The sequence below is a fragment of the Podarcis bocagei genome (genome assembly GCF_964188305.1).
Source record: "Podarcis bocagei genome assembly, chromosome: 2".
NCBI classification, from domain to species: domain Eukaryota; kingdom Metazoa; phylum Chordata; class Lepidosauria; order Squamata; family Lacertidae; genus Podarcis; species Podarcis bocagei.
This window is the reverse complement of record NC_138126.1, coordinates 75,935,853-76,079,043: the sequence shown is the minus strand read 5'-3', so window position 1 is coordinate 76,079,043 and position 143,191 is coordinate 75,935,853. Positions and strand designations below refer to the sequence as shown.

The 143,191-nt window shown below is 42.5% G+C and overlaps 2 protein-coding genes and 2 long non-coding RNA genes across 21 annotated transcripts; 1 reads left to right on the top strand and 3 right to left on the bottom strand.

The window, feature by feature from the left end:
* Positions 1–23,482: 23,482 nt before the first annotated feature.
* LOC308582488 (uncharacterized protein) lies at positions 23,483–29,542 on the bottom strand. The gene is made up of 5 exons (XM_081185703.1): positions 29,387–29,542; positions 29,242–29,271; positions 28,008–28,037; positions 27,304–27,441; positions 23,483–25,010 (listed from the first exon to the last, which is right to left on the bottom strand). The coding sequence occupies exons 1-5, from the start codon at positions 29,528–29,530 to the stop codon at positions 24,894–24,896; spliced, it is 459 nt and encodes a 152-aa protein (XP_081041829.1). The 5' UTR covers positions 29,531–29,542; the 3' UTR covers positions 23,483–24,893.
* A 29,326-nt stretch (positions 29,543–58,868) lies between these two features.
* On the top strand, positions 58,869–138,309 carry ACSL6 (acyl-CoA synthetase long chain family member 6). 10 transcript variants are annotated; one of them, XM_081185567.1, is made up of 22 exons: positions 62,309–62,410; positions 64,459–64,608; positions 100,245–100,465; positions 102,833–102,947; positions 103,859–103,923; positions 105,542–105,643; positions 105,740–105,839; positions 107,386–107,564; positions 108,150–108,182; positions 112,285–112,336; positions 116,852–116,925; positions 119,863–119,940; positions 121,956–122,090; positions 124,187–124,321; positions 126,786–126,881; positions 127,929–128,001; positions 129,131–129,219; positions 130,889–131,005; positions 132,152–132,295; positions 133,300–133,401; positions 135,744–135,815; positions 137,469–138,309. In XM_081185567.1, the coding sequence occupies exons 3-22, from the start codon at positions 100,271–100,273 to the stop codon at positions 137,607–137,609; spliced, it is 2,097 nt and encodes a 698-aa protein (XP_081041693.1). In that variant the 5' UTR covers positions 62,309–62,410; positions 64,459–64,608; positions 100,245–100,270; the 3' UTR covers positions 137,610–138,309. The 10 variants fall into 10 exon arrangements, with proteins under 10 accessions (XP_081041686.1, XP_081041692.1, XP_081041691.1 ...); XM_081185560.1 differs by lacking the exons at positions 62,309–62,410; positions 64,459–64,608 and adding an exon at positions 58,869–59,277 and having other exon boundaries at positions 119,863–120,081; XM_081185566.1 differs by lacking the exons at positions 62,309–62,410; positions 64,459–64,608; positions 119,863–119,940 and adding exons at positions 58,875–59,277; positions 120,004–120,081.
* LOC308582500 lies at positions 75,402–80,541 on the bottom strand. Of its 4 annotated transcripts, none has more exons than XR_014005706.1 (4): positions 80,488–80,541; positions 79,072–79,173; positions 78,250–78,508; positions 75,402–76,030 (listed from the first exon to the last, which is right to left on the bottom strand). It is a non-coding gene; the product is annotated as an uncharacterized lncRNA (long non-coding RNA). The 4 variants fall into 4 exon arrangements; XR_014005707.1 differs by having other exon boundaries at positions 78,314–78,508; XR_014005708.1 differs by having other exon boundaries at positions 78,250–78,364.
* LOC308582493 lies at positions 129,226–137,838 on the bottom strand. Of its 6 annotated transcripts, XR_014005701.1 has the most exons (4): positions 137,708–137,807; positions 136,103–136,195; positions 130,856–130,924; positions 129,227–129,509 (listed from the first exon to the last, which is right to left on the bottom strand). It is a non-coding gene; the product is annotated as an uncharacterized lncRNA (long non-coding RNA). The 6 variants fall into 6 exon arrangements; XR_014005697.1 differs by lacking the exon at positions 136,103–136,195 and having other exon boundaries at positions 129,226–129,567; positions 137,708–137,838; XR_014005698.1 differs by lacking the exon at positions 136,103–136,195 and having other exon boundaries at positions 129,226–129,509; positions 137,708–137,838.
* Positions 138,310–143,191: the final 4,882 nt, after the last annotated feature.

Sequence of the window (143,191 nt, the reverse complement as noted above, 5' to 3'; positions counted from 1 at the left end):
TTTTTTTTTAAAAAAAAACCATATAGTCTGCCCCCCCAAGGTCTGAGGGACAGTGGACCAGCCCCCTGCTGAAAACGTTTGCTGACCCCTGCCATAGGTAATTGACCCTGTTATCACATTGCTTATGTTCTTAGCATAAGAAGAAGAGTCTGGATTTGATACCCCGCTTTATCACTACCCGAAGGAGTCTCAAAGCGGCTAACATTCTCCTTTCCCTTCCTCCCCCACAACAAACACTCTTGTGAAGTGAGTGGGGCTGAGAGACTTCAGAGAAGTGTGACTGGCCCAAGGTCACCCAGCAGCCGCATGTGGAGGAGCGGAGACGCAAACCCGGTTCCCCAGATTGCTAGACTACCGCTCTTAACCACTACACCACACTGGCTCTCAGTGTAGCATAAGAGTAAAGCTAGCTACAGATTTTCTCCCTGTTGGCAATTTGGACAGACGGCAGGTGCATCCTCATGTTACACTAAACCCCTCTTCTGAAAACTGAGTTGCACCCAAGCTCTCAGCAATAAGAACATAAGAGAAGCCTGTTGGATCAGGCCAGTAGACCATCTAGTTCAGCATCCTGTTTTCACGTGCCAACCAGATGCCTGTGGGAAGCCTGCAAGCTGGACATTGGCACAACAGCACTCTGCCCACCTGCAGTTCCCAGCAGCTGCCATTCTAAGAGTGGAGGTAGACCTGCCAACTCTTCTCTTCCCATCGCTGAAGGCGCAGTCTATTAATTTCCACAACTATAAATAGTTCAAGTGGTTTTTCACATCCTCTTCCCTTGTAACTGCGTCTATCACTGCATCACTAGGTAGAAAGATTTTGCATATTTATTTTTTTAAGTGCATTTATCTTACTTATATATATATTTTAGGTGATCTCCTAAACTGGTAGAAGTAATAGGTTTGTTGCACCATGGTGGAATCTGCTTCATGCATTGGCATTTGCACCTGGGTTTAGCTCGCAACGTTTTTGGAAATGTTAAAACCTACTTACAGCATAGGTGGGAGGACTGGAAAATAGCTGAGGCTGTTCCATGGAGTCTGGTAGCATGCCAGCAAAAGTTTAAAAGGAAAATATAGACATCAAATAGACATTTTTCTACTGCCAAAGAATGACATTTTTACATTCAGAGGCCATACAATTGTGCATTTTGAATCTCATGGTCTGTCCCACTTCCACCAAATGCTAAAACTTTCAGAAGTCAACATATATCCAGGTCTTTTAGCCCATGAAATGAAACAAACAAATGGGGTTTGTTTCTTAGGAAATGATGAGGCTTCTTCCAGACTGGGCATTTCATAATGGAATTGCCACATGCTCATTTTTTAAAGGGGCATTGCATGATGTAATAAGCAAAATACTCCATACTGGCTGCTATTAGGAGTAAATAGTAGATGGAACCATGGTCTTATTTAGCACATAGCAGTTCCCCTGCGTGTTCTCCTGATCAAGCTCCCATTCTTGTCTGGAGCAGAGTCAGCAAACTAAGAGTGATGCACTGAACAACCAAGAATCTGATGTCAGTCTTGAGGTCTACATCAAACAAGATGTGCCTGGGCTTATACTGCTCTCTTGAACAATCTGTGGCAGGATCCTTCCCATGAATATGGTATGATGACAAGCTGTACACATTAAATCATACTTTATTTAAACAGCCACATCACTCAAAAGTCTGGTTCCCATTACAGCATTCAAAAAAGTCTTCCTTGATTGACATCATGGGCGCTTAACAAAGCTTTTTAAATGAAAGGAAGAAGAAAAAGTTCACTCTGATGTGTGACTAACTTCATCTGACACGAAGATGTGGGCCGGGTCAAGAGGCAGCATTCTGTTTCTCCGCTTTGCCTGCCTGTTTGTGCATCTCAGTTTCTGGATTAAAGAAAAATGTGCTGCTTTTAATTATTGAGTGGATAGTATGATGTCAGATGATTCAGAAATGCTGTGTGTGTGTGTGTCACTGCCAAAACAAGTTGTTGCCAATGACGCATGCTAAATTTATCACCCCAGAAATATTTCTTTGGCTGATAAACTTAAAAATAAATAAATCAGATGGTTGTTGCTTTAAAAAGGGTTAACTTTATGGTAACTGCTGCGATGCAAATGAATGTAAACAATACCAGAAGTTAGAATAAATTCCTTTTACTCATTGGTCAGTCATCTTTGACTTGGCTCTGATCTTCCTTCCTGAATTAAATCTACATAGTGCCAGTATCAGGACAATGGTACTGGTGTGATTTTGGTGTGTTTTTTTTACAGTTTCCTCAATGGTAGCTGATAGGAAAGAGCTGAACATCTCCATGTTTTTGATTGAGATGTCTATTGAAGTTTAGGGACAGCCATTCAGATGAGGAGGTGGATGCATGAGTGTGTGAGAGAGTGGAAAGGGGGAGAAAGTTTGGAAGAGTCAGAGGGAGGGAGGGAGCTATGAGCCAGCTGAAGGCACCCTGGGGCCATACAGAGCCTCTTTCTGGAATCTGGTGAGAGGCCTTGTAGGAGAGCCTGCTTTTTGCATCCACGTATCCTTGTATATCCGTAAACCAAGCACATTATTAACAATGCCGTACATGCTCAGGACTCTCGTCCAAAGAAAAAGCAATCCAAGCACTGCTGTCCCTGGAACGTCTCCCTGCTCAAGGCAGTGGGGAGAACATCGAACAACATTGCTGTGCTTTACAAATTGGCAATCAAGGCTGGTCTCTGTTCAAATAAAGTGAAAAAGCAAACCAAGGGTCATCACTTTTTCAGACATTGAAACAAGTATGGAGGCATAGAGCTACCGCCCTTTCGATTTGCTGTACATTCCTTTTGAACGAATGGAAACAGAGGCAAAATTGCAAAGTGTTAAAGGAAGGGGCTGCTGCTTCTCCCGTGGGCTGCATTAGCCCTAAGTGCAGTATTTTACACCAAGAATTTGGGGGAGAAAATGTTTTTAAAAAAAGAGGCTTTGAAAACAGAATTCTAGATTCCCTTCTCAGGGCTCCCTCCTCAGGGCTTATACACACATCCACAAACAATCTGAAAATTGCTGAGATGAGCAAGCTCTGAATTTCCCTGCACTTGCTCTATACCAAGAATGACATTTGTGCACCTGGTGTAGTCTCCCTTGCCTGCCTCAGTATAATTTCCAGAGAAGTGGCTGGAAAAAACCAGCAGAGAATCTTGTGACACCTGAGAGACTAACCAATTTATTATGGAATAAGCTTCACCACAAGCTCAGCACAGGAAATCTTGAGTTAAAGGAAGAGGAGTATAAACAGTGAGCATAAAATGGATTGTGAACTGTGAGGTCAGAGGGAAATGAAATGCAGGAAGTACATTATTAACAGTGGCCATTCATTAAATAGTTGTTGGTGAAAACACAAACATACGGGGATATCAACAGGATTTCCTGGGCCCAGTACACTGTTGGAGAATTGCAATTTGTTCTGTGTGGGCTGCCTTTGGACCTGTCTCAGAAGCAGCAGCAAGTGCGGAATGCCTGGTGAGGTTGCCTGTGGGGGACAGCTGACCATCAACATACAATATTGGGGAGGAAAGCTGTGCTCTGCTTGCCAATATGCAATATTTATTTTGACATATAAAGCCCTAGATGACTCAGGACACAGATAATGTGAAAGATAGCCTACTCCCTTATATTTATTTATTTATTTCCTAAATTTATATACCGCTTGACTGTAGAAAAAAACCCAGAGTGGTTTATTTATTTATCCCACTTTACCCTGCTGCCCAATGAGCTCAAGGTGGTATAAATGGTTCTCTCCCTCCTCGTTTAAACCCCACAACCAACTTGTGGGGGAGCTTGGGCTGAGAGCCGGTGACTGGCCCAAGGTCACCCAGTCAGCTTCATGGCTGAGTGGGGATTTGAACCCTGATCTCCCAGGTCCCAGTCCGACACACTGTCCTCGACACCATGCACACAACTGAACTCTGAAATCTTCCGGGGGTACCCTTTTCAGGTTGCCACAGTCCTCTGCAATACACTTATGTGGTGATTTGAGTGAGGGTGTTCTCAGTTGTGCAACCTACCTTGACAGTGAACAAGACCAAAACGAAACAAAAAACGAAACCCCCAAGGTTATGCACAATGTATACAATTCCCACCCCCTCCTACACCAGGACTGTGTGGGCAATGAAGAGAGGGGTTACAAATAATTTTAATGAAATAAAATGAATAAAAGGTGAAAGATGCAAGTTTAGAAATCACTAAAAAAAAATCAAACAGAAAGACAACACACCTCTCCATAGCAGGGAAGGCGGAGGCCAGGAGACTTCTTGCCTGCTCATGCTGCTGTCCAGCTGTTAGATGTTCGTGGACAACTGCAAAATCTCTGCTTGCCCTTCTTGGATCTCATTATCTTTAAACTGGATTTCTGAACACAACAAGACCCATCCTACTACAGCATCAAATTCTCACCATGGCTAACCAGATACCTACAGGAAGTCTCAAAGCAGGACCAGTGTGCAACAGTACTCTCTCCCCCGCCGCAAATTCTCAGCAAATGCCATTCAGAGGCACATTGCCTCTGACTGTGGTGGCAGAGCATAACCACCAGGGGTCCTTGTAACCACTGGGGCTTCAAACAGAGAACTGTCCTCTGACTATCTTGCAAAAAGAGGACTGTCCTGTGGAAAGTGAGCCACACAGCCACAGAAGAAACTTAACCCTCCCCTAACCTGCTGTTTCCTGCTCCACATGTGTTCTTGCCCTTGTAATCAAGCATTTTTAAACCTGCGGAGGGGAAAGTCCACACCAAGTGCTGAGAGCATTGTGCTTCTCCGTGTTTCTTGTGCAAGAAGTTGTACCACAAGATATTGGGTGACCGGTGTGCATTTATTTGTCCTGTGATGATTCCTTTCCTTCTCTTTTTTTAAAAAAATAATTTTTATTCATTTTCCAAACAAGTTTTATACAGTCAACAAATTATTTTACACTCATGCTTCAATTTTTGACTTCCCTCAGTTTCTCTGTCAATCTTTCAAAAAATTTCAATTTATTGACGCATTTCTGAACATGATATTGCCTTTCCCCACTCCTTTTCCTCTTACTCTCTTTTTTGCAGTATTTCTTACTATTTCACAGAGTCTCTTCAAAACCAACAAGCGTTGTCTGTGCATCACATATATTTTTCAGATATTCTGTAAATTTCTCCCAGTCCTCGATAAACTTTTGGTCTTTCTGGTATCGAATCTTCCCAGTCAATTTGTCCAATTCTGCATATTCGATCAATTTCCTTCTCCATTCTTCCACTGTTGGAATTTCTTCCTGTTTCCATCTTTGGGCCAGAAGTATCCTTGCGGCAGTCACTGCATATTGAAACAGTTTACAGTCTCTCTTATTGATTTCGTTTCCTACCATTCCTAATAGAATGGCTTCTGGTTTTTTAACAAACATTTATTTCAACATCTTTTTCAATTCATTGTATATCATTTCCCAGAAGTCTTTCACCTTTTTACACTCCCACCACATATGATAGAAAGTACCTTCTTTTTCTTTACATTTCCAACACTTATTGCATGTTTTATACATTTTGGCCAGTTTAACTGGCGTTATATACCATCTATAAAACATTTCCATTACATTTTCTTTCAACGCAGTACACGCCTTAAATTTTAGCCTTTCATTCCATAATTTCATCCAATCATCATACTGTATATTGTAACCAAAGTCTCTTGCCCAGTGTATCATTACTACTTTTACCTCTTCATCTTTTGTATGCCACTCCAGCAAAACTTTATACATTTTAGACAGGTTTTTATACTCATTATTCAAAATTCCACTTGGAATTTTGATTCTTTACCTTCATACCTACACATTTTACAATCTTTTTTAAACATTTCATTAATCTGAAAGTAGTGTAACCAGTCATAAACAAATTCTTTCACCTCTTCATAAGTTTTCATTTTCCATTCCCCCCCCCTCTCTTATTACCAATTCTCCATATGTTATCCACCTCCCCCTCATGTTAATTTTTTTCACACTCATCACTTCTAATGGTGAAATCCAATGGGGGAGTCTAGGTTCCAACAAGTTTTTATACCTCTCCCACACCTCTATCAGTGATCTTCGGAAGATGTGGTTTTCAAAACCTTTGTGAATTTTTTTCTTCTCATACCATAGGTAAGCATGCCAACCAAATCTGTTGTCAAATCCTTCTAAATCTAACAGCTCTCCATTCTCTAATTTAATCCATTCCTTTATCCAACAGAGACATGATGCTTCATAATATAATTTCAAATCTGGCAGGGTGAAGCCACCTCTCTCTTTTGCATCTGTTAATAACTTAAACTGAATCCTTGGCTTCTTACCCTGCCAGATATATCTTGAAATTATTTTTTGCCATTCTTTAAAAATTGATGCCCCCTTAATTATCGGCAATGATTGGAAAAGAATAACATCTTTGGTAGCACACTCATTTTTATCGTGGATATTCTCCCCCAAGCATTTTTAAACCTGCAGAGGGGAAAGTCCACACCAAGTGCTGAGAGCATTGTGCTTCTCCGTGTTTCTTGTGCAAGAAGTTGTACCACAAGATATTGGCTGACTGGTGTGCATTTATTTGTCCTGTGATGATTCCTTTCCTTCTCATTCCTTGCCATTTTCATTGTTCATTGTGCATGTGTAAATTTGCAACCATGCTAATTCTCCCAGATATCATGCTATTTGGGTGGGGGGTGGGGTTTATACTGTATCAACTTTACTAGGTATTGCTGCATGGCCATAAAATAATCAAAATGCAGTGCTTAATGGAGGGGCAGGGTTGGAAAGAGAAAAAACAACAAAACCAAGCATACAGTTCCAGAAGGGCGGAAAAAACCCCATGTATTTACAGGGGAAATACTAAGGCCAGGTCCAGGACAAAGAGGGGAAACTAAATATATACATGCTGCGTAGCAAGGTTGCTAGTGTGGTCACAGTCAGTTTTGAGATAAAAATCATTTTTTTGAAAAACCCATATACTCTGTGGCTTTTCTCCGTAAAGAGTAGAACACGAAATGACTGTACAGCAAGCAAATTCTTGCATGACCTGGTTATGAAAAGTATCTGAGTGACAAGCATTCAGTACCATTGGTTGACCCTGCTAAGAATGAACCACAATTTGATCAGTTATTGGTGTTCTGAAAGCAATAGATTGATGTCCATTTCACTGCCTTAAGAAGAGGGATGAATATAGGAATGACCTAAGTACAGTGGTACCTCGGGTTAAGTACTTAATTCATTCCGGAGATCCGTACTTAACCTGAAACTGTCCTTAACCTGAAGCACCACTTTAGCTAATGGGGCCTGCTGCTGCTGCCGCGCCGCCGGAGCACGATTTCTGTTATTATTCTGAAGCAAAGTTCTTAACCTGAAGCACTATTTCTGGGTTAGCGGAGTCTGTAACCTGAAGCGTATGTAACCTGAAGCGTATGTAACCTGAAGCGTATGTAACCTGAGGTACCACTGTAAAATGTACATGTTCCAAACTGCTGATTCTTCCCTCAGAACTGGCCCTACCATTAGCCAGAAGGAGGCAACTGCCTCATGTGGTAGATGCTGATAGGCAGGGACTAGTGGCAAGGCATTGGTGAACAAGGTCTCTGTGTGAGCCACATGGCCCGTCCTGCCCCTAGCCCTCAGGTACAGTAGAGGGTGTTGCCAGGCCACCAGAGAAGCAAGCTATTCCAGTCTGCTTTGACAGGTAGAACAGAAGGGGACACCATTTTGTCCTTTGCATTCAGCAACAAAGTTTCTCAAGCTGGCCATGTTGCCCTGAGTTTTAGTTAAATCATGCCTTCCTCGGAGCCTTCTGTGAATAGTAGCTAAGGGGCCTTCACAAAAAGCACAGCTGATGACCCCTCTCCCTTTGTAGGCAGTTCCCATCCTCCTGATATGAGAAGCAAACCAAGCTGTATACATTATCACATGGGTGTTATCAAAAGCTATACTTCAAATCTAGGCAGCAGCCAAAAATATTGTGGCGAGGAGAGTAGGGTGGTGGGGTGAGATGAAATTTGAGACTCAAAACAGAATCTGTCATCGTGTAAATCCACAAATCAAAGTCAGCCATGTTGACCCACAAGAAAAAGTCAGAAACTCACATTAGGGCGATACTTTGAGTTGGCCAGCCAACAGGAGCAGCTCTTGGTGGGGCATCATTGCCACTTACCAGGAGGGGCTGGGTGGTGGTGAAATGGATGCTCTGATTGAACACAGACAGAGCCAATCCATTGCTCCCAGGCAGACACAATCTTGCTGCCGTCTTGTTCCTCTCCCTCCTGGTAAGTGGCCATGCGTGGAACTCTGTCTTACCTGCCCCCCCCCCAGATGATAGATAGATAGATAGATAGATAGACAGATAGATGATAGATAGATAGATAGATAGATAGATAGATAGATAGATAGATAGATAGATAGATATCTGCAGGCATAACTCTACATCTGGCTAGATGGTAAACAAAGCAAAAAATAAAATAGGGTGCAGAGAGGGAGAGGAAATATGCAACTTTGGTGGGTGGTGAAGTTATCTCTGTCTGTATCTTGTAAGACAGAGTGAGGAAAGAAGGCATCTGGCATTCAGATGAGAATTTTTTTAGATGCTGACGGGTTATCAGGTTGTACTGAGCCCTCTGTGCAACTTGAGACTGGAATAGCACAAAAAACAGCAGCCCCCCCATCCTTCTTCTTCTGGACCCCTCCCTCCACCCCTCCTGGATATTGTACTATAAAGGCTTTGACATCCTGCCCCTTGGTTGCTGGTGTGCAAATATCACTCAGTTGTAGCATTTGGTACCATGCCAAGCTGGTTACCTGGATCCAGTCACAGTTATGTTGGTATAGGAACATAATACAAGTGGTTGTGAGAAGCAGAATGGTTTGAGAACTGGATATATGTGGGTTGGATCTCATGCTACTCTAGAACTGTGCACCTGCAGGAAGGAATCACCTCACTGGCTGTCAGAAGCAGATGTCAGGAGCGGGCCAGCAATAAACCACACATTGTACATCAACTCGTTATTCAAGGAAACAAGGTCTGCTCAGGAGGCCAGGCCTAGTGAGCACAGCAACTCATCCCAGTAGATCTTGCCCCATGAGGCAATTGTGTGGACTGAAATTCCCCACCTTCCCACAGTTGCCTAAGTCTTCTCCTCACCTGGGTCTTTCCCAAGAAATCTGAGATGTCACAGTATGGCTTTGTGTCTACCTTTACTCCTCCCTCTTCAGATCTCTTCTGGTTCTGGAAGACTGGGGGGAGGGGAGCTGGTCGCAGCAGGAGGGGGACACACCCTGACTTTCCCCCCAGCCTGATTCATCCCTGCCTCTTGGCCCCCCTCCTCTCCAGCTTCCACTTCTACCTCTGATTCTGGACTGCCCTCTGCCACTGACTATTCCTGCTCACCAACCCTGTCACCTCTCCCAACTTCCAACACTTCCTCCTCCCAGTCTGCTCCCTCTTCTCCCTTTGACCACCATCATCATCCCACCTCCACCCCCTGGCACTGAGCCTTCTTCACTTTGGGGTTTCTCAACTGGTGCCTCCCACCACCTCTATGCATCTAGCCACTCCATGACAAGAGAAGCACAATGCTTGTGTGTGCAATAACCATGTCAGTCACCCAACCTGTATCACTGCTTCCTGCCACTATTAAAATTTAAGGGATGATAGGAGCTGCAGGCCGTCTGGAGGGTCACAGGTTGCCTACCCCTGTTTAAAACAATGCCTGGTTGGAGTCTGGGATTTGACACAAAAATGGTAATTACCTTTAACGGCCAGTTGATGAAAGCTACCGTAATTAAAAGACGGTTTCTTGATACAGAGATTTAGACAGACATCAACAGTTGGGGAAGGGTAATACAGCCCACCATGTACAGCTACAGAGAGATTGACAGGTATGTACAGGGTAAGTCTTTTAAAAGAGGCCCTGTGGAACATGTGTACTCTGTATCCACGGGGCCTCTTTTAAAGGACTCACCCTTTATGTGTGCAAATGCATATACAGTGGTACCTTTGTTCTCAAACGCCCAAAACCTGGAAGTGTTCCGGTTTTTGAACGTTTTTTCGGAAGCCAAACATCCGATGCATCTGTCGGCTATTTTGGGAGCACGTGCACCAATCAGAAGCTGCACCTTGGTTTTCAAACATTTTGAAAGTCAAATACACTTCCAGAATGGATTAAGTTTGGCACTTTTGTTTTTGCTATTTATTTTGCATTTTTGTTTTTGAGGCTTTTTCGGTTAATTTGTTGTAACTGCGTGGAACCATGTTCAGCTACTGATTGATTGATTGATTGATTGATTGATTGTGTGACTGTGGAGATGGATATAAGCCCCACATCCAAACAATGCAGGTAAGATTTTTTAAAAAAATGCATAATAAAATTCATGGTAAATTGCTGTTTTAGGGGTTGTTTTTAAAAGTCTGGAACGGATTCATCCGTTTTGCTTTACTTTCTATGGGAAAGCGCGCCTTGATTTTGTAACGCTTTGGTTTTGGAACGGACTTCCGGAACGGATTAAGTTTGATAACCAAGCTCCCACTGTACGTGGAAAGGAACTGTTTAAGAGAGATGGGCAGAGAAACAGAACTGAGAATTAGCCTAAATCTGGAAGCATCTGGAGGTGCCTCTGTGTGGAGATCAAAAGAGAGATAGCACATTTGCATCCTGGGGGTGGGTGCTTGACGCTTCTCACGCTCCGCTTGCGTCTTTGTATCATAAAACAGATATTACAAAAAGCACCGTAAGCCTCCAGCATTCTTTCCTCCAAAGGAAACAAAACCCAGGTGGAAACGAAGCCCTTGGAACATCTTGCCCTTCTTGTGGGGAGTGAATTGTGCACAACCTGTGCGAATTAACCTCTATCCAACTTACCGTAACAGCAAGAAAGGAATCCAGGGAAACTCTCCTTGGTCTTGGCAGGAATGTGGTGGGGCAGGAGGGAGGAATGGTCTACAATGGGGATTGGGAACCTTCAGCCCTTCAGATGCTGTTGGGACTCCAACTCCCATCAGTCCTGACCTACAGGACCAATGGCCAGGGATGATGGGACTTGTGGTCCAGCATAGGGTTGTTATGCATCCGGAATTTCCAGGACATACACGGAATACTGCAGCCTCAAACAGTGTCTGGGCAGAAATCAGCTAAATGTCCGGGAATATCCCGACACATGGCAGCTGATGTTGGCAGTGTCATTTTTACCTATTTCCCTCAAAAATAGCTCAAAAACGTCCAATTTCTTTGCAATTTTGCACACACACACCCACACCCACACACAAGGCCAATGACTTTGGGCAAAACTAAAAAAAGTTCCACAACTTTTCTGTCCAGATTTTCACTTTTTGAAATATGGCAACATTATAATTTACATGTATATATTGATTGATTGATTGATTGATTGATTGCATTTATTTCCTACCTCCCCTCCCCTCCCCTCCCCTCCCCCCCCACTGCAAGGAGCACAAGGTGGTGTACACAGTACTCCCCTCATCTCATTTAATCCCAACAATAACATTATGAGGTAGGTTAGGCTGAGAGGCAGTGACTGGCCCAAGGTCGCCCACTGAGTTTCACAGCTGAGTGGGGATTTGAACCCAGCTCCTAGTCCGACACTCTAACCACTGCACAGGTCCCCGACCCCTGGCTTATAGGCATCTTTTTTGAAAACAACATTTATTCTCAGAAATCAGAAAACAAAACTTTTATAGCTAGCATTTATCAACAACGGCAGGCAGGAAGCTGCGAGAAGCATCAGTGACCACCACTGACAACAACCTTCGCTGTTGGGTTGCCACTTCCCCTCTCAGCCACAGTGCTGTTTAAAATTGGTGCCTGAGGGAGTCTGCTGCTATCTATCAACACATCACACACCTTTCTGGTGTTTTCTTCTGCTTTACTCAAAGGGACAATTCACGTTTGTTAAAGACTGAATGCTTTTCAGACTCCACACTTTGCCTGAGTGCAGTTAATGAGGTTGTATTTGCCTTGACTCCTTGAATGTGAGCACCAGGTAGGTTTGCTTCTTATCGCTAATAATATATACAAAGGTGACCTTTTTAAAATTAAGAAGGGTTTTTCCATGACAGTAATTAAAAAATGTCAGAGTGGCCATTCTAAATATATTAGGCAGTTATAGATGTGTGTGTGTTTCCCCTTTCCCCTTGTGCAATGTGCTTGTTGTATTGTTTCGTTGAGGGTGGGAACCATATCTCAGAAGACAGGCCCACACACTGAGGGAAAAACCTGTGTTCCAGTCTGTTGCCCTCAGTCCCATAGTTTATAATATGCGTCACGACAGTGGAGAAAATTAGCAACGATGGATACAGGAGATTTCAAAGTTGAACTCGAAACAGAGAATGCCAAATGCACAGTTGTCCACCTCAACAAAGAGAGACCGGGGGTGGGGGGGAGGTCCAATTGCGAGCAGAGAGCCGTTAGTGAAGCAGTGATGACTTAAAAGCTGTTTGGTGACAGGGAATCCATGCAGAGTCGAGTCATAGATTGGACAATGCTGGGAATTGCACAGGCAGTTTCTGAGTAACTCTGATCAAAGAGCTTTCGTGTGCATGCACACTTCTTCAGATACACTGAAACAGAAGTTGCCAGATCCTTCTTTATAGTGAGAAGGTGGGGAGGGGTATTACTCAGAAGGGTGGTGGGAATGGGAGATTGGCAGATAGCTGAGATGAGCCTGTTGACGACTCTTAACGACTGTAATAAGTCGTTAAGATCTGGCAACTTCTGTTTCAGTGTATCTGAAGAAGTGTGCATGCACATGAAAGCTCATACCAAGAACTAACTCAGTTGGTCTTTAAGGTGCTACTGGAAGGAATTTTTTTATTTTGACTATGGCAGACCAACACGGCTACCTATCTGTATCTGATCAAAGAGTGGAAGAAGCTGCATGGCTAGAAATACCAAAGTTCAGGTTGCTCACTTTAAAATGGCTGCTATTCAGCTCCCTCTCTTTTTTGCATACATGCAAGCAGATACACATGTATGCATGAACATTCCCTGTGGAACTTCCCTCTCAGGCAAAGCCTCTCAAAGGAATGTGACTAGTTCTTTATTTGTAAAAGTATTTCTATGCTGCCCCTTCATAAAATACCAGGGGGGTGTACAGCAGTATAAAAACATTTAAAACAAAAACATCAAAAGCAGTATAGAACAAGCATTAAAATGACTGGCTCAACTTAAACAGGTTTAAACAACTGAATAGGCTGGTTGATGGGGGTGGGGGGAGTTCTCAAGAGATGCTTGAAAGTCAAAAGCCAGAATGCCAGCTAAGGCAACTCACAACACTTTTCTGGATGATGTCCATGATCAAGCTTGGACACCAGAGCTCAGGCTATCCTTAAGGTAGCCTGCCCTGGACCCAAGTTATTCAGGGTTTTGTATATTAACAAAAGAGCCTTGAACACGGCCCAGTAAAATATGGGCAGTCCATGTAGATGTTTTAGCAATAGTGTCACCAGCTGCCCCAGCAGTCTAGCCTCTGCATTCTGCACCAGCTTGAGCTTCCATGTGTCAGATGCCTGGAGCTCATAGCCCAGCAGCAAGACACACAACCATATACCGTACTTGTCATTAGGGAAGAGAAGAGGTGTGAAAATTTTCCCAGGTCAGATATTTGCAAATATGCAAGAAATGTGTTAGCGCAGCATGGAAAAGGCTCTCCCTACATTCCTGGGATCTTTCCATCCTACTTCTGACTTGGTCCTGATGATTCCCAAAGAGCATGTGTCCCATAGCCACCCGAGGCAATCTTTCTCTTCCTGTCCCTATTTTGTTTCCTGCAAGACAGCCCAAGTACTCTTAAACAGACCCACCAGCACCATAAATGATGACAGTGAACCACCATTGCTACCAGTGGATTGGTGATGGCTGCTGCTACTCTATAGCAGTGCTGGAGCTGAAATCTGGTGTGTGGCTCTGCAGTTGTGATCTTGAGCTGCAGTGAGGACCCAAACATAGACAATTAAGGGCTGAGCTAGCAGAAGTGATTAGTGTTCAAAGCTCAGGGCCACTGTGAATTGATCTCCTGGTGCTGCAACTTCTACTGCTACTGCATTGGACGAACTCAAATAAACTGAAGGTTGAAAGTAGTTAAGCAACATTTTTAAAAAATGAAAACCTTTGTGGGTTTAGAGAAACTGAGATGCTAACCACAGAAAGCTTAACTTTGTAAGTATAAGAAAGGCAGTTTGAAGTCCAGGCTGCGTTTGGGAACTTTTTGATAGTTGGAAATTTTGCTTTCGTAAAGTCAGTGTTCTAAGAAACACATCATCGTTGAACTCACCACCAGAAATAATGGAAAGGCAACTTTCTTTACTCATTTCTAATGATCAATAATTCCATTCTCTCCTACTCCTCTCCTATTTATAACTAAATATAGCATATTAGATCCAGATTGTTAGTCTCACTTTAGCGCCATTGAAACCAGTAGGGCAAGTTAGTCATCATGACTTCAGTCCCATTGATTTAATTGGAACTCAAATGTCACTAACTCGGTCTGGATCCAACCCAAGACCTTCACTGATTTAAATACTTTTTAAAAAAAGTTTGTAAGAAAGAAATGTTGTTGTTTAGTCGTTTAGTCGTGTCCGATTCTTTGTGACCCCATGGACCAGAGCACGCCAGGCACTCCTGTCTTCCACTGCCTCCCGCAGTTTGGTCAGACTCATGTTTGTAGCTTCGAGAACACTGTCCAACCATCTCGTCCTCTGTCGTCCCCTTCTCCTTGTGCCCTCCATCTTTCCCAGCATCAGGGTCTTTTCCAGGGAGTCTTCTCTTCTCATGAGGGGGCCAAAGTATTGGAGCCTCAGTTTCACGATCTGTCCTTCCAGTGAGCATTCAGGGCTGATTTCCTTAAGAATGGATACGTTTGATCTTCTTGCGGTCCATGGGACTCTCAAGAGTCTCCTCCAGCACCATAATTCAAAAGCATCAATTCTTCAGCGATCAGCCTTCTTTATGGTCCAGCTCTCACTTCCATACATCACTACTGGGAAAACCATGGCTTTAACTATACAGACCTTTGTTGGTAAGGTGATGTCTCTAGAAAGAAATAGTTGTAAAAAAACCAAACCCACCAAACAAACAAACCCACAGCTATAATCTGCACTATCTTTAGATGTATTTGTGTGAACTGGACAAAGTGGCAGAAGGCAAGCAGCACATTTGACAACCTTAGTTAGCTTTATATCAGGCGAGAAAGCTATATTAAAAACTTAGATCACTTAGCTTCCTCAAATTAACCTGGAAGTAATTGATTGGTATACATTGGTATTTACAGTTAATAAATGTCAGAATGATAGCTGTATGCCAATCCATAATTTATATGTTGCAGTGTAGGTCCAGATGCTTTTGAAAAGCCACTGAGTTCAGATGAACTTCCTTTGGTAAGGAGCTCCAAAGTGTTGGAGCAAACCCCACAAACCATCTCATCGTCAATTCCTTTCTGAAGTAGGCTCTTAATGAGTGGTGGTTGTATGTAGAAAAGAGTTTTCTCAGGTATACAATTTCCATTAAAATGCACCATTTTAATAGGTCACCAGCTATACCTTAAATAGCATCTTTAAATTAACAGATACTGAAAGATTGGCTGAATATGTTTTCACCAGGGGTGTTTGTTAGTACTCGGGCTGCCACATTTTGCACCAAACAAACTTCAAGGCCAGGCCCATATTAGCAGTGTTTTAGGTTCCAAAAGCACACCAGAAGGTTGCAACTATCTGACACTCACAGCTACCCAATAAAATGCCACTTGTATCCATGATGCTAGAGATCACACAATACTATGGCATCCATCATTTCTGGGTTCAGCTTTGAGAGCGAATACTTCAGCAGACTGCTCATGAGGAGTAGTCACAAGGGCTTTGGTCATAGAAAATAGGCTACAGCAAACACTGGGTGAGTTTAAAGGTATTTATCACCATTGGCAGTGAAACAAAGCAAAACACTGTACAATCCTATTCTGAAGTACAGTAGGTCCCTTGAATTCCATGGGTATCACTGCCAGGTAACTGTGCAATGGATTGTAGCCATCAACATTCTTAACTGGCTAATCTTGAAATTGAGCAATTTCCTCCCAAAGTGTTTTTCTTCTCTAAGAGCCTAAGTTCAAACTAAGATAAAATTAAAAACAACTCTCGTGAAACAGAGAGCATCTGCCTAGAAACCACAATGAAAAATATCTGCTCTAAAAGTGGTTTGTTTCCTGGAAGCTGTTTTTGCCAGCATGTAGAAGTAGAAAGGAGTGAAAGGCCACTGAATGTGAACAAACTCACTACAAATGCACTACCTGCCACATTCCTTTTGTGGGAGGGGTGGGGAATAGGTCAGTGGCAGAGCATAATGGTATCCATGCATGGTTAGTGGTAGAGCTCTTGGTCTGCATGCACAAAGTCTTAATATCCAATCCACACCCAATCTCCACGTAAGGTGTGGGCTGGAAACAACTTTGGCAGCTGTGACCCTGAGCAGATGCCAATCAATGTAGACCCAGGATGAGGAACCTGTGGTTCTCCAGATGTTGAACTGAGTCTCCCATCATCCCTAACCAAGGGAGGGCCACAAATCCCTCACCTTGATGAAGACAGCACATAGTTCGATGAAACAATAGTTTGACCCTGTGGGTGGCAGTTTTATACATGAATAAATGTGTTTACAGTGCCCTTGAAGAAACTTAACTTTATTTCCATTTCAAAAGAGTTAAGCAATGTATTTGCAATTGGTTATGCTCCAGAGATCAGGTGCGCTTGTATAGTGTCTGGAGACAGCATTTGTACTAGGCACCCAGAACAAATGCTTTAAGGGTTCTGAATACAGCTTTCAAGGATCAAATGGTAAATGATCAGAATAACTTAAAATAAGAGCAAGTGTTTCAATATAAGCAACATTTCCACCTGGTTTGGAAATCTGTTAAATCGGTATCCTCAAGGAAGAAATTGGAAATATGGGTTAGCCAGCTAACTAAATACAGTGGTACCTCAGGTTAAGAACTTAATTTGTTCCGGAGGTCCATTTTTAACCTGAAACTGTTCTTAACCTGAGGTACCACTTTAGCTAATGGGGCCTCCCGCTGCGGTGCTGACGCTGCGCGATTTCTGTTCTCATCCTGAAGCAAAGTTCTTAACCCAAGGTACTATTTCTGGGTTAGTGGAGTCTGTAACCTGAAGCGTCTGTAACCCGAGGTACCACTGTAGTATAACTAGAAAGCCTTGTTCAAAACAAATTCAGAATACATTACATTTTATGAATACTTTTGGCAGTTGTTTGAGAAGATGTAAAGATAGATAGATAGATAGATGATAGATAGATAGATAGATAGATAGATAGATAGATAGATAGATAGATGATAGATAGATAGACAGATAGATGATAGATAGATAGATAGATAGATAGAGATAGATAGATAGATAGATAGATAGATAGATAGATAGATAGATAGATAGATAGAGATAGATAGATGATAGATGATAGATAGATAGATAGATAGATAGATAGATAGATAGATAGATAGATAGATAGATAGATATAGATAGATGATAGATAGATAGATAGATAGATAGATAGATAGATGATAGATAGATAGATAGATAGATAGATAGATAGATAGATAGATAGATAGATAGATGATAGATAGATAGATAGAGATATGATGATAGATAGATGATGATAGGTAGATATAGATAGATAGATGATAGATAGAGATGATAGATGATAGATGATAGATGATAGATGATAGATGATAGATAGATAGATAGATGATAGATAGATAGATAGATATATGATGATAGATAGATGATGATAGGTAGATATAGATAGATAGATGATAGATAGATAGATAGATGATAGATAGATGATAGATAGATAGATAGATAGATAGATGATAGATAGATAGATAGATGATAGATAGATAGATAGATAGATAGATAGATAGATAGATAGATATAGATAGATAGATGATAGATAGATGATAGATAGATAGATGATAAATAGATAGATAGATAGATAGATAGATAGATAGATAGATGATAGATAGATGATAGCAAAGCAAGGAAAAGGCAGTAGAGAAGAAGAGGGAAGAGAAAAATGTTTAAAAGGGCATAAGAAGGGAGCCTTTTATTTTCATCTCTCAAAATTATCCGTTCATCTGCTCACTATGACTATCTTTCAGCTCTACCATGAAACACATCACAAATGATTGTGAGAGGATTTACTTTGCTAATAATAGGGGGGAAAGTATACGCACAAACATTTATCCCCTTTTGCTTATGAAGGATAATTATGAAAATGTTTCCGAACTCCTTGGTGTTATTTAGAATGGTGGCCCTATACGAACAGAATAATATTTAGGAGGAAGATGTATATGCTTTGCCCATTTTCCTGGATGTTATCATATGAAATGAGCAATTTCAAGGATCAACATTAAAAAATAAAGCCAGATGTGACTGGATTCTTAGTGGTGGTGGAGGTGAAGGTGGCAGCATTTTTGCAACTAAAAAAGAGAAAACAATAAAATGCATATAGATGAGATGTTTATTTCTATGGGAAAAACATTAATATCCAAGCTCATGCATTTAGAATTTCAAATCTGCTGATTAGCTATGTCAGAGATGGCCAGAATTATCATTTGGACTTTATTTCTTACATAATGGCAAAAGAGCATGGCTATTACCTGCCTTCAACACATGAATGCCTATGGAGCAGTATTTAGCAACTCCTTTTCTTTTTCATATCTCACAACGTTCTGGAAATGGGGGCAGATTGATTTGAGGATATGACATCCCAGCCACCTGGCTCTCATACCACCTGGGGAACTGAGACATGGTCACAGAAGAGTGTACTAGTCTGCTTGCACCTACCGTTCCTTTGTTTGAGGTTTTGTTGCTCCTAGATAAGAGACTAATCATTTGCTAGGCTTAGCAAACAGCCTCCATAAGTTCCCTGGGATCTCCCATAGCTTCCTTAGGTAGGGTGGGGTTTAAGGCAGAAGAGTGTTTAGTATAAGCTGAGGCCACACAGGTTTATGAAACAAGAAGTTAGTTTACTAAGATGGAAAAATATAAGACAGGCAACTGTCCTTCCCAAAAAAGATTTAATTAATTAATTAATTGAACTTACTAGCCGCTTGTCATTCAAAGGTTTCCAAACGGCTTACAGCCACACACACACACACACACACACATGCACTATCCAAAAATTTCAGAATCCCAAAATATTCCCTTTCAAGCAAAAACAAGCCAAAATTGGAGAAACTCCATCTTTTGTTCCTGGCCTACACAGACCTTTAAACTCAATACTAGACTCTCACTAGTATTCCTACTCATGAGTAATAATAATAATAATAATTTCTTATTTATACCCCGCCCATCTGGCCCGGCCTCCCCAGCCACTCTGGACTGCTTCCAACAAAATATTAAAATACAGTAATGCATCAAACATTAAAAGCTTCCCTAAACAGGGCTGCCTTCAGATGTCTTCTAAAAGTCTGGGAGTTGTTGTTCTCATTGACATCTGATGGGAGGGCATTCCACAGGGAGGGCACCACTACCGAGAAGGCCCTCTGCCTGGTTCCCTGTAACTTGGCTTCTCGCAGTGAGGGAACCGCCAGAAGGCCCTCGGCGCTGAACCCCAGAGGTCAGAATAGAAAATGCAGTGTGGTGGGGGCAGGCCGCCCCAGATTTCACCACTGAGGGGGGTGACAAAATGCCAGGCGGCACTCACCGCGGGGCCTGCAGCGTGCCTGAGCCACGCGTCTTTCCTGGGAGTGACACGGTGGCTTGGGCACCTGCAGGCTCCACACTGCCCCAAACAGTCTGCCTGCCGCCTCCCCCTCAGCTATAGGGCGGCTGAGTGGAAGGAGGCAGGCAGACTCCTTGGAGGCCCCACAGAGCATCCTGCCCCAGCTCGCCCCGCCCCAGGCGCCCAATTGTCTTGCTCTGCCACTGGATATAGGACCCCCCCCCCCCGGTCAATCACAGATCCCTGCCTCAGGTTGCATGTTTGTATGGTTCTTTTAAATCTGTTACCCTCAGATGAGGGATGTGAAGTCCTGTGCTTCAGCAATGATGGTTGCCTTTGTCTTGTAGCAGGAACCCCCCACCCCACCCCAATCATTCTGTTTGCACAAACTTCACACACACTCACACTCACACTCACACACTACATACGCCACATTTCTCTTATGAATTCATAGAAAATCAACCATACATCGGATTTGCACTGTTCCATTTTTATTTTACTATCAAAGGAGGGTGGCTCGGTTTCTGGTCAGCCATAATCTCTTCAGCATACCAGCACATCCACAGGAGCCCTGCCCAGTTGCTATGTCAGCCTTGATAATCCCAGACAGAAGACAATCAAACTGACAAAGAACTTGCCTATGGTAGTGGATTCAGAACAGACTGAAACAAAGGACAATAATCAGATTTTCCCTCTGGGGGCAGGAAACTGCAAACTCCTCTTTGTCACCTGGAAAGTACTCATGGGGAGGGGGAAAGGAGGAAAGCCAGGTGACTGGACACTCAGGTTACCACCACAACTCCTCCCTCAACCCCTCCTTTCTGTAATGTATGCATGATGTTTCTGGGGGTGGGCTTGACCTGGAGGAGGGGAATTTCAAAAGTTTTTATAAGGTCTTGCAGGCCATTGTTCTGGGTCTTTCCTCTCTCTTGCAAGTGAAGGGAATACCCTGTTGCAACAGTTCAATAAAGGCCAAGCCTCCAGGCTGCTGTTTTGCTCCAAGTTATCCTGGTTGGTGTCTTTGTTTTGTCCAAGAGAGCCCTCGGATTTTTCCGGTAACAGTCTTGATGTTTGGAATCTTGAGGCACTTACTGGGACTCCAAGCCATCCCCATAACCCCATCACAGACTGCAAGAAGACATGCAAGCAATACATTCATTATCAATACAGTTGAGGGCAGTAAAAACTCATTTCTTCGCAACCGTCAAAACATCATGGGCAAAAGAAGATGGCAGATGCCAGTCTGCTACCACTATTGAGGGGGAAAGGCAACCAATGGAGTGGAAATGATGAAACAGGAAATTATGACAACTTTTCAAAGTTCTGGCTCCCCATTAAGAGATATGCTCCTAATATGCATATGTGGACAACATTCCATTCATACAGTTTAGAATATAGTTCCATTTTACAGCTGAGGAACATTGATGCACAGCAGTAGGTAATAGTCACAGATCAGTCAATGAATCCATGCCATAAAAGTAGACATGTTAAAAATTAAATGACCTAAGAGTGCTTTCCCCAAAACCTCTGAGCAAACATGGCATCTCCCACCCACATTTTATGAGTAATGAGCAGAGTTTACAGAGTGATGGCATAAGCCCAGGCACCCTTTCCTTTAGAAATTAAGTACTGACCTCACCTCTGCTGCCAAGCAACTAGAAACAGAGAACACATACATTTCTCACCATTGAACAAGTCCACTCAAAAGCACTCAAAAAGCAAGTTGCCTCTAACAATATACTTAGCTCAGCATTTTCATTACAAAGGTTGAGGACCTCTGTTTACACACACACACACACACACACACACACACACACACACACACACACACAACTTCTCATTTCCTTTTCACTCTCATTTCCTTTATTCCAGCAGCATCGTTAATTTTTTTTTAAAAAAATAATAATCTCATTTCAAAGCACATTACCACCACAGTGGAAGAAAGCACTTTTTGTTTTCAGTGTTCATCATTAACTGATGTGGTATGTTAAGGGAATGAGTAACGGCCCAACCTCCTCCTATTCCCCCACTTTTTTATGACTGGAAGGTTTCATGTTGCTCACCAGTGGTCATTGCAATGTTCCCAATGAAAGCAAAGACTTGTCCTCTGCTTAGTGGGCTTAAGCTACAGGAGGGTAGATTTCAGTTGAAAATTAGGAGAACCTTCTTTACTGTTAAGAGCATTTCAGCTATGGAGCCAATTACTTGTGGGACTGGTAATCTGCCTCATCAGAAGCCTTCAAGTAGAGGCTGACAAGGCATCATTTTGGGAGGTTCTAGCTCTTGATTCCCTCCATTGATCAGAGGGTTGGACTAGATAGCCTACAAAAGGGATGAGGAAATGTGTGCCTCCCATTTCAAAACTTGAGTGTCTCTAGCAACTGACACATTTACAGAGTCTTTGAGTAGAGGTCTGTGCCACAGGGGCTGTTGAGGAGAGGCCTTATAGGCTTTCCTCTTGCTGAGGAGAGATCTTGCAGGTTTCCTTCTTGCCTGCTACCATCTCCTCCCTCCCCATTTTAGGAGGGGAAAGGGGGGGATGGGCAATGGTGGGGTGCAGACCCCAATTTGAGGATGAGTTTGTTGTGGTGGAGAGCTGTGTTCACATTGGAATGAGACCACTTTTAAGTCAGGCAGGTGCATTTGCATATTAGAGCTCCCTCCATCAGATAATCTCTCCTATTCCTGACCAAGTATCTGGTTGCGTTTTGGACCCTATGACACAAGAGGATGTTATTCCATGTGCAAATGGTGTGTGTGTGTGTGTGTGTGTGTGTGTGTGTGTGTGTGAAGTTACTCTGGAGCTTCACAAATGGTTTATCATGGGGAGAAATCTCTGTGTGGTTTCACTGCCCACATATGTGGTTTCATTTTGTCAGACGAGCCATTTCCCCACCCGCCAACAGCAATATCACTTGACTAGGAAAAAGTATACACAGAAGAATGTATGAATGTATTACGTGCCAGTTTTTCCACATACACATATTCTTCATATATGAAATAAGTTATACAGTGTTCAGTGGGTTTACTCCAAAGAACTTGCCATTTTGTCCTGCACTGTAGCACGGTGCCATCCCCATCTCCATGAAGCTGACTGTTTTAAGGACTTTTTTTAAGGTAGGCAAATGTCCCCATAATATATCATTCTGCCCTTCAATCCCTGTAACATGAATTAATTTTGTCTGTTGTACTGGTGGGAGGCTGCTGGTTTCTTTGTATGCTAGCTACAGATACGAAACTGCTCCATGATTATAAATGGAGGGTACTGTTCCGGGTGTGCAAAGGGATATTATCCAGAAAAATGAACGTGGCAGGCTTTGCAGGTCAGAGAGCTTTGTGTGAACTAAAGTTTCAGCAATCACTGGTTCAAGAAACATTTCATATAGGCTCTAAAATTTCTTTGGCCATCATTACCAGATAATATGAGCTGAAATTGTTCTTGACCCTTGTATCACTTACATACAAACCTCAGCAATGACAGTTAGGAAAAATGATTCAAGGAGATAGAATAGAGAAAACCCGTGTACAAGTATATTCACCATGGGACCATAGCTGAACATTCCATCTCACAATAATAATAAAAACCAAGAATTGCACAAAATAAATTTATTTAAATATGTTATATACCTACAAAACTTTCATAAATACATTTTTGTTGGCCTGGTTCGCAAATATTATGCAATACTTTATAAATAAAATTATAAATAATTTTGCAAAGAACAATAATACTATATATAAATTACCTGCATTCCTGTGTAGATATTTTTTAGTTTTGCAATCCTCAACTTTCAGCTAGAATTGAAGTATAAATGGCTAGACAACCAGGGACAATCATCTTTAAAAAGTGCTTATAACTCAGTTAAAAGCAGCATGTTACATAAGAGGGTCTATAACTTACGGCTTCACCAGGGCCCAAAATATTTCTCACAATCCCATTTGAAAGAAGTCCCTAGCCTATGTTGAGTGTTAACTTCCAGAGGAGCTGTGGTCATTAAAAGAAACGGAGGATCTATGTCTTAGCTGACAGCCCAGTTCCTGTGGAATAAAAATCAAAAAGGAAATCTCACAAGATTTGAGATGTGTTCGGTGGAAGCTAGTCTTTTGGGGCAAATGGGGCACTGCCCCACAAAGCTCAGCCTGCCCTCAGCAAGCCCCCACCCAATAGCTGCCACCTTCCTACTTACAACCAGCCCAGAGTAGCACCCTCCAGCTTCCTCCTCTTTAGACTCTGATGCCCTTGTAGAACTCAGCAGGAAGGAGGCTGGGAACAAAGATAGAATTAGCTGGTTCTGCATATGATTGGGTCTGGTTCCATCCAATCCAATGTCCCCTGCCTTCTCTCCTACCAATCCCAAAGGGCACCAGTCTTCACTGGATGGATTTCTGGTGCCATTTGCCCGTAATCCATGAGTCCCAAACCCAACAGTTGGGAGACACATCAGACAAAGACAAAATTTGGAGCACACTTTCTTTCTTTATCCCCATTTCCCCTGCTTTTGTCTTTGTTTATTATATTGGTATTGCTTGATCATTTATAATTTGGGGAGGGTGGGTGTATTTTTAGGTGGTGAAGGGAGGATGGCAGGGAGTATAAAGCAGGAAAATGTCTGGGAGATTTGTTGTGTGCTGAAATTTGTGGAAATATCAATTAAATATTGAATAACATAATAATATAATAATTTATTATTTATACCCCGCCCATATGGCTGGGTTTCCCCAGCCACTCTGAGCAGCTTCCAACCGAATATTAAAAACAATACAGCGTCAGACATTAAAAACTTTCCTAAACAGTTGTCTTCTGTTGTCTTTTAAAAGTAAGATAGTTGTTTATTGCCTTGACATTTGCTGGGAGGGCATTCCACAGGGCAGAACGCCACTACCGAGAAGGCCCTATGCAAAATGAGGTCATAAGTAGTAGTATTTCTAGAATGATTTCATGAACAGAAATAAATATGTATTACGATTCGATAACATTAAATAATATATTAAATAAATAAATAAATAGTTTCATCTTTGACACACTGTTATAAGTTAACAAGCAAATTGAATTCCTTTTCTTCTTCTTCTTCCATGATACATACTGATGAGAGTCCTGGTTTGTTCAACACACTTGATTAGTCAAAGAGATCCTCTTGAACAGCAGAGCAAACGATCCTTTGCACGGTCCAAGTTCACAGCGTTGCTTTTTTGGGTCGCAAATGACTGTGCAAGGTTTTCAGAAAGCGATCAAGGTATTCTAAGAGTTTGTCAACACTTTTGCGTGGCGCTGTACAATTCTCATTCTTCTCCTGTGGGGCAAAAAATTGCATTGAAAAATTAGATTGTTTGCGGCTTGCTTTCAGTCAGGGGCTTTAGGTTGCCAATGGGTCATTGAGAAATCACAAACAAGTCATGGGCAATTATTAAAAATAATAAATGTCAAATTATTTCTGGAAAGGAAAAACTAGGATTGAATGGGGTAAAAATACTGGGTTGGCATTTTTCTGTTAAATCATTGTTATTAATTTTCCTATAAAAAACATGCAATTAACATATCAAATTAGGGTTGGCATTTTTATGCCCATGATGGGTGGAAAACTGTGGAAAACCTTCACATATGAGGGGTGCCAATCTCACAATAAACCCTTGTCTGGAACCACCCAGAGTGCAGTGTGAGGAAATATTATCTTCCACAGGGCAGATATGTTGAGTATGGGGTCCCATGATTCCTGATTTAGGTGGAAGTTGGCATCTCTTGTATCACTAACTTATCAGGCTATTTATTACTGACCACACACATGTGACTAATCCAGGGACAGTCAAACTGGTGCCCTGCCAACACTGTTGAATTCAATTCTCATCAGTCCCAACCATCATGGCCAGTGGTCAGGAATGGTGGGAGTTGTAGTCCAACAACATCTGGACAGCACCATGTTGGCCACTCCTGAAGCATTTAAAATATGTTGTTTTTGTCAACTGATCGCATTAACCCAACATATCAATATTTCTAATGAAGATAACCTTCACCACCAGAAGTTCCTTTAGGCTGCAGTTCTAAATTTAGTTCTGTACACGCAAAGGATTACTTTGTTAGGCATGGTAGTAAATGACCAGTGACAATGAAATTGCAAATTCAAAAGGCATCTTAAGGATGCCAGGGATTTAACGTAGGACCATCTGCATGCAGAGCAAATGCTCTACCACTAAGCTGCAGACCCTCCCCAAATCAGTCATCTTCATGACCATCAAGTATCTTAATGACCATCAAAATACAACCAGTGGAACTTATCTGTCGCAGCTCCATCATGGTTTATTTCCAAAGATGGGAATTGAAATTAATACTCTGGGAATATGCACTTGACGTACAAAGTCAGCTGCTTCTCCCTTAATGCTCTTTCCTAATGTGATTGCTGTATCAACATTGGATCCTTACCAACAACCTAAGGAAGAAGCTCTGCTCCACCAAATGATATGTGCCCCATTCTCTCAACAAGAGGTCTGCATGCAGAATTTAACTTCTGTATGTGCACCTGTGGTGACTGAAGACAGGGCACCGGAGCTCAGAAAGCACATCTAAGTTCACACCACATGGATCTTCCAGGCCTATTGAAGGAAGCATCCTTTTGATGCAAGTGGTAATATTCTGGAGTTGCTAGTTCTTGCATATGACTAGGGTTGAATCAGGTCTGTATTTTAAGCATATATACCACAATTTCCCACTTTGTGATAATTTTCCTGGTCCTCCAGCCACATTACTAAATCCTAACAGTAGAGAGCTGAACCTTATTCTTATATGGAACAGTTCTACCAGCAGTTTCACTGACAGAGTGGTTCATAGGATTGAGGAGCCAGATCCCATGGTGGCATGAGAAGACAACCTATCCAGTTTGTATGTGATGGCAGCTGATATTTAATGGGATCTGTCCCACTTGTGACCAGGGCTGCATCAACACTCCGCACACCTCCTGCTCCAAGTCTCTGCACAGCTCAGATGTTCACATGAAGGTTCCCTCCACCCCCAGAGCAGCACATGCGTTAGATGGATTTGTAGCCATTCTCGGGAGTGGTTCCAGATCCCCAGCTATAGTCCACAACTGCAACCAATATTTTAACATTACTGTTAAAATGCAGTCAGGGCAATCTTAATGGGAATTTAGAGAATTACAGTGGGATTTGGGAGAGGTTATATGTTAATAAAAATTAAAATAATATATTTGTACTCTGCCCACCTGACTGAGTTGCCCCCTCCACTCTGGGCAGGGCAGCGTTAAATAGATCAGAGCTGGTCAGCTCTGATACACTACACATACTTAGAATGTTGAATTTGCTACTGCCGCACAAACACCTGTTTATAACCACTGCAAATAAGATAGCACCTCATGATTTGGCTGCCTTTGATACAACAGTGCTTCACCATCATAGCTAAGGCTCCGGATTTTGTGGCTTTTGGTTATTATAGGCCCTACAGCAATATGGATCCATCAGGATGTACAAATAAGGACAAACTGGAGCTAAACTAAAGCAACTTTGTAAGGTTTCTGTAAGGGTAAATATGTTCCAATATACTGTTGCTGAAAACTTAACTAAAATAGCTTTACTTACCTCATTTTTTGGCAAATCTTTTTTTAAGTGCTTAAGGTTTCTGCGCAAGTTGTCAATGTGCACGTTGTCATCAGTTTCAGCCCTCACTAATTCCAATGAGTTGATAAATACATCCAAATTATCCTTTACACAAAGTTCCTGAAATGAGAGTATGTGAAAAATTATGTAGCCTTCTGTAGAATAACATACTATATGCCAAAGTTATTTAAGACCAGACACAATTCAGTATTCTTGCACAATTCCCATTTACATATTTCTAACAGCCTTCCACAGAAGAACTTTCAGGAAAGTCATGCCTACTCTTTTAAGGAGTAGTATTTGTTCTGAATAGATATCTTTTCCTGGCCCAGGCTTAGAATGCCATGTTGATATCCATAAATGATAGACATTTCATTAGGTGAATGTTCTGTACCTCACAAGCCCTTTTAAGACCACTCACAATAAGTGGGAACTAACTTTGGCAGGATCATGCTATACCATTTTAAGGGAAATCCATTATTTTGAAAGATAGGTTCCCATTTGAAAATAACCCACTTCCAAGGATGTCTTTTAAGCCAGGACATCCTAATGTCGTACCCATGTTCCCTCCTTTTCAATATGTCAATTGCTTTACACACCAAAAGTACTTCTTCTAGCAACCCATACCCAATATTTGAAATGATTCAACATTTTAAATAAATAATAATAATGTTTTAATTTCTTACCCGGAAATTTTCTGGGACAAGTAGTGATGTCTGTAAATATTAAATGACAAAATGTAGTTAAGTAGTGGCTGTGTGAAAGTCAAAGTACATGTTCAATTAGACAAGGTTAAAAATTAGATATGCCTTGATAGTCCCCTTTGCCTGTCCCCCTTCTTCAAGGGTTGCCTCAACCTTAGGAACACATCAAGGCAGAGGATTACAAGAGGCTCAGCAAATGGCAAAGGCCCGTTATTGACTGAAAGAGGAGAATTCTATGTAACTTTTCATGTCTTATTATCTTAACCCATGGGTAGGCAAACTAAGGCCCGGGGGCCGGATCTGGCCCAATCGCCTTCTCAATCCGGCCCATGGACGGTCTGGGAATCAGCGTGTTTTTGCATGAGTAGAATGTGTCCTTTTATTTAAAATGCATCTCTGGGTTATTTGTGGGGCATAGGAATTTGTTCATTCCCCCCCAAAATATATATATATATAGTCCAGCTGCCCACAAGGTCTGAGGGACAGTGGACGGCCTCCTGCTGAAAAAGTTTGCTGACCACCGGACCTAACCTATCTCTGTAGCATTTTAGAAAGGATGCAGCTTCATGGGACTCTGAATACTGCACCTCTGAAGATACTATCTCTGAATGCACATATGGAAAGGCTCAGTAGCACAGCCTGGGTAGCTCAGTTAGTTTGAGCTGGTGCTGATAATGGCAAGGTTCAATCCGCGTATGGGACAGCTGCATATGTTGGACTAGATGATCCTCAGGATCTCTTCCAAGTCTACAATTCTATGATTCTATGATCTGCTTTGTATGCAGAAGGTCCCATATTCAACTCCCAGCATCCCTAACCCTGTCTGAAACCTGGAAAGCCATTGCCAGTCAGTGCAATGACTCAGAATACAGAGCTAGGTGGACCAATGGTCTGAATCACATTATGACAGCTTCCCCATAACATAACATAACAAGAGGAGTTTCCTATGTACCTATTAACTTTTAATCAGGTAGGCCCTAAATTCCATTGAGCCTGTGCCAGGGAAAAGTGCAGGGTTCCAAAGACACATTTCCACATGTAAATCTTCTATAATTTCCTTTACTTTCTCATGTGCCCGCCACTGCAAGTCCAATTCATTCAGAAAGGCTTGGTTTTATACGCATGTTTACTCAGAATCAAGGTTCACTGAATTTAGTGGAGCTGAGGAGGTCTTTCCTAAATAAGCATGCAAAGGATGGCAGGTTTAGTTTCTTACCATGGCTGGATCCTTGGGTATCACTTTGGTCTGCAAATAGCAAAATACAAAATGAGGTTAGCTGGTAGAAATGCATTCTTTCATGATCAAATGTTTTAAAGTTCAGTCAAACATTAGTTAACTTTGCTTTACAGTTATAGCATACCCTTCGTGTCAAATCTTTCAGACGTTCCTGTGTTTCTATAAGCCCCTCTACACCGGTAAGTTCTTTTCTCGTGGTCAGATTGCGTGTTGGTTTGCAATGGATGTATGCTCCAAGGCAAAGGATGATCAAACAGTGGGGCAGCATTGTGGTGACAGCAGTGTGCTTCAGTTTCCTTGTTCTGAACCTGGTAAGACTTTGATGCTCTTATATATACACATGAAGCTAAAGGAAATGATTAATATCTCACCACAAAAGTCAAGCATACCCAACGGAGGTGGAGGGGTGGGAAATTACCTTGAATAATGGAATCTCCTAGCTGCTTATCTGATGCTCGGGTGCATATGATTTGTTGTGAAGAATGCTTGAATTTTAAAGGGAAATGTATACATATATGGGCACAGAGATAAGCACTTTTGAGTTCAATTGATTTTAGTGACGAGTTAAGCATGCAATAGTACATAAGAACATAAGAAGAGCCTGTTGGATCTGCCCAATGGCCCGTCTTGTCCAGCATCCTGGTCTCACAAGGCCAACCAAATGCCTGCGAGATACTCATAAGCCGGACCTGAGCATAAGAGTGTTCTCCCTTCCTACGGTTTCTAGCAACAGATACAGTGGTACCTCAGGTTAAGAACTTAATTCGTTCTGGAGGTCCCTTCTTAACCTGAAACTGTTCTTAACCTGAGGTACCACTTTAGCTAATGGGGTCTCCCGCTGCCACCGTGCGATTTCTGTTCTCATCCTGAGGTAAAGTTCTTAACCTGAGGTACTATTTCTGGGTTAGTGGAGTCTGTAACCTCAAGCGTCTGTAACCCGAGGTACCACTGTATTCAGAAGCATCTAACCATGGAGGCAGAACATAGTTTAGCCATTGATACCCTTATCTTCCATGGGATGGTTTAACTCTCTTTTAAAACTATCCGAGTTGCTTGCCATCATTGCTTCTTGTGGAAGCAAGTTCCTTACTTTAACTTACTATCTGCTCTGAATCTTCAAGCTTTTCAGCTTCCTTGTATGTTCATAAGTTATTAAAAGAGGAGAAAAACGGTGTTATTAAAAGAGGAGAAAAACATTTCTCTATCCACTTTCTCCATGCCATGCATCATTTTTATAAACTTTTATCTTGTCACCTCTAACTCACCAAAAATGATCAAGGGCATGGAGCAGCTCCACCATGAGGAAAAGGTTGCAGCATTTTTACAAAAAAGCTGAAAGGCTTCAACCTTTCCTCAAAGGGAAGTTGCTCCATCCCATTGATCATTTTGGTTGCCCTTTTCTGGATGGTGTGCCCTGTGTCCTACTTTTACAATGGATAGTCCTCTCTTTGAAGGGCTCCTCTGAATGGCTGCCCAGCAAAAGGCCAATTATTAATAATAATACCCTGCCCATCTGGCTGGGTTTTCCCAGCCACTCTGGGCATCTTACAAGACACAAGACAACAGAGAAACATCAACCATTAAAAACTTCCCTATACAGGGCTGCCTTCAGATGTCTTCTAAAAGTTGTGTAGTTGTTTATCTCTTTGACATCTGACAGGAGTGTGTGCATATGCATATGCAGATTTTATTCAGATCTGTGCTCCATTTCATTGTTGGTGTTGCAAAAGGAGCTGCCAAAAGTTAACAGAATTTAAAGTAATTAATTTCATATAGAATTATGTCCTTACACAATTTGGAAATATGAAGCCACCTTCAATCGTCCATGTATATTAGAGCCCTGGTGATGCAATGGTGGATCACTTTCTAAGGAAAGAGTTTGGACTATTGCTTCATCACCATGGGGATGTGACATGAGAGCATGGTTCTATCTCTTCAGGCACATGGGTAAGCATGGGCACCAGATCAGTGACCCTGACCACAGGCTTGTAGATGGGGGGTGCTAGTGGGGCTTTCCTCCCCCATATTTTTTTGTTATAAGCAAGTAATTAACTCAACAGGAAAGCCTTTGTTTTAATAGTACTCTCAAGCACCACACATAAGCCAATCAGAGCCATATATTCTTAATGTCGTCATACATCAGGCATACCTGCATACCTCTAGCTAGTTTGCAGCAGTGTGTGGGGAGGGGGAGACAAAAGATTCATTTTCATTTCATTTTTTGACTGTAAGGCACAGGACAGGGGGCAGAGTTCTCAGTTGAGTGGTTCCTCAACTTTTCCCCTTTGTTAAGGAGGGTTGTAAGAAAAAGGGCCTCCTAAGAACCCTTGGGGTGGGAGTTTAACGGGGGGAGAAGAGAGAATTCTGGAAGTTTCTGTTGAAATGCATCTAGGTTGTTGTTGATGATAATTTTATTCAGTGTTTTTCTGGGGGGACGCATGCCCCTAAACATTTTGTGAATCTTTGTACTTTTGTCCATTTACTGTATTTATTTTTTCTGATATAAACTATAAAATGGTGATTTTCTTGAGCCAAAATGAGAGTACCACTAAACATTTTTTTAAAAGAAAAAAACACTGATTTTATTTATATGCCGCCCATCGGACTAGGGTGCCCTAGCCACTCTGGGTGGCTTCCAGCAAAATAGGATGACTAGCAAACCAATACATTCTGGGTTCTATTCAACTAAGTCCTACTCAGAGTAAACGAGTCATGTCTCTTAACTTCAATGGGCCTCCTTTGAATAGGCTAGCATTGAATTACTTCCCCAACTTATGACAGAATACTTGTGTGTGGGTAACAAGTGTGGAGAGGGAGAAAGAATATTGAAAATATGAAAAGGGTGTGTTGGAGGAGAATGGAGGAAACAAGGAAGTGAATGGAGGTCAGGGAAGATGTGGAAGAGAAAAGAGAGAGGAGAGGGAAGGCAACCAGTGGATGGATGGCTGGAAAGATGAGGAAAAAGGGGGTGGACAGAGGGGAAGGCAGTGGGAGGCTGCTGTTCTTTGGCAACCCCATAAATAGCTCTCCTCCAACCTGGCTTACCACTGCTGCAGGTTACAGTAAGAAATATCACCTTTATCAGCGTCATCATTAACCACATTAATGTGTACATGGGGATGAACTGCCCCCTACGTTTTTAGTGCCTCCTCCAAACTTTTAGGCTAGCTATGGGCCTAGCCTGCCATACTCTATGGTATACCTTGTCTTCCTGGTGTTCACTTTTCTTTACCTTTTCTTTTTTTAAAAAAAGAAAGAGTTGCATCTAGTTCAGGAAGTACTAACTGTAGTTCCTATTTGTGTGGGGAGGATATCCTACAGGCTAAGGAGCATCCTGGGACTAATCAAGGACTGTTTCTCAGTCTGTATATACAGCATTAAGAAGCCAACTTCCTTGTTGGTTCAGGGTTTGGTCACACAAACCAAAGCATTTCCATTCAATGGAACCTGAGCTCTTTTCTACTGCACACATGCTGCCAGTTATATAGACCCTTAACCACAATGTCCTGACAATTCATGTGACCAAAACAGCTTGGAAAAGATGTGTGTGAGAGGGGGAGTGCTCAACTTCAGTTAAATGCCCAATGACTGAAATCTTTGGGACACTTTCTCTTCTTGCCATCTAGCTAAATAATTTTTTAGTATGGATCGAACTTTGAAAATCTATTACACTGTAGCAGGACTAGGAAACTTTGGGGTTTTTTTCTCATTGAGGGGAGCATTCTCTCAGAGGTAATCTTGAAAGACCTACATTGGCTCCCAGTACGTTTCCAAGCACAATTCAAAGTGTTGGTGCTAACCTTTAAAGCCCTAAATGGCCTTGGTCCAGTATACCTGAAGGAGTGTCTGAACCCCCATCGTTCAGCCCGGACACTGAGGTTCAGTGCCAAGGGCCTTCTGGCAGTTCCCTCGCTGCGAGAAGCCAAGTTACAGGGAACCAGGCAGAGGGCCTTCTCGGTAGTGGCACCTGCCCTGTGGAACACCCTCCCACCAGATGTCAAAGAGAAAAACAACTACCAGACTTTTAGAAGACATCTGAAGGCAGCCCTGTTTAGGGAAGCTTTTAATGTTTGATGCATTACTGTATTTTAATATTTTGTTGGAAGCTGCCCAGAGTGGCTGGGGAAGCCCAACCAGATGGGCGGGGTATAAATAATAAATTGTTATTGTTGTTGTTGTTGTCATCGTCACAGCCACAGCCACAGGCCAGCAGTAGGAGGGGCTGAAATGATGGTAGGTGAGAGCAGAAGCAAAAGAGGGTGGACCCCCTTTGTCTCTCTCCTGCCACTCCCCTACCCTGTTCCCCACTACTAGCTTGCTTCATGCATTGTAGCTCTGGAGCCATGGGTTGCCTACTTCTCTGCTTTACAGCAATAACTAAGAAACCTGTCTATGCAGAAACCAACAAAATCTGCTTATTCCATAGCTTACCTAAAGACGGCTACTCCAGTGTGGGTTGCTTGAGACTGGAACCACAATGACTTTCCAATATTTATAACCAAAATAGTTCTCTAACAAGAGTAGTGGTGGTATATGAACCATAAATATAATAATTTCTAGAGCAATATTGTTGTTGTCGATGTGTGAGATATATGGACTGCTGACACAATTTTTTTGCAGTTTTTGCTGTCACCTGGTTATCTTGATCTGCTAGAAGAAAAGACATAGTAGCAATGGTTGAGTGACTTGATATAGATAGTAAAGTAAAGGTAAAGGGACCCCGGACCATTAGGTCCAGTCACAGACGACTCTGGGGTTGCGGCACTCATCTCGCTTTATTGGCCGAGGGAGCTGGCGTACAGCTTCCGGGTCATGTGGCCAGCATGACTAAGCCGCTTCTGGAGAACCAGAGCAGTGCACGGAAACGCCATTTACCTTCCCACCAGAGTGGTACCTATTTATGTACTTGCACTTTGACGGGCTTTTGAACTGCTAGGTTGGCAGGAGGATATAAATAGAGGGGTAATAACCTCACTCCTCAAATCTTTATAAACAGTGCAAGCCAGTAGCACATAAGCTACTGATTCAACACTGCTATCTCCACATGGACTTAAGCATTGTTCCAGCGGATTTTTTTTTTAAAAAAAATCAACCCTCAAGTACAGCTGAAGGCATTATATTTAATTTTGCGTAAGTGAAAGCATGTCTGTATTTTGGAACTGTTAAATTTTGCAAATAGGATGCCAATGTGTCAAAATGACTAGGTGGAAAATAATCATACCATGAACAAAATGTCCTTATGGCGGTCAAATTATTCTGTCGCTCAATATCATATACGCACTGTCTAATTAAATTCCTTGCTTTGCTGAAGCCCGGTGTTAATAACTGCTGTGGTGATAAACCAGAAAAATAAAAAGATGGCTGTTTTTGAAAAAGTTGTGGAAATCAAACCTGATGGTGTTCAGTATTCTACCTAGTATATACACTCTGATATCAAAAGAGCTGCCTGTGCTACTTAGCTGGGATGGGTAGGATTCTGCTACCTGATTATGAAGAACTGAAACAAATTGACTTGGACTAATTTTGTCCTTCTGATTAACAGGATGAAGGCAGACTTGAGGAAATGGAGCAAGTTTAATTAGTCCATATTTTGGAGCATTGCGTCAGTCAAGATATCCCATCTCTTTAAAGTGCTATTTGTATTTCAAATGCTGTCTATTCTTATTTCTGATAGCATCTTATCTTCCTTGCAATGAATATACAAGAAAGTTAATTTTGGCTCCAAGAAATCCAGAATAAAAATAAACTATTTATACAGATCTGCTTCAACTGGAGACTGGGGGAGCCCCAACATTAAGTTCTCTTTTGACCAAGTAATACCACCCATCACTCAGGACAAAACTTAGATGTGGGTGCAGTTTGAGACTGCTCCGGTGTCATGAGGGGAGCAATTCCAGTAAGTCAGCGTTTATGAGATTTGCCATTTTCAAAAGCCACATTCTCAGTTTACAACAACAACAACAACAATTTTATTATTTATAACCCATCCAGCTGGCTAGGTTTCCCCAGCCACACTGTGCAACTTTCAGCAGAATATAAAAACATAATAAAACATCGGACATTAAAAACTTCCTGATACAGGGCTGCCTTCAGATGTTTTCTAAAAGTTGTGTAGTTCTTAATCTCCTTGATGTTTGATGGGAGGGTGTTCCACAGGGAGGGCACTACTGCTGAGAAGGCCCTGTGCTTGGTTCCCTGTAACTTCATATCTCGCAATGAGGGAACCACTAGAAGACCCTCAGAGGTGGACCTCAGTGATTGATGGGGGTGGAGACCCTCCTTCGGGTATACTAGGCCAAGGCCGTTTAGGGCTTTAAAGGTCAGCACCAACACTTTGAAATGTGCTTGGAAATGTACTGGGAGCCAGTGAAGATCCTTTAGGACCAGTGTTATACAGTATGGTCTTGGCAGCTCTTCCAGGTCACCAGTCTAGCTGCTGCATTCTGGCAGAAGATACTGATTAAGTGTGGATTTCACAATCTTTCATTGGCAGACAAATTTCCTTTTGCTGCTACTGACAAGAATCTTAGATTACAATCCTTAAGGGAGGGAGAGGGAGCAAAGTGTTTGATAAAAATCATTTTCTGGTTGTGTGTGTTTTCTTCTCGCCTCTAGACTGAGCATCCCTTGAGTATGGGTGCCATTCAGCCAGTGTAGCAGCAGCATCCCTCTGGTCCCTGTGTAATGTGAATATAAGTGCCCTGTCCTGGCAAAGCAGAGCCCACAGATGAATCAGAAGGGTACAAATCCAACAGTCTGGAGTGGAAGGAGAGGGCAGGTAGCATTTCTTCAGGGTTTGGATGCAGGAAGAGGAGGGAGGGTGGCAGCAGGACTTTCAGGACCCCGGACAGAGCCCAGGGAGATGACTACAAGAGCTTCTGAACCCAGCCTATTTTCGTTCCTTACCCTTGCCTACATTTCTGGGGTAGAACCTTAAAGGAACAGTTCCTTTGCCTGGAACTCTACCATCTCTTTAGCCCAGTGGTTCCCAACCTCTTTTTTGGTCATGCCCCACCTAAGCATCTCCAAAATCCCGACGCCCCCCACCCGGTGACATATAATTCTTATTATTCGAAAAGTGAACTCCTATTTACATGGAGGAAGCCTAAAAGGCCATTAACTGATAATAACTCATTCTCGAATTGCACCCCCTTAAAAATCAAATTGCCCCACATTGGAAACCATGGCTCTAGCCAATGCTGCTTAATGCTGGACTGTCCAGTCCCTTCTCTTGATGCCATTGGATGACCATTTGGCTTGGGCAAACAGATGTTACTGTCTTTGGCTTAGCTACTGTCTCAAAGCAGCAATGCTATAGGAAAGGGGTGGCTAACTCTCAGCCTGTGATCCAGCCCCCAAGCAAGGTGGGTTGTTTTGGTTTCTGCCTGTCCCAGAAAAAAAGAAGCCACAAAAAGGTGGGGAAATAAAGTTGGCATGGCACTAGGTTAGGTGGAGATGTTTGTTTCTGTGTCCTGATATCGTGTGTGTGCATGTGTCGTGTATGTGCACCCACCACTAGCATTCAGTCTCCACAAGTTGTGGTTGCCCAAGGGTGAATTAAGCCCTTGTTCCTACCCCTCAAATGTTTGCCAGTATAGGAACCAGCATCTGAGGGCTAGGCCAGAGATGAAAATCTAAATAATTCAGATTCCAATGCCAATGAGCAATTCTTGTGAGAAGAAGACTTCAATCCTAGGCACATTCTTGTGAAGTAAGTCCAAATAAATACAAAAGGATTTATTTCAGAAAACACTTGTACATTGTGGTACTGCATATGACTTGGTTTATGGATTTCCCATTGGTTTTTAAATGGTACTTTGGTCATGGCAAGAGGTTAAGTGGATTTAGAGCTTTTGTCTAGAAACTCAGGCTAGGAACATGCTATCCCTTTAAAGCACATTCTTTCCCTCAAGGAACTCTGGACATTGTAGTTCACCTCTCACAAAGTTACAGTTCAAAACAACCCTTAACAAACTACAGTGCCCAGAATTATTTGAGGGAAAGACTGTGCTTTGAATGTCCTTTAAAAGGCAGAGTGTGCACATATCGACAGATGTTACTTACCACTTAAATAAGTGAACAAAAGGCAAGTGTGATGCTAGAGGGTGTTTTAAAAAGGGAAATAAGATAATATTAAAAGAGGTTAAACAAATCAGCCACCTTGCCTCTGGAATGAGGAACTGCTGAAATGTATCAGTGCTTGGGAAAAGGAACCCAAAATGCCAAAGCCATGGGGAAAGAATTATTCTGGAGCATAATTCAGAAGCCAGAAGCTGTCACTTTAGACAGAGGTCTTGGTTCTTTTGCAACAAAGAAAAAAATTAAGCTGAAAGGTTGGCATGGATGGGGTTTTTCCACTAAATGTCTTATCATATATGTTGCAGGATGTGGTTGATGAAGTCAAGACCATGGGCATTCATAGAGAACATACAGAGCAAAGCAAGAGCTGAATTATCATAGGGAAAATACACTGTGGATTCTATAAAATTAGAAACAAGAATTCCCTATGAGAGATAAAGAAAATGGCAGGTGTACATCAGAATATTCCCCATGAAGATCATTTCCTACAAAAGATGGGGTGCACAAGGAGAAGGGGACGACAGAGGATGAGATGGTTGGACAGTGTTCTTGAAGCTACCAGCATGAATTTGACCGAACTGCGGGAGGCAGTGGAAGACAGGAGTGCCTGGCGTGCTCTGGTCCATGGGGTCACGAAGAGTCGGACACGACTAAACGACTAAACAACAACAACAATGTTTGGTGACTGGAAATGAACTGCTACCCTTGAAGGGCTATAGCTCAGTGGTAGAACATCTGCTTTGCATGCAGAAGGTCTCTGGTTCAATCCCTGGCATTTCCATATATGGCTGGGAGAGACCCGCCCCCCAACCACCTGAAATCGTGGAGATTCAAAGCAAGCCTTACCAGTAAGTCATGAGAAAACGGGAAACTCCCTTATACCAGGTCAGATGATTGGTCCATCTAGTCCAGTATTATCTACTTTGACTGGTGGATCTACTTTGACAGGATCTCAGGCAGGGGTCTTTCACATCACTTGACACCTGATCCTTTTTAACTGGAGCTGTCAGGAATTGAGCTTGGGACCTTCTGCATCGAAAGCATGGTCTCTACCGCTGAGGTAGTGTCTTCCTCAATCTTGGGATTGAATTGGAAGCTTCTTGGCCTGAAACTAATGTTCTGTTTTGCATAGCCATTTTTCCCCCCAGGGTGTACTCACAGGTACGCAGAACCAGCACGGGTTTCTTGGGGGGGGGGGTGTTGTTGTTAAAAAGTGTCGCACAACTTCATGGTGAGTACCGACGCCTATTTTTCTAGAAAAAAATGCACTGTGCACAGCACAGAGGTCAACTGAGCCTTCCATGATACCTTGAGCCACTCAGTTCACAGCTGAGAGAGACTCCTCAGAGTAAGTGTTGTTTCAGCAGCAGTCATCCTCAGAATAAGGCTCCATACACACCAGACATTCAAAGCCCAAAGAATCCTGGGAACTGAGTTTACCCACGCCCAGGACTACAGTTCCCAGCACCCTTAACAAACAACTGTTTTCAGGATTCTTTGGGGGAAGAACCATGTGTTTTAGATGTATGGTGTGTGTGTGAGGCTCTTAAATAGGAGCTGTGGGTGCCTCTCAGTACCTAGCTGTGCCTGCCATGAAATTGTTTAAAGCCGACAATTTGCCGAGTCACTCGTGCATTCTCTCCCCATGTGTCCTGGTGCTGCCTTCAACATGGGAGATGTTGCGTATGAGGAATGGAAGGATTTAGTCAGGTTCTGCATCTGACTAAATTCTTCCGTTCTCTCAACGGTTCTCTCCTTGTAACTTTGCCCTCTAATGTTTTGAACCAGTAATAAGCTGCCACCGATGCCAGATATTCTTCCCAGGAAGAATGCTTTTAATCTAAAGCCTAAACTCTGATTCACCCACCTGCCTTCATATGGTTCATATAGCTGAATTTCTAGAAATAGGGCATGTCTTTTTCATTCAAGGAATTTAAAAAGTGACAACCACAGTTCACTGGGCCTTCTTCCCACATGGCGTCACATATAGTAGTATCAGGAAAATGCCCGCTTTCAGATGAGTCATGACCTGAATTCTCATTTACCCAATTTACGGTTGGCCATGCACTGACAATACATTGCTTCTGTTTTCTGTTTTCTTTCCTCACCTTCTTTTTGCATCTTAATTGTGGGCAATGGAACTCCTTTCCTGCTGAGCTGCAGCTAATGCTGTCTTTATTTTTCAACACCCACCTATGCAATTTAGCTTTCGTAGGGGTCTGATGTTCTCGATATGCAGCTACTTTCTGATTTAACTATATCATCTGTATTTAAATAGTTTGGCTGTAAATTATTCAGGAGGGTGGATCTGTAATCTGCCTTAATGAAGGAAGGGTTATTTATCACAAAACACAATACTACCTAACACAACATTGTTTTTGAGGTGTAGAATTTCTCTCTGTTGTGATTACATAGATATATTAAGTTCTTTTAAGGTTTCTAATATAATGCAACATGTTTTGACATGCGGCATGTTTTGACATGACGTGATCCACACTTTATATTCAGGGGAAATGAGGCCCAACAGAAGAAGCAAAAAATTGTACATGCCTGCTAGCCCTCTTTCAGTACTGATGACACAAACCTTGTCAAGTTACTGGCTTTAAGTCTTCCCTTATTTGCTTGTGAGCATTAGTGACTTATTAGAAATAAGGGGGGGGGGGGTACCAAAGCTTTCATCTCTAATAAATCCATAAGCTGAACTTTATCCTGGAAATTAGTACAGTATTCCAGTGGTTCACAAACAAAAGTCTTCTACAAACTTATTTGGCAATCTAACCTTTCTGCCTCTTTTATAAGAAGTCACTTTAGTAAACAGAGCACTAGTCCATCACCTTTTCCACCAGATGGAGCTTCTATTGGTTTCCAAGGTGCTGCTAAATGCATTCTGGCTGAAGTCAACCAGCAGGTAACTAACTCAAAATCTTCTAAAATTATCTTTATTGCCTTTTCCTCTCTGCCTTCCTCTGAGGAGCTCAAACTAGTTCACATAGCTCTCCCTTTTCAATTATAACTTCAACACCATCCTGTAAGGTAGCTATGGATGGGCAGTCTTCAGGCTCCCATGATCTATGTTTTGTTTTAATAAACCCCTGAAAGCTGCCAACTGGATCCAGGTATAAGAGAGAGAAAATAGTAGGTAAGGGTGTGACCCAAATAACCTACTATACTGCATGCCATAATAGCCAAAGGGTGTGACCCAAATACCTACTGTACTGCATGCCATAATAGCCACACACTGGGTCAATACTGGGATGGATCAGGGCAGGACTGTGGAGAGGTTGGGACTGCACAATTGCATCAGTGGAGGCAATCACAGATTTGCATGGTCCAGGTCTAACCTGCTCTCCATTTCCACTGCACTACTCTGGCTCTCCAACATATGTTATCTTCCTTTCAGGGGCTTTCCAGGTTTTTGTTCTGCTGCATGAAGAACTGTGAGTTGTAACTTAAATGCTGCGCGTAAAATCAGCATTTCCCCAGAAGTATCAGTCAATATCTTCTCACTGGAAAAAGAAAAGCAATTCTGTTACCCAAATGCTGCATGAAAACTACTATATCTAGCTGTGGTTTTGTGAGTATCACAGCCGTTCAGTGGCTAGTTTCCATGACATAGTGAGTGACCGGAATATGATTCTTTCCACCACTAAGGCCTGGCATTTGGGAAATGTTTAAGAAACAATGTCATGTCTTAAAACCTATTTCTGCCATTGTTTTAACAGGCTGAGTGTTTGTACCATCTAACGGGAAGGATTCATCTGCATGGAGGAAGACATGACTGGAAGGCATGTATAATAAAGTTATAGCAGAAATGTGTTGTGTGCATTACTGTAAATAAGTCAAGTCTCTCAGAAAAGGTGCAAAATAACACTGCGTAGCCATTGGTGGGTGCGGAATATGACGGGAAACATCAGCTCTCTTCCACAGCATTGCCATGCAATGTAATAAATAAATAAATTGGTTTTGGTTTTAATTTATGTGCTGTTCGCTTCCTACCTCCAGCCATGGAACGTTCATTTACCAAGGTTAATTTTAAAAAGAGAGGGCAAAGCAATAATCTCTCATGTGCTTCTGTCTCTCCTTCCACTGTAAAATCCTTGCAAATGAAACTGTGCGTTCTGATGACAATCTGTTAGAGGGACAAGGGATTCAGTTTGGCTTCTCTCGCTTTGGACAAACTCCACTCAGGGTCAAACTGGACCCCATTATATGTATATTTGTATTTAACATGCAGCCTTTTCAAAGAATTTTGCATTTCAAAGAAAATGCAAATAACATCCACTACTGAAGGCAATAATTATCAAAACTATGGCAGGAGACTCTCTCTCTCTCTGTGTGTGTGATTTAATTCTTTTCTCCTCATCAGCTTCCCAGAGGAAAATTCTTCATCCCAAGCCATTCCTCCCTTACACTGGGAGGAAATCCCCATGAGCAACAATGGGGAATTTCCTCTTGATGCAGATACCAGCTTCAGAGGGGATTTTCCTCAGGGTTGCAGCAGGAGAGGAAATGGTTAAATCTCTCTCTCTCTCTCTCTCTCTCTCTCTCTCTCTCTCTCTCTCTGTGTGTGTGTGTGTGTGTGTGTGTGTGTGACCACACACACCCCTGCTGTGATTCCAGTATCCATCACCTCCCACATTTAAACAATGGCAAAACACCCCATATTAACTAGGTGTTTAACATCATGGTCCAGTTCAGCTTTCAGAAGCTGCTTGAGAGACCAGTGTTTTATTCGACTGGAAAAGGAGGGGGAGCTCATCTTGTAGATACTCATACCTTCCTTGTATCTATTTAATAACAGATTAAGCTTCCATGACTCTGGGTCTGGATAGAACAATGTGAACACAAAGAGTGGTCTTAGCAGAGGTACCAAACAAGGTCCAGGTTTGATTTGTGCCAATCCCCACAAGGGCTTGATGCCAGAATATATGGGAAAGTGTCCCTGACAAATGCTTAAGTACCTTTTCCATCATTGCTGAGTAGCTCCACAACCCTTATTGCTCTTTTGCTAGAAATAAAACACTAATACAGTTGACTGCTTCATCATGTCATCCTCTCAAGAAGCTGCTCCCATAATCACCTATGCAATTGGTTCATCTGTGCAAACAGCTTCTCTAATGCACAGATTCTGGCAACTAACAAGAAAAACATCCTGCCAACATAGCATGGAAAGTACCTGTAAGATGAGTGACTGACCTGCAAAATAGATGGCATAATTGACTGGCATTTGGAATTCACTCTGTCGTTAAGGAAGTCAATAGTACTCTTTCATGCTGGAGTTACATGAATGTTAAGAATGGCATGACCTCTAAAAGAGTCCTCAGGAATAAGTCTAATGAAGTATTCTGTTTACTTTGGCATACGTCACAGAAACCGCTGGCTGGTTTACTACAACCGTATAAGCTGTATAGGACCAATGACAGTGTTTGTTTGGTATGGTTCATTACTGTCTCCTTTTCTTCTGAGCTTGCAATGTTCCTCACAAGATCTGTTTCCTGACTGGCTGTGTTGGCACATGCATGGACCTCATACTGCACCTTGAGAACTGCGGGTCGCGTTCCTGTGCCACAGACACTGTATGTGTTTGAGATATGTTGCAAATCAGACGTTCACTTCCAGTCTCTGTCTGAAATATGCCACTGTTAATGGTGTGACTCTGGTTAATGGAGTGACCAATGTATGTTAGCTACAGATAAAAGGTAAAGGACCCTTGGATGGTTAAATCCAGTCAAAGGCGACTATGGGGTTGTTGCTCTCATCTTGCTTTTCAGGCCGAGGGAGCCAGCGTTTGTCCACAGACGGCTTTCCAGGTCATGTGGCCAGCATGACTAAATAATAATAATAATAATAATAATAATAATAATTTATTATTTGTACCCCGCCCATTTGGCTGGGTTTCCCCAGCCACTCTGGGCGGCTTCCATAGAAACCAAAAAACACTAAAATATCATACATTAAAAACTTCCCTGAACAGGGCTGCCTTAAGATGTCTTCTGAATGTCAGGTAGTTGTTTATCGTTTTGACATCTGATGGGAGGGCGTTCCACATGGCGGGCGCCACTACCGAAAAGGCCCTCTGCCTGGTTCCCTGTAGCTTTGCTTCTCGCAATGAGGGAACTGCCAGAAGGCCCTCGGCGCTAAACCACTTCTGGCACAACAGGACACCATGCCAGAAGTCAGAGTGCATGGAAATGCTGTTTACCTTCCCACCACAGCAGTACCTATTTATCTACTTGCACTGGTGTGCTTTCAAACTGCTAGGTTGGCAGAAGCTGGGTCAGAGCAGTGGGAGCTCACCCCATCACACGGATTCAAACCGTCAACCTTCCAATAGGCAAGCCCAAGAGGCTAAGTGGTTTAGCCACACGCCATGTGCTCCTGTAGAGCTCAACCCTGCCACAACTCCACCTAACCTGGGCCAGAGAGCAAGAGCTAAAGTACCACTCTCTACTTCAGGGGCCTCAGGCAAAAGAAACCAAGTTACCAAAGGAAACTAAGTAACAGATGTGATCAAAGAAGTCCAGACATTAGTTTATAACCAAGGCTTAACCCAAAGAGACACACCAAAATGAAGAGGTAGATGTTTTATTAATAATGGTTAAAATAACAGCAAACCATGAAACCGGTTTAACTACATAGGAGAATAGGAAAGGGAAATAGTTTTCTGTTAAGTATATAGGACCATTTGGGGAATCACAAAACATTACAAAAACAACCAAGCAATGCTAATCTAACCAATGAATTCATGTCCCCACAAAGATGCACCACAGGTGCCAGTCTGGAAGACATCACACACAGAACATCTAGGTAACTTATACCCTTTTGCGTAGTAACCAGTCTGAATCTTCCCAGTCAATGAGTAGATATCTGGGCTGTAACTTTCCAGAACAGAGAGTCCAGAGAGTACATGCAACTCTGCAGCTCTTGAATGCTTCCCAATTAGAGAACTTGCTATCTTTGGTCTTGAAGCCCTGATGCAGACAAGATAATACAGATGCAATTAATGAGCATGCTATCGACTAGCAGAGAGAAAACTGCTTTCTCACAAGCTCACCTCTTTACCCAGAAGTCTGAGCTCCTGACAGTACCAACATTTGTGAACAGAACCTAATACAAGATTTAATTTAGTTTTGTGTAGTGTGATGATGTATGTGAATGATTTTGGTGGTTGTGCTATGTGGTTTTTTGTAATATTTATGGTTTTTATGCTATATTGTAATTATGTTGCATTTTGATGTATCTTGATAAGCTTTAATGTTTTGTGTATGATCTGTTTTTATGGTTTTTAGTTGTTTCACTTATGTACATTGTTTACAGATATTTATGTAATTATGTTACTTAAAATGTGGATATATGAGGAGTATTATTTTTGGTTTTGAATGTGAAATTTGTACAGTGTTTTCTTAAATGGAATTATTTTTGTTGAGATCTGTAAAAGTATTAAGCAGTATATCAATTAATTAAACAAATTCATCTTGTCCATGAAGCCACTCATGAGCGAGTCAGTGCATTTGTGAAATGCTGTGCCGCTGCCCCCCTCCAATAAAAAAACCCCACCCAAATGCTTGACAACTTTGCAGCAACCAAAAATATTGGAAAAGTAGGATAAAGCATTTATTCCCAGGGCAGCTGACATGCAACAGTAAGAATAAAAGGAAGCAGTGCCATAAAAATGGCAGGATAAAAACTATAGCGGGAAGAAAAAAATTCCACTAAAAGTCTGGGAGAAATAAACAGCTTCTCATTTGGTGATGAGAAGACAGAGTAAGCCTCATTTAAATAATAAATTAACAACAACAACAACATCTCACATTCTCATCCACACTCAGTAGCCCCGGAATGAAAAAGTTCTGTATCCTATTCAAAGTGGAAGACACACCCTAATCCTCTTCATCTATGATTTATTCTATAGGTAAAGGGGTAGGAAAATCACACAAAGGCAGGTTGAAGGTTGACAGCCCCAGTGGTCATATCTGACGTATAGGCAGGTCATTCTGAGAGGAAAGCATTAGTGGACTAGATATATAGCCCAGTGGCTCAACAGTGTATTTGCAGCTTTTCTTGGCAAACACTCTGACTCATTTCCTCTGCAGGTCATCCGAAACCTGTACTAAATCTAGCCCAAAGAAGGGTTCTAGTGAATTCACAAGCTTGGTTTGCTTTGGTTTAATTATCTATAGATAAAGTCAAATGACAAGCCAAAAATAAACTAGCTTGACAGTCCATATAGATATTAATTCCTCCCGGTAGGCAGCAGCAACACACCTGCCAGGAGGTCAGCTAAGCCCCAGCCTGTCACCTGCTGCTGCCCATAGTTAAGCAAATGAATTCACTCCCACAAGATGTAGCAGAAAACTTCATTTGTAATAGCTGGTGGGCTGTGATTTTAAATTTTTACATTCCACCCCCCTTGGGAAACAAGCCGAAGGTACTAAGAAGGACAAAAAGAGAGATTTATCAATGCACAGTGTGATTTATTAGTTTTATGGCTGTGCACAGCACCCCCCTTAATCCAGGGCTCTGACCTGAATTAGAGACCCCAAATCAATTAAATGGTGGGGCTAATATTTAATGAAGGTTTTAAAAAAACCCTTTATGATCCAGAGGTGGGTGGGGGGAGGTGACACTGCTGCCCCTTTCCTTCTCCTCTCATCCATACTGCAGAGAGCAAGAGGATTCAGTCCCTGCGGGAAACGTGTTGGCAAAATAGATCCCTGTAGCCAGCAGGACTGCACTCTTGGTGCGCAATTCTCAGCTGCTGTGTCATGCCTGCTGGGCCCCCCTCTCACTTCTTTCCACCCAGTGTGTGTCCCAGCTTGGTGTGGTTCGGGGCCCTGCTGTCTCTTCCTCCACCACCACCAAACATTTCTGAACAGGGACCAAAACCTGCTTCTCTATCTCGATAACCCTCATGCCAAATTGGGCAACAATATATCTTCAGAGGAATCCATATTGGTGCAGCATGGAATCACCATGTCAAAATGGTCAACATCGCCCCAAACTGGGTGACAACATCTTCAGAAGCATCCAAATGTGTGCAGTTTGGAATGGTTCAGCCTGCCATCTTGATTCAAAATGGTTCCCAGCTGTTTCCAAATGTAGACCAAAACATGTTCCTTGGTCTTGGAAACCATTGTGCCAAATTGGAATGATGGTATCTTCACATGGAAGTAAAGTTTGGGACCCAGAATGAAGTATTTGATGAAGGTCAGGGAAGCTGGGGCACGCCAAGATAATGGAAAAAATAATCATATAAGTCAGAGATTAGGGTGGGTGATGATTAAGCTGGATTTCTTATTGATTACACAGTAATGTACTGAAACTATAGATATGGCTTATATGTATCAACATGTTCTTAATACTTAGTCATGTATTAGGCATTGGTTACTCAGCCACCCTGAGCCCAGTCTTGGCTGGGGAGGGCGGGGTATAAATAAATATTATTATTATTATTATTATTATTATTATTATTATTATTATTATTATTATTATTACTTCTTTTATCTATGAAGATAATAAAACAAAATATAACTTTTTTTAAAGGGGTTGCAGCTTTTTGAAATACTACAAAAACCCTGCAAACTGTGTCCCTCCACAGGCCATAGTAGGAGAAATAAATATAATATCATGTACCCAAAAGCAATCATAGTTCTATTATGTCACCTTCAGATCCCTGAAAAATCATCTTTGAACACACTCATGCAGCCAAAGGGTGACCTCTAGAGGTAACGTGTCTACAAGGAAAAGGAATCTGAGACAGACAAGGAGTCATTATTTTCTCAAAAAGCAAAAGAATGTGTGTTGGTCTATTAAAAACATTTCGTAATTCTTTTCTCAGTGGCTCAGTGGCTGTCCAACTACCGGGCCTCACTCAAAGGTGTGCATTGTACTGTTTGGGGAGATGATTGCATTTTATAGTACCGGTATATATTGTTGTTGTTTTATTATTTCTTGTGCTTTACATTGTTGTGACCTGATGAGATCACGTATGATGAGAAACATGATATAAATTCTAGGAATAAATAAATGGGTTAATGAATAATCATTAGCCTTTGAAAAGCTGCTTCAGACTGCAATCCTACAGCATACTTACCTGGGAATAAGCCTCATTTAACTCTTTAAGGATTACCTCTTGAATAGATGTGTATAGGATTGCTCTGCCAGTAATTTTTTAACACTTGTCTTTTGCATAAGTGTGTGTAACCTTTGGTTAAAAGGATTAAGCAGCTTTAAAAATGACTGAAAGTAAAGAAATTATATATCTTTATCACTAAGATTTTTATCCTGGTTGTCAATGAAATAATCAGGTTGTTCTCATCAGGGAAAAATCCCGTCCTACTTGTTATAAATTATTTGGACATTTCCAGGCTTAGATTCAACAGAACCGTCAATATATGGCAGGCATAGGCAAATTTTGCCCTCCAGATGTTTTGGGACTACAACTCCCATGATCCCTAGCTAACAGGACCAGTGGTCAGGGATGGTGGGAACTGTAGTCCCAAAACATCTGGAGGGCCGAGTTTGCCTATGCCTGATATGCCTATTTTAGCTCTCAGTCCAAATAGCAGAGACTCCTAGACTTCAGATGAAATTGCATTACTGGTTTCAAACAGAAGGTGTCGCTTTCCTCAAATGCCTGGAACAAGGAAAATCCAGTTTATCATTAAGTGCTCCCTGGTTCCAAATCCTCATAGACTGCATTTCTTCCTGAATCTGTACTGCTTCAGCAGAAAGAGTAGAGAATCCATCTTATCATAACATTGCTATAAATATCCCTGAAAGGAGAACATTCCCAAGTCATCCATTTTCTTATTGGCATTCATAAAAGGAAGAGGTTTATCTGAATCTAGCCTGCAGCACTTACCGTAAATTTGCTATAGTGCTGATAGTTCACTGTTGCCCAGAGTTCTAATATCATGTTCCCAAAGCAAATACCTGCCATTCTACTAAGGGCATCATGTTTGTTTATTGAACAACAGCAGTGTATATTAAACAGATATAAGGGAAATTCTAAGTGGAGTTCGAACTGTACAAATCAACATCAAAACGCCAAAGCAATATCATGTGAGCAATACAAAAATTCAGTGGCATAGGAATCAAGGAAAGTGTGTGTGTGTGTGTGTGTGTGTGTGTGTGTGTGTGTGTGTGTTTTCAAAACATCTGAAGCAAATGATGATGTTTGACCAAACAAAGGGCATCCCAAAGTGTAGAGGTAATAGCAGGAAATGCCTCTTTTTGGATCAGCACCATATGAAACCATGTAGGAAGCTGTGCATGAATAAATATTTCCCCAATGATCTAAGTGTTCTTGCAGGTCAATAGAGAGATAAAGGGTCCTTCATGTAACCTGTCCCCAAATTGTTTAGGGCTTTATATACTAATAACAAGTTCTTGAAGATGGTCTGGTAGCTTTTCAGTCACCAGTGCAACCAACTAAGGCAACAGAAGTCCTTTGTTTCTCAGCTGCATGGTAAGAAGGAACCCTAGGTGGGGGAAGAGTATGTCCTTTGCTTTGGGGCAAAATAATGTTGCTTTTAAGATTGGCACAATCTGTCTGGGTGCCTGTCCATAATATTATCTTCAGCTTGTATATTTGTGGATAGATAATGCAAAAACAATATTGGGCTCTTCTCACAAGGGAACTACAGTAAATCTACAAACCACATTCCCTGGAACTTCCGTACCACTTGACGAGATAAAGAGGCATGGACCAATATGAAGTTATATTCATGGCTTTTCAGTATTTCTCAACAGGGAAACAGTCTGAACAGCTTAAATTTCAACAACAGGGAGGATATTTCTCATGGAGGTAAAAAAACCCCAACTGTTTGTACTACACTTTTTGGTTTTCAGAATAATGTGGATCAGCAGTGAATCCCATTGCAGAACTGGTTGGCTGGTCATTTAATGAGCTTCCTAGATAAATTCTCACAACTTAAAAATTAAACACACAAACACACATTCTAAATACTTATTCTAAAACAAAACCTTAAAACAATGCACTATAAAACTACAGTCAATAATTAAGGTCCATGCATACACAATGTAGTCTAATGTCTGTTTAATGCATTAAGCCCTTTAAGGACAAGCAGGGTTTGCCTCCACTCTGGTCTTAATCAGTTCCCTTGGACTCCCTCAGGTTTCCCCCTTCCTGACTCCAGCAGTGCTATGCGTGCCCTTTTATTCCATCTGGCCAAAACCCTCTAAACCAATCACAATTTACTATCTGGCAACTTGACAATTCCATTGGCCTATACCTATGAGCCAATTAAGCACAGATACAATGCTCCCTCAAGGACCTATTACTGCCTGACTTTTGCACTGCTTTTTGATTCTGTTGGCCAGTGCTAAAGCAAATGGGCATAACTGTAGACCTCCAAATAAAAATAGTTGCTACTGTAAATGCTGCTGTTTCTTGGCAGGCTGCCAACTGTCGGGCCCATAAATATAATGTGGCTTTTAGACCTCAGTAAATTGCTACCTTTTACCTGGTTACTGCCATATGGGGAAGCTGTGGTGCTCAATCAAGTGCTGACTGCATGGTGTGTTTTTCAATTGTTGCTGTGTTTTATTACGATTATCATTTTAAACGGAAAACATGTATGTGACTGATGGTGTTTTGGATTCTACAATATGCACCCATTCTCCTTGATGTTGTTGTTGCTTTGCCATCGCTTCTCTTGGTGGTGAACTTTATCAACTTGAACTTGGCCTAGGTAATGGAAAAACATTTGCTCTCACAGAAATTTGGCTGAAAATTTAGCAGCTGGTGGTATTAAGCTTTGCAAGCTTGGAAGTTCATTTTAGTGATACTGAGTGATGGCTAAATCCTCTGAGATGTTGAGTGGAGATGGGTCCTAGCACTGGTCAAGGTCAAGATTCGGGCCTGATGTCTCCAGTCAAAATAATTTCTGGCACCTGAGATTCAAAGGCCTCTGGTGAGGATTTGGAGTTCTGCTGGCAGTCAGAGTAAAAAGTATTGGATGAGGTGGATCAATGGTCTGCTTCAGGAGAAGCAAATTCCTTGCATCAGCCCTGAAAATTGAGAAATCTTTCTCATACTAGTGAAAGTATGTGAGCAATCTCACTGGAGATTTCCTGTTCAAACATCATATTTCATTGGATCTGATTAGCTACCAGCTTTTTGAAAGAGAGAGCAGTTCACTTAGCTGTGCCAAAAAGCAAGTTTGATGTGAAAAGATAATATGCAGGCTATTTTAAATTTTTATTTGCGCCTAAATATGTTAATCAGCATCATTTCTCTCTCTCTCTCTCTCTCTCTCTCTCTCTCTCTCACACACACACACACACACACTTTTTTAAAAACTGTATTTCTGCCATGGGTGTAAATAAGATCCTACCCAGGGATGGGAGCTTATTTAGAATAGAAATCTAAGTTCCTCCTCTAAACTGTGGAAGATTATACGTTTATTCCTTTGCCTTAAATGACTCGAGTTAGAATGTGCATGAAATGTTACTGGCTTTGACAGTTGTTATGTCCTGCTTTGATCTCCAATCTTAATTTATTTAGGGCTTGATATAGAGGGCTACTTACTTTACACACACACACCCCACTTAAATTAATTGAGAGTGGAATGGAGAGATTCTGATTTGCTCTCTGTGGTATCAGAAAGTTAAAAGTCCCCATAGAATGTCCTGCCTTGCCCTACATACAGTTGTACCACAGGTACTTGGAACCAGATGTTAAGATGACAGACAGAACAAAAAGGTCTTAACCTGGTGCCAAAAGACAGCTGTGTGGGCGTCAGGCAAGCTCCCCTAGGAAGAGCATTCTACACTCTGCCGCTCTCTCATGGCCGCCTTCTGAGCTTCAGATGCAGGGGGAACATGGAGAAGGTACACATGGGGAAGGTAGTATTCCATAAGAATATCTGATACATGTGCATGGTCTGAATGCTACAGTGCAAATAAGTGAGTCTATCCTTTTTGGTCCTGAGCATCTGACAGTGGGAGGGAAGACACATAGACAGAGCATAATGTATACATGTGGGAACGTATGTGAACTGCTCTATATTCCAGTAAAGTCATCAGGGAGATCAAGAATTTGCCTCCACATGATGGTCAAATGAGCCAAGCAGTATAACAAGACTTCTTAGGCTGTAATCCTAACTCCAATTACTTGGTAGTCAGTCTCACTGAATTCAGCAGGACTGACGTCTGAGTGGCATGGTTAGGATTGCCTTGTGAGTAGTGAAGATGGTTTCAATAATTTGGGAGGAACATTTTAATCTTTCTCTATTCTTTGAATAGAAGACTGTGGTGAGGGTCCTCTGGGCCATACTCAGGACAGCTGAAGGACCTGAAAAAATCTCTGGGCCATATGTTTGGCACATCCTTTCTTTCTGTCAGAGAAAGAAATACACTCCAAATGTATGCTGCATAACTGGGATCTCCCACTTCTTGAATCCCTGTCCTAGATGCTGGAAGAGATGCTATGTTATGTTAAATGACATCACCACTTAGCATTTTTATATTGGCTTTTAGAGTGTTTCAAAAGGCTTTATATATTTATTCTCAGTTACTAATTATACATCTTGTTCTCATATTCATGATCAGTTCCAAGGTAAAGGGTGGAAGAGGATTTTGAGCGAAAACAGGTGGCGGTAGAAGAATAAACTAACTTTCTTTATCTCCAAAAGGGGCCCTCATTTCAGAGACTCACATTTCCTAGTTGTAATCCACCACAGCTACACACAGAAGAAGTTGAGATGAAAATACGGGACTGTGGTTTCTTCGCCCAAAAAAATCAGTAGAGCTTATTGAAGAACTGTGTGGTCACCAGGTTATCAACAGCCACTAGCCCTTGGCAGAAGCCCCTTGATTATTGAATAAATAAGAACATTTCTAAGAGGTAGGCCTGTCAACCATTTAAACCATTTTATTTTATAAATCACCTCTTTTTAAAAAGTGAGATATTGAGATGAATCTGAGATTGTTGTGGTTTTTAATAAATTCAGAGCACCTTGCGCAAAAGAGCCCCCACAAATTTCACCTTCTTCATCAGTGACATTTAAGGCTCTTGGGGCTAGTGTGCACTATGAGTACTCAGCTGCCACTCTCTGCTGCATTGAACCAAGCACTAGAATTGCAATAGTCCATGCTGGGAGCCTTGCACTGAGATGTGACCGCAGTCCCAGGCCTGTTACCATAGCTGTTAGTAGCAGATCTTAGTGGGGATTAATAGCAGGACAACAAGAGGGGATTTTGTGAATTTTTATGACTTGTACTTCAAGCCAGGAAGCATAAGCACCCACCATCTATTTCACAATGATGAGGATCTCCCTGCCCTTACCACATCTGAGCACACTTCATATTAACATCAATTCCGTATGGATACCTAACTGGACATTTGAAAGCCTTATATCAATTGATATTTTAAAATAAGTTCTATATACTGATGGTTATTGTACAGTAAGCCTGTGAACTATGCCCATTTAACTTGTGCACTTCAGTCCGAGACCAGGGAGAAGAGTCGGTGGAAGAAGATTGGAAATAGTTTAAAGACTATTTACAGAAATATTGTAAAATTAATGAATGTTAGAATGATGTTGGATAGAAACTAAGTGGTCTCTAGCTGTAATGCTATAAGGGAATATGAGAAAATGGACTTTTAATAGGTAAAAATCTAATGTTACAATATTTTAAGATTGAAGACTAGGATGAACAAAGAGGGGAGGGATTTGCTGAACTAACAAACTGAACTGGAATACAGAAAAGTGAGGCGTGAGGAGGTCCGGGAAAGAAGCAAATGAAAGATAAGTGATTGAAAGACTGAATTGTTTTTAACTATTTTTATTTTGTATTTTTCTTTTTTCATTTTGTAATATTTTGAAAATCTTAATAAATATATTTTTTTAAAAAATAACTTGTGCACTTCAGCTTGATGCACTTGGCAAAATAATGTTTAATAAATTAAAAGGGGCAGAAAGAGGGTGGACATCTGGGGGGGGAGACTTTGGCAATCCCACCCACCATTGCACCCAATGTGTTTTGACGATTTTGGCTTTAGGTGCCATCCCCGGAAGGAACCCCCTGTGTAAGTTGCGAGCTTATAGTATTATCAATGTGAGCTGGGGGGAGGGGTGGTTTTCCCTTTTCTTTAATTTTTCACTGTCCTTTTTAAAAAAATTGTTATAAAAAATTAAGTTTTTAATAAAAATAACTGCCAGCATCAGAACTGACACACAGCAGTGCCACAAGAGACACTCCTGAGTGGGCAAGCAGGTGTAACCCACTGCAGAGAGAAGAGTCTTTCATCTTAGGGACATAGCAACTATTTATGCTTCCTTTGATTTGCTGGGCAGTGCTCTCCAGGGTCTCAAACAGAAGTCTTCCTCGCCACTCTATTGTGGCAGCACTGGGGATTCAGCCTGGGACCTTTAGCATACAAACTTTGTGCTCTGCCACGGAGGCATAATCCCACCCTGCAGGTAGGTAGGTAGAATTGGGCTGCTATCTGCCTGCTCCACTATAAGCCTGCACAACACTATTCTCTGCTTTGTGAAAAGGTTGTCACATGGAAGGTTTGAGACAAAGAAAACACCATCAGTAATGCAGTCTGTCGACAAGGTAGGAATTTTGAATATCAGGTAATATGCAAGCTGACACCACCCAATGGGAACAAATTGCTTTCCCAAATGTATTTCTTTTTTGTTTCAGAGTCCTACTGAGAACCCATTAATTTTCATCAACCACAGTTCTGCAAATCTCACATTAATAACTCTCCCAAAGTGACTTGTTCCACTAATAACTTTTCTTAGGGAGTCTTTCAGCATGTGTCTCAGAATACAAGCTTAGTAGGTAGAAAACAATAATTGTATCCAGCTGTGCAGTCACTTATTTTTTGTTGTGTGGTTCTTGAAATAAAAGAGCAATGTGGAGAACCTTTTAGAAGCCTGCATGTTCCTGGCAAAGGATGACCCCACCATGTGCAAAATGTCTGTATTTCAGAATGTATTGGTGCCTCATTGGCAACTAAATTACACTTCTGCCAACATTCATGAGCCTTCCCAAAATGATTTCTAGCAAATGCATGTTGGATGCTTTTATGTTTTCTTTGACTTAAGTGATTTTATTTATAACACATGATTAATTGCATTTATTTGGTTACTGACATTTAGGCAACAGTCCTAACTTATTAAGTAGTAAGCCCTGTTGCAAAAGTCAGGCTTACTTCTGAATAAACAAGTATAGGATTTTCACCTGTAGTAATAGGAAGAAATATCAATCTATCCCTAATTTTAAATCAATTGCCAAAGGTTTCTCAAACTTCAGACTGCTTCTAAGCAATAACTTATGGGGAGGGTACACTGCTTTCCATAATATGTTTAAGATAGGTGTCATACAATACTTCTTGAACCAAAGGTAATGCATTTTATTGTGTGATTCTTTACATGTCTATGTTCCATTGAGGGTGGCATGTAACAATATTCCAAAGGTAGCTGACAGGTTGATTCTGTTGGTAGGCTATCATCCCCAAGAACAGACATTGAGATCTTTTTGCAGTTGTACACCAAGCACTGAAGATGACACACCTCTTGAAATGGCTCTGCTTCCTGGTAGCAGAGGGTATAACATCAACAGTGACACAGTAAAATTTCCCAAGCCAGAGTGTTATGTATTTAAATCTCTTGGCTGGACTCATCTGAGGAATGAAATTTGGGAGATGGTAAAGCAAAGCAAACAAGTCTTTGTTGGAGAAATATCTATGATAGCTATGGAGCTGCTCTAAGTTCTGCAGGTTTCTTCACTGACCTTGGTATCTGTCACCTTGGTCATCCCTCTGTTGTGGCAGCCCCAAAACTTTTTCAACCCATGCTCCACCTTTAGCTCAAATATGTGTTTGGGGATCCACTTCTTTATTTATTTTTACCATGTAGATGTATGGTATACTGGGAGATCACTGAGTGATTTTCAATAGAGAGGCAATTTGGAGTAATAATTCCTGCCAAACAATAACAAGAAAACTTTCCCCCAGATTAGGCAGCTGAGATGAAGAAAGCTTGGTATGGGGCTGGGAACCTGAATGGGCTGTGAGCTCAGTTCTGTTACTGGGGGGAAATTGTGGGTTGAGTGTGTGTGTGTTTGGAAGCACCCTGTTTCTAAAAGTATGTTGCTTCCCTCACCAAACCATGATTTTGCATCTGGTTCTGCTTGATGGATCTCAGGGTCCAATAAAAACTAACCAATCAATCAGATACTGCAATCCTGAAGTCTATCTGCCCCATCTCTATCAGGTAGGTCATATGTACAAAAAGTATAGGAAAAGCTCAATAATGATTGTGTTGCAGTTGAAGCACCACTCACACTTCTTCAGTTCCTTCTAAGAAGGTGCAAGGGCAATCTGAGTCCAGTTTTCCATTACACAGCTGATGGCAAAGAGTTTATTCAGCACATTCCTCTCTGAGTACTGCATTTTAATTAGTTCTGTTATCATTTGACTCAAAGCACATTGTTCAGTATTGGTTCCCGCACCTTGATACCCAAGGAAACAAATGCCAGAGTGGAAACACATGAAAATAAAGATACTCAATGAACACATAAATGAGAATCCTGGGTTGATTTGTGTTGTGTAAAAAGGTACCTTTGGGAGTGGGTGCAGGCATTTTGCTCCATGAAGGAATATATGTAGTCCTGTCTCAGACAGAGACAGGAGCAGGTAATGTCTATCCCTTCTGTTTTCAGAAATTTAGTACAGTCATATCTTGGATCCCAAACACCTTGGTACTTGGACGTTTAGGTTCCCAAACGCCGCAAACCCAGAAGTGAGTGTTTGAGAACGTTCTTTGGGACCCGGATGTCCGACTGGGCTTCTGCGGCATCCAATGGGCTGCAGGAGCTTCCCGCAGCCCATCAGAAGCCGGACTTTTCTGAATGTTTTGGAAGTCAAATGGACTTCTGGAATGCATTCCATTTGAATTCCATGGTACAACTGTATCTAATTCCTGTCCCTAACGAGAAAAAACATGCCATGCTAGTTTTCTAAATGCAGGGCTTGTTGATGTTCTTTTAACTGGGGCAGAAGCATTTAAAATATGCAGCCTCTCACCTGCGTTTTGAAGTACTACTGACTTTAAAGGCTGTGCCGCTACACAGTGGCGTAGCGTGGGTTGTCAGCACCCGGGGCAAGGCAAGTAATTTGCGCCCCCTAACCCGTGGATTTGCGCCCCCTAACCCGTGGATTTGCACCCCCTAACCCGTGGATTTGCACCCCCTAACCCTAACCCCCAGACGTTGCGCCCGGGCCCCCCTGCACCCCCCACGCTACGCCACTGCCGCTACGACATCTTTGAAGGTAGAGTGCGGCTCTAACTCCTCAAGTGCCTACCATCTGTTTGACCTTCATACTACACAGACATCTGTGGTACTCTGGTTTAAATAATAATGTTGCTTTCCATCTCTAGAGACTAAGAGCATTTTTCCATTCACTAACACTTTGAGTCTCTGTTTTGCTATTTGTGGACACATGAGAATGTTTTTCAAAAAGCAGCATTAGAAAACAGGAAAGAAAAAAATAAATGTACAGTATAGATTTTACATTCACATAAAATAATGTGAATGATCATTGCCTTTCATCATTGCCTTTGTCTTGGAACATGATACAATAAGGATTTTGCCATTGTGGATTGCAGAGAAGCCAGTGCTCTCACCCTGGTTTGAGAGATAAAGAGACCGAGGATCTTCTACATTGCAGTTTGATTGATTGAACTTATATCCTACCTTTCCTGCAATGAGCTCAAGGTGGAGTATTTGGTTTTCTTACTTCTTATTTTATTCTCACAACAACCCTGTGAGGTAGGTTGGGATGAGAAACAGACTGGTCCAAACTCACCCAGTGAGCTTCATGGCTGAGTAGAAATTTGAACCCTAGTCTCCCAAGTCCTGGTCCAGAACTCTAACCATTATAACCACCCTGGCTCACTGGCCTTTGGTTGCTATTGCAATCTTTTAATGGCACACAAAGGTTTTTCATATGTTACACTGAATTCCTAGTATGTTTCATTGTGCCCTTTCTGGGTAGCTTTTGCTGAATGCAATCAAACCCTGAGAGATTAATCTCCAGAGAGACTATTGGGGTTGCTGAAATTTAATAATGAATAACTCAAATCTGTTTTCTCCAGATGCTGCCCAAAGAAGACCATGAACAATATGCAGGATTCTTATCAAATTCTCAGTGATTGGACATACTTACAGGTTCAGGGCTGATGGCAAGAATTCAGCTCCCATATGAGGGGCATAATCTTTAGCCACGTGACAGCCTCCTTGAGCTCTTTATCTTCAACCTTTCCTGACTCAGAACCCACCTTTGCCCAAATATGCATTTAGGGATCCATTTCTTGATTTTTATTTATTTTTACCATATATTTGTATGATGAAAGTGCTGTTACCGTGACTCACCTTAGGTGCTTTCTACTGAACCATTTGAAGTGAAGTCCAACTTGCTTTACTTATTGCATTTTTATTGTTTGCTGGTTTATTGCTTAGTTTAAAACAACAGCAACACAGTACATCTAAACACGAAAAATATGCAACAAAAAATGTAACAAAATGTTGCACATAATAATAAAAAGAAACCAAGTATCATTTGGGTGCATTTGCCAATACAGTACAGTGGTACCTCGGGTTACATATGCTTCAGGTTACATACGCTTCAGGTTACAGACTCCGCTAATCCAGAAATAGTACCTTGGGTTAAGAACTTTGCTTCAGGATGAGAACAGAAATCATGCAGCGGCAGCAGGAGGCCCCATTAGCTAAAGTGCTTCAGGTTAAGAACAGTTTCAGGTTAAGAACGGACGTCCGGAACGAATTAAGTACTTAACCCGAGGTACCAGTGGCGTAGCGTGGGGGGTGCAGGGGGGGCCGGCCGCACCGGGCGCAACATCTGGGGGTTAGGGGGCGCAAATCCACGGGTTAGGGGGCACAAATTACTTGCCTTGCCCCAGGTGCTGACAACCCATGCTACGCCACTGCGAGGTACCACTGTATTGGCTCACTCCACAGCAGCTGGCCTGGCTTTGTAATGTCCGAAACCAGTTGTAGAGACCCCCCAAAGCATATATTTGACCACTGCAGTCTTGGGCGTTTGCTGCCTGCTGGCCCAACCCTTAGGCATTGGGAGGCAGTAGCCTCTGCCAGCTAATTGTGGGCGTCAGGAAAGTGCAACAAACTGGCTCCCTAATGCATCATTACAGTATTTTTATTCTCTGAAATGCTTTGTGGGGTCTTTTATTTTTTTAATGTCTGAGATGCCAGGAGAGCAGCTATTTGGTAACTTAACCTGAAGGGGAGGCGAGAGCATTCGCCTCAGAGGGCAACATGCCTGGGGCCTGCTCTGAGGCGACTCCCAGCCTCTTTGTCTGTGAAGCGCCTGGCGTTTTTTGACCTTTGCCCTCCTGCAAGGCGGACTACCGGCGCCTTCTTGGGCCTCCCGCTGCCTGCCTCCTGCGCCTCAGCCCGACTCCCCAAAGGGGGCGGCGGGCAAAGGCGAAGACGGGCGAGAGAAAGGAGGGCCGAGAGCTGAGCGTGGATGTCTGCCGCCTTGTACGCATGCACCGCGGCGGCAGCACGCGCGAGCCTGGCATCCTCTTAGCGCCGCCAAGCCGGGACGCGGCCTCGCCTTCTCCAAGAGGAGCCGGTGCAAAGAAGGGCGGCGGGCGCGCGGCTAAAAATAACCTCCTCTGCTGCTGCTGCTACTGCTGCGGGCGGGCGGGCTTGCGCCTGGGAGCAGCGAGAGCCAGCCAGTCCCCGTCGCCGCTGCCTCTACTGCTGCTGCTCCCTCAGTCACTGCAGTGAGTTTGCTGCAGTCCCCCCTCAAGCTGCGCTCTCGCTTCAGGCCGCCCATGCTGCAGCCGGCTCCAGCAGGCATGCTCACCTTCTTCCTCGTGTCTGGTGGCTCCATCTGGCTCTTCGTGGGTAAGTCAGCCTGGGCGCTCGCTCGCTCGCTCCCCTCCCCGCCATCCCGCTCCTTCGCTTTCCTACGGTTTCTCTCTCTCCCCCCTCCCCACCTATCCCGGGCGCCGCTTCCCATGCCCCTCGCCGCGAGGGAAAACGGAACAAAAGCGGAAAGAGACGGAGGGTGTGCGCGGGGAGGCTCCTTCTTGGAAATGACCTCAATCCAACCCTGCACACCTCTCCCGGCCTCCATGGAAGCCGCTCGTCTGCGCGTCCCGCTGCTGCTTTGAGCTGCTTCTCTCGGATCTCCTGGACATGAGCGCCGTCGTTGGGATGTGTTTTCCCACAGACCCTCCGGAAGGACCAGGGCAGGAGAAGAGGAAGGCTGCGAGGGATGCTGCTGCCTTTGATGTCATCCTTCTGCGGTATTGGGCCCTATTGTGTGGAGGAATTTGGAAAGCTCAGCAATGCTGGGCGAGCCTGAAAAAAAGGGAAAAGATTACATAAGTTATCTGCTGTGATTTCGCTGCCTGCACCGGGGTCAAGATGCTCTCTTTTGAGTGTATAGGATGATGCATATGGGTGTGTGTATGGGTGCAAAAAGGAATCTGCCGTTGTGTGTGGCTGCTGCATGCAGTATTAATGATGGGTCAATGTTTTAAAGATGATGGGATCAGACAAAGAGGATTAGCGGGACCCCGGAATAGCTGCGATCCTCTTCAGCGCCTGACAGATTCAGTTTTAAATGGTGTAATCTGCTGCAATGATTTGAAATAGAACACTCTGGAGGTGAGGGAGAAGGGCAGCCTTTAGGAATCTGTAACTCCTTGTCATTTGTAGGTGATGGGTTGAGATCAACTTCTTTTTGGTGCAGAGATCTTTGCTGTGTTGAGTGGGTGTTGCTGCTGTGAAGGGAGAACCGTAGTTCACATGGGCTGAATTTTCTGGTGCTAAAATAAATGCATGGGAATTAATGCTAGGCTCCTGCCTCCCCTCCATCCGTGCAGGAGGCAACTCCCCTTTACAGCACTGAGGACACTCTGTTTCTCTCCAGGGCATGCAAAGCCACAGAAAGGCACTTAGATGTGCCAATATTTCCTCTTGTTGGCCTAAGTTGGGGTGTGGGAGGCATCATCCAAATGGCTAGCAATTTATTTTCAGCATGGTGGAAATCTAGTGGCGCTATAATAATAGTGTGGGATGGGGGAAGGAGGAAAAAAAGATTTTGTAGCCACGTCTCATGTCTTAAAACAAGATAAATTTAGGAACTCATGCCAGCAATTGTTTGAAGACTTGCTTTTTTATTCTCAATATGTATGAAACACTTTGTATGTGCTCAGAGGCTTATTTCTTTGCTGTTACTCTACACATTGCCATGTGTTCCCCCCCCCCCAGCCTTGCTGGTGAAATCTATGGCTTGAAGCCATGACAACAGAGTCCTCTTGCAGAGGCGGGGGGGGGGGGGGAAGGACCAATATGTATGAACTGTTGAGGTTGAGGCAACAGAAAGCAAAATTAGCTCATTTAGCAGCTCCAGCCAAGAGAGACCCTGCCCCAGCCTATGCACCACCTGGACCAGAGCTCTTTCACTTTGTCTGCTTGTATTGGTCATGTCAGCTGGCTGCAGAAGCAAAGGCTTGAGCGTGGGGCCTAACGCTAATGGGGTAAGGCAGGATAGCTTTAAGAAGGAGAAGAGTATTTCAAATGAATGTTGTTGCTGTTTTATGTAGCATTTCTCAGGGAATAAAGCATTTGTTGCCTCTTTAACTCTCATAACATCTCATAATGCTCCGGGAAGTCTTATTCTGTAATCTTACATGGGTGGGGCTAACAGTGATACCCTTAGCGGTTGAAGCACTTTGCATGTGCTCAGAGGCATATTTCCTTGCTGTTGCTTTACTGCTTACATTACATCTGATCCCGCACAATGGGTGACACTTGAGATATATGGCTGGGAATGTGATCTCTGCTTCGTGCCCATGTGATGAGGCGACAGCACAGCAAGGAGATAAATTACAACCTCCAGATCAACTAATTATTGCAAGGCCTGGGGGCTGTTTCTGTGATAAGTTAATGCTGGTACCCCAAAGAATTCTGCTTCTATTCATTGCAAGCAAACACTCAAAGATCTAAAACTGGTACTTGGAAGCTAAATGTTTGCCCAGTCATACTATGCCATATTCTCTTTGGGGAAAGCCTAGCCAGGCCTCTGAGTCATGCAGGCATGGAATTAATAATTGATCATTTCTAGTTAAGTATAGAGCTGCCCTTAGCCCCCCCTTTTACATTAACTTTTTCTTTTAGTACATGCTGAGGCCCTGAAATGTAATGGAATTGTTGTTTTTAAAAATGTGTGCTGCATCTGCCAATGACCTGTCCTTTAACATTATTTATTCTAGTTTTAGGTGGTTAGTCCTAGGTGGTTAGATTTTATTGTGTCTTGTTTTGAGGGGATGGGTTTGGGAACTTCCCTGAATAATTTGGGGGGGGGGCAAGGAGAGTTCATGGGGGCAGGAGAGGAAACAGAAGTGCAGCTGTGCCAACGGAACTCTGCTTTGAATACAAGCCTAAGTGTTTTAATAATTTCTGTATTTATTAAACTTCTATACTGCCCTCTGTCCTGAAGATCTAGGGAGGTTTACAGACACACAATTAAAATGATATTATCAAACCCACCAACTTAAAATCACATACAGCATCAGATATACTACTCCCATAGCTGTGCTGTTTGTTTTAAAATGGAAAGGCAGGACAAAATTGCTTTTTATTGGAGCAACTCTCATGAAAAGTTACAAGGCTCAGGTACGTCCAACAAGGCTGTATGTTGAAACATTCAAAAGGAATGTTGAAAGGCTTAGTTAAGCTGTGAAATTTTCTGGCCACTAGTTTGGATGGCTTTAAAAGAAGATTAGACAAATTAATGTAAAAGCTACTAGCTGTGATGGCTATGATCTGCCTCTACATTGCTGGGAATTGCAAGTGGTGACATCCTCAGTCACAAAGAGCTGTAGCCAAGGAGAGAGAGTGTAACAATGAGCCATAGATTATGCACTAAGCCAAGCCTTGCTTTAGCTCAGGGTAGCACAGGAGTAAAAAGTGTGGGGAAGAGCAACGCAGCTGTGAGCCTCTCTCCAGAAGCCCACAAATGGTGCTGGTAAGCCAAAGTTTGAGGTTGTACAAACCATGTCATAACCATACTCTGGTTTCTCTTCAGATCGTATAAATCTTTCGCCTTTTACAAACCATGTCATAACCATGTTTTCAACACCCTCCCCAGGAGCAGCCCAAGTTTTGGAAAACAGCTAATACCAATGTACCAAAATAGCCAGTGTAGTGTCCTCTATATGTTGTTGGACTACAGCTCCCACCAACCCTAACCATTAGCCATGCTGGCTGGGGCTGATGGGAGATGAAGTCCAACCAGTAGTAGTAGGTGGGGCTGCATTGCTGCTGCTGGGTACCGAGAGGGGGGAAAGGCAAGTGAGCAGGGAGTTCAGGTTCTGTGTTGGGAGCATTGGATTGGCTCCGCTGCTGCACCGACACCGTACTGCACTCCTCACTGTCCGCCCTCTTGACAACCGGCAGTATTACGCAGTGTTGGGAAGCCAGGCCAGCAGTCCAGCCCCACCTGCATCCTCATGCTGGCCATTACTGAGTCCAAGAGTTAGGGAACTGTACTAGATGTTTTGAATGAGCAGCTCGTTGTTTATTGTAAACCATCATTCTGCTCACAAATATGGCAAAGCTGCTTTATAATTCCTCAGTGGTGAAAGGAAAGCACTGTAGATGGTGAGCGTTTCTCTCATCTTTCCTATTATTTTATAAATTCCAGCCCCAGAAAACAGATTGTTTGAAAGAACCTGGTTTAAACGAAGCCCAAGAGTTTAGCCAGTACTACTAACTTGGTTGGACTTTTATAGTATGTGAGGGTGGAGATGCTGCAGGATTAATTGATGCAATCCTTTATCACAGGGGCAGGGAACCTTTGGATTTTCAGATGTTATTAGACTACAGTTGCCATCAGCCCAGACCAGCACAGCCAGTGCTCAGGGGTTATGAGAGCTGTAGTCCAAAAACATCTGATGGGACACAAATTTCCCAACCCTGCTCTAAGACTTGGAGCATGTTGTTCACATTCCCACCTTATAGCACAGTGAAGCTGTTTTCTATGCATTTCACATTTCTGTTTTCCATCTCTTCACATCAGCATGGTTTCAATTCAGTTGTCTGTGTATGCACCAGGGAGTGCTGAGGACACAGATGTTGTTACCCCAAGCAGAGGTGTTCACACCTTGGCTGGAGTCTAAGGACTCCTGGCAGTAAGATGCTTGTTTGACATAGAACAGTAATAGCTCACAAGAAAGTACAGGATACTTAAGCATTTTGGACAAGGTCATGTAAATCCAGCACTGGAAGCAAAGCCAGTGCATAGTAAATGGGAATGTGAACACAGCCTAAGTTTTATTGGTTTCTTCTCCCTCCCTTCTCCTTTTATCATATAGCTTTAGTTCTGTTAAATGCTCCAAGGCTGAAGAACTAAATGCCCTTGAAAAGGATGATACAGTTTCAGTGTCCCTCTACAGCTGCTATAATGAAAGGGAAGCTTAAACTGGAGATTTGTAGTATTCATGTCACACATATTTGTTAACATGGGTGAACTAATTAAAAACATTGGCAAAGGTTAAGCACTGATCCATGCTTATACTGCAGTCCTGTAGCTTACCAGAGAACACTGCCTTCACCCATGGCACTCCTGCTGTTTTTTTGTTATTTAATAAATTTTTGTTCCCTGAATAATCAAGATACAGGCGATATAGAGCTTTATAGCTCAATTCTTGAATTAGCTGTGAAAGAGATGTGAAGCAGTTCAGATGTTTCAGCTGGTGTAATATGACCATGCTAACCCATCTCTGTTAACAGTTGGGCAGCAGCCGTCTGCACTAGCTGACGTTTCTACGTGGACATCTCTGCATAAAACACATCACAGTAATCTGATCTAGAAGTAACCGAAGCGTGAATGACAGAAGCCAGTCTCTGTCTTCCAGCAGTGTCCGCAGTGGGTGTCTCAACCAAAACTAATCAAAGGCATTATAGGTCACAGGGATTCTCAGTGTAATGTCAAGTACTGAAGTTTGCCTAAGCTTCAAAGTGAATCTTTAGGAACAGTACGATTCTAACCAAAGCAATTTAACCTGCCCACAGGTGTCTCACTCCCCAAATGTTACCAACTCTGTCTAATCTGGATTGGCTGTGTTCACTTTCATCCAGTCCCTCACTGATCCTAGATGCTAATTCAGGGCACCACGGTCTTTGTGGGAGTTGCTAGAAGGGTGAGATAAAGGTGTGGGGCAGGTAAGGACATGTAAGGTAAGGACAATTGGGAGCTTGCTGATTAGACAGTGATCCCCACGGGGATCGGCGACACTAAGAGGTTCCCCGCTGGTAACTCCCTAGTAGAGTTGAGGGGGCTCATTGTCCACAAGCCCCTTTGAAGATGAGCTTTCATTGGCAATCTGCCTTCATATAGCCATGCTCTCTCTGCTTGCAGCAGGTATGGTTTGGATGCAAACCATGGGTGCAAATGGACTTCAAATGTCCTCACTGTGACCACAATTATAGTAAGACCCTTTTGAACTCTGACAGGTGGCCAGGTCTGTGTACCTATCAGTGATGTGATATCCTTATGACATGTGATTGACAGCCACCCACGAAAGTGGATTTGAGGCTGTTTTCCTCTTTTGCCACAAACCCACTTCGGAAGCAAAAAGGAGATATTTGAATGTTTGCAGTAAGGAAAGTCAGGGGGAAATGCACTGGTAAGTGTGGGATAACAATTGACTTGATGCAACATCATTTAACCCTCTGCAAACAAATGAAAATGAATGCTTCTGAAGGCAACCCTGTTTAGGGAAGTTTTAAATGTTTGATGTTTTATTGTGTTTTTAATATTCTGTTGGGAGCCGCCCAGAGTTGCTGGGGAAATCCAGCCAGATGGGCGGGGTATAAATATTATTATTATTATTATTACTACTATTACTATTACTTGCCAGAAGGGAGAGGAACAAGGTGGTGGTGCAAACACACCAGAAGGAGCTCTGCTGATGCCTTTGCACTGCACCAACCTCCCTGCTGCCTCCTCCGCTCCCTCCGGGTAAGCAACTGTGACCCATTTGCTGGGAAGCTAGTGTAGCTGCTCCACCCCACCCAGCAAGCCACTTCTAATTGGGTCGCTTATTAGTTTAATGCTGTATATGTTTTAACTTATTACATCAGAAATGGTAAGCTGCCTTGGGGAAAATATAGCATTTTGAAAGGTGGCTCAGAAATTTCTTAAATAAATAAGAAACTTCAGGGGAACTTTCTCACTGCAATTCTAAAAGCTACAACCATTTCTAAATTTGAAATCAGCCTTTCTGTCTCTTTATTCAAATAAAGATTTATATGCTAATATAAGGATAGAATAAAAAGTAATAATGTCCACTGTGTGATAATCATTGAGGATCCCAATAGTTTCTCATTCACAGATGAATAACAGGAATATTCTGTATTTCTTATAATAGCTTAAAGTTGGGCTTTGATTATCCTTTCTTTCCACTAGGGGGAACTGCGTTCTGCAACTTGGAATGGTGCAAGCTCCCTTGAGTTTTCCACAGTAATCTTTTGCAGACTTTACCCAACTGCCCCATCAGTTTCCCTAGACACTGGTTTACAGACCCGGCCCAGCTGAGCAGGTTCCTAATACTGAGTTTTAATTAAAAAGCAGCTACAGGGATTAATCGCCAAAAAGGTTTTCGTAGCACCACAGTCCCTTAGCTGGAGTCTTAAGCTTTTGCCATAATTATTATTTGCCCCCTGTTTATTATTGTTCTCATTATTAACTTGTGATGTACATTGAGATTCTCAAGGAAGATTGGGATTAAAGTATAATAATGACAACAGTATTAGTAATAATCATAGTAACGCCTCCAAATCCTTGTTATGGGCAGGACAACTTTTATTCTTGTCTCTCTCCTCTCTCCAAACACATATGAACAGGGACACACACAAAAATTATTTGCATAAGTTGAGCTGCTAAATCCTAAAACTGTTTTTGTTGAATTAGTAAACATTCATGTTTTTAGGTGCCCTTTAGAAGAAGTTACCATTGGAGAAGTGTTTTTGTGTGTTTTGGTAAAAGGTTTACAGAGAATATTGTTCCTTACATGACTCAGTGTCCTCTTTATAAGGATCTTTGTGAAAAGTATTTGTTTGAATTTAGTCCTACAACATTTTTTCTTAAAGCTATTGCATTTATATGGTTTTTGCTGTTTGAGAATGAAAACTATGTTACTTTGCGTGTTTCCTTTTGTGCTGGCCAGGAAATTAAGAGCCCGATTTGTTGCTTCAAATCTGAATGCTCCTTTTGTTTTTGTTATGGCTTACAGCTAAACAATAAGCTTGTTACTACTTCTTACCTGAGAGTAAGTCTCAGTGAACTCTGTGGGACTTGCTTCTTCTGAAGGATGCATAGGACAGCACTGTTAATGGCTTGCTACTTGGTCTGCAATGACAGGGTGTTACTGGAGCCTCCACACCTGGTACTGTTGTGGATTTTATTTATTTAATAGTTTTGATACCATCTTTCAAAATACATTTCTGAAGCAGCATATATGATATAAAACTACTACCATTAAAATATATAATAAAAGAAATAAAAATGATAAATGCAAAGTAAAAAAAAAAATCAACAGTAGAGTGGAAAAAAGGAGTGTTAGTAGATTCAGTTTTTGAAAGCACAACAGAAAAAAATTCTGATGGTTGTGCAAAGGGAGCAAAACATTGTTAGCCTCTGCTAGACACCCACACCCACCTAGAAAACATCAGAACGAGAACCCATTGAAAATTCATTTTAAGCCAGTGCTGGCGGGGGTGGGTGGATGACTGCTCTGAAAATACATGGGCATCAATTAGTGGTTCTGGCAACATGAGGCCTGAGGATTGTGTCAAAATGGCACATTATATTTTCTATTAGTGGTGTTACTGCCAGAAACAATGAGATGTCAAGGGATGGCTGGTTTGGGAGTTGTAGATAGAGGGCAGGATTTAATAGGATTTTGTTCTCATTGTGGTGGTGCTTAGTAGTGCTAACATCCTGAGGTGACAATATTGAAGTTGTGAAGGAAATATCTCCGAAGGTTTCCAGCTAACAGACAAGCAACAAGCCCAAATTCATATTTTTCCAGATACCAAAATTTCCCTATTGAGAAGGTTATTTGGAAGACCAAATGCAAAGTGTGTTTCTGCTTAACACACACACACACACGCACACACACACACACACCATCCCTAACATGAATTTATATTCATAATGCCAGGGATTCCTTATAAAGGGTATCTTAATATAGTACTCAGTGATGCAGTCATCAGAATTAAGTGATGGTAAAGTCCCACCTCAGTTGTGTGGGATTTGGGGAGCATGTGTCTTTGGCTCTACAGCAAAAGAAGGCAGGTGGTTTAGTAGTTTGGATTGTTGCCACTTCCCTCCTCATCTGAAATAAAACATTCCTTTAAAACCAGATCTGTGCCTGTTCAGGGGTGCTGTATACCTTGATATGATTGGAGGCGACAGCATTTGGTGCTCTGCCTCGGGCAACAGGAACATAGGAAGCTCCCTTTAATTCATCTGGTTCAGTGTTGCCTGCACTGACTGGAAGCAGCTGTCCAGGGTTTCAGACCCCTTCTCCAGGGGTCTTTCCTAGCCCTACCTGGAGATGCTGGAGATTGAACATGGGACGTTCTGCATAGAAAGCAGATACTTTATCAGTGAGCTATGATAATTATCCCTAGATAAGTTTTGGGCAGGCACTGCTCCACTGCAGCAGCACATTGCAGAAGAAGATTAGTAGCAGTGGGGTGGGCAGGCTGCTTTTCAACTAATCTGTCATTACTGATTTTTATCACTGGGAACCCTTGAAAAGCTTCTAGAAAACCCCAAGGTTTCCTAGAATACAGATATAAGCCGGCTAATTTGAATCATTACTCTTCTATCCTTTGTATCTTCCTCTTTTTTCTTTTCTTAAACCTTGCAAGAGGCATTTACTCTCCTGTTTGCTTGGTTTTCATAGACAGCTTCATGTGTGTGGGACTCATGGAAATACATTTTCTAAACCACATGCTTGCCCTTACTTCTCCCTCTGCGCCCTCCTCCCTCTCCCCAAGCCAGGCTTGAATAATGAAAATAGAGGCCCAGCTTAGGAGACAGATGGCAAAACTGAATTAACTGAATATCCACGGAAAGAGTAACTGATTTGAACTCATGCCAAAGGCAAGGAATTCAACTATGTTGCAGTGGAATGGTAACAACATACAGTATATCACTGTGTTGTTGCTTCAGCCACAAAACAGGTGGAATTTGCTGCTGCAAGTTCCCTTGTATGCACATTCCTGAGTGGCTATGCAAAGTTTGTGATTAAATTTAATTGAATTTCAACAGTAATATAATGCAGAACAGAAGTGAAAGTTGCTGACTTTCAATGCATTCACATTTTTACTGTTTGAGTTGGTTTAAATTAATTTGAGTCCAGAATGAGGTAGGTTAGGCTGAGACACAGTGAATGGCCCAGGGGTCACCCAGTGAGCTTCATGGCCAAGGGAGGATTTGAACCCTGGTCTCCCAGGCCCTAGTCTGACTTGCTCTTGTTACGTAAAGCATGATGTTGGAGAGTGGTTTTATGTAGTGACAAAGTTTGCATCTTTTAAGATGAAATGTAGGGCGGTACATATTAGCATTCTCTATCTTATATGCAAACACATACACCCACAAAAAAGCAAGTAGCAAGCAAGCCATTAATCTATTTCTACAGCAGAAGTTTAGAATAAAGCTGATTGCTTTTAAGTTCCTGGCTGGCGTCAGGTCCCATGATGACGGCATCTCCACCAGCACCTTGAGAGATCTAACAATAATAGTTGTTGCTATTGCGAGAATGAGGCTACGAGAGCCACCCATCGCTTGCAATCTGCACCTGCTCTTGTTTCAACAGCACTGCTGGATTTGTGCTGATCATGCCAAAACCCAGGAAAAACTTAAATTTCCTTAGTGTGAGGCTACCACTGGGTTGTCTAGCCCTATGCAATAAGAGACAAAACTTCCACAAAATGCACCCTTGCCATAAAGCACCCTTGAAAACAAATATGCTTGCTAAAGAGGCATGTTCAGATGATCAAGTATTTTTGCCACACTGGATTTAGGCCCAAGTATTTAAAAGGCCTCGTTTAGTCTCCTGTATGGATTTGCAACATTTTTCAGTAATTCCTTCCATTGCTGAAGCCCAATAAGTCATGTTTGTTCCCTCCCTCCTTTCTCTTCTCTTGTGTGGGCCAGTAGGTTCCGCTTTACACTGCTTGATGCACTATGTTCCTTCACAAAGAACACAGAGTAAGGCAGGCAAATACAGTCCATACTGATCAACTCCCGCCCAGGAACCAATGTCCCCACAGTGGAAGGACATGTGGGTCCAGAATTGGCCTCCGCAGTCACTTATGGACTCACTATTAAAACCGTGTTTATGGAAGACAATCTTACTCAGCTACAAGCTATCACGAAAGAAGAAGAAGATAGCACCCTGAACACAAATCTGGTTTCAGAGCAGTTTACAAAACTAGTTTACTAGATTAGTAGTAAACTAGTAAAACAGATTTTTTAGTAGACTCTGTCTTTCCAAAATTATTTTGCAGATGTCAGGTGATCTAGGTGTTTGTTTTAACGTATGTCTAGGTTGGAAACATAAATTATTTGTTGCATTTGTGAAGGCATTTAGTTTCATAATTGGCCTTCCTAGTATACTTGTTGACAAAACAGAGGCGAAAGAAGATCCTGTTACAACCTTGAAACAAACACACACACATTCTCTCTCTCTCTCTCTCTCTCTCTCTCTCTCTCTCACACACACACACACACACACACACACACACACACACACACAGAGAGAGAGAGAGAGAGACTTAAAACTATGAACCTCCAGATTGAGTGAACGAAAATAACCTCTTCGCTGCACTTGAGTGTAATGCTTAAGCCCTAATTTTATTTTCTTCTGAAAGGATTTTTTGTTGTCCATTGACAGCAGCTTTATTCTGGCAGGATTTTTTCAGCCAACTATCTGAATAATAATAATGTTTAAAAAAATCCTTTCAGTTCACAGGCTGCTGAGGGTGGTGTGATACTGTGATCTGCCAACACCGATTCAGGCTTGTGTTTCATTCAGAGAAGCTATTTGCATATTCTCTGTTCCCCCTGTTTGCTCAAACACGTCTGAAAAAGCAAAGTTCTCAGCCATTGAGGTTGAAGAATGAGCTGTCTGGTAACTTAGCTGAGCTTTAATACTTCCCATACTTGTTACTTGTTTTACCATAGAGAGGAGTTCTGAGGTATCGGTTAAATTCATAACAATTCTCAAGAAATTATTTTCTAAAAGGAGAAAGAAAAGCAGCGTTCAACAGATGGGAAAAGAGAGGGATGTACCTCTGTCACGTCTAAAGGCCAGCTAATTGGCAATCCATTTGCACAAACTAAAAATTTGTAAAAAAATAATACTCTTTGTACCATATTAGAATTAGTCTGCAAAGTGAAAATGATTTTCGGTTCTAGGATCAGGATGGATCAACAAAAGGAAATGCTTTTTCACACAATACAGAATAAACGTATGGAATTCCCTACCGTAGCATGTGGTGGTTTTAGACAAATTTGTGGATAAAGCTATGACCATGGACTGTTAAGTAGAATCTCCATGCTTAGAGTAATATTCCACTGACATAGAGGTGCGCTCAGTGTTTTCCTGTGAACATTTTAGGCTCAAAAAGGTGGTAGGGAGGGGTCCAATTCATTTTCTGAAATACCCTCCAAAGTTTTCATGCAACCAATCAGATTTGACTGTGTGATGACATCACTGAGGGCAAACAAAGCCAATTCAGAGTGAGAGCAGTACTTCCTGAATGTGTCTTGTTTCTTATTCAAGAATTTGAATGCAAAATTGGAAATGTTTCTGAATCTTGAGCAGATTTCAGGTGATTCTTGTGAATATTCATTTCAATGATGGACTGCCCCATCCAGTTTTTTTCTTGATCAGTTGCAGTACCTCGGGTTACAGACACTTCAGGTTACAGATGCTTCAGGTTACAGACTCCGCTAACCCAGAAACAGTACCTCAGGTTAAGAACTTTGCTTCAGGATGAGAACAGAAATCGCGTGGTGACAGCACGGCGGCAGCAGGAGGCCCCATTAGCTAAAGTGGTTCTTCAGGTGAAGAACGGACCTCCGGAACGAATTAAGTTCTTAACCCAAGGTACCACTGTAACTACTTATTATTAACATAGAGGGGAGATTAACACAGAGGGGTTTTACTGGCTTTGTGTATAGTGTTGGGTTGGTTTTTTTAGGTGAGCCCTGTCTCCATCAACATTCTCCTCTACCTCTTTTTGTGTCGTGCAGCATTCTTTTGTGTGGTTTGCCTGATCAGACAAATCATAGAATTTTACTTCTGGAAGGAAACCAAAGGATCATCTAGTCCAGGTCAGCCGAATAATACTGGCCCACATGACTGCTCTATCTCAACATCTCGCAACACCCAGCAGAGCCACAGAAAGAAGCCCCTGAATCGGGTGCTGCGTGGTTATATGCCGGGGCAGCTGATGATAGAACTGAGCTGTTTGAAGACTCATGGAATAAGCTTCTTCCCCTTCAAAACATTTAGTTTGCACATGAGGCTATTATTATCTTATTCCAAGCCTGTTTGTGCTGTCTGTAGGGTCAATGTAGTTCTTTAGGGACCCTGACATATTTCATGGTGGGGTGGAATGCTGTTGTGATTGTTCACCTTTAGTCATGCCTTTTTGATACCATTTCTCCCTTGATTTGCTTCCATTTGAGCTCTGTTTCCCCTCCCCCTTGTTTCATTCAAAGGATTACGTACATCAAGTGAGAATAATAATAATAATAATAATAATAATAATAATAATAATAATAATAAACAAGTAAATAATAATAATAATAAACAAGTGAGAATGTATCATCCTGTGGTGTATTTCCATTGATTAGTTATGAAACATTGGAAAGTGCAAGATTTAAAATATTTACAATATTAAGGATGCATTCAAAATCTTGCAAATCAGAACTTGCCTCTGATACAGCGCCCTGTTGCTATTTGCACAAAGTATTTAAAACGTAGTATTGAATGTTGCTATAAAAAACTTGTTTTGTGAGTGTCTTAACTATAAATATGGCACAAGTTAACTTTCTTGCATACTTTCAAAATAAAAATGATTGTATGAATTTGGAGCCATGTTAAAGAACAATTGAAAAATAGGTTGGTCAAGAAGTTATTGAAACTGTGAAGACATTACCTATAACTGTGCATTGTGAAAGACTGGATTAGATACAGATGACTACTAGATGACTCTTTGGAGTGGTTGCTTTGAGCACTAGTCTTTCCAATACATAACAAAAATATGATTCAATGCACTAAGCATACAACAGTGATTCCTAAACTTCTCTGACAAATGAGCAGATTTGAAAATACTATCAGTGACTGCTTCTCTTTGCTCCATGAGTCAGCTGCAGCTCACTCACCATACCCTTCTAGGCAACTCATGAAAGTTTGGGAACTACTGAAGCATTGCTACAAAAGTTAAGGGTCTAACTAGTTTTTGAAAGTTCAAAAACATTTGGTGCAAATAGGACTTCCATGCCTTATTCATATCGCTATTACACAGCAATGCAAAGGTTAGCATTCTGCTTGCCAATAGGTACTTTTGTAGTTTTCAGTTTGTGACTGTCTGACTTGTATGTGAAATCATTTTGTAAAACTCTTGCTTTTGCTAATACGTACATCTTTTCTCCTTCATTGAGTGATCTCAGCTGCACACGTACAGAAATACTGGTGGGCATGCCCCAAATGGCAAAGGAGTCATGGGTGGGACAAAAACACATGGCCCAGGTACATTCTGGAAAGCAGTAGAATAGCAACAGATGACCCATTTGCTATGTAAGGCCCCGAATCTGGAAGCACCCTGTGTGTCTGTCAAGTGGTGCAAGTAAACAGTAAGGGGTCAGAATATAAATGGCAGAGCACAATACTTGTTGCCTTGCAAGCCAAGTAAGGTAAAGGTAAAGGACCCCTGACAGTTAAGGCCAGTTGCGAACAACTCGGGGGTTGCAGCGCTCATCTCGCTTTACTGGCCGAGGATGCCGGTGTTTGTCCGCAGACAGTTTTTCCAGGTCATGTGGCCAGCATGACCAAGCTGCTTCTGGCGAAACCAGAGCAGTGCATGGAAACGCTGTTTACCTTCCCGCCAGAGCAGTACCTATTTATCTACTTGCACTCTGATGTGCTTTCGAACTGCTAGTTTGGCAGGAGCAGGGACCGAGCAACAGGAACTCACCCCGTCGCGGGGATTTGAACTGCCGACCTTCCGATCGGCAAGCCCTAGGTTCAGTGGTTTAGACCAAAGGACCACCTGCGTCCTTTTGCAAGCCAAGTATATGATGTCAATTCAGGTGTACCAATTCAGATGGACCAGGCTTCCGGTAAACAGATTCCTTTTGTAATATAATTTTACAACATGAAAAATGAAGTATTGTTCAGAGATGTATATTCAGCAGTTGCAATTGCTTTGCCAACACATTTTACAGTACTTAACAGTACTACAAGGAGCTATTAGCAAAGGCAGTTGTAACTCTATGTGCTAATTTATGTGTTTTTTACACTGGGAAGACATATTAGAGTATGAGCACTAAACTCCAATTCACATTCAGCCAGTAATCTATTTTTAAAACACTGTTTTTGATAGAAGTTGTTACCCTCTTGATATCACATTTTCATATTGTTCCTAATACAAGTGTTGTCATATCCAAGCACCTCTGCTGTTAGTGTTGCCACCTTTTTCCTGTGACTTTTACATTGCCTTTTTATTATTTATGTCCCATACCATGAGTGGGAATGCTTCAGTGCAGCTGACAGCTGGTACTCCCCCCTCCCCCCCCAAAAAAAAACCAATGGAAAAGAATAACAACCAATTCTATATATAAAAAAATAGTTTGAAATAGTTCCAGTACTTACTTTTGCAGTAATGGATAAGGATATCCATTTAAAAAACGTGATGGAGAAAGTCTTCAGCAGGAGCTGACAAGACAATAGAGGGATGCATAAAGGGTAGGTGCCACCACACTAAAGGCTCCATTCAGACATGGTACAGAACAGATCTCCTGATAAGATGGTGTCTGCAAGAGGGCCCTGTCCTGCAGAACACAGTGAGCTCAATGCAAAAGTAAACTAAATGCATAAAGGTAAATTGACCCAAACCTTTTGTAATAAGGAGGTAAGAAAAAATGGTTGTAATGACTACTTTGTTTATAGATTACAAATATTTACTAAGCATATTTTTTTTAAGAGAAGAAACATTTCATGAAACTTTTCTCACCTTTTCTACTGCATGCAAAGAAAAGCTTCACCGCCTTTGCCTGTGAAGTTGCTGTTAAAGGTCCGGAAGCAGGTCTTATTGGCTACCCTAGAGAGCCATTTTGGTGTAGTGGCTACAATGTCAGACTAGAAATGGAGAGACCAAGGGTTCAAATCCCCCCCCCCCCGGTAGCCATAAAGCTCACTGGGTGACCTTGGGCTACCGACCTCCCAGGGTTTGTCCAGCAAAACAACCAGCAATTTTCAAGTGGCCATGGGGTGGAGGGCTGAGAACACCTGATCTGAACAATGGCTTACTTACTGTGACAGTGACTTACTGTGGATGAGCAGCCTGGTAGGGCATGCTGCTCAAGTAGCCCTTGCCGTGCTCCTACCTTTGCCAAACAGTTTCTAAAAGCAGCTACTGAAAGCTAGGACTAAATTTAAAGTGCTGAAGCTAACCCATCAAATAAAATATAAATTCTTCCTTCCTTATTCAGCTCCACTGGTTACCATTAATAGCCTAATGAATGCATTTTATTTCTCTCACGTCCTAGCTGCTTTGCATCTGTGTTCTCTGCCTGCTGCAATTACCTTCTATTTGCAATTTTTTTTTGTTTTGTTTTGTTTTGCTGGTAATAGCTGTCCTGTTATCTCATCCGGTTATTTCATGCAGTGAGTAAGGAAGTATGAGAAATGCTTAAATCAGAACCAGCCTTTCAAGCCTCATCAACCTTTAGAATTTTTTGAGTGCTATATACATATGTAGATAGGGGTGATCTGCTAGCCATTACAGGATATAGTTGGACTTCCAAATGGCTTTCAGCAAAGTTCCTTCCCAGCTGCTGAGTAAACATAGCAGCCAGGTGCTTTTATGGATTTGGAACTGGTTAAATAACTGGTAGCAGATGGTTTCCATAATGGAGTAAAGAAGGCAGTGGAGTTCCCCAAAGAGCTGGACTAGGACTGGTGGTCTTTTAGCGTTCATGAATAACCTGGAGTCAGGGATGAGAACCAAATTAGCTAAGGTTAAGGTTACATCAATATGAAGAGCTCCAGAAGGATCTCACAATACTGGCCTTGTTTACATGTCACAGTAAGTTGTGAACATGCAGGTGATTCCTACTTTGCTTCTCCCCAGCAGTCAAAAGAAGCCACAGTCCTTAGTGTTTGGTGTTAGGTGGGAACTGGGGATTGTAGAGAACCCAAGGTTTGGCTTTGGCTTTCCAGTTGTGGTTTGTTTGAGCAGTTTGTTGACCAGGTGCTGCTGACTGTTGATGGGCGACTTCAAGACTTCTCTTTACAGTTCCTAGTCTTGGACTGGACAGCCCTCTCACAGGGGACACCTTGAAAGAGACAATAGTTTTCTGACAGCCCCTCCAAACAGAGGATTGTAAAGTGTGATGCGTGGCCACTCTGAGCAGGAGCATAGGAGCCAAAGAAGAACCTGGCTGGATCAGGCCAAACAGGTCCAACATCCTGTTCTCACAGTGGTCAACCAGATGTCCATGGGAAGTTGGCAAGCAGGGCCTGAGTGCAACAGCAGTCTGCTGTTGTATGGCATTAACTGGCCCAATGCGTGAATGAGCAAGACAAAAGTATGTGCAATTCAACATAAGGAATTGCAAAACTATGGTAAAAGGAAGAGAAAAGACCATTCTATTACATTTACACTAGTGGAGTTTAAACTGGTTGTGAGTACCCAGAAAGAGAGCTATTTCTTACATCGGGGATGGGGAAGGGAATCTAGCTGTTGTACCAGATCCTTTTAACCCCAGCCTCATGTAGGCCAAGTCTGAAAGGCAGGAGGCTGCCTACCTGTCAATCACCTGACATTACAATGGCATTGGCTGACCACTTTAGGCCACACAGTTTTAAATCGAACCACATAAGGAAAATCACAGCACTCTGCAAGCTCTGACAATCAGCTGATCTTTGGTAACTTAAAGTCCCTTTTTAGCCCAGGTGCATCTTTACCTGCCCCACACCTGGCATAGAGAACAGGTCAGGTAGGGAGAGCTGGTGGGCATAACTAGGCCCATGGACTGGAAGTCCGCCCATCTGTACCATCTGAAAATGTTATTGTATGTTTGTATCACAGTCAGTGTGAATCTATGGGTTACTTTCTTTGTACTGCATCCCTGTCTTTAACAACAGTCTGTTACTCAGAAGAAAACCCTAAATTTCTGGCTGGATAGTTTATATATACAGTGGTACCTCAGGTTACATACGCTTCAGGTTACAGACTTCGCTAACCCAGAAATAGTACCTCGAGTTAAGAACTTTGCTTCAGGATGAGAACAGAAATCGTGCTCTGGCGGTGCAGCGGCCCCATTAGCTAAAGTGGTGCTTCAGGTTAAGAACAGTTTCAGGTTTAGAACGGACCTCCGTAACAAATTAAGTACTTAACTCGAGGTATCACTGTATAAGGTAGCAAACCCAGCAGCAATTGGCAACTTTGCAAGCAGCCACTTTAGCCCTGCTTTATGATGTGTGGACATTAAGAGGTGGTAATATTTCTTTCCATTCTGTGAAAATGTTTCAGATGCGTTCTCCTTTGCAAAATAGAGATAACAGGAAACTGCTGCATTAGTTCAGCAGCACCCCCATGCTCTTTGTTTTTTAATACATATGGAGCAGCCATTACCCTCTCTCTAGCGCGAGGCTTGCAGACTTGTAGTGTGTGGCTTCTTTCAAAATGCAATGGAGGTAATTTAACATCTTTCAGGGTTAATTGAAGCTAATTCTTTTTTAACTGTCTGGAGGTGAAGTTATTAGTTTATTTGGAGTAAAATGCACTCTAGGTAAAGTAGCAGTGGTCCTGGAGTCCCAGAAGTATTCGAGATGCATGTAGATAGTTGGGGTGGCTGTTCCAATTGGAAACACTTCCCTTTGGGGGGGGGGGTTTGGGAGTGGGATGGGGGTGGGGAAGAGAGGTGCCTTTTTTCATGTGAGAGGTGTGTGTAAACTGACTAGTGTAAAACTAAGACATAAGATGCCATTTCTTAATTGAAACACTAAGAATGTGGGTCAATTCTGTTATTAAAGAATGTTGCAGTCTTTTTAATTAACTGGGCCTCTTGTCAGGTAGGCAGAAAAGTATGTTTAAAAAAAGCACAGTCATTCTCCTTTCTTGTTTGTTCAGATCGATAGTAATGGCACTGTAAACCTTTTTAGCATGTTTAAAAACTATAGGGCATAACTCTTGCTGCTTTTATGCTGCAGTTGATGGAGACTTTTGTGTAATGTGGAAGTTTGTCTATTCCTTTACCAGTAGAATGTATGCATAAAAGAATCCCCACCTAAAGGCTTCTGACTCTTAAAAAGTAATGTAATCAGAAGACATTCACCAGGTACAACTTCTCCAGGCATGTAGATTAATACTTACTATGTGTTCAGATGAAGCTATTGTTAAAGTCATGCAAGCAGGAACCAATTAAAAAAAAAGCAACTGTAAATATGTGACAACAGCATTTCCTAAATACAAACTACTAAACTGTCCTTGAAACACTTGCTCTTTAAATTTATGGAAAGTAAACCGAATGGGATAGCAAGGGCTACCTACCAAATGCTGGTGTTAAAATATTCCCTAATCATGCTAGCAATGAGTAAGCGTTCTTAGCAAATACCTGGCCATATTCTTGGAACATAGGTTCTCAGCTCCAAACTGATTAGGCCAGCTGCAAAAAACCCATAAAAAAAAGAAAAGAGGCAGAAAACTTGTTCATTTCAGAAGTATAAGCCAGTTGCACCCATTTATCTTCGACATGCATTTGGTGTGGGGAGGAGGACTTATCTGCTGGCTCCTGTTCCCATTTGTGCTCCTGTGTTGAGAATATTCCAAGGATGTTTGAAGAAGGCACTTTAGTTATTTTGCAAAGAGAATAATATTTTAGCACATGGCTGACAATTCAGTCTCAGAAGCAGCAGGGTTCCTAAGCCACTGCACAAAGGTAAGGACATGAATTTAACCATTTTTTTTCGGATAGAGACAGTAAATAAGAAGCTGGAACTCGAACAGAGCCGCAGAAGCACTACAATATCATTTAAAAGTATTTCCTACGGAGAACAATAGCAGTGAAGCTTCTATATATATTTTCTCTTATCCTATGAATAATTCCAGGCTTTGTTTGAGCTAGAGTTCAGCAGCCTGTTCTCCAGAACCTATTTACACTGCTAGGGTTAGCCCTGAAATATGCAGTAGAAAGTGCCTTTGAGAATATGCAGAGTCCTTTTCTTTTGTCACCTAATGCCTACCAGCAGTCCTTCTTTGTATTTATGGATACAGGCATAAGTCAGGCAGCTTAACTCCAGGAACTCTTGTGTTGGAAATTAGCACCAAACAAGCCTTATCATATGAACTCAGTAGACTTAAAAGCAACAATACCTCACCACCTGTTGCTATAGAAAGGTTGAATTTCTTTAGGTAGTAATTCCCCAGGTGGCTAGTTGTGTGTGAATAGATGAGCACAAAAGGCAATGTGTTCACCTGCAGAAACAATGAATACTTCATCAAACCCAAAGCATTTGCTCTTCAGCGGTGAATTTGGCTAGTTGTAATTTTAATATCCTGCTGCATTAAACACTTGACAGTCAGGATTGCACACACTCACAACAGTCTTTTTTCTCAATGAGGGATCTGAATAACACAACAGGAAGCTAGTTAGCCCTTGAATGTTTGATTTCTCCTAAAGAAGCCTGCCAATTCACACACACACCCCATCTAGCAAAACATCATAATAAAAAACAACAACCATTGAATTTCATGAGGGCAGAAAGTCCAACAGGGCTTGCAACCAAGCAAATCTACATAGGATTGCAGCCAGAAGTGGTATTAGAAGCATCCTGCATGTTTGTTTTCCCCAGGACAATTGATTATTAATAATTCTCATTGCATACCCTCTAACATTTCTCTGATGAAAATAGGGACATCCTATTCAATAATAATAAGTTTATTATTTATAACCCACCCATCTGACTGGGTTGCCCCAGCCACTCTAGGCAGCTTCCAACATATATAAAAACACAACAAAACATTAAACATTTAAAAACTTCCTTATGCAGGTGTCTCTATCAGATGTCTTCTAAAGGTTGTATAGTTACTTATCTCCTTGGCTCAGGGGTCGCTTAACTCTATACCCTCTGATGACAATAGGGATCTCCTGCCATGCCCTGCAACATTTCTCCAATTAAAATAGGGATGTCCTAAGGAAAAGCGGGACATTCTGGGATCAAATCAGAAATTGGGACGTCTTCTGTAAATCTGGGACTGTCGCTGGAAAATAGGGACACCTGGAGCATCTGTTTTACAGTGCTAATTAATAAACTTGGAAGTATGAGGCACTTTCCAGTGATGGAACAGTGTCATGTGTGTATCTCAGACTTAGAAATGCAAAATTTTAAGCAACTGACCCAAAATACATTTGCCCCCTCAAGCGCATCTTCCAGTTCTTTTCCCCACCTATATATCCTTAGCAATAAATTCAAGCCTTTGGGTTGAATTGGGTATGAATAGAAGAATAATTGGTCTCGGGCCTATTAAGGTAGCATTGGCCTTATTCAATGTAAACAAAACCAGAAAAACAGGGGTACAAATAATTCAACAAGCTCTACCTCTTAATGCCAGCTTTTGAGACCTGAAATGTATCTACAGCTTGTGGTACCCTAACTACAGTGGAACTGTGGAATGCTTTGGATGGTGGGATCTCTCAGCCAATGGTTTCCCTGTCCTCTTTCTAGCTAGGGCTGGCGGGGGTTGTAGTTCAACAAAATCTGACGATCCATACTGGCTATAGATGCTTACCTGGGAGCAAGTCCCACTGAATTCAGCAGGACTTTCTTGTGCATACATAGAATGGATTACACTGTGAAAGAACTGTAACTTAAGTCAACTGATTGTGATGTAATAATGGAACAGCTGAGCTGATCAGTGTCAGTAAAACTTGCTAATGAGAGCATGTTTCTGTCACCCTAAAACTGCCCACTTTTACAGCCTGTTTTAACGTTGCTCAAGTAGTGAGGGCTACTACAGAACTGTTCTTTGCTGCTAGGGGCGTGCAACTCAACACCTGCGTGGGATCCCTTGTTGCCTTCCTTCTGTGGCCAGGTGAATTGTTAAATGCAAGGTTGTACGAGATTCTTCTTAAGTTGTGTTACGATCCAAAAGGGACAAACTATGCCCAGTTGTTTGCATGCAGGAGCTCACAGGATCAATCTCTCGCATCTTCAGTTAAAAGGATCAGGTAGCAGGTAATGGGGGGAAATTCTGCTTGAGACTCTGGATATCTGCTGCCAGTCAGAGTAGTCAGTATTGGCTTAGAATGAAGGAAGATCACTATTTTTGTAGCAAAGCATGTTTCAAAGCCTATACTATACTATATCTTGATAGCAACATACAGTGGTGCCTCGCAAGACGAAAAGAATTCGTTCCACGAGTCTTTTTGTCTTACGATGTTTTTCGTCTTGCGAAGCACGGTCCGTCGCAACTGCGCCTCTTCAAGCGGCTTTAAAGAAAAGCGCAAGACGTTTTCATCTTGCAAAGCAAGCCCATAGGGAAATTCGTCTAGCGAAGCAACGCAAAACCGAAAAACCCTTTCGTCTAGCGAGTTTTTCATCTTGCGAGGCATTCGTCTTGCGGGGCACCACTGTAGTCAGTAGGAAAGGCACCTGAAATGTACTGTGACAAATAGGTCACTTGTTTGCTAATTCTACTTGCTGTCACACTGGCTGCAATTAAAAAGATACAATTAGTCGTACTGGATCATTATGCATGTATTATTACTGAATCCTCCATTTGTTCTGTTGGATTATGGATAGAGAGTTGTTGGACCTTTCCACACTTACCATTTAGAGTAGAGCAGTTGCTGTTTTTTCAGATTTTTTGGCATGCTGCCACACAACTAAGGCATTATTCAGCTAGTATTCCAGAATAATGTACTCAAAAAAGCCCACTTTTTCTTCTACCACAAAAAAATGACTTATGTGAAGGATGCAGAATGGATCCTCAAGTTTTTCCTTTGTGAGGCGTGTGTACAGTCATCATCCTGGTTTCTGTGTGGAAGGGGATGGGAGCTCTTTTGTGTCTCCCTGATTACTGTATACCTGGTTTCCCACAGGCATCTGGCTGGCCACTGTGAGAACAGTGTATTGGTCTTGAAGGGCAATTGACCTGGTCCAGCAGGATCCTCTTATGTTCTTAACTGATAGTGGAGAGACACACAGCAGAGTTTCCCCCAGGGATCTGAATGATAGGAATATGCTCATCTGAAGGACAACCTTCACTAGCCTTAAGGTCTCAACGACTGATGAGAGCGATTCCAGGGACTGGGTGGCTCCCCTTTTATGGAATACCCTCCCCAGGGGTTTGCATGAAGCCCCCTCCTGAGAGTTTTTAGAAGAGCCCTAGGATGCGGGTGGCACTGTGGGTTAAACCACAGAGCCTAGGACTTGCCGATCAGAAGGTCGGCGGTTCAAATCCCCATGACGGGGTGAGCTCCCGTTGTTTGGTCCCTGCTCCTGCCAACCTAGCAGTTCGAAAGCACCTCAAAGTGCAAGTAGATAATAGGTACCGCTTCGGTGGGAAGGTAAACGGCGTTTCCGTGAGCTGCTCTGGTTCACCAGAAGTGGCTTAGTCATGCTGGCCACATGACCCGGAAGCTGTACGCCGGATCCCTCGGCCAATAAAGCGAGATGAGCGCCGCAACCCCAGAGTCGGTCACGACTGGACCTAATGGTCAGGGGTCCCTTTACCTTTAAGAACGTTTTTATTCTAATCTGATTTAGGTTAATTGATTTTATGGCACTGTGGATTGATGATGAGGGCTTTAATAACTCCCTGTTATTTTAATGAGACTTAATGTTGTTGTTGGCTGTTTTAGTGTTTTGTAACTTCACTGTGCTATTTTATTGTAAACCAGGGGGCAAGCCTTGGTTACAGTTCTTGGTTTGTCTGGAGAGAGGGCCAAGTTCAGCAGCAGAGGAGGAGCAAAGCAGCCACCACCTCTTCTCTGGGAGCTCACATGTTTGCTTGTTTGTGCCAAACCATCGTTTGCTAGTTTGTGCTAAACCATAGTTTTACATGTGAATCAGGCTTCTTGGGAAGTTAAGGATTCCCATTGGAGAGGAGAGGAGAGAGCATGGCACCCAATAATACATCTCATGATTATTGAGAGCTTCTGGCACATAATATTATGTTTGCGCCAGGCATGTGAAGGATAAAGATAACCAAGTTTCCTTTCTCCTCAAGAGGCTTATCATAGAATTGTAGAGTTATAAGGGAGCCCAAGGGCCATCTAGTCCAGCCCCCTGCAATGCAGGAATTATCTGGATTGCAGTCAGTGATGAGGACAGAATAGTTTAAAATTCCCAAAGATCTCATATGTAACAAAGTTGTTTTCTGTTTTAATCTCCTTTTCAAATTACAACAGCTCTTGTTTAGTCATTTTGACCTGTTAATAACTAGTTTCCATAGTTACTTTTTAATATAGTTATACAATATGAGTGATGCTGCAAGATGTAGAAGAGGTGTTTCTGTGGTTACACTGAACATTAATTTACACCTCCTGCTTTAACTAAGTGTACCTAAAGAAAAGAAAAGAAAAGAAAAGAGAAAAAAAATGCTTGATTACAATGCAATAAAGGGAGATTCCAGACAATGATTGGTGGATGAAACTTTTGGATGTTTTACAAGAGTTTTACTTCCTGAGTTCCAAACATTCAGTTGAAGATTTGTTCAACCGGCAGCAAGTACAGCAGATACAAAAGAAAATCAGGCTTGATTCATACTGCTGAAACCTCTTTCTGACCCAGTCTCTAGGCCTGTGGCCTGTGTAATACACTGGGCACTTTGGGTTTTCTAAATTGTGTGTGTTTGCATTTGTATTTGTCAAGTGCCTGACATTCCTACTCCCTGATTTTGCATGCCCCCACAGACAGACATTGAATTGAATGGTTTGCTCAGTTACTATATGTAGATTTCTGATTTAACTCTGGCTTGAAAGAGCTTCCAGCTAGGAAGGACTTATACCTTGCATGCTGAAGCTCCCAGTTTCAATTCCTAGCATATTTGGTTAAATGGATTGGGAGCAGGACTAGGAAAGACCTCTAGTGTGGAACCTGTGGCTTTTCGATTCCAACTCCCATTAGTCCCAGCCACCAAGGTCAATGATCAGGGATGATGGGAGTTGTAGTCCATGAATTCCTGAAGGTCCATGAGTCTCCTCTGTGCTGCCTTAAGGCTTTGCAGGATCACAGCCAGAGGAGACAGTCATATGGGGCAGCTGTTTGATTTGGTGGCAGCTTCTTAAGTTCATTCAGCTTGTTGTGTCAGACTTGCCCTAACACAGTGCCTTCTCATGGGAGAAAAACCTTGTCTGAAATATTGGAGAGCTGTGTGGCCAGTCATTGTAGACAATGTGTGAGATGGCCAATGGCCTGACTCTGTATAAGGCATCTTTGTTGGTTCCTATGATATGCTGACAGGGCTTTTGCTTACATTGCTTTACAGCCTAAGGCAGGAATAGGGGAGCTTGGCATGCAAGCAATTTCCACAACTTTATCATTTCCCCCCTTATTAGTTGAAGAGGTGTTTTCCTATTGGAATCCTAGTTCTAAACAAATTCATTTTAGCGGAATCTGTCTCCAAGCAAGCAATTTTAGGGCCGCACCCCACCTTCCTTAAGTAGGCAGATAATTCATGTTCCAATCCTATGGAGCCAAGGGCAGCCTTTTTAGTTCTGTGTTGCAGGATTTGCCCTTGGTTGGCGTGCAGGGATTCACAGTATGGTGGATTTTCCAGACGGGAGCAGTGATTTCAGGACATCTGTCCCAAGGGAGAACTGGGCGTAGGAAAGAGGCACTCATGCCCAGCCTTTCAGGGACTTGGAGAGGGTGGAGCTTCCATTGTTCTTTTGAATCTTAGTAAGAGTGGAGTGATGTTGGCTGGCTCCTCAGAACGGCATCTCCCATGCTGTTGCTATTGGTGCTTTGTTAGGGAATGAGGTAGCTCTGAGTCAAAGGATATGTTGGTGTGTGGGAATCTTGAAAGCCCTGTTTGGACCAAGTAAGTAGCTGCATTTTATTTCGTTCAGGGTGTTGCGGAGATGTGCGGGTTGCGAAGAGGAACATGCTGCACATGAATGCCAAACCCTCTGCACTGCAAGAATTTTTTAAAAAAACTAATCTCAGTTGCTAAAGGAGGAGGGGAGTAACATAAAAACGGGGAAGAGGGCAAAGTCCTTTTAGTTTTCCCCTTGGAGGATAAAACTTTTGATCTCTGAAACATTGTTAATCCCTTCTTGGAGTTGCTGGTACAAAAATCTTACCTCAGAAAGCGCTCTGTGTTAGTATTTAGCACTGTGTGCCAAGGACGCACTTTGAAACAAACACTTGGGAGGATGGGAATCTTTCTATTGGGTGATATTTAGTGCAGAAAACCCTGAAAGCCTATTGAAGTGCTATGATATGTCACACATTGGCTGCTCAGTGTTCTCTGTAAGGAAGAGGATGTAGTCTATACATGAAGATCCTAAGATTTGCAAGTATGAAAAGTAAGTGGTGTGTATATACGTTTTACTAATTTAACAGGATGCAAATAGATTGCCTGGTGCATATGACCCTGTTTTGAAAATTTTGGGGTTGATTGAATGAAAAATAACTCTGAATGTTATGTTAACGACATCTCTGTTTCCCGGCAACATGCCAGGAGAGCTGTACGTATATAAAGGAGAGACGCTGAGAGCAAACCCAAATTATAACAATAGAGTAGAGCAAATAATTGAATGAGCAATCCTAGCAGCAGCAGAATACTTTTACTATAATAGCTTTTTGGATTTAAAAAAATCAAATTAGCATAACTGTCTACGTGTGTTTTGTGTATCTATGTTTGTGCTCCTATGTATTTGTCATCTTTCCAACGATGAAGAGATTATGTTAAGATAGTGGCATTGGTGTTACCAGTAACCCAAGATTTTGCTAATTGGATATTTACTCTTTACTCAGCAAAGTGGCATCAGACTGCAGCTTCTAAGTATTTGAAAAGCTTATGTTGCAGATGAACATTTCAGCAAACAGAGGGCTTTTGGCCCTGACCCCTTAGTCTTAGATATTTTGGAGGCAATAAACACTTTGTTTCCTAAGCTCTAATCAACTGAAACATGAATGAACAAAGGACACTGCAGACTGGGGCAGCTTTTTCATGCTTCTGCAGCTATGTGGACTTTGACTTATTGTGCACCACAAAAAAGCACTGAAGCTTGAGTTGGAAATATGTGGCAGTATTTAAAAAAAAAATTATTTGACCTTAGGGGGCAATTCTTTCTAAATAAGATGCTAGTTAAATTTGCCAGTTCCACATTGCCCTGAAAAGCACCAGTTTGCAATGGTAAAAGTTGGAGTCAGTACATTTTTCTTCTTCAGATGGCTGCAAAGGGAAATTGAGACTGAGATGCAAAGTTGGAAGTTCATATGGTGTAAAAATCCAACTTCAGTTTCATTACCCCTTTAGAGTGGCAGTGGATACTGCCAGTCAGAGGAAGACATTTTTTGAAAGGATACCTTCCTACTGATGGTTTTTATTTCATCGTAATTTAGCAGTGTGTAAAGGAAAGTTCTTGAGACTTGCTGATTCTTTTTGCAGTTGTTTCCCATCTCTTTTGGCTTCTGCTCAATGCAGTGAGAAGATGGGTGCATTTATATGTCAAGCTGCTGTTCCCAGGGTTCCCAAGAGCATATTATGAGACAGGATGGCAGACTGCACTGTTTAGATAAACTGCTTCCCAATCATTGCCTCCTTCACTTGACTTTGAATTATAGGCTGCTTTGGGAGCCAACAATGTAGTGGAACCCCCCCCCATTCCCCCAAAGTAGATTTTATTTAACTTCATATATCCTGCCTGCTCTTAATAGGTGTAGGAACCATCTGGCGGTGTTAGTAGGTTGTTGCATATCACAAATCTATGAGCAGTCTTATTGAATGTGAACTATAACCTAATTTTAGGTCCCATTTATTTTAGTGGTAGAGGCCTGAGCACATGCTTACTTCTCCCATTAAAATAAATGAGATTTAAAGGTGCTCCCATTGAAATAAATGAGATTTAAGAGTGTGCTTGAGATTGGAAGTAACGTTTACTTGGATGGAATGTCCACCAAGTCAGTGGAACACTTGGAGTATGTTTAGAATTGGGATGCAAGTTAATGGTGACATTCCATGTGAGGTATTGCAGTGTTCTCTTGCGCAGCCCAGCGCAACATTTGCTTGAAGGTAACGTGCATGGATTTCAATTGGAAATTGCTTTGGATAAATATGTTTAGGCTTGCACTCTTCAATATAATCATAAAGGTATTTTGGATTGTAGTAGGAAATATAGGATTGCAGAGGAGCTATAGGAAGACCCACATGGCAATATGCTACATAGCATCATCAGCATATAGGCCACAGGTGATGAACCTTCTTTAGCTAGAGGACCACATTGCCTTGTGGGAAACCTTCTGAAGGCTGGATGCCAGGGGTGGCTGGAGTCAGAGGCAAAAGTGAGTGCAGCAATGGGTGTGGCTCTTACAGTAGGCTGTATTCCAGTCACACACGAGTTGGAAGCTGGCCACTGTGAGAACTGGGTACTAGACTAGATGGACCTAGATGATCTAGCAGGCTTTTATGTTCACACATTCTCTCTCTCTCTCTCATCCACACCCACCTCTCCATTATTACATTTCAGCCAGGCAAAAGCACTCAAGGAAGAGATGAAGCTGGGCCAATGAGAAGTGTTTTAGACTAGGAGAGTCCTGACAACTGGACAGAGCTGGAGGGTTGCATTCAGCCTCCAGGGCTGAGGTTCCCCACCCTGATTCAGGGAATTTAATTATGCATTAATGTTTACAGGAATACAAATTCCACAAGGGAGCCATCTTTTGAACAGGGCTGCCTTAAGATGTCTTCTGAATGTCAGGTAGTTGTTTATCGCTTTGACATCTGATGGGAGGGCGTTCCACAGGGCGGGCGCCACTACCGAGAAGGTCCTCTGCCTGGTTCCCTGTAGCTTCGCTTCTCGCAATGAGGGAACCACCAGAAGGCCCTCGGCGCTGGACCTCAGTGTCCGGGCAGAACGATTGGGGTGGAGACGCTCCTTCAGGTATACTGGACCGAGGCCGTTTAGGGCTTTAAAGGTCAGCACCAGCACTTTGAATTGTGCTCGGAAACGTAATGGGAGCCAATGTAGGTCTTTCAAGACCAGTGTTATGTGGTCTCGGCGGCTGCCCCCAGTCACCAGTCTAGCTGCCGCGTTCTGGATTAGTTGTAGTTTCCGAGTCACCTTCAAAGGTAGCCCCACGTAGAGCGCATTGCAGTAGTCCAAGCGGGAGATAACTAGAGCATGCACCACTCTGGCGAGACAGTCCGCAGGCAGGTAGGGTCTCAGCCTGCGTACCAGGTGGAGTTGGTAGACAGCTGCCCTGGATTATAACAAGCCAATAGATGGCACTGTGAAGAATTGTAATAGCCTGATCTCACTTTGTATTCAGTCTGAGTACGGGAAGTCCTCAGATGTACTGCTGCACACTCTGCATTTGTGGTGTTGTGTGGGAAAGTGTGATTCCCATTTCTAGAAGATAAATGTAAAAAAAACACATGAGCAGTTGTCTAATTCAATATATTTTTATTTGGATGAGAATATAGAGGGGAGGTTTATCTGATTTGCAGATGACACAAAGCTGGGAGGGATGGCTAACACTATAGAAGACAAAAATCAAGATTCAAAATTACACAGGTGTGCTGGAGCTGGTGTTTTGTTTTTTGTTTAAATTGCTGTTATTTTTTACCTATGCCATTTTAAACTGTGATATTAATGCTGTATTCTTAGTTTTAGATTTTGATTTATGTGGAAATTGTTTTCCATTTGGTTGTGTATTTTTTGATGTGGTTTATTTATTGTTCATGACATTTGTAATTATGTAAATCTTGTCATGTTGTAAGCCACCTTGAGCATTGTTTTTAGCTGTGGAAAGGCAGCATACAAATAAAAAATGATGATGATGATGATGATACTGCAATCTTAGGCCACTTTGGCAGGAACACAGTGTTCACATCATGAGAAGTACAGTGGTACCTCGGGTTAAGTACTTAATTCGTTCCAGAGGTCCTTAACCTGAAGCACCACTTTAGCTAATGGGGCCTCCTGCTGCCACTGCGCTGCCAGAGCACGATTTCTGTTCTTATCCTGAAGCAAAGTTCTTAACCTGAAGCACTATTTCTGGGTTAGTGGAGTCTGTAACCTGAAGCATATGTAACCTGAAGCGTATGTAACCCGAGGTACCACTGTAATAACTTTGCACTATTCTGCCTTGGTTAATCCATATCTTCAGAACTGTGTTCAGGGGTGCCACATTTTAAGAATGGCCATAGACCATTTGGAGCATGTCCAGGGGAGAGAAACAAGGGTGCTAATGGGCTAAAAATCAAGTTCTGTGAAGAACAGTTGAAAGGTCTGGGTGCATTCAGCCTGGAGTAGAGTGGAGACATTACATTGGTCTTCAAATATCTGAAGGTCTGTCATGCAGAAGACAGAGCAGACTTTTTCTCTGTTGTTCTGGAGGACTGGATTAGAACCAATGGGTGGAAACAGCAGGGAAGCAAACTTGCCTATGTGTTAAGAGAAACATCATAACAGTATTTGACAGTGGAACAGACTGCTTTGAAATGTGATGAGCTCTTCTTAGCTGGAGCTTGCTGCTGTGCTGCTGTCCAGCTTGAAGGCTTCCCACAGGCATCTGGTTGCAAGAAGATGATGCTGGACTAGGAGGGCCATTGGCTGGTCCATCTTGCTCACCATTTGTTCTCATGTTCAGAGGCCAGACAGCCACCTGTCAGTTGCATCTGCATCAAAGTAGGGAAGGGATGGGGGAACTCTGTTCAAGGCATTGTTGTCACCTGGTGTCATTACGATTATGACTAGGTGATTGACAGGTAGGCTGCCTCATCCACCTGCCCAATTTGGGCCTTAGGGAGACAGGATCTTGGCCCAGCAGTCTGAAAATATTTCCCAAGCCCGTTGTATGCAGTAGCATATAGAATAGACACCAGATTCTGGCTGAGTGTGCCGTTTGTGTTTGTATGTGGAAAATGGGACCTGCGAGTCTTGCAAAGCTGCCTTACCTCTACTAAGAGTAGAAGATTATATCCGGGGTAGGCACCTAAGGCCCGTGGGCCGGATGCAGCCCAATCGCCTTTTCAATCCGGCCCACGGATGGTCCGGGAATCAGCGTGTTTTTACATGAGTAGAATGTGTCCTTTTCTGGGTTATTTGTGGGGCCTGCCTGGTGTTTTTACATGAGTAGAATGCGTGCTTTTATTTAAAATGCATCTCTGAGTTATTTGTGGGACATAGAAATTCGTTCATTCCCCCCCCCAAAAAAAGTCTGGCCCCCCACATGGTCTGAGGGACGATGGACCGACCCACAGCTGAAAAAGGTTGCTGACCCCTGGATTATATAATGGCAGCATATCATCAAATTTTTGAGGGTGGAAAAGAGGCTGAAACTTTCCAATGGCAATTCTGTTCCAGTTCTGTCTGTCAGAATTGGCTGCACCTACCCCATTCACTAAAGCAAACCTGTAATGAAACCCACCCACCCCACTTTCTTGCCTATTTTAAAAGGGCATTTTACTCAGTGTCCTGAGTACAGTATTCATTGGGGAAAGAAGTTCCATTAATTAGTTTCACCTTGCCAGCTATGGATGTCTGGTGCAAGATGGTATCACGGTCACTACGACTGTGCAGAAAGTGAGTAGCTGCATGGTCAGCAGGCATGCACAGTCTCTTGTGCTGTGAAGTAGCCTCTGGGCCCTGAGAGGCCAAACAATACCTGTGTTCCTTTATCCAAGTGTCTGGTGGCCCCCATTTTGATGAAGATTGTGGACTACAACACCTATGTGTGCCTGGATGCAGCTTGCTAGTTTGGTGGGGGTCTCTGACTCTTAATGGTCAGCGTTAGGGTGAGGCACACTAGCTTTGTTATTTTCTGTTCTGTACTTGAGTACTGTTAGTCCTTTATCTTTTTACTGGTAATAGGTTCTTATGCTTATGCGTCTAACCTCCTTAATAAAGTATTGCATTTATCCTGGTGTGGTTTCTTGAAGTAAGCCTGACTCTAAATCTGGTACCTGGCTGCTTGGTGCTCCTGAATAATTTGTTTGTTTGGGGCTCAAGAGATAGAGAGTGAGTAGACAGTTTGGCGCTTGTCTCTGTGAATCCCAAGGATGTCCAGAAACAGCCTGGGGGCACTAACAGGGATGATGGCTGTACTACTTGGCAGGGTTGGTTTTCACCCTGGTTATTCAATATCCCATTAAAACTCAGGAGATTGGCATCCAGGGTTTGGGTAGAACATTCCTTGGGGGTGGGGGCATTAGCAGGTTTGAGTATTCATTCTCCCCATTTCTTTCTTTACAAAACCTAATTTCTCCTATCTCACCTGTTGGATGCTGCTGCTCTCTGCTAGCTTGACTCAGAGGGAGTTATTTTTGTGCTGTAAGTATTGGGCCATGTCCCAAAATGGGGCTGCAGACTCCAGGCCGACTCAGGACAGGGTCATTGTCAAGCTGCTCTTAGACAGAAAAAATAAAGATTAACCTTTTAATGTGTTGTCCTAGTCAGAATATCTGTGAGCCACAGAAATGAAGAAATCAGATTTGAATTGGAGGGAATAGCAGTACAAGTAGTTTAGAAGTATTGATTTTAAAAATATATTCCAAAGGTGGGAAGAAAGAATTCCAGGTTTGTTTGCTTTTAATATAAACACTTGTTTTTATTCTATACCTAATCTCCTCGGTTTATTGACAGCATTCCACTACGGAGTTTTCTCCTCTTACTTGTGTGCACAGCTCCCTTTATTTATTAAATTCTGGTCAAAATATGTCTTCATATGGCTCCATGTATGAATCTATTAGCCCATGCAATTGATCGACCTTGGCTTCATTTGCCCAAGTGTTTCATTACTGACTCATCAGAATGAAAAAGATGGGAGATAATCATAGGTGCTGAACTATTCAAAGTATCAAATGGCAAAAAAAAAAAAAAGAATCTGAATTCTTATTTAATTCAGTGGCAGATATACCTAGGATGTTTGCTATTCTCCCCTCCCAACTGGCACCACACTGGAATATTTCCTCCCTCCCCAACAATTTTAAGGAGTGTGTGGTAAACTAACTGTTCTTGAGGTTAAGCACGTAAGGAGAGCCCTGCTGAATTGGACCAAAGGCTAATCTAGTTCATCCTAGCAACTGTTATTCAGAGGCGCATTGCCTCTGCCCCTGGAGGTAGTGACTTAGTAGCCACCCTTTTCTACCAGGGACGTGCCAGCAAGAGATAGTTACCAAGAAGTTACCACCTCAGGGGGATGTTGGATACTAAACTGTAAAATGTAAGCTTTGCTGAATTAATTAAGCAGAGTCTACAATAAATAACTGGCACAGCAAAACAGAAATGTAATATTGAGCAGTGTAATAGTCACTTTTGTTGCAAAAAAAAGGAAGAGTTAAACTTGCTGCTGCTTGGAAGAGGAAGTGCTTAGCAGTACACACATAATAATACTGCAATAATATCAGTCATGAAGAGATGATTGTTTGTGTGCCTGCCCATCAGTTCTATTTTTGAAGCTAATCTCTCTAAGGTACCTACTAACAGTAGCACCTGTGTGTCTCCTGGCACCAAATTGAATAGGAAACAGAAAGCAATTGCTTAAACTGTAATTTAGGCAGTGTGATGATGTTCATGGCTAAGTAATTGTTGATCACTGAACATACTGATATAGTGCTATTGATTGTACACATGGCAATTTACGAAGAACAGGTCTGACAGGTCCCTTACCCAACAATCTGCAAAAGAGAAAGCCACAACAAGAAGTAAAAACTCTGGAAGTGGGGACAGATAGAGGCGGAGGTAAACAGAATAAGAAGAATGGGCTTATTTTAGCCTCACATACTTATAGGAGATAATTGGGGCAAGGATGTTGTTCTAAATGCTTCATGAAACAGAGGAGGAACTGAGGAGTGATTTGATGGAGGTGAGGAGGAAGGTGTCTCAGAAGCCATTCTGAGAGGCATAACAATCAGCAAGTGAGAAAGGGCAGAGTCATTTTAAGAAACAGGAGGGTGGTGGAATACAGTATTAATATTTTGATATACTCTTATCATTTCAGGTGTGAATGGGATGGTTGGTAACCTACTCCTTATTATACATTGTGAACTTGGGTTCTGATCTCAAGGTACAAAATAGGATGCCTATGCGTTTCCCCTTTAAAACACTTGGAAGTAGCAACTGGAAAAGGATTGCTTCATCTTCATGTATTTGGGAAGAAGCTGCTGTGTGTGTGTGTGTGTGTGTGTGTGTGTGTGTGTGTGTGTGTGTGTTTGTAACTTTGTAGCCAACATGTATCATCCTTCTTTTGAATTCTTTTATACTCAGAGATTTCTCATGCTGCTTCTTCTAAATGTGGCTTTAAACCATTTAGTTCATGGTGAAGGAAATACTCATCCACAGACTGTGCTTGGCAATCCTGAACAAGTTGATTCAGATTTCGGCCCTTAGTTCCTAGCTTAGGATTCTGCCAGCACTGGATTTAGTGACCTCCTCATTATTCTGCTGCATATTCGGCATGAAATAAATATTGCAGTTGTGCATTTGAAACAGATTTGAAAGCCACAAAATGAGGGGGAAAGAGATGGATGCACAGCCCAATTGCCACTGGATTTGGAATGCATTTTCCCCACTATCAAACTGCATGCTTGAACTATCAAAACCCATGTTACCTGAGGAACCTGGCCAATTCACATTTCAGAATGCTTTGCTGTTGTTTGCAAGCAAACTTCTTATTGTCACAGTTGTAACAGATATCTTCAAGTGTGATTACAGGATGTATCCTAAACAGTTCATCTCAAAAGCATCGCTGCGGGTGTCTCTGAATACAAGGCGATGCTGTCATGGCAACAGGGTGTTACTTAGCAAGCATTCCACTTTGTTCAGGCAACAGGGGAAGGGTTTTGAATTTAGAAGAGAGTTACACACACTCACACAGTTGAAGCTGCCAGAGAGTACCTGGCTGCAAATGGGGAGGCATCGAAAGGGATCTGATTTTGGAATCTGTTAGAGGAAGGGATATGAAAGGAACCTTGCATTAGGCAGCAGTGATGAGAGGAAGCTATGAGGGGAAAACCTCGCAGGGGGACAGAAGGTAAGAGACAAAGAGGCTGAGGGCAGCACAGACACATGAAAAGCAATGAAGTGGATGCAGAGATCATTGTGTGAAGTTGATACAAAGGGAAGCAGTAGAAGTCGAAGAATGTAAGAAGATATGGTGGGAAGCAAGGTTGGGGGAGATATTTGATTCAGTAGGCATTGAAAGCTGAATCTATCAAGTTCACACATTCTAAAATAATACGTGAACTGAAACACAGGGCTCCTTTGAAATGTGCATTTATCTGAATTTTGCAATACAGTTCTCCAACCCAACAATGTTTGTATGTCTTAGGGGGAAGTGCATAAAAATGAATGCAAAACATAGATTATATCAGGGGAAATTGCTTGAAAAAATATGTACATTGGTCAAAACTGCATATAAAAATGTGTTTATCGTGAGAAATTTGCAGTAAAATCCTGATGTGTTTTCAATTGCTAATTGCTTCAAAATGTGGAGAACTGAATTTGAATGTGGAAAAATAAGAACCGAAATTGGCAGAGCCTTCCATCCTTGGCTGGAAGACTAGGGGGCTTATTTGGGCTCATTGAGGTGTTGACATTTGTATGACCCACTAGGTTAAAGGCCATGCTGAATCTCTAAAAGGTGCAACTTCACCAAACCTTTCCTCACACACTAGGCTCCTCATATATGCCAGGCTTATAAGAGCAAACAGCTAGGAAGGACCTTTAATAGTGCAAAACAAAATTATATTTTAAAGCTGCCGTGGCTGGGGGATTCTTTAAAAACACTGCCACTATCATCACCACCAACATCAACAGGCCACAGAATTTGTCAGTTTCCAAGATAAGGTCATATTCATGCTGTGCAACCTTTTGGCTTTCGTTGTAGAGTGTTTCCAGCACGAGAAACATCTCCTTTCAGTAAAAGAGCAAACAGACTTTCCACCAACACTCTTCTGCCCTGTGTAGTCATTCTCTTCCCACTGGATGCAATGCTTTGTTTCCACACCTACTAAAGCAGAATTGGGGAAAGAGAGCCATCACAGTAGGAGGGAAATTGTTACTCACACTGGATAAATCTTGTACGTGCAGAATAGCTGGAAATATTTAGAGAAGTGCCTCACCCTCCCTTGTTCTGATCCTTCTCTGTAATGGCCAAAACAAAATGCTTGTTTCTCCTACCCATGATCGTAGTGCATGTAGTAGGGGGAGACTGAAAGTTCTTTTTTTGGATGCTGCAGAAAAGCATGAGGGACTGACAGTATAAGCCACTCAGATTCACTATTATTGTAAAACAAAGGCCTTAGTGACCTCTCCGGAGTAATTTGTGGTAGTTTTATCTTGTGACCCACTGCCTCTGGCCAATGCCGTTCCTCTGCGAGCCATGGCCCTGATTCTAACTGCCTACCTGACACATCTCCTTTTGGGGGAAATAGAGCATCCAAAATGCCAGTCATGGCACGCCATTTATCAGGTAGTTTGGTCTGATCATCAGTAGGCTATTTCCTCTCTTTGTCCAAGGACTGGTCCCAGTCTACCAGAAGTTACCAGTGCAACCAAAGAAGACTTCAGGTCTAGGTCTAGGAGTTGCTGGGTCCATGGTAGGGAGGGGCTTGAATAAGGTTGCGTCCTTATTCTTTTAAAGAACTCTGTGAAGTAAAGAGTACTGGATATCCTGTTTCATACCCTAATGTGAATCCTAGAAGACTTCCACATTCTCCTTAAAATTCAGAGAAGTTTTTAGTGTTTGATGTCATATTGTGTTTTAATTTGTTGGAAGCCACCCAGAGTGGCTGGGGTAACCCAGTCAGATTATTAGTAAGGGCTTGAGAAATTTGTAGCACTTCTTGAACAGATATCACACTTGACTGTTGAGGGGACTCCTTAGATAGTGAAATAGTTTCTCCTGCTCCACATCTGAGATCACTCATCTCCACACTTCACTCAGCGGTCCTGTTGAAGTATGAAAATGAATGCATTGTGGGGAGGAGCCAGTAGCTGGTCTCACCCTTGGTTGTTTGTGCAGAGGCCTGCACCTGAACAATACTGGCAGGGTAAGTTGTGCATAGGGAGCCTACAGGCATTTGGTTTCATCCACATGAGTTGTATGCCAAGGAGTGCTATCGAATCAGGAGTAGCCATAGTTTAATAGTAGAACGCATGCTGTGTGTACAGAATGCCCCAGGTTCAATTCAGGACATATACAGTTTAAAAAGGATGAACTAGCCTTTTTAATGGGAAAAGGCCCTCGAGAGCTGCTGCATCAGATTATATTGGGTTAGATCAGTGTTTCCCAAACGTTTTTGGGCAACGGCACACCTGTGTACTAAAAAAAAATCTCGCGGCACACCACCATTAAAGCCCCGCCCCGTGACGTCAGCGCGCAGCGTCACGCCGGGAGGGACGCACAAAAGTGAACGTTTTTTCCCTCGGCAGCTCCTCTCAGCTGCGCTCAATCCGCCTCCGCGCAGGCTGAGGGAGGGAGGGAGGGGCGCGTGTGACCCGTCTCTGCTGGGAGACCAAACCCAGCGAGGCAGAGTCGCGCGGAGGCGCCCAGGCAGCGCTGCCGGCTGCGAGGAGGAGCGCCAGGCAGCAGCAGGAGGCGCGGCCTCTCCTCGCCGCCCGACTCGCCCGCCTCTCTCCAGGCATCTCGCGGCACACCAGCCGGTGTCTCACGGCACACTCGTGTGCCGGGGAACACCGGTTGGGAAACACTGGGTTAGATAACTCTGTGTCAGGCAGGTTCATATATACCACGTTCACACACTGTTTTCCATGTAAACACCTGCACAGGGCTAAAGCATAGGAGCTGTAACGTCAGACCACACTTGAGCCATCATTACATCAATGTAGGTGGTTTTATAGCACCCTCTCTTGCTTGCTGAATGTAGTAATTTCTGTTTTCTATAGATGTTGCAGTGCTTATTCAGTGGGAGCTGTTGGGAGGAAGGGAAAGGAGAATGTTAGCCGCTTTGAGACTCCTTCGGGTAGTGATAAAGCAGGATATCAAATCCAAACTCTTCTTCTTCTAGAGATCCAGTAGTGATGCTAATGAAAGGCCTGGATGTAGAACAAAATAAGCTGATAGGTGACAAGAAAAGTTCAGGAAAGGATTAATTATCACACACTCTTAGGGCTTTATTTTTTAAAAAAATTATGTATGTATGTATGTATGTTTGTATGTATTGAATTTATATACTGCCCTATACCCATTGGTCTCAGGGTGGATCACGGAATAAATGCACATCCTGAAGCAACCAATAACTAATTGTGTGGTTTACGGTGTGATAGCTCAGTCAATAGAGCATGAGACTCTTAATCTCAAGGTTGTGCGTTCGAGTCCTCTGGTGGGCGACAGATTCCTGCATTTCACAGGGTTGGACCTTGTGGTCCATTCCAACTCTACAGTTCTATGATTCTATATGGTGATAAATCTGCGGCAATGAAAATTAAATGCTTTACCAGAGCAATAATAACAATGCATAGAATTTACTTTAACCCAAATCTACTTAGAGAAAATAGGAATCATAATTGTCTAAATCAGTGCTGCTAAATGGTACTGAGTCACTGCTTCAAAGCAGGCAAATTGCACAAATATTGGCTTGGATCCTAAAATATATGGACATAATGAAATTAAAGGAAGGAAAGTTTCCAGTTTCTTCCTGCCCCTTGCAGTGGTTACACCCACAACTCATGTTGACTGTCTATTCTCCTTTCCTTGTTCCATTCAGCTTCTGGGTCTTTCATGTCAGCTGTAAGCTAGATGAGCTGCATGGTGTTTTATCACTGTTATATGATCTGCTAATCTGATCCTTCCATTTCTACAGTTTGCAAATCTCGTAAATTCCAGCCCTGCCACTATTGCCAGCCCAAACCTATGGAGAAATTATTATCACTTATAATATTAACAAGCTGGATTATGAAGGTTATTGTTTACAAAGCCCTCTCACCTTTTAATAAACGTGGTATGACTGTTGTGTCTCAGCACAGTCGGCCACCATGCCAGGATGCTCTGCTCTGGGTCCAATGGCTGGCAGGGATCATCATAGCCGCCTCTGCAAGCCATTGAGTTTTAATTGAGCCTGCCCACAAACTTTTTACATCAGCAGTGGACTTACTGGGCCTGGGTATGCAAGTTTAAATTGCAACCTCCTCCTCCTCCTCCTCCTTCTTCTATTAAATTTGTATACTGCCCTATACTCACAGGTCTCAGAACAGGATAAAATCACAATATAAAAACAAAAAAATACATAATCAAAATAAAAACAGGTTCCTTAAAGGAACTTGAGCCTAGTTTTATAAAAAGCAGATGTGATACAACCCTACTTCTAGCTTGTACCACTTTTGATACATGCTATTTTGCTGTTTGTCATTTTGTTTTGTAAAGATGCCTTGAATTGCCTTTAGTGAGAGAAGGCATCTAATAAATTTAATTATTTATTATTGATAATAATAGATAGCTAGTGGGTGTGCACATGCCTGAATATTTCCTGAATGGAAAAAGATAACACATGAACATGGAAAACTAGTACATCAGAAAAAAAGACAATGGTTGTTTTTTCTGTGCGCAGATATTCCTGCCCCCTCCCATGAAATAGCATTCAGGCATGAGAGTTCCCACAGGCAGCCTGAAAGTATGCAACCCAGAAACTGGGTTGCTACCACACATGTTGTGAGAACATAATCTGCAGTTCTCATACTTCCCCAACTCCTCTAATAGCTTCCTATCTTGTACTTCAGAATGCTATGCACAAAGCTAGAATGAATTCCTGACTTCTACGCTTGATTATTTACAAACCATTACACAGAGGGATAAAGCCAAAGAGCTTGGAAAATTTCCAAACAAACAAAACGGAACATTGTGAGCTTAATGAGAGAGAGAGAGAGAGAGAGAGAGAGAGAGAGAGAGAGCAAGAGACAGACAGACAGACAGACAGACAGACAGACAGAGAAATAGCTACACCCTCTCTTCAAAGATATTCAGAACTCTCCTTGTGGCTGGCAATGCCGTTGGATAATTATCTCTGTTCCATCACTGAACATGAAACCAATGACCCACTGGAGCGATTTGTCATTTCTGAAACTGTCTTTCTGGGAGCTGGCCTGGCCTTGCCTTCGCTGAAGGGACAAGCGTAGGTGAGCTTGTGGTTGCTGCAGGATGAGCTAGTGGGTTTATGTTGGGTGCATTTTAATTGTGTGTCCTCTCAGCAAAGTACTACTGTGGCAAAGTACTACTGTGAAATAGATTTGCTGCGGCAGTAGCAGCCCTGTGTCCTGTAGCTCTCTGGAAAGCTATTGTAGTCTATTGGACCTGAAGTGATGGCTGTAGTTTGCCTAATGCCACCTGAGTTTTGCTATATACCAGCATATCACTCACTGCACCAAAAACAATAAGCACCCTATGTTCTGATGTCTGTTGGCAGAAATTAAATTAAGCTACAGCTTTATGTTAAAAAAATGGTTTCTTATAAATTCTTCAAGGGTGCTCAAAGTGGAGGCAAGTAAACAAGCAGGTTTTAAGCATTCTCAAAGATGTACACTGAAAGTGTTATGGCTTTAGTTCTGGTCTAAATTTTCTGTTAAGGGTTTTCATAACTGAGGGATTTGCTGCTTCTCACAGAAGCAACACTTGCTTTTGTTTTCAACATGCTGTGATGTCATGTCATCATGAGGTTGTTATTGGGGCTTAATGATATTTGAAATGAAATCCATAAGTAAGCACAGAGCCCTTCTCTTGCTGGAAGCAGCTTTTGTGGGGGCATTTTCAGTTGTTGTTTTCTTAATAAGACTATAGTTATAGGAGAGGCGTAGCAACCATGAGTTGGTTGATATTTTACTTTGGCCACAGAAAGTGGCACCCTAGTTGCAAGTGTCCCATTTCATCCCCCCACCCCACCCCGGAAATATTATGAAGCAAAATGCACTATGGGTTGGTGTCAAGGCCCAATCTGAGTCAGTGCTGGCCGGGGCTGGCACAAGACCCTTGGCTGCTGAGGTAAAGGAGAAGATGGTCCTTGACATCTGAAGGGAAGGCGTTCCACATGGAGGGCATCACTGAGAAGGCCTTCTGCCTGGTTCCCTGTAACTTCATTTCTCGTGCTGAAGGAACCAGCAGAAGATCCTTGGAGGAGGACCTCCATGTCTGGGCTGAACGATAGAGGTGGAGATGCTCCTTCAGGTATACTGGGCTGAGGTCGTTTAGGGCTTCAAAGGTCAGCACCAACACTTTGAATTGTTCTCGGAAATGTACTGGGAGCCTGTGAAGATCCTTTAAGATTGGTGTTGTATGGTCCTAAAAAATCCCACCTTTAGGGTCCTCTGTCTTTTGACCCTGCTGTGAACTAATTCATTGTTTCTCCATTGGGTTCTGCAGAAGTTGCCATTTCAATCTTTGAAAAGATGCAAGCGCAAGAGATCCTCAGGAACCTGCGGCTTCCAGAGTTTGAAGACTTCAGTCAGTTTTTCCGAAGTTTGCCGGCTGCTACCTTGGTTGGCATTGGTGCCTTTGCAGCTGTTGTTGCTTACTGGTTGGCCAGCCGGCCAAAAGCAGTGAAACCACCATGTGACCTCCTGATGCAATCAGAAGAAGTTGAGGTGAGTCTTTATGCTCTTTACAAAGAACAAGAGTTGGACTTTATGAAAAGTTGTTGCTGTTCTTGCTGCACTTTTTTCATTAGTAGGCAGCATGGCTCTTACATCATTGATTTTTTACAATATTCATAGGCAGCAATCTTAAATGTTGTGACAGTACAATTGATTTTAACAGAATGGTTTGTCCAAAGCTGTTTTTGAGTTTTCCTCTGGATACTAATATATCAGAACAAACTTAGTATGGCCTGCTTGTCTGCAGATTACTGCCACGTGCGCCTCTCAACCACATATTTGTTTTTGCAGCAAAGATGCCTTAATCCAAATAATTACTGAATATTTCATTAGCTTGGTATTACTTTGATATCTTATTTTTAAAAATATGTTTGTTTGTGATGAACAAGCACTTTCAAGAAAGCACTTGCTGGACTGAATTCCAGTTCTGTGGAGCAATGTGTTTTTTTGTGCTGACCTTCACCGAAAATGATAAAACATGGGATATCTAGCTGCCTAAATATTAATGAAATATTTACATGTTTGTTTTCTGAAAAATTAATGATGCAATACAGTCCCCTTGCCATTGTTCTTGTTTGTAACATGCTTTTAATCCTTGGAGACATATTTGTAAAAGCCTAGACAAAGCAAGGTAATTATACTATTGAGATTTGTGTTATGGTACTCAAAAACCCCTCATTATTATTTTATTTTTAAAGTCCATACAAAAACTTACCTATAGTAATTGTGCACTCTAATCCTTTATGCTTTTGGGGTTACTTAGTGTTATCCAAATATATAATTTTAAGACAGCTGAAAACAAACTACTTGGGCACGGTGGGTGTTGAAGTGGTTTTATCACATGGGCTTATGAGGGATTGCTGAGGCAAATGGACTGCTCAACCAGTGATACATGAAGCTTTTTCCCCTACTCTGAGAAATCACCAAGCAACCATGCAGTAAGCCAATCAGAGAAAGGAATTCAGAATGAAAATAGTGAAGGGGCAGAAGTCAACACAGAGGAATAATTAAGAATACATTGTCTCTGAGCTGTAATGATGAGATCTAGTTTTTTTTCAAGTCCACTAATCACAAGGATCAGCCATACCTAAACCTGGTATTTTCTTCAACCGATCTGGAGAAGGACGACCATCTAATAATAATAATAATAATATCCAGGCTGATCAGTGGATTTATTCATTTTATTTGAAAAAGGAAAGTTCAGGAAAATTTTGATTGAAACTTTAGGCTACTCTTTGATGTATAAAATAAGGAGACAATTAAAATGTTCCCACTACATTAGAAATGAGATAGTAGGCCACAAAATTCACATTGTGCCAGTGTTCAACTACATAAAGAGACACTGTCAAAGGTGAGTAGGGAGAAAGCAACTGTTTTGAAGGTTGAGGCACACAGCTGTGTATAGAACAGTATCTCCCCACCCTCCAACTGACTTCTTTGTGAGTAACATGAATGATGGAGCAAGACTCATGAAATATACATTTAATTCCATGCAAGTGTCCACAGGGAGCATTTCTGCAGCCAGCGGTAAGAGTATTTTGAAAGCACATTGTACAAAACAAGGATTCAGAAAAATCAATACGGCAAAATTGCAGGTTTGGAATGTTCTGTAATGTTATGCATAAACGAAGCATAAATAGAAACTTTTAGCAAGCAATTATGTTTTCACTGCACCATAACATGTGGCTTTGAAGGTAACACAGATTGATATATCCATCCACATGCTCTCCTACAGCTGAGGCTCCTGAAAGCGCATGCTTGTATGCTCTTTGGCCTTTGAGCGATCATGCTGCCACTATTTATTCTGTAGCACAATCCAAGCATCCGCATGTGTAAGCAGTTGCACAATCTGGGTTTTAAATCAAGCAGGCGACCTGCGTGAGAAGAGGAAGCTCTGTGCTACAGACTGTTGCAACTCTTGGAAGAGTTGTTTGTAGAACAGAGATGACATGCTAGAGAGGAGGGACTTAGCAGTGTCCTCCCCACTCCGCATTGTGTGATTGCTTACACATGAGCACAGTTAAATGCCCAAATAGTGCTACTGTAAATTGACAAAAGGGACGTAGCCAGGCATGTCAACCCTCACATTCTTTAGCATCTTGACAGTCTTGCCGGAAAGACATGAAAAGGGTGGAGAAACCAGGGACAAGAAGGGATCAGTGTGAGCTAATGCAGCTATGTGTAGGTATAGGCTGCATGTCTGTTTGCACTGGGGATTAAGGAGTGTTTAGCATAGCATTATTTATACTGTCTCAGAGTCTGTACTTCAATGGCTTTAAGAACTTTGTCTGAGCAACTGGAATGTGACTCTAAGGGCCAAACTCCTGATCTCCCATTGTCTGTGTTGTTTCACTGTAGGGCTGGGATGGGGCACGGAGATCTGTAATAGGCGACAGCTCCCAACTGCTAACCCACTACTATGATGATGCAAGGACCATGTATGAGGTTTTTAGAAGGGGTTTTAATATCTCTGGTAAGTGTTAATGTGGACTTGTAGATCATAATGTTCATCTTGTCGCCTAAACTTCCTACTAGACCCACAGGGGGCTGTTGGCTCAGTTTCTGTAAGAGGCCAGTTGTGAACTGAACTTTGATGTTGACCAAGATTGGAAACTGCAATGGGCTGGAAGCAGTTTGGGATCTAGAAAACGAGGTGGTGGTCCAAATCGTTCACTGTAATTGATATTGCAACCCTTGCACATTGGTTCAAACAGCTTCAGCATCTAGCAGTATTAACTGTGTGTGTGTGCTTTCTGGCAGCCCCTCTTTGGGTGAACAGTAATCAGGGTATAAATTACTCTGTTCTGAAGCAAAAAAGATAATATCGCTAATTCCAGGAGGAGCTAAAATCATGCTATAACAATTCTACCAACCTTTAGGATAAATCTGATGTTATAATCACGCCTCATATAGCCCTCCCTTCCATCCCTCCTGAAAAATATGCAGTATTTTGTTCTTGTTAGATGGAGGTTTTTCTTATTTTCCCTTCTGCTAAAGGAAACTGAACCAATGGGAGGTGACATTTAGAATGGAAGTATCAATCAGATAATGATGATGCAGCCCTCTAGAGTCTAGATATATTAATAAGGCAGTGGAGGTGCTTAATGTCACAGTCACCTTCTCATTTCTAAATGAGAACACTGAATGGTCCTTGAGGGAACTTACAGAATGCAATATTCCATTAGGCAAGAGAGCTTCTGTTTGCATTTGATGGTTCTCTGTATGAACTCCTGGATTGCTGACATACACCCTGACCTTGATAATAACAATGGTTTATTTTTAGTCCTGCTGAGGAGCACTCAGGCTGCCAGGAAGTGCATTATTAACCATCTTTTTGGGAAAGAATTGTGGTTCTTATAGCTCATTTCATCTGTTTTTCTTTAGAAAATGGCCCCTGCTTAGGATTCAGGAAACCAAAACAGCCTTACCAGTGGTTGACCTATAAAGAGGTGAGGTTCATGTTATATTTTTCTTAATAGAACAACAACATTAGAAGAGGGTTTTTGAATTATTGCTCTTGTGGAATATGTGTTCCTTCCACACAGCAGTTTGTTGTGAACTTAGTAATGCTCACATATGGAAGGTTTCTGTAGTGTCCATATGATGTTGTCCTCATTAAGATGACATCCCATATCTCCTTTCCAATTTTATCTGGTGTTATGTGTGTCTGCCGGTGTGGTTGCTCGAGAGCGAACAGGCAAAACTCCCACTGGTCTTTTCAAGGCTTTATTATCTGTACAAAACATTTACAGTGCAGAGTGTCTCAAGTCCATGTCTGCTCACTCGCTAGCAGAATCTGGGAGTGGGCAGTCCTTAAACTTTCCCCAGCATAGCAGTCTTTTGTCCCCCATCCTACGCCTCCCCTCTCTGTGCGTAAACCGACTGCACAGAGAGGGCGTGGGCAAAGGGGGACCTGCCTCCCCCCCGCTTTGCTCAGGCCCGGTGTTGCGGCTCTTTCTAGCATCTTCCGAGCCCTGCATCACTTCCCCACTGGAGGCGGGGCTTCCCTCCTCGCCGGGTAAGAGCTGCTTTGCACGATCTTTGGAGGCTCCCTGTAACCCAACTGCTCTTCCACCTCTTGCCTCTGAGCTGATGGCAGTTCCCTGACATCTAGATTTACTAGTTCTGAAGGGAGGGAGGTTAAAATCAAATTATTTAATGGGAAAACAATATGGAACAGCATTTTGATGAATATGATGTGTGGATGCTGCACAAAACTTCCATGCATGAGAACCACCAAATTCACAGTAAACAACTCATATATATATATATATATATTCATTTTAATATCATAAATCCCTGAATATTTTACAAAAACTATACCAATCAGTATTCCATTATTGCATCCATCAAAAGTTATTTACACTGTTTAATTTATCTTAATGCTGCCAGTGTTTTCAGCTGTACACAATTATTTCCCATATATTCAATAAATGTTTTCCAATCTTCTTTAAATGTGTGTTCTTCTTGTTCTCTTATTCTATATGTTAAGTCTGCAAGTTGTGCATATTCTGTCAACTTAAGTTGCCATTCTTCTTTGGTTCACAGTAAACAACTCTTTATGAGACGCGGGTGGCGCTGTGGGTTAAACCACAGAGCCTAGGGCTTGCTGATCAGAAGGTTGGCGGTTCGAATCCCTGCGACGGGGTGAGCTCCCGTTGTTTGGTCCCTGCTCCTGCCAACCTAGCAGTTCGAAAGCACGAAGTGCAAGTAGATAAATAGGTACCGCTCTGGCGGGAAGGTAAACGGCATTTCCGTGCACTGCTCTGGTTTCACCAGAAGCAGCTTAGTCATGCTGGCCACATGACCTGGAAGCTGTATGCCGGCTCCCTCGGCCAGTAAAGCAAGATGAGTGCCGCAAATCCAGTCTCGTCTGCGACGGGACCTAACAGTCAGGGGTCCCTTTACTTTACCTAAACAACTCTTTGGAAGTGCCCATACACTATAAGAGCTGTTTGTGAACAGACAAACACAAAATCCCTGTTAAGAATATCATTGGATTTGCCTAATGCAATGTGCAAGATGATCCTCTGTTAATTCTTCTTAAGTGTTTTCTTTTACTTTCAGGTTGCCGAAAGAGCAGAAGCATTGGGATCAGGTTTACTCCAAAAGGGGTGCAAACCATCAGCAAGTCAGTTTATTGGGGTTTTTGCACAAAACCGGCCAGAGGTGAGCGTCAAGAAAACCAGAGCCTTATCTCCAACTTCACATTTTATTCATATTTATTGCAAACTGTAACTTATACCTTTCATAATCTCCTTCCAGTGGATCATTTCTGAGCTGGCTTGCTATACCTATTCCATGGTTGTGGTTCCCCTGTATGATACGTTAGGCCCTGGAGCCATTCGTTATATTATCAACACAGGTAAAAAGAAATGTAGATTCATTGTGAGTAAATAGCTTCATAGAAAGCTATTTTTGCTATGTAAAACAGACACAGCTTTGGCTGTTCAAAGGGAGCATTATTTCACCAATAATAATCGCTTCACTTCTGAATCCTCACCTTCTAGTGAAATGTTAGAAGAGAAAACAGAATGTCTTGCACACACACAAAAGACTGACTGGGTGGTATATAATGGTACTCCTTGGCAGGATGATATAAGCCAACCAAGCTACCCTAGGGCAGTTTGGTTGACTGTGTGTTTTATTGTGTAGGTTGTCAAGCCAATATCAACATTGTGATATTTAATAGGTACTTTTAGTGTTAATATTCAAATACTGCATCTTTTTAAGATCCTTTACCAAGTCCTCATTCCCTACAAAAAAAAGCTATTAAAATTTCAGCAGGGCAATCAGACCTAACCTGTCAAATTCATACCTTTGAACGCACTTCAGAAGATACCCAAGGTGGAATTTGAACATTAAGCACTAGTATCAACAGAGTCTAGTTGTGGCTCTGTAATGGTTTCCTTTTTGGAGTTCCAGGGTAACACTAGTTCATTTCAGCAGTCATCCACTGGCAATGTAGTACCAGAACACCTGCACTTTCATTTTGCGTTTTGGCTTTTTTTCTGGCAACAATCATTTCCCATCAGAAAATATCGATCTCTCTGCTCCCTTTCTTTTTAAACACTAAAGCAACTGAAGGCGTATACCAGTATTTCCAAAGGAAAACTGTCATAAAATGTGTGTGAGAGTGTGTTATTTTGTATCCTGCTTTTTGCCCAAAGACCCAAAGTGGCTCATGACATTTATGAAGTAGGGCACGTTCAGCCATGGGGAGAGTCAGGCCAGAAGATGAAGAACAAGTTGAAAACTAGGAGAACAAGTTGAAAACTAAAATTTTAAAATATTGAAATCAAGATCCACAGAAGAAAGCAAGGGTGGTTGATGAGCCTGGAAAAGCAAGAGCTGTTAAATTAAGGAATTGGTGTATTTGTTTATTTGAGCTATTCCACTGTATCGACCAGGGTGAAGTACAAAACATAGGCTGATATCTGGTGCTGGTCATACTCCAAAAAAAATCCATCCACTTAAGACCATTGATTTCAGTGCTCTATTCTGAATATGACTCAGTTGGGCATCACCAATTAAATAAAACCCAGCCAACCAAATAATAAAATAAGCAACATAGTAAAATGCACCAATGAACAAAAAAGTCAGTTAAACACCAGAGTAGGTGAATCAACATAAAGCACTTAAAATGCATTGGCAAATGAATAAACCTTAAGCTGTGCATTGAAATGATAACAATTGTTGGTCCTGCTTCTTTCTGTAAAGGGTGGGATGGGATTTCACTGATGGGAGGCCACCACAGAAAAGGCTCCTCTGCATTCCTATATCTCTTTGTATAGTGGTCAGTGACAAATTTCAATGGAGGGCGGATTATGATTTTTTAAAAAGAGAAATGTGTTGACACTGCACTGCAATTTTTTTAAACTTATTTTCTGTTTGTTTCTTTGTGTGTTTAGCTGATATTTCTATAGTAGTTTGTGATAAGCCAGAAAAAGCCAGAATCCTCTTAGAAAATGTAGAGAAAAAACAAACTCCGGGCTTGAAATTCATTATTTTGATGGACCCTTTTGAGAAGGATCTTAAAGAAAGAGGGCAAAAGTGTGGAGTTCAAATCCAGGCTATGCAGGAAGTAGAGGTAAGGTTCTTATGCACTGTTTAACTGATCTCACGTTACACTGTTTATGCAGTTAAGCAGCAGTTCCACAGAATTATAACAAATTAAAGTTATGTGATATGCCATCATAATGTGTGTGTGTGTGTGTGTGTGTGTGTGTGTGTGTGTGTGTGTGTGTGTGTGAAGACTTGTCAAGACTAGCACAAGTATAAAATGCACTGATGGACAATCAAAGATGGCCAAAGTAATAATAATAAGTGGTGATTATTTTTTATGTCTATGCTTTTCATTGTGCAAACAGTTTTTCCTCTTATTTGTCGCCATCTGATATTACAACATGACACAAGCAAATGAGAGGCACACTGCAGAAAGGCATCTGCAGAAAGTGTAACCCTGGTGACTCAAGAAAGTGGGCCAATCCACAGGCTATAGCATGGGTGGCTAACCTCTGGCCTTCCAGATGTTGTTGGGACCCCCAGCCAGCATGGCCAATGGTCCAGCAACATCTAAAGGGCACTAGGTTAGCCACCTTCCTGCAGCAGGGCTAAAGGCCTTTGGCCAATCCACATATATTAAATTGTTCTCCTTTTTATTAAATCCTTTCAGGACTGTGGTCGAGAAAGTTGGCGTGCCCCTGTAGTGAGTATAATCCCTTTTATTCCACACTGAACAGTTCCTCATAAACAATGAGCACAATTTACCACAAACGTCCCCGGTGCAAGCATAACTGAAATGAATGAAAGCTGCAGAACAGCCTGTCTCTGTCCTTGTGCATGGCCCATTTGTTTTAATGAAAGCTGGTGCAGGGGTCTTTGTAGATGATTCTCATATTGAAGTACCATGTGGTTTTAAATGGAATCCAAGTTACTTGTGAAAAGCACAATTGGCCACGTTTCTTGCTTTGTATTAGAAGTTGTGCCCCTGGGTCCCTTTTTTCTGTTTTTGGGATATTTCAGCTTAATGGACGAGGCATGAGATAAGTAAAATGGCAGTAAGATGGGGGAAGGGAAATTTGCTTTGGAGGAGGAGGTAACACACTTGGTAAATATAGTCTAGTACAGATAAGTGCCTAGCCAAACTAAATGCTAGAGGTGGCCACCGAAACAGTTATTACAAAGGCCCCTTCTTCATTACAAAGCACCCTGGGTAAACAGATTGAGTGCTTAAACATTCAATATGATCAGAGACTATGTACAAAGTGATCCACTGTGGGGCAGAAATTAAAAATTCTGAGTTTTTCTCACATGAGGTATCAGCTGAGGAAAAAATTAAGCAGTGAACTCTGAGGAAATGAATGTGCTGGGCACCTACTACTGTGCTGGTCCCGAGGGTTAACCGTGCAGCGAGGTCCGAGTCTAGTCCGAGGTCAAGGGTGTGGTATGGAGGCTGTCTGTCAAAGCTGAAGCGGGGTCCAAAGCAGGGTCCAAGGCAAGGAGTCGGGTGAGGTCAGGAACTCTGGCAGAAGAGCAGGACAGGGCGCAGGCAGGAACAGGCTACCAACAATGTTGCTCCCACAACCTGGGACTGGGGCTGGCTGGCTTTTATCTGCCCCGAGGCATAGGGCGGCCCCGGTCCACAGGTGACTCGCCTCTCCTGGCCTGGAGGTGAGCACTCCTCCTGCGGGAACTTAGTTCCCTCCACCTCTCTGCCCTGAGCCTCTGCAGCTCAGGTGAGGCTGGAGGGTTACTGGACCCAGAGGCAACCTCAGCTTCCCCTGACGGGGCTGAGAGTGGAGCACCTGCAGGCAATGGGTCCTCCCTCACCTCAGGAGCCAGAGCTGACTCAGCTGGTGCCTGCACCTGAGGATCCAGCACAGGTGAGGACCCTTCGGGCTCAGGCCCCAGCCCCGGGTTCAGCTGGTTCTGGAGGCGGGGGGTCCTGTGCAGGCTGGGATTCCTCAGGTTCAGCATCCGAGTCCAAATCCCAGGCCATCACAACTACCCAACTACCTAAGTTCAGACAGCAGCCCCAGAGCTGCTAGAAGGCTGGGAATCACTTAAACTAACAGTACAAACAGGATTGGCTTGTTACCGTATTTTTCGTTCTATAGGACGCACATTTTCCCCTCCAAAAATTAAGGGGAAATGTGTGTGCGTCCTATAGAGCGAATGCAGGCTGCGCCGCTAAGCCAAAAGCCAGAACAGGAAGACTGAGCACTGCGGAGCGCTCCGTCTCGCTGCTCTAGCTTGGGGACGGCTGCGCGCAAACCTCTCCAGGACAGCGGGGTGCCTTCACCTCGCTGTCCTGCAGAAGCTAGCAAAGCTGTTCCCAAGCCAGAACAGCGAGACGGAGGGCTCCGTCTCGCTGCTCTAGCTTGGGGATTGCTGCGCGCAAACCTCTGCAGGGCAGCGGGGTGCCTTCATCCCGCTGTCCTGCAGAAGCTAGCAACGCTGTTCCCAAGCCAGAACAGCGAGACGGAGGGCTCCGTCTCGCTGCTCTAGCTTGGGGACGGCTGCGCGCAAACCTCTCCAGGGCAGCGGGGTGCCTTCACCTCGCTGTCCTGCAGAAGCTAGCAAGGCTGTTCCCAAGCCAGAACAGCGAGACGGAGGGCTCCGTCTCGCTGCTCTAGCTTGGGGATTGCTGCGCGCAAACCTCTGCAGGGCAGCGGGGTGCCTTCACCCCACTGTCCTGCAGAAGCTAGCAAAGCTGTTCCCAAGCCAGAACAGCGAGACGGAGGGCTCCGTCTCGCTGCTCTAGCTTGGGGATTGCTGCGCGCAAACCTCTGCAGGGCAGCGGGGTGCCTTCACCTCGCTGTCCTGCAGAAGCTAGCAAGGCTGTTCCCAAGCCAGAACAGCGAGACGGAGGGCTCCGTCTCGCTGCTCTAGCTTGGGGATTGCTGCGCGCAAACCTCTGCAGGGCAGCGGGGTGCCTTCATCCCGCTGTCCTGCAGAAGCTAGCAACGCTGTTCCCAAGCCAGAACAGCGAGACGGAGGGCTCCGTCTCGCTGCTCTAGCTTGGGGACGGCTGCGCGCAAACCTCTCCAGGGCAGCGGGGTGCCTTCACCTCGCTGTCCTGCAGAAGCTAGCAAGGCTGTTCCCAAGCCAGAACAGCGAGACGGAGGGCTCCGTCTCGCTGCTCTAGCTTGGGGATTGCTGCGCGCAAACCTCTGCAGGGCAGCGGGGTGCCTTCACTCCGCTGTCCTGCAGAAGCTAGCAAGGCTGTTCCCAAGCCAGAACAGCGAGACGGAGGGCTCCGTCTCGCTGCTCTAGCTTGGGGATTGCTGCGCACAAACCTCTCCAGGGCAGCGGGGTGCCTTCACCCCGCTGTCCTGCAGAAGCTAGCAAAGCTGTTCCCAAGCCAGAACAGTGAGACGGAGGGCTCTGTCTCGCTGCTCTAGCTTGGGAACGGCTGCGCGCAAACCTCTCCAGGGCAGCGGGGTGCCTTTACCTCGCTGTCCTGCAGAAGCTAGCAAAGCTGTTCCCAAGCCAGAACAGTGAGACGGAGGGCTCCGTCTCGCTGCTCTAGCTTGGGAACGGCTGCGCGCAAACCTCTCCAGGGCAGCGGGGTGCCTTCACCTCGCTGTCCTGCAGAAGCTAGCAAAGCTGTTCCCAAGCCAGAACAGTGAGACGGAGGGCTCCGTCTCGCTGCTCTAGCTTGGGGATTGCTGCGCGCAAACCTCTGCAGGGCAGCGGGGTGCCTTCACCCCACTGTCCTGCAGAAGCTAGCAAGGCTGTTCCCAAGGCAGAACAGCGAGACGGAGGGCTCCGTCTCGCTGCTCTAGCTTGGGGATTGCTGCGCGCAAACCTCTCCAGGGCAGCGGGGTGCCTTCACCCCGCTGCCCTGCAGAAGCTAGCAAAGCTGTTCCCAAGCCAGAAGAGCAAGAGGGAGGGCTCCGTCTCGCTGCTCTAGCTTGGGGATTGCTGTGCGCAAACCTCTGCAGGGCAGCGGGATGCTGCGCTCCAAAGGCTTCAGGGATCTTTGAGGCTGGCGGTGGGGGAAAGCAGCGCTTCGCCCCACCGCCAGCCCCACAAGCTCTGGTGAATGTACCTTGAACGCACCTTGTTTTAGAGGGGGAGAACAAGAAAAAAAAATTTTCCCTGTTCTCCCCCTAATATGGTCCGGTGCGTCCTATGATCCGGTGCGTCCAATGGAGCGAAAAATACGGTAATTAGCCTCGCTGAGGCCGCAGGCTGGCAGCAGATCTTTCACATACCTTTGCTGCTCCTCCTCTGGCTGCAGATAGGAGTTACTGCCATCCCAGTTGCCCCTGAGGGCGAAGGTCGCTCTGCCACTGCCTGCTTCTCTCCAGACTCTTATTTTTTCCTCCCTTGACACCTTCAATGTGCTGGGGCTTCCCTGCACCACTTCCAGTCGCCTCAGGTGACAGAGGGAGCCAAAGGCACCAATTTATGATTTCCCTCAAGCGTCTAAATATCATGGGCCAGCCCTGAGTACAATTTCTTACTCAGAGGTAAGTCCCATTGCATCCAGTGGGACTTAATCCCAGCTAAGTGTGCATATGATTGCAGCCCAGCACTCCTGCATGGCAAGTTATTCAAAGAAAGTACCGTCATCTGCTTTGTATGCTTGGAACAAAATACTTTGGCCGGAGGGACAAAAAATTCACACAGTGGGGAAGCATAATAATTTGTCTCAAACCTGCACTGTAAGGTTAAAAATGGATAAGCAATGTACAAGGAGCTCCCTGCTCCCCTTGGGAAGGAAGGCTGGGGTGTAAATCATATAAATAAGTAAAAATAAATGAACTAAGACATTTCTTTTTCTTCCATGACTTTTCTAGCCTCCTCGACCAGAAGATCTATCAATAGTCTGTTTTACTAGTGGCACTACAGGTAAACTTTACCAGTTTTGCAAGTTTTCCTTGGGCCTTAATAATGGTGACACTGTACAGAAAAGCATTTTGATTCCATTAAAATAATATGTAAATAGATATCAGATGTATGTAAATTTAAGTTATGTATATATTTTGAAACGTATTTCATATATACCAGAAAGGATATGAAAATATACTACTATACAAATTGTAGTACACTGGCAGATGAGAAACGGATAGACTGCTGCTTTGTCAGTTGTTTAAATTTATGCATTGCATTTTGAAAAATAATAGAAACATGTATGCAGAGGATATCATTAGTTTTAGTTTAACATTGCTTATTAAGTTTACTATTAAAAAAAATAAAAGTCAGCCTAGCTGAACCATTACAGCTAATGAGCCAAAGTCTCTTATCACTTGAAATGTTCACTGATGTAAAAAAAAAAAAATAACAGCTCCTGTTTTCGGATTCTGATTATTTTAACCATGTAGCCAATCCCTCTTCATTTTCTAGCAGGACATAATGAGAACTACAAACAGATCACTGCCAATATCCATGGGCTTTATCCTGAGTAACTTAGTCAGGATCCAATGTTACCCAGCAGCAAAGTAAAAAAAAAAAAAGCGCTAGAAAACTAAAGATAACAGAAACAATGAAATGCTGCCGCCCTGAAAAAAATCTCTACTTGTATCTTTCTCCTTAAGCCTCTCCAACCAGAGGAAGCAGGCATATTGTCCACCACCATAACCTTACTAGCCCCTCTTAGGAATTGACTTTGATAGAAAACAAGATGATTGTAAGATGATTGTGACAGTTCTTTCAAAACTGTGCCAAATGTCCCTTCTGAAAACCTGCCATAACCAAATGGTTGCATCCAAGTGATCCAAGAAGCTATCTACTAATTTTTATGGCATTAATTCTGACAGGGTCGGAATAACTGATTCCAGTAAGATGACAAATGATAAAGTGATACTGTATTCTATAGTGGCAAGACATTACTTAAGAGTTGAGGTTGGACACGGCCACCCCCAAAGGAAAAAAGTTATGAATTGCCATGACTGAAGAAGCTGAGTTTTTCTTGTTTGAGGCAAGGCATAAAATATAACACAAATAATCTTTACATTTCTTCTACTTTCTCAGAAATTCACTTTAATAATAATAATAATAATAATAATAATAATAATAATAATAATAATAAATTATACCCCGCCCATCTGGGCGGCTTCCAACAAAACACTAAAATACAATAACCTATTAAACATTAAAAGCTTCCCTAAACAGGGCTGCCTTCAGATGTCTTCTAAAAGTTTGGTAGATATTTTTACTTTGACATCTGGTGGGATGGCATTCCACAGGGCGGGTGCCACTACCGAGAAGGCCCTCTGCCTGGTTCCCTGTAGCTTGGCTTCTCGCAGTGAGGGAACCGCCAGAAGGCCCTCATCGCTGGAACCCAGTGTCTGGGTAGAACGATGGAGGTGGAGACACTCCTTCAGGTATACTGGACTGAGGCCGTTTAGGGCTTTAAAGGTCACCACCAACACTTTGAATTGTGCTCGGAAACGTACTGGGATATTAATCTGTGAGCCTAACAATTATTTTTTTTTAAAAAAAAAACCCTTATTGATTGAGTCTTTTTAGCTACTGCCAAAGATGCTGAAACAGTCACTAGTGGCAATGAAGATCAATTATTTTATTAGTTATTAACTGTAGGACAAAATCTCTTTTAACAAGAACTCTGTGTGTTTTGCATATTAAGTTTTTGGAATTTAAAATGCTCCTAGTGTGTGTTAGGCTAAGGGTGTGTAGACTCTGGCGCCATTTCCTGACCCAATTGAATGGCCACTGAGCAATGGAATTTTTCCCTAGGCATTTGGATTGTGTTCTGGTTTTGATCTGGATCTGATGGAAGGGCTCCAGGTGTCTGGGTGCTGCTGTTTGCACCCACATTTACATTTAACAATGTCAGTGTGATGTTTTCCGCAGCATGCTTTTGCTCTTGTATGAGTTGTGCAATACACCGGTCTAGTTCAGACGTAATGCTACACCATAGCAATTAAGCACAGCTTTCCAGATTGTCCAAACACAGACATTCTGTGGTTAATCTTAAATGTAGTTAGCAAAAGTAAGCCAGCTTCAGGGCATAGTTTAGCTTCCTGGTCTGAGGGCAAATCATGCAACCACCTTGCTGAAGCTAAGCAAGTCCAGCTCTGGTCAGTGCCTGGCTGGGTGAACCACATGTACAGAACCACATGTACACTGGCTTGGATTCCATGATGAAAGAAAGGTAGGCTGTAAATGTAGAAAAATAAACAAGCATAATGAATAGTTTATGAAGCTGGTTTGTTTTTACCGGCCATGGTTAAGACAGAGCACAGTTTTAGGGTTCAGTATTAAATGCTAAACCATAATAATAATAATAATAATAATAATAATAATAATAATAATAATAATAATAATAATAATAATTTATTATTTATACCCCGCTCATCTGGCTGAGTTTCCCCAGCCACTCTGGGCGGCTTCCAATCAAGTGTTAAAAACAATACAGCATTAAATACTAAAAACTTCCCTAAACAGGGCTGCCTTCAGATGTCTTTTAAAAAGAAGATAGCTGCTTATTTCCTTCACATTTGAAGAGAGGGCGTTCCACAGGGCGGGCGCCACTACCGAGAAGGCCCTCTGTCTGCTTCCCTGTAACCTCACTTCTCGCAATGAGGGAACTGCCAGAAGGCCCTCGGCGCTGGATCTCAGTGTCCAGGCTGAACGATGGGGGTGGAGACACTCCTTCAGGTATACAGGACTGAGGCCATTTAGGGCTTTAAAGGTCAGCACCAACACTTTGAATTGTGCTTGGAAACGTACTGGGAGCCAATGCAGATCTCTCAGGACCAGTGTTATGTGGTCCTGGCGGCCACTCCCAGTCACCAGTCTAGCTGCCGCATTCTGGATTAATTGCAGTTTCCGGGTCAATCTAAAGTGGAAGTGGAATCTGCTGATCTAGTTGTGGCTGTGTGAGAAGAGAGAGAATGAATGAGTGAACAAGCCTGGGGCAGCGGGAGGGCTAGGTTCCTTCTCCTAACAGGAAACCATTTTTGCCTTCAACATGACTGCTTTTCCTGCTTCCTGCCATGTTGAGGTGGCAGCACTAGAAATTGCAGCCTAAATATGCTTGGGACCCTCCAGGACAGCAGGAGGGAGGGTGCAATGGCTGTAGGAGAAAAGGGAAATTTGTGAACATAGCTCCTGTTCATTGAAGCCTTCAATGGATCAAAGAGCCTTCTGTGAATGGAAGTACGCCATACAAAATAGCCCTAAGTGTTTTAAATAAAAATAATTATCATTTCTAGTCTAAACATCAGTCAGGGACTATCTAGGATGTGAGACACAGTCCAAATCAGAGGCTTGGAACCAAACCCTGTTCTTTACCTTGGGGTACATTCTTCCCATATACACACATACACTTCTGACTTGCCCCACAGGTGTTGAGCCAAGCCAGGCAGTTTTAGTTAACACGGTTATTGTATTAACACAATTAATGATAGATCCATTGCTGCTGACATCTAGTCACTTATGGCCAAAAACATGTTGCTGTCTGAGTTAAGGGGCAAGATTGTGCTGCCTCCCATATTCCTCACACAAAAACCAAATGGATTGCTTTAGAGAAATCCCAGTGAGTGTCTTAAGCAATACTGAAGTAATGGTTTGACATATATAAAGCTATAACACACAAACCTTTGAAAACATTTAAAAGCTGCTTGCTTTTCAAGGTAGTCCAGGAGCAAGCATGTTCATTTTAATGATACTTCAAAATGAGGTCACTTGGAGGAAAAGCTTATTGTGCCCTCTTTCAACACCAGACAGAAAAGTATTCCTCAGGAAATGGAAAAGGTCCATTGCTAGTGGTCCCTGGAGGTTCGTTTTGTGGTTACATGTGCGGCTTTTTACACCTCCCTTCCATGAGTATGCTTTCTTTAAAACTAGGGCAACTAAAGCATTTTAAATTGTTAAAAGTGCTCAACAAATCAGCTGAGAATGTGCATCCTTTTATGGCTCACTGTATACTAGATAATCCAGAGGCAGTTTCCTGAGAGAGTCCAGTGGTGCTGGTTGTCTCTGCTGTATACCAACTATAATCTTCCCTTCAGTCTTGTTTATGACAATAGTGTTCACAGAAGTCTAATTTCATCTGCATGATAGGCATAACGGAAGGGAATCCTGATTTAACTACAGCTGTGCTGGGATTTCAAATGTATGCACAGAGCTCAGTTTGGGTCACTGAGGTGGTTCTGCTTTATCAGTGGTGGAGAATCTGTGGTGCTTCAGGTTTTGCTGGACTCCTCCCATCATCCCTGACCATCGGTCCTGCTGGCTGGGGCTGATGTAAGGCGAGAGTCCAGAAACATCTGGCATGCTGCAGGTTCCTCATCTCCGTATTATGCTTTGGTCCAGAAAAAGAAACGGGATTTCCCTTTAATTCAACTTTGGAAACTCTTAAGTGTTCCTTTGATGTATTTTTCTTCTTCCATTCTCCAGGTAACCCTAAAGGTGCTATGCTGACTCATGGGAATGTGGTTGCTGATTTTTCAGGTTTTTTGAAAGTGACAGAGGTGAATATTCTATCTGATTTATTTATGTTGCAAAAAAAAATTCAGCAGAATGTATAACATGCGGTGAATCGGTTACTTTGATGTGGAAACAGCTACCGGATGTGAAACTGCCTTTTTGAGAGGTCCTCCTTGCCTTGGTGCATCTGGTGATACTCTTTCAAACAGAGCTGGGTTGAGTGTTTTGCAGGAGGCTGAAATCTCCAGATCCATCAAAATAATTCAGGTATCAGTTAAGATACTAGCCTACAATGGTCAGTGAGTCTTTTTCTACATAGAAAAGGTTTCAGAATTTTGTTTAAGTCTTTATCCTCTTTTGTATGAGGATAACATCCCAACTTGAGGATAAAGTTAGAAATATTTTGGAAAGAGGGAAGCAAATCAGGGCAGGAGCAGTGTGTCCTCAGCTTCAAAATGAGATAGCAGTCCGTGTTACCTAAAATGGGTCACAGAACTCTGAACGCTTCTTCTCTTTGTGCTCTGGAATAACTGCCAATAGGAATGTCATTTTCCATCATTCTCTGTCTGTCTCTCTCTCTCTGTACTCCAGATTGGAGTATATACCATAAATGTATTTCCTACAGTAAAGCTTCATCTGCATTGCTGAAAAACCTCAGTCTCGTGCAGTGCCTTGTTAGGTGCACTGATAGTCCTTCCCATTGTATTTACCAACTCTTCTAACTGGTTGACTTTTGCTTTCTTAAAGCATGGGTCCTACAATTAATGCAGTAGCAGGAAGCATGGTGGGGCAGTGCCACTCATCTGACCTCCCTCCAACTGAATCACTACTGCATGCCATGATGTTGCGGGACAGCGGCAAGGCAGTACAGTGCAAATGCACCAGCAGGAGCACTGTATTAGTTCTGCAGGCACATTGGCACTGTGCTGACCTTAGTGGCATCTTGCTCCTTCCCCTCTCCATCCTGGTATGCAGCAGCGACTCAGTCAGAGGAACTTCAGCTGAGTGGCAGAGGCCTGCCACACTGTCAGCTTCTGTATTTATGTAAGTCATAATTCATAGGGGCTTACATGGATATAATCCCCTGTAAGACTGTGAGGAGTTATCAGCGTAATATGAGAAGGAAATGTAATTGTAAAATGTAACCACAAGTGATTCCTTCTGTGCATTGCTCTTCTTAGTTTGAATCTGAAATAATGTAATGTCTTTGGAGGTTAAATGAGAACCTAGAATCAATGATGGGTTGTAAAAATAGGATCAAATTATCCAACATCAAAGCATTGTTAAATCAAAGGATTTGTCCAGCCTTAGCAAGAATGTGTTGGACTGTTCATGAAAGTTTAGTACAATTGAGGAACATGTGCCATCAGTCTCTCTGTTCCTGGATGAATGCATCCAGAAGAAAGTTGCTTTATATAGTCCCGTTTGTAGAATCACTAAACAGGATTAAAAAAAACCACTCCACATTTTAGATGTGTGATTTATGATCACTGTCGTTTCAGTTAGTTTGCCATGATTTCCATAGCCAAAATAAATAAATAAATAAATAAATAAATAGTAGCTTAAAGGTTGGTAGCTTAATTCTTTTTGCCATTCGTGAGCATGTTTAGTGTTACGGGCTGGGCTTACAATTCCGTAGCAGTTTAATTCCACGTTAATTACCCTTCAAGTGCCCTTATGGATTATGTGGATCAAACTCACTTTCCTTTAAAAAAAAAAATGAACAAAAGAGAGGAAGATAAAAAGATGGCCTCTTCCAGTGAGAAAACTTTGTGATCATGGTAGCAAAAATCTGCTGGGTATTAACTAATGTTACATTATCATTTAAAGTTGATATCCAAGTGCCGATTTAAACCATAGCAGGAGTCTAATACTTTAAGTCTGCAAGATTAGCTCATAAGGTTGCCTTCTTTTTCTCTCCCTAGTAGGATTTCTATGCCAAGCTGCCTGGTAGGAAAAATCTAATCTATTAAATTTTGGTTATCAAATTGCCTTTGTATCCCCGCAAAGTGTCACTTGCTACATTTCTATTGAAGAACATAGGAAGCTGTCTTATAAACTGAGTCCGACCATTGGTCTATCTGGCTCAGTAGCTAACACTGACTGGCAGCAGCTCTCCAGAATTTCAAACAGGAACCTTTTCCAGCCCTACCTGGAAATACCAGGGATTGGACCTGGAACTTTTTGCAAGCAAAGCACATAGGTTCCAGCACTGAGCCACAGTCCTGCTTATCGGGTAGCTTATTAGTGGCAAAAGAATCCTGCCAGGGAGGGGTGAGGATCCTGTCAACCTTATGATCCAATCTTCTGGTTTTGAGCTGTACTAATGCTCAAATGGGCATTTGGAAATAAAGTTTAAATCATTTGGCATACAAGGTGTACAAAAAAGATCTGCTGTAGCCGAGTGGTGCAGGACACACTTTGCATGCAAAAGATCTTCGGTTCAGTTCACAGCATCTGCCCGCAGGGCTGTGGAGGACTCCTGCCTGACAGTCTGGAAATCTGCATCCAGTCAGTGCAGAGCGATAGACTGTGGCTTCCCATGCTCCCAAGTCAGGTGAATGTTGGCACTCAGCTTTGTTGTTTAGCAACCTTTGCAGGAAACCTCTTAGGAGAAAAGAGCTATGCCTTACCTTGGAATATCACAGGGCAACAGAAGTGTCAAGGACAGAGGACAAGAAGCCCAAGCGCATTGGTCGAAGGGCATGCTCACCACCCAGCTCTCCACACATGCTCTGCGCAGTGGAGAGCGCTCTCTGCATACGTCCCTGTGTTCTTCACCACTCCTGCTAACATAGTTCCATTGGTGTTGTGGCCTAACGCATTACTTCAAACACTGTTCTCTTTTTTCTCGCTTAATAATCTTTACCCCTTTTGCTCCTCTTGGTGCCATTTTTCTTTTTTATTGTTTTATGACTTTCTTGTTGTGTCTTCCTGTCAGTGTTTCTTTCCTTTCTGTCTCCCATGCCCTTCATCTGCAGAAAGTGATCTTTCCGAGACAGGACGATGTGCTCATCTCCTTCCTGCCTTTGGCTCACATGTTTGAAAGAGTGATACAGGTAAGAAACCTGTCTAGACTGACCCGGGCCTTGCGGGGCTCCTTGTTTTTGTTTTTTTTCCAGAGTCAGTGGTCTCCTACATTTGAGGATGCACACATTTCCTATTTGCCTTTAGCACACATGTTTGAGAGAATGGTACAGGTAAGGTCTTAGTGTCAGTGGAAGTCCACTAATTCCCCTTGATCAATGAGTCTGCTAATGGTCACATTTGTATGCCACACTAAACTGTAGTTTAGCATGATGCGCATAAGCTGCACAGAGCTGCAGTGTCAGGCTTACACACTCCTCCTCCTCTGCATGTCTGAGAAAAGGAGTGATTTCAACATGGTCAGTTTCCACAAGCCCTGTTCAAAGCATAGTTTCTGAAGCTGTATTGTTTAAACTAACCATAGTTAACATTAAGAACAGCTCTAGGCTTAGGCAACATGGGAAACAGTGCTTAACCAAAAGTGAAGGCTTTTGAACTCCTCCTCATGGCTGCATGGAAGTAAGAGAGGGGAGGAGACGGAAGAGCCTGAAGCAAGCATAGGCAAACTCGGCCTAATGGTCAGGGATGATGGGAGTTGTAGTCCCAAAACATCTGGAGGGCTGAGTTTGCCTATGCCTGGCCTGAGGCTTAATGCTGCCTGTGCACATCCATGGTTTAGCCATGGTTTGGGTTTTACCGTGGATTTGGTGGCTGCAATGTGGTTTGCAACTACAGCCTGTCTACTGTAAAAGTAAAAACACTTACACTCCAGAAATGCCATGGGCTATTTGACAGGGGGAATTTTCAAGCCCCAGTTCTTTGGCACCACCCCAGACAATAGCTCCCAACTTCCAACTTCTGCAGAACCTGTCTGCTGCAGCATAACGGGATACTGACTGCTCCGAAACTAGTGTTGAAATTTCTAGTGGACTTAAACACGACTGAATAAGCATTCTTTTATTCCACTGACTTAAAGCTGGGTCTGAAGAAAACTGTCCCCAACAGAGCCTGAATCACAGCACCAAATGTAGTTTTCCTTTAGCAAGGAAACAAATATCAACAAATAAAGGTCTCTTTTGAAGAAACTTTTATATGAATTTGAGATTAATCCAGTTACCATGCAAAAGAACGGAAAGGCCCAAAGGTTAAATAATAACAACATATTATTTTCTGAGAGAGTCTAGAAATTGGACAGCTCTTGATAACAGATTTGGGGGTGGGGAGGAGAAAAATGCCTCCCTGTCCCGTTCTGCTGAGATATTCCTTCTGTCAATGGACAGGCAGCATTGAGTACTCCCCTACAGAAATTAACAACCGGAGAGGCAGTTTTCATAAGCACCATAATGACAGTAGCTGCTGCCAGTTCATAAATCATCTGGTTCACATATTACATTGTCTATGCTAACATATACTGGGAAAAGTACAAGACCCTTTGCATGTAGGTGTCCTGGCTCCCACCCAACACACAGAAACCCTAATGTGTGAGTAAGACGAGATGTTTATTCACGCAAGTAATGGTACAAGGTCAGCAGAAGACAAAGAGTTCAGGAATCAGGGAATACTTTCAGAACTGGATGGAAGCAACAAAGATGTCCCGACAGGTTTCATGCCCCACCCACTAACCTTTTAAAGGCATAGCATGCTCACTCACAAGATTCACTCACTTTGTAGGAATGTCAGAATTGCAACCATGTGCAGGGTGGGTGGGTCTGCTCCCTTCTGCGAAAGTGGCAGCTGCTTCTAGGCAACATTACTGCACCCTAGGCTCCAGATTCCCTGTCTAGCAACGCCTGATCTCACCATTCAGGTCTCCTTTCAGTTTCCTCCTCCGATGTTGGGGCTTGCCAATCCAAACCTGATCCCAATCACACAGCTGAGATCTTAACATTATGACCAAATGACCCATACTAAATGACCCAGATCAAGGAGAGCTATTCATAAACACGCAAATAATGCTTAAGAAAGCATTGTTTAAATGAGCAGGAAGAATAGTCACTATGTATGTGATTAAACTAAAATTTATTTTTTTCTGCTTTTCCCATCACAGTCTGTAGTGTATTGCCATGGCGGGCGAATTGGGTTCTTCCAAGGGGACATTCGCCTACTGTCTGATGATATGAAAGCACTGCGTCCCACCATATTTCCTGTTGTGCCAAGACTGCTGAACAGGATGTATGACAAGGTAAGCCTAACGTATGTTTTAGGGATTAAAATAATCAGTGATGGTCTACAGTTCTGTTACCCAATGAAGTTAAGTGGACCTACTGAATACTACTTTTTTGCATCTTGAATTCTTTGGCTGCTTTGTTTTCCACTTTGCTGTAAACCAGCAGAAACAAATTTACTCAGAGTTATCACATTTGAAAAGTGAAATGAACTCCCAAGTTATACCTAGTTTTGTGCATTACTGTTTATTACATGTAGTCAGTATAACTTGCACATCCTCAGTATGAGTCTCCCTTCTGTCTGATGTAGCTTAGCAGATAGGATACTGAACAGAAGAAACTTGTGCCTCTAGTTCCACCACCTATGCTTTTCTATGCCTGAAGATTATTATTGCTAGCAGGATGCCCAGAAGGTGAGCTTTGACTTGTGAAGCCATGGTCTGTTAATCAAAGCTGTTTCGCTTACTAAATTAATGTATTGGTACACACAACGGAAAGGAGTTTTAAAGTGATTTCAAGAAAAGCACAAAATTACATTATAAAAATATTCATACAAACGATATAGCACCCAGTCTGCTTTATCAGAGAAGCTCCCTTTCCACCGACTTGCAAAAAGCAAGTGTTAAGGTGTCATGTGCAATATTATTAGGGCTGTTTGTGAGCGGGGAATTAGCATCCCAGTCAGACTTAAAAACCTTTCTCCTGAGAAGCCTCAAGTTTCTAAATGCAAGCCTTCTCATTACTGGGCCATGGGAAGTTTCTGACAGGGAGCCACTGTAGACTCTTTCCGGCACTCTGTGCCTTGTTTGTAAGCAGGGAATGTGCACTAGGGCAAGGTGATGTTATCAATACGTTCTCAGCTGTCACCATGGACTGATTGGTGCTTTACATGCATGGGGTGCTGCTAAGCTGTGAAAGGTACACAACAGGAAATTTTCCAGAGATGATTTCCAGGAGTGTCTGCTAAGAGTTGACCTACTTTCTATTTTCTAATAATGTTATGACTGCACTATGCTTGATTTACCTGTCATATCCGGAAACTATGAATGTGATACACATTTATTATTGGTACCCAGTTCTCATCTAGGTTTTCTGTATCCACCCCCCTAGATACAAAACAGACTTCTAGATACAATTTATATATTTTTTGTTTGGAAATTGATTCAACGTTCTTTCTTTTTCTTTAATTTGATGTGGAAGGCAAGCATGTGTACATCATACTGCAACATTTGCCAATAAAATACTTCGGGGTGGTGATGGTGGGGCTGACTTCTGGTGAAATCTCGTCTATCTGGATAGTCAGTAGAGAAGGGTGTGTGTTTGTGTGTGTGTGTGTGTAGAAACCAGCCAATGATAACATTTATATTTATTGCTCTGCCCACTTCCACCTGTGGCCCCACCCAATCCTGGAATGTGGCCCTCAGCAAGGACTGTGTCCCGTGGGCTGCCGAAGCCTGTACATTTCTTTGCTTTTTCACATCTTTGATGTGTACTAGCATTGTATACCTGAGAATGGATTTGCAAGCAGGAAAAGGAGATTGTGAATCAACACACCTGAAGTTGTAACAGCAACGTGAAAGAAGTCTGACTTCCACTCTCTAACATTTTTGCATGTGGGGCTGTTTATAAAATGATTTCTGATGAATCTTAGGTTGGTTTGACATGGAGATTTGCCATAATTGCCACATCATAAAATATTAATAAAAATAACAGCCAGCCACAATTAGCTCATTAACAGACTGGGAACTGCTCTGCAGCAGCCAGATGTTTCTATTCTGTTGTTACAATATCCCCAATAATTCTATATAGCTGTGCCAAGCTAATTACACAATGGAAGCCCTTGGGATACCTTAATCTCTATACATACTTTTCAGTGATTTTGTTTTCCCTTAGAAGAGAACAGAAAGCATAATTCAAAGTGAATTGCAGCAGAAGAGCTTTATTGTTAACTTTTAGCAGTGGTATAGTTATGATTAATTCAAACAATTAATTATACTGCTGGCATCTGTGGAGCCCTGTCTGCTTATGCCAGTGATAAATTTGGTCCCACTTCCCTTTTAAGCTGTGCAATCTTTTCTCTCTCCCCACGCCCTGCCATTCTGCATTCTCTTAGATCTTCAGTCAAGCAGACACCCCACTGAAACGCTGGCTTCTGGAATTTGCTGCCAAGCGTAAAAAGGCAGAAGTTCAAAGTGGAATAATCAGAAATGACAGCCTGTGGGATAGACTATTCTTTAATAAAATACAGGTAAGGATCTGGAAAAAATGGGCACTTGTGCAAGGAACCCTTTACGAAAATGAAATTGTACATGAAACTAGAAAAATTACCGGGGGGGGGGGCAACCTTTCCCAGAGAGCCTTCTTGCCCTGTAATGGATTGGGTTTTGGCCCCAGCAGCATTTTTTATGGGTGAGGCCTTTGAGTGGAATTGTTATTCAAATGAATGGAGACAAACCTTGGGCTGAGTGGGTCCCAGTCACTGAATGGGTGTTTGCCCCCTAGCAACAGTTTTACTGTCCTTCAAAGGAGCTGGAAGTCTCTTTCAGTCTGGATTTTAATCTAAACTGGAGAATCTGGCTGCTCCCTGACTTAATTTTCAGGCATTAGCCATGGCACCGCCCTGTCTTTGCAACAGACAGAAGCAACTGTTTAAGAGTCAACTAATCTTTCACTCTCTATCGGCTGTTTAGTTTTATGCAAGTTCACAAGTACCTAAACTGTGAAAATCACAGGAAATGTTGCTATCAAAGTGACTAATTCAGGATTGCTGGAGTAAACAAAGAGACCCCAAATAGAATCCCGATCCTCTTATTGTGAAAATTCGCATACCAAAAGTGAAATTTATTGTAGCTTTAAGGAGATTGTTCATCAGTGCAAATATTTCTGCTTACCTGATAGAACAATCTCATTCCTGCTCGCCTGTGTGCTGTTCTGGGGTTACTTTCACCCCCCCAGAGCACATTTGGGAGGAGGGCATGAGGCAAGAAATGAAGCCATTACTAGAAACACAAAAGGAAAGCTTGGACCAGTAAGAAGCAAGATCATATTCAGAGTCTTATCAGAAGGTCTCAAATACATTAGTTAAGAGTTTTACTCAACAGTACTTGCTCCAACCAATTGTGTGCTCCTCCAAAAAAAAATGTAATGATAAAAAATTAAAAGCAAGAAACAAAAATACAAGGTTGTAGCTAGCTGTGGCTTTGCAGTAGTAGAAAATGCTTATGATTGTGTACGGTGGGGCATCAAATTTTCACCCATTGTTCCTACCTCCTGCACCTCTGTATCTTTTCCCATGCTATTTGGAACAGCTCTGTAGGGACTGCAGTGGGTAAGGAATCCATGAAAATTGGATGTCATGGTTTGCATGAGGGTACACTTTCTGCTAGGGACGCGGGTGGTGCTGTGGGTAAAACCTCAGTGCCTAGGACTTGCTGATCGTATGGTCAGCGGTTCGAATCCCCGTGGCAGAGTGTGCTCCCGTCGTTCGGTCCCAGCTCCTGCCCACCTAGCAGTTCAAAAGCACTCCTAAGTGCAAGTAGATAAATAGGGACCGCTTTATAGTGGGAAGGTAAACGGTGTTTCCGTGTGCTGCGCTGGTGCTGGCTCGCCAGTGCAGCTTCGTCACGTGACCCGGAAGTGTCTTCGGACAGCGCTGGCTCCCGGCCTCTTAAGTGAGATGAGCGCACAACCCTAGAGTCGGACACGACTGGCCCGTACGGGCAGGGGTACCTTTACCTTTACACTTTCTGCTAGTGCAAAACCATTACTGGATACAGACAATCCAGTTTTATTTGACATGAAAATAGAATATTCTACAGCCCATATTATGCATTCAGAACTACACTCCCTCCCCTCCCCATTTCTCCCAGAACATCATTCACCTAGGCTGAGATGTGTGTGTGTTATGTGTGGCAAGGTCAGGAATGTAGCCGTTTGCGTGGCGAGGCCCTGGGCCCCGCAGTTCCATTAGATAATAAACACATGGACACAAATGTTTAGGTTAATGGGATAAAACAGGCCACAACTTTATTGGTTACAGATGTGAGCGGCTTGGCTTAGGCATTGAATGAAACCGGACTATATCCTGACTCCTGCACATCTGCCAGGAGTCTCATAAGGGTAAACCACTGGTAGGGGGAGCCCTATGATATACATTGATTAAGAGCTCCCCCAGGGTCCCCGATGGAGTTGTGGCATGGCTTTGGACAGGATCCACACGTCCGGGTCCCTTTAACAGGATACCCTTAACGTGGAGGGGCAGGCGGAGGCAACAACCTCCCCTCCCATAAACAAGGCTTACCCAATGCCTAACCGCCACTCAAGCCCTAAAGGCTCGCCACCAACTTAAATGGCTAGTGGCCATGCCCCCAGCCAACCTGATTGGCCAGCCGGGGGGCGTGATGCGGCTGGGAGTCCCTATGACTTGGGCGGCATCCCTCCACCCACAGCTGGGTTACTGGGAGGTCCTGGATGCACTCCTGCAACACTGTCCCCCCCCCCCCAGAAGGGGAGCGGACTTCCAGCATGCAGTGTGATCTTCATAAATGTGGGAGAGGAAAGAGGTTTGGAAATATAGGCATAAACTATTCGACTTGATCTAACGGGTAGGCTGATCTTTGTTGTCCCTGAAAGCCCAAAGTATACTGTGCAAATATGTACAATAACTTCTTTATGCTATATGCTGTTTTTTCAATGTTCTCTTTGCCCAACAGGCAAGCCTGGGTGGCTGTGTTAGGATGATTGTAACAGGAGCTGCTCCTGCTTCTCCCACTGTTCTGGGCTTCCTTCGAGCAGCCCTGGGATGTCAGGTATGTTGCACCTGTACATTTATCCAGTTGCACTTTTTATTTCCTAGCTAGAAGTTCTGCTACCTTTAGGGGAAAGCTAGATTGTTAAAAATGAGCTGTGGTATTAACTAATAACACTGTGGGAACTAAACACATCCATAATGGAAATAGGGAGAGTTAAGTATTAGGACCATATAAAGAGCCATGTTTACATACAGCAAGTCCCTTGCAAAAGTAATATGCTAATGGTAAAAGATCTGATCAGAACTTGTGTCTAGATTTTAATTTACAGTTCAGATCAGGTGGGGGAGGTACTATAGACAGATTGGGGCCAGATTTGTCTGCCTTCCAGTTCTGTCTAAGGGGAATCCCCCTCCTTGGATGCCCCTGTGTTTCCTAGATACCATTGAAGATCTCCCTTTTTAAGAAACAAGTTAGATGCACCCACCCTTCTTAAATGGGTGTTCAAGGTGGCAGGGATGCTGAGTAAGACAAACCCAGCTTGCAGTGTCTTTCCTTTTTCTTTAGCAGCAACCACCGACAGGCCTTTTCAGGTGTGGGCAGAGGCCTGTAGCACTAAACTTGACCTATAATTGGCTCATGCCATTCTCAGCCAGGTACTAGTGGCTTTCCTAGCTTGCAGTACAAGTTCCAAAGTGCATCCTCTTCAGCTGCTCTCAGAGTTCCTACAAAGGAGAGATTTCTCCTCCATCTTTACTGTCTTTCTCCATCTCTAAATTCAGCAATCAGAAGCTATTATTGTTCACAATTGTAATTTAGATTGTGTTCTTCCTGAGTCCCAACACTGGAGAGAAAAGTATTTATTACTCATTTATTTATTTTTGGCCTTCAAATAAAATGGTGAAATTAGCATCATCTTGTTTAAATGATGCAGGCCTCTGAATACCTGTTCTGCCTCTGAATACCAGTTGCTGAGGATCGCAAGTGGGAGAATTCGGCTGTCCACTTGTTCTGCTTGAAGGCTTCCGATAGGCATCTGATTTGACTAGATGGACCTTTGGTCTGACCCAGTAAAGTTGTTCTTATTTTCTTACATACTTTTGACAGGTCTATGAAGGCTATGGTCAAACAGAATGCACAGCTGGCTGTACCTTCACTACTCCAGGGGACTGGACATCAGGTAATAAACCAGGCAGGGTACTGAATCATCAATTAATCAATTGCCTTTTTATGCATTATGAAATAATTCACAGATAAATAATAAAAACAGCTATGAATAATTGTAAAAACAATACATAACCCAAATAAAGTTAGCTGTGAAAACAATACAAAATGAACATCAAAGACAGGGACCTTTTCATCCAGCTGGAAAGGCTTGTTGAAACAAATATGTCTATCATCCCCCCCCCCCCCCAGAAACTACAGATAGTGGGCACCTTTCATATCCCAACAGAGATAAATGTTCCACAAAACAGGAGCAGCTGCACTGAAAACTCTGCTTTGAAATACTGTGGCTTCTGATATTTCAGAGATTTTAAGGATAAACTCCTGTAGAATGCAGTGACCTACTAGGTATATGAGGAATAAGGAAGCCCCTTAATAAATTCTGTTTTAGAATGCATGTTTAATTAGCTTATTTAAGCTTGAAAACAATTAGGTCAGAATCCTAAAATGCCATGTATGTGCGTGCAGGAGAATGATGTGTAATCGTGATATACTTTGCAGCTTTGGGCTCAGCATTTTTCACTGCCAAAAAGGCAAGCAGCTTTAAAAACCAATCAGTGGTTTGTCCCTTTTCTCACTGAAACAACAGCTGTGCTCAGCCTAAACAAATGCTACTTACCAGTATGCGTATATCATTTCTTTAGATCCCAGCTTCTGTGACTTACGATAATCTGTGGCCCTGTTTGGATTTTGTTTCCTCCTTTGGATTGTCCTTAGAAAGAGATGAGCTCTGGGTTATATGTGCTCTTTCCCCTCACTTCTAATTACAATTATTATTTTTCACTAGACTAGCAATAAAACTGCATCTTCAGCAATGTTCAGATACTTTTATGATAATAATTTGCTGTAGTCGTTTTACTTTTGTTTTTCTTTATTTATTTTTTAAAAAGACAAATGTCTCCTTGGCAAGAAGCCAGTGACTCGATTGCAGAGCAGTCTCCTTCACCAGAGAGCACTGTGAACTGCACTGTCACTTTCATAAATCTATGTCAAGGGATTAGATCCTGCACTGGGCAGGTTGTTGGCCTAGATGACCTTTATGGTACCTTGCAACTTAAAAACTATCATCTCTCTGTGATTTGCAGGTCATGTTGGAGCACCTTTGCCCTGTAATTTAATCAAGCTGGTGGATGTTGAAGAACTAAATTACTTTTCTTCTAAAGGAGAAGGAGAGGTAACATGCACTCTTCCTGAACTCTTTGCTGTCTCACTTGTAGTTTAAAAAAGCCAATGAACCATTTTCCAGAGGCAAGATCTGTCACTCCTTTACAGGAGATAGGAGGGTGCAAAGATACATATATTTCTCGAGGACATGACCAACAAGCTCAGGTGCAGGAGGAGTTTGCTCTGGTGCTCAGGAAGGCAAGCGAGCAAGTCGGGCATTGGCTCTCATTCTTTCATTTCAGTACTGATGATCCAAACTTCATGCAGGGTAATGGCAAGAATTCCTGGAACTGACAGGCGCTGGGAAGGGAGAAGGTCCATGCCATAACTCCTTAGAAGCCTAGTTTAGGATGAACAGCTAAAGGAAAACAGGCACAATGAAATATACACAGCATCTTTGGAGTAAGATGGTGGCAGTGGGCTTAGACATTCATCTTGTCTGCTGGCCAGGATTAGTATTGTGGTGAGGCTGCTTTCTGATTACTGTGAATAGGACTATTATTGTGGATTTGCCTTGAAGGAATGCAGGAGCACAGTTTGGTTTCGAACAAAAAACGGTTCATCATTTAAAGATGGTTTCTTGGTTTTCTCTGGAATAATTTGAAGGGGCGGGGACAAAGAAGAGTGGCACCTGAAAGTCCAACAAATAAGTTATAGCATAAACTTTCATAGTCTTAGGGCATAAGTTATTGTGGACTATGAAAGCTTATGCCACGAGGCATTTCTTAAGTCTTCTACAAGACTCTTTCTGCTGCAACAGTCTGATATGGCAACACACATTTCACACCCAGCTGAAGATGGTGTAAGCAAAATATGTGCATTTGAGAAAGAAACAGAAGAGCAACTGGAGTTTTGGAGACAGAGAAAGCTTGGAGCTGTAAGCTAACAGCAGCTGAGGAGGAAGAAAGGTGTCTTTCCCTGGCAATCTGGTGTGGGAACAATGGACTGGCTTTGTTGAATGTTAAGCTGTCTGCCTCCACCTATGCTTGACTTGCATATATTTATTTAATACATAATTTTGTTTTGCAAACTGCAGTACAATAAACAACAACAAAGCAAAAAGTTGCAGATTTCTCATGCATCATTGTTACAGGATATAATTGGGGGGATAAGAATTAAAAAATAATAATTAAAACAACTATCTGATATAGCCTCTCCAAAATACAGCCCAGGTAAATTTGTAAATAAACCCAAATATTACAAAACATCCTAAGTTGCAAATGATGCTTCTATTCTGCTTGTTGTGCATCTAACAGTATGTTGTGTTGGCTCAGGCTGGTCTTTGCTCAGATGGAACAGAAAACCTTCACTCAGGAAGCATTACACATGTTCCAATCTACTCATTGTTGGCACAGAGTCCTCATAGGCAAACAGCTGTGCTTCTAGAACTCACAGGTCCAGCTTCCTGAAAGTCTCCCACCTTGTATCAGTGGTGCCAACTGTATATTTGTGTGGTTGGCCCTCCTCTCCCCAGAAAAGGGTTATGCCAGTATTCAGTGGCATGTGATTATAAAATAAGAGTTCCTTGTGTGGCTCAGTCTAACCCATAGGCTGAGGTTCTTGAAGACTTTTTGCCCATATATTCATCATTTGTGTGAAGTTATAACAATTGGCCTAAGTCTCTCTTTTTTAAAAAAGATGTCTACCTTGCAGTGTACCAGCAGATCTATCTCTTGCAGATTTGTGTGAAAGGTCCAAACGTTTTCAAGGGCTACCTGAAAGATAGAGAGAAAACCACGGAAGCTTTAGACAAGGATGGATGGCTTCATACTGGGGATGTCGGGAAGTGGTTGCACGTATGTACTGAAATGCTAACTTTGCACACTAAGATTGCAGGTTTACAAGCCCCTCTGACCAAAGGAATAAGTGAATTAGACATTGATGTGTTCGTCAGATCATGAGTATAGTGGTGGATAAAAATTACCGTATTTTTCGCTCTATAACACGCACCCGACCATAACACACATGTAGTTTTTAGAGGAGGAAAATCTGTAGGTATGCCACCCGTAGGCATTTCCTCCATAACACACACAGACATTTCCCCTTACTTTCTAGGAGGAAAAAAGTGAGTGTTATGGTGCAAAAAATACGGTACTACTGTGTGATATGAGTATATGCCAGACCTACATCAGGGTTCAGCTCCAACATTGGTTCCCTTCAGATTCCAACCCTCCCCATACCTTATTTTATGCGCTACCTCATAGCAATTGTCACATCTTACTGGTGGATAAGGCATTGGGTTGGATCCTCAGTCTATGTGGGTGGGGGTGGTCCATGGTCACAGGGTATCCCCTTAATGGGAGCCTGGAGGAGGTACTTCTTGTTCTGATGCCTAGCTTGGGAGCTAATGGGCTATAGCACCCCAAATGGTGATTTTGGGGTTTGCCTGGATGTGATACATACTGTGGTATGTATCTGTCCCTGTGGGGTGACCCATAACCTTGATCAACCCTGCCAATCATCTACCAGCAGTTGGGCTGGTTGAGTTCAGGATACCCACCCAATGCCTACCCCAAAACCTGCTGACACCTATAGTTGTAGCCTGTTTAAATCCCAACATTGCTGTTCTTTGTGTTGTTGTGATTATACCTAACCTCCTCCCCACCCGTGGCTTTACTATGCCTGGGCCGGCCACTTTCTGTTAGGTTTCATAGATATTTGACCTTAGCTTCTTTGGCCAGTCTGAGAAATTTGAAATCTGTTTGAATTCTGCTGCTCAGAAGGGACCCAGTAGACTGGAACTGAGTTGCAGGCAAGGCGATCTCACTTTTCCCTAGCTCTACGTGATTACTTGCTGCTGCATAAGCGTGTCCCCACCTGCAGGCTTCCCTTTCGGCATCTGATTGGCCCCTATGGGAGATAGGATGCTGGACTAAATTGGCCTTAGGCCTGAACCAGCAGACAGACTTTTCTTACAGTCTCATGTCATTTTTTACTCACAGAATGGTACACTTAAAATAATTGATCGAAAAAAGCATATATTTAAACTGGCTCAGGGAGAATACATTGCACCAGAGAAAATTGAGAATATCTACATTCGCAGTGAGCCTGTCGCCCAGATATATGTGCACGGAGATAGTTTACAGGTAACGCTATCCATTTTCTAAACTATGCTTGAAATTTGGTCATGCCTTTTATACCATTTTGTATTGTTTCTTGGGTTGGGGGGGGCGTTGCATTTAGGAACAGGCAAGGTGTCATATTTATTCCATTTAATAATGTTCAAAATGGATACAAGATGTTGGTGTCTGTTACCTGCTGAGCAGGTAAGTTCAGCAGCTAGATACATAGTTTAATGAGAGGAGCACAGCATTTGCTCACTGATGTCCCAGGCACAAGGCATTCTGGGACACGTAGCAAACTTTCTGGCGCAGTGGTCATTGATTGACCTGCATACTCTATAAAGTCTGTATAGATCAATAGGGAAACAACTGCATAAGCAGAGTCAAGCAACACACCCACATGCAGATTTTGTAACATTTGGGGCCATCCTCCTGATGGAACTAGAAGAGCTGAAGGACTATGGAGGAGAAGTGAGAGTAACTTTATTGCAGAACTATTTACTGTACAGTGGTACCTCAGGTTAAGTACTTAATTCGTTCTGGAGGTCTGTACTTCACCTGAAACTGTTCTTAACCTGAAGCACCACTTTAGCTAATGGGGCCTCCTGCTGCTGCCGTGCCGCCGAAGCATGATTTCTGTTCTCATCCTGAAGCAAAGTTCTTAACCTGAACCACTATTTCTGGGTCAGCGGAGTCTGTAACCTGAAGTGTATGTAACCTGAGGTACCACTGTATATGGAAGCCATTATCAAAAGTTAAGAGAACAGAGCTCTGTTCTGAACCTCCACTGCTGAGAACACACACACACACACACACACACACACACACACACACACACACTGCTCTGACTCTTGTGATAAGCAGAAGCTGCTGTATCATTGTTTGAGGAATGGGGGGCAAAGGGCAAAGAACTTGACAAGCACTCTTATTTAGGAAGCACAGATAAGAGAGCACAGCAAAATTCAAGGGATCAAGATGGGTTTGCTGTGTCACAAATACAGCCCCCAATTTTATCTGTATCGTTGCAGGCCTTCCTGGTGGGGATTGTTGCACCTGATGCTGAAATCATGCCAGCCTGGGCCAAGAAAAGAGGCTTTGATGGAACTTTTGCAGAGCTCTGTAAAAATGCGGTAAATTGCTTATGTACATGTTCCTGTGCATTATTAACATGCAATTCAGTGCCAATTTGGGTGTGTGGGTGTGTGTGAACAGACAAACATAAATTATAATTCTAATCGGTAGATCAGAATTTGCCAGTGCACTGAAAGAGCCTTATGGCGAATGATGCAATATGATAAGCTGAAAGGCCAACTTCAATGTTACATTAAAAGCAGCCTTCCATATCCTGTTGCCCCCAAGATGTTTTGGACTCCCAACTCCCAGCAACTCTAGCCAGCATGGCCAATGGTCAGGGATGATGGGAACCGTAATCGAGAATATCAGGAGAGCACCAAGATGGGAATGGCTGAATTAAAACAATTCAGCTAATGTGTTTGGATCTGACTGTGACTTTTTCTTTAGAAAAAAAAGCAGCTACAGGGGGCTCTGAACTGGATCAGATCCACAGCACAGAACGAGGGAGCTTAACCATGCCCAGTTTTCCTGCTAATAATAAGGCCCCCAAATGACATATTTACTGCTTTGGATAGTTTTCAGGCAAAAAGGGAAAAGGGGTTTTAATCCTGGTCGGGATTCCCACAGCTTCTTTTCATAAAGAAAGGCACAGCCAAGTCCAAAGCACAGTAGTTAAAACTGCTTTTAACATAATGTGTAATTCTGGCTCTAAGTAGCTAGGTGATTACTGTGTTAAGAGACTGGGACATCTGTTAGAAAGATTCCATTAGATAAGCAAAGCTCTGTCCTGTAACAGGAGCTAGTATAACATCTTGGGTTTTTTCCACTTTCTTTATCAGTACTGTTCCATTGCTACAAGATGACATCTATTTTTTTGCACAGTGAGATATGCTTTTGTTTCATTTTGTTTTTTGGAGGCTTGGAATGTCTGAGCCAGCGCCAAATCATGTGATTTCTCTGCTGTTGCCTAGACTAGATAAAGATTGCAGTAATGTTCCAGAAAGAAGACAGCAAAGCTACTAAAGAGCAGGTTTTATTTCTTCTATGGGTGTTCCAGCACATTTATCTTTGGTGGAAGCCATAAGTGAAGGACCATAGCTCAGTGGTGGACATATGTACTGCCTGCAAAACGGGGTCAAGATTCTCAGCACTGCCTGGATGTTCTAGGGATTGAAAGACCCCATGTCTGAAACCCGGCAGAACTGCTATGAGTCAGTGTAGGCTATCCTGAACTAGATAGACAAATAGCCTAACTCATTATAAAGCAGTTCCTACGCTCCTATGTATCTGAATAATTAATTAATTCCCCACTCCTTTGTGACAAAGCCAGGTGAGCTACTACCACTTGAGTAAGGGGGTGGAAATATGTAGAGCAGCTAGGATTTAGCAGTAGCAAAAGTAATTCCTGGCAACATTCTTGGGATGTTCAAGAAATAAGGCTGTAATCCTATCCCTGCTTACCTGGGAGTAAGTTCCATTGAACTCAGTAGGACTTACTTCTAAGTAGATGCCTACGCTATAATCCAGGGACTTGGTTATTAGAACACTAAGGAAGTAGACTGTAAGCACTTTCTCTTTAGATTGCCAGCTGATCAGGGCTGGGACCTGGCCTCTGTGCAAAATGCAATTCATATTGACAGCATTAGATAAATAACATTGCAAATGGCATCAGTGTAAGGTGTAGGGAATGTTTTCTGTGGAATGGAATGGAATCTACTATTTTGGAACTGGCGTTATAAGATACAGTTTCAGTCACTGAACTCATTTGTACTTTAATTTTAAATGCAAAGAGGAAAGTGAGAGCTCAGAGCTCTAAGAACAAATTCCAAGACAACATGCCAGAATAAGAATTTAAGTCTTTGTCCTGGGAAATGTGTTCATGCTTGGGAAATTTAAATCAAGGAGGTATTTCAGACACTTCTGCATGAAGACTACAGGACCAGAATTCCTTAAGGATGGGCAATGTTTTTCAAGCTGAGGGCCACATAACCTTCTGAACAATCTTGCAAGGGCTACTTGCCAGTAGTGGCCAAAAATGGGTGGAGCAACAAATGTAAATTTTACCTTTTGTACAATAGGCTATTTTGTACGAACACTCAAGCACCCTGCCTCTATCCTCCCCATGTCAGAGTTCAAAGACACGTTCCAGGTGGGCATATTTGGACTGCAAAGCTTGGCATGTGAAGGGTGTGACCTGAGGAGAGTTCCAAGGGCCAGACAAAGAGGTCATGGGACAGACAATTCATCCCTCTGCCTGATATTTCCCATCCTTGCCCTACACAGTATAATCACATTTCACCCTCTGCTTCTTTGAAAAGTTAATTGTCAACAGAGAGCCAAATAAATAATTATTTAAAGGACTTCCTGGCTGTAAATGTTCTCATATGTTCTTACTTAGGAGCTCAAAAAAGCAATAATGGAAGATATGGTGCAGTTAGGGAAAGAGAGTGGACTTCATTCGTTTGAACAGGTAAATACTAAATACTGATGATAGCTTTTGATTACTAGATGCAGATGAGCTTCTTCTTTGTGGCTGAATAGCAGGGATTTTAGCATGCATTATATAAAAGCCCCAATGCCTCGCTTATGCTTTGTGGTTCAGTACTCAAGTGTGTATTTTTCTATGAAATAAAACTATCCTTGTCTGTTTATGAATGCATGAAAGGTAATGTTAAAGAAGGTCTCTCTCTATGATAGATAACATGATAAAATATTCCATTCAAGCTGAGAGCAGTACTGGAAAGTCAGCTTAATTACCATTCTTGTAGCTGACCTGGAAAATACAGCTGTTCTGTTTGTCCTCCATCCATGGACTAATCTCCTCCTGACGTAGGTATTTTTGCGGCAGACCTACAAACCTCCAATAAGGGAAGTTCAAAAATGGACATAATGTACTCCTCTCTCTCTCTCTCTCTCTCTCTCTCTCTCTCTCACACACACACACACATATCATTTAAGAAGCGTGATCTAAAATAAGGTCATGTTGTGATTCTATTATTTTTAAAAACACAAATGTAACAGCTGTAACATTCGTATAATTCCTAAGCGTGCCTGCATTTGTGCACTAGATTTGGCAACAGCATAATAAATGCACTTGCAGTGTCATAATGCATGCACTAAACAAGAATAGAGACTGTAGAAACTAATTCCACATAAAGCTTTCCTGCTTTTTCAAAAACTGGTCTATAAAAAATGTTGAGAATGTGTTACTCTTTAATCGTAAAAATGCAAATAAAACATAAATGATCCTTAAGTTGCTTCCAGAATTAATGCTTAGCACCAACACATTTTTCACAGCAGCAGCAAAGATTTTGCCAACACGAAACTTTGAAGTGGGCACTGCAGTTCATTTTCAGTGCTAAAGGTAGTCAAGTGTTTTAATAGTTAAAATTTTATTTCCCCTAGTGCCAGTTATTTCTGCAGAAGGTGGAGAGAACGCAGCATGTCCTCATTGTGTCTCAATCCTAGAAACGAGCCTTTTAAGATTGTTTTTGATGCAGAAATGTATTTTTAAAAGTCTGTTGCTAAAATATACATTGTGTCTGCCATTAATTGCCAAGTGATAACAACAACAGCCAAATTTAGAATTTCTATTCCAATTTCTATACCAAAGCAACAGGCACAGAACCTCATCCATGCAGCAAGCTACCTCATTCTCAAATAAGCATGCACAGGATTGCACACTAAATTTGTTCACCTTTCAATAACAAGCCAAGCAAATAAAGAGCGACAAAACTTCCAAATATCTAAATAGTCTGGGTTGTATTAAGAAGTCAGATAAACGAAAATACAGAGTGACTGCTTACTATAATTTATGCTGTAAAAGTCACATGCTTTGCCCTATTGGGAGGGGGGTACCTTTTGTTCAAAAAACCAGTGTATTGGGCAAAGCTAGGGACATTATTGATGAATTTCTGCAACTAAAAGGCTGAATTTAAAAGTAGGCAGGTGTTAGCACTGGGCTATTACATCCTACATAGGAGTGGGTGTGCAGAATAATACTTGGCAGAGTGACCAGTGTGATATGTCTGGAACACAGCTATCAAATCAGCTGTTTCCTTTTATTCAACGTTACAGTATATTTTTATAAACATGTTGACTTGTTTCCCCCCCCCCCTCATAGGTTAAAGCTGTTTACATCTACCCCGAAATGTTCTCTGTACAAAATGGTTTGTTGACACCTACATTAAAGGCTAGGAGACCAGAGCTGAGAGAATTTTTCAAGAAACAGATAGAAGAGCTTTATTCAAGCATCTCCATCTGACACCAGGGGAACGTTCTTCAGAATAATGGACTCTGTAGCAACATTAGGATAATACTGAAACGTGAAAAGGGCGCAGTTGAAACGAATAAGCATCTGACCTTCCACGCGAGCCTTCTGTTGTCGGAAGACACCATCACTGAGTAATTCTTTTACCATCTAGTTCTAGTTCCTCTTGTTGTAATGGATGCTCTTGAAGATTGCTTAAAAACATACTGGACAACCGTTAAGCTACTTTCAATCCCACTCCTTCTGAAAGCATTTTACAGACACCTTTGTTATTAATACCTGCAAAAACATAAACAAAGATCCCTTAGCAAACAGGAAAGAAAAGCAGACTGGACCTGCCCATTTTGTATGACACTCCTCTAAGCTCCTGGATGATTCAATGATGTGATAGGGTTTCCAGATGTCTCTCTGTATGGGTACCATTAAGAACTCTTTAGAAGCAAGCAGTTCCCAGGTTGCATATCATGCACACACCTTCCTTAGCATGGTACGGCACCTTCCTTCGTGTGGTGTAGCTTCACCCTTGGCTGCTACTGCGTGCATATGTGGCCAAGAACTCCTCACTGCAACTGAGCTCTTAAAAGTACCAGGGTCCCACTCAGCGAGATATCTGACAAAGACTAGTGGTCTACCTCAATGTTCTTGGATGCTCAAAGCCAGAAATAAATCTGTTACCCTGATGTAGAACTTAAAACTGGAATTGTTTAATCGTTCTTTAAGTGGTAGCACATGTTTTCCCTGCAAGACATAAATTGAATTCACCTTGTGTGAGCCATTCACAAAAAGAACAGATGGGAGGAAGAGTTTGGATTTCATATGTATCGAAGTAGGAAGAGCTTTGGATTTCATGCCTACTTAATACAGTGTAGTGGCACGTGCTGGGTGAATGCTAACCTGTAATTGCCAGAAATGTCAGAAATGTTACAGGCCCTGGAATTTTTTGTATTTCTTGTGTCTTGGATGTCTCTGCAATTAGCAAGGGATCTCTGTGGCTGCTCCTTTTAAAGAACTGACTGCCTTGTGTTGTGGCAGCTACCTGACAGCAACTTGCAAAACAGAAGGATAGTTGGTATAAACATGCTGCATAATTTTGCAGCTTCCACTCCCCACCACCCCAGTGGATTCCAAATAGAATAGGATTTTGAGTCAGAGCTTTCCCTTTGCAGCACTTTATAGCGGTGCACTTCAGGAGAACTGAGCTGACTTCAAATAATTTAAAGAGGATGCAGAGTCTTAACAAACAGCTGTTTGGCCACATCATCTAACTTTAAAGCAGCTTCTCCCAGCTTCTTCTTCCACCAGGCTTGCATCTACTCCAAGTCCCCACCTCTTATTCTCATGCATTCTGATAGCAGGCACTTCTGAGCAAATAGTAAAGGCTTCACTCCCTTGACAATGGCCTTGAGAGGGATTCACTTGACTGAATAATAAAAATAAATGTAGAAAAAGAGCCTGTTCCCATATTTTTTTAGGCCAACACCTTAGAAATTTGCCTAAATAAATATTCCATGTTTCAGTGGAGAAACTAACGCTTGCTCTGGAGAACCTGCACAAGCCTTCTTATGATGCCCAGGAATTGCAAGTACTGTAGATCAGGGATGGGAAACCTGTGGGCAAGCCAAGTGGTGCTGGACACCCAAGGCCCCATCTGCCAGAACATCCAGTAGTCAGAGCTGATAGGACCTGCTGAAGTTCCCTCTCTTTTATGCAACTACTAAAGGTGCAGGGGCCATGTCCCCTTCTGCATCTGACTACCTTAAATATAGTTTTCTGCTCTGAAGTAGTCATTTGATTCAAGGGTTGGGAACCTGCAGCTGAGCTAAAACTCCATTCACACCTGACAATTGACCACGCTGGGTGAGGCTGATGGGACTCAGGAGTTCAACACCATCTGGAGGGCCACAGGTTCCCTAGCCCTGGCATAGTTAGTACTAGTACCTGCATACAGGAGGACACAAGAAGATCTCTGCTGGATCAAACCTAAACCCAGTCTACTCCACCATTCTGTTTCTACAGTGGCCTGCCAGGTGTTCATGGGAATCCTGCAACATGAGGGTAGCAGCACCATTCCTACTTGTATTCCTAACACTGGCGGTAGATCATAGCTATCAATACTAGTAGCCATTGATAGCTTTACTCTCCATGAATTTGTTTCTCTTTTAAAGCCATCCAAGCTGGTGGCCATCAATATCTTGCGGTAGTGAATTCCACAATTTAACTATGCACAAAAGTAGTATTTCCTGAAACTTCCAACATTCAACTTCATTGAAGAAAAGCTTTTCTATATATACTTTCTGCACATCATGCATAATTTCATACACCTCTGTTATGGATGCGTGTTTGCCTTTTCCCCAAACGAGAAAGCCCTAAATGTTGGGCTCTTTCCTTATAAGGGAGTGTATTGTTTTGGTTGGCCCTTCCTGCACAACTATTCCTCAGTGGTAGCAGTGGCAGGGTTAGGTGAATGTCTGAGTTCAAATGCCATAGCTATATGAACAAAGCCATAGAACCAAATCCAGTGCTAACAGATTATATGGCTTTCTTGAAACTGTCTCCCCAGACGTAGTTCAGATTTTCTAAAGTTCTCAACACACAGCACCTTGCATGGAGAAAGAAGCTTGTGACCATATTAATACAGGAGCTGCTTCTGATGTAGATCAGCATGAGTGGAAAAGCTGAAAGGTGGTGAATAGGATGGCAAGGTTCAAAAGAAGGCTTTCTGTATACAAGAGGGAATTTTAGCATCTGTAGTCTGCATTATACCTGCTGAATTTCCCCATATATATCACTATTCAAGGAGCAGTAACTTGTCTTTTTTGCACCTGGAGCTCCCTAATGAGCCACAATGCTCACATATATTGATATAAGGAAAGATCAGCTTAGATGTTACTTTTTACATGAGGAAACCTGGGAGGTTTTAGGACATCTGAACTATCCATGAGACATCAATAAGTCTTGGGCTTGTTTGAGCTGAAGTAGACCTACTATCTCCATATCATCTTACCAATAACTATGGTGTTAAATGATTTATCCACATGGAGCTGCTAAATCAGTCAAGTTGAAGGGTGACCAAAGTGAATTTAAGATTGCAAGATTTTTTTTTTAGAAATTATAGAGACAGCGAATTAATGAGCAAGTGTTTAAGCTGAGCCTGGTTAATTAATGTCTGTTCTGAACAAACTGTTAAGATTTCAAAAGTGACTGCACTTTTGAAGTAGTACTTCCAGTACAAAAAGTACTTCTTTTGTAGTTTTCAAATGCCTGTTCTGATTTCTTGATAGCCCAGCTACAAAGGTTTCACTTTATGCTTAAACTTATCTGATTATCCAGGTTCTATCAGTGCAAAAGCAGAATTAAAGCCAGTAATTTAGGCTTCACTGTCTGGGCATAAGTCTCACTGAACTCAATGGGACTAACTTCTAGTAGCTATGTATAGACTGCACTGTTAGATCCACACTTGAATACTAGGCTGCAATTTTACAGCAGATAATGACACCACGTACTTTTCATATTCATTGGAGGAGGAAGGTACACAAGTTTTCTTGTGTGTGTTCTTTTCATTTAGGTTAAGGCATTGCTTGGGAATGATTTTCTAAATGCTTACTTCCCTGAGCTATAAACACTGGAGAAAACTGGCCCACAGATGAAAAGCAGGTCTATATGAAATTGAGGATTTGTAGTTGGCACTGGCTCTAAAATTCTCTCATGGCCCCAATTTACAGTCTACAAAGGTTACTTAGATATTTATTGAACTTTTACTTGAAGCAGTACATAGGAACATATTGGGCAGGATCCAGCCAAAGCCCCTTGGGTATGATCCAGCCACTTTTCATTCTCTTTGATTTCAGTTAGACAAGCATTTTCTTAAATCTTAGATATTTTCTAGTGAAACCAAGAGTTCTTAAAATGGTTAACACTGGTCTAGCATATTTTTCTTAAAGAAAATAATTCAATTGTGCATTTCCCTTCATTGAGGAATTGCAATTCCTTAAACCATCATAAGGAAAATCCCAGTAATCACAATTGCCCACTCTAGTGGCTGAGTTGTGAATGTTGTTCAGTATACACAAACCCACACAATTTTGTTGTTTGCTGCAGAAAAAGGAGCCAAGCTAGAGCTTGGCCCTATATGCTTGCTAAACATTACAAGATGTATTACACCGCAGTTAGGCAAATAGGACAAACACTATGGCCTAGGGACAGATTGCTATCTGCCTGTCGTTTGCAATGGATATCTGTCTCTGGATTCAAAGACTACTAGGGAGTAGGCATCCTTGAACTTTAGGTGCCCTTTATATGATATGACGGTAGCATGAGAGCCACTTACTCCTGGCTTTATGCCACATTCATGCTGCAACATTTAAGAGCCTGGCAGCACTTGAGTTAAGCATCATACAGGTCCTTCCCACCCAATCATCACCCTTTTACCTCACCTATGAAACAAGTACATTAGAAGAACCCATTGCTGCTGTGCTGGTTGCCCACATGGCCATGTGCTTTTAAAAGTTATAAAGGCAAAATATAATGCCATAATTGTAATGAATGAATGTGGTTCCTACATTGTACCCAGAATACAAGGACACCTTACCGAGTAAACATGCATACCCCGAGCGGTCAGTACTTAAAGAAAGACATATAAAAGCATAAATCAGAACACGAACTAGGTTTAAATAAATTGTAAGTTTTCCTATATCAGCAAATGTGCATATGCCAGTTTAGGATATGCACTGTTACACCAGTATAATCACGGGATTACAATGTTACCGCACCAAAGGCTATTGCTTGTGGGAATATTATTTCCTATCAGAGTTTTTTGTACTAGCACTAGTACCTGATCCTAAAAAGATAATGTAATATATAGGAGGTAGACAAAGTGCTGCCCTACAGGTATTGATGGATTATGAGCTCCATCATCTCTGATCACTGGTTGTGCTTGCTGGTACTCAAGTGGAGGTGCATCAATGTCTGGAGGGCAACAGATTGGCACAATGACACCTGCTATGATGTTATGCCAGCAGGAAAGATCAACACCCCAGCCAGTTAAAATCAGAGTTCATGGCCATCATGACATGCTAGTCAAAACAGAGTCAGCAACCTTTGGCCAGCCAATCCAGGATTTTGCATATACTCTGAATCGGATTGCAAACTACAGTGAAAAATAATAGGTCAATTTATCATCAAAAGCACTAGAATTAAACCAAGACAAGTTCAGAATACATAATAATGGGATTTATCTATTCGTTACACACCCATTCTATGAGCCCATTAAACAGTTCTGCTGCTGACTCTTGGATGATACTGATGATATAGATCTTGTTTCAGTCAAACACCAAGACGGCCTTGGCTGCTGATTTATGCTGAGAAAAGGGATGGGGGATTGTGACCCAAGATCGCTTGGTGGATTTTGCAACCATCTGGTATCCAGTATCCAACTGGACAGTTTCTCTCCATTGGAAGTTGAATGCACTGTACTATACTTCAGTGGTTCCACTCCTACTTTGATGATCAGTTCCAGAAGGTGGTATTTGCATTATGGGGCCCTGTGGTATTTACACAATGGGGTCCCCATGTTTCCA

Bases quoted from the DNA above. Each gene is read 5' to 3' on its own strand.
- LOC308582488 (XM_081185703.1), bottom strand. From the start codon at position 29,530: ATGCTGCCCCACTGTTTGATCATCCTTTGCCTTGGAGCATACATCCAT. The intron at 29,272-29,386 runs GTATGCTATAAC...TGCTATTTGCAG, and splicing joins TGAAAGATTTGACACGAAGG to ACCAAAGTGATACCCAAGGA. The intron at 28,038-29,241 runs GTAAGAAACTAA...TAATATTTACAG, and splicing joins TACCCAAGGATCCAGCCATG to ACATCACTACTTGTCCCAGA.
- ACSL6 (XM_081185560.1), top strand. From the start codon at position 59,205: ATGCTGCAGCCGGCTCCAGCAGGCATGCTCACCTTCTTCCTCGTGTCT. The intron at 105,840-107,385 runs GTAAAAAGAAAT...TTGTGTGTTTAG, and splicing joins TCGTTATATTATCAACACAG to CTGATATTTCTATAGTAGTT. The intron at 122,091-124,186 runs GTAAGCCTAACG...GCATTCTCTTAG, and splicing joins TGAACAGGATGTATGACAAG to ATCTTCAGTCAAGCAGACAC.